General features: G+C 34.7%; 22 protein-coding genes across 37 annotated transcripts; 15 read left to right on the forward strand and 7 right to left on the reverse strand.

Moving 5' to 3' along the window:
• Positions 1–7,895: 7,895 nt before the first annotated feature.
• LOC106444483 (alpha carbonic anhydrase 4-like) lies at positions 7,896–12,418 on the forward strand. 2 transcript variants are annotated; one of them, XM_013885953.2, is made up of 7 exons: positions 7,896–8,580; positions 8,658–8,872; positions 8,972–9,078; positions 9,187–9,289; positions 9,373–9,531; positions 9,619–9,672; positions 9,764–12,418. In XM_013885953.2, the coding sequence occupies exons 1-7, from the start codon at positions 8,487–8,489 to the stop codon at positions 9,836–9,838; spliced, it is 807 nt and encodes a 268-aa protein (XP_013741407.1). In that variant the 5' UTR covers positions 7,896–8,486; the 3' UTR covers positions 9,839–12,418. The 2 variants fall into 2 exon arrangements, with proteins under 2 accessions (XP_013741407.1, XP_022573431.1); XM_022717710.2 differs by lacking the exon at positions 9,619–9,672 and having other exon boundaries at positions 11,453–12,418.
• A 1,544-nt stretch (positions 12,419–13,962) lies between these two features.
• LOC106442608 (dof zinc finger protein DOF4.4-like) lies at positions 13,963–14,409 on the forward strand. The gene has a single exon (XM_013884271.1). The coding sequence runs from the start codon at positions 13,963–13,965 to the stop codon at positions 14,407–14,409; it is 447 nt and encodes a 148-aa protein (XP_013739725.1).
• A 2,111-nt stretch (positions 14,410–16,520) lies between these two features.
• Positions 16,521–18,959, reverse strand: LOC106440425. Its single transcript, XM_048777057.1, has 9 exons — positions 18,528–18,959; positions 18,161–18,434; positions 17,951–18,065; positions 17,741–17,865; positions 17,502–17,583; positions 17,307–17,418; positions 17,073–17,230; positions 16,885–17,005; positions 16,521–16,817 (listed from the first exon to the last, which is right to left on the reverse strand). Exons 1-9 carry the CDS (start codon positions 18,957–18,959, stop codon positions 16,521–16,523), a joined length of 1,716 nt encoding a protein of 571 aa, XP_048633014.1.
• A 2,404-nt stretch (positions 18,960–21,363) lies between these two features.
• On the forward strand, positions 21,364–23,629 carry LOC106444485 (dof zinc finger protein DOF4.4-like). The gene has a single exon (XM_013885954.3). It carries the CDS (start codon positions 22,577–22,579, stop codon positions 23,360–23,362), a length of 786 nt encoding a protein of 261 aa, XP_013741408.2. The 5' UTR covers positions 21,364–22,576; the 3' UTR covers positions 23,363–23,629.
• A 2,338-nt stretch (positions 23,630–25,967) lies between these two features.
• Positions 25,968–26,937, forward strand: BNAA03G58550D. Its single transcript, XM_013882085.3, has 3 exons — positions 25,968–26,050; positions 26,352–26,514; positions 26,654–26,937. Exons 2-3 carry the CDS (start codon positions 26,356–26,358, stop codon positions 26,699–26,701), a joined length of 207 nt encoding a protein of 68 aa, XP_013737539.1. The 5' UTR covers positions 25,968–26,050; positions 26,352–26,355; the 3' UTR covers positions 26,702–26,937.
• A 308-nt stretch (positions 26,938–27,245) lies between these two features.
• LOC106440427 (protein BUD31 homolog 1) lies at positions 27,246–28,491 on the forward strand. The gene is made up of 4 exons (XM_013882084.3): positions 27,246–27,424; positions 27,549–27,650; positions 27,720–27,907; positions 28,140–28,491. The coding sequence occupies exons 2-4, from the start codon at positions 27,557–27,559 to the stop codon at positions 28,293–28,295; spliced, it is 438 nt and encodes a 145-aa protein (XP_013737538.2). The 5' UTR covers positions 27,246–27,424; positions 27,549–27,556; the 3' UTR covers positions 28,296–28,491.
• A 945-nt stretch (positions 28,492–29,436) lies between these two features.
• Positions 29,437–33,116, forward strand: LOC106440426 (cationic amino acid transporter 1). The gene is made up of 3 exons (XM_013882083.3): positions 29,437–29,995; positions 31,307–31,969; positions 32,228–33,116. The coding sequence occupies exons 1-3, from the start codon at positions 29,587–29,589 to the stop codon at positions 32,938–32,940; spliced, it is 1,785 nt and encodes a 594-aa protein (XP_013737537.2). The 5' UTR covers positions 29,437–29,586; the 3' UTR covers positions 32,941–33,116.
• Positions 33,117–34,441: 1,325 nt separating this feature from the next.
• LOC106440429 (dolichyl-diphosphooligosaccharide--protein glycosyltransferase subunit 2-like) lies at positions 34,442–39,224 on the forward strand. Of its 3 annotated transcripts, none has more exons than XM_013882087.3 (20): positions 34,442–34,588; positions 34,704–34,851; positions 34,965–35,157; positions 35,237–35,326; positions 35,485–35,547; positions 35,751–35,820; positions 35,938–36,002; positions 36,279–36,333; positions 36,428–36,534; positions 36,620–36,735; positions 36,959–37,028; positions 37,169–37,267; positions 37,379–37,468; positions 37,557–37,705; positions 37,814–37,925; positions 38,001–38,084; positions 38,220–38,300; positions 38,391–38,615; positions 38,720–38,842; positions 38,927–39,224. In XM_013882087.3, the coding sequence occupies exons 2-20, from the start codon at positions 34,706–34,708 to the stop codon at positions 39,041–39,043; spliced, it is 2,055 nt and encodes a 684-aa protein (XP_013737541.2). In that variant the 5' UTR covers positions 34,442–34,588; positions 34,704–34,705; the 3' UTR covers positions 39,044–39,224. The 3 variants fall into 3 exon arrangements, with proteins under 3 accessions (XP_013737541.2, XP_013737542.2, XP_013737540.2); XM_013882088.3 differs by having other exon boundaries at positions 34,479–34,605; XM_013882086.3 differs by having other exon boundaries at positions 34,479–34,583.
• Positions 39,225–39,538: 314 nt separating this feature from the next.
• On the forward strand, positions 39,539–42,056 carry LOC106440430 (ADP-ribosylation factor GTPase-activating protein AGD12). 4 transcript variants are annotated; one of them, XM_013882089.3, is made up of 9 exons: positions 39,539–39,701; positions 40,147–40,201; positions 40,363–40,444; positions 40,572–40,647; positions 40,738–40,901; positions 40,973–41,126; positions 41,221–41,343; positions 41,410–41,505; positions 41,587–42,056. In XM_013882089.3, the coding sequence occupies exons 2-9, from the start codon at positions 40,162–40,164 to the stop codon at positions 41,866–41,868; spliced, it is 1,017 nt and encodes a 338-aa protein (XP_013737543.2). In that variant the 5' UTR covers positions 39,539–39,701; positions 40,147–40,161; the 3' UTR covers positions 41,869–42,056. The 4 variants fall into 4 exon arrangements, with proteins under 4 accessions (XP_013737543.2, XP_013737544.2, XP_048622711.1 ...); XM_013882090.3 differs by having other exon boundaries at positions 39,700–39,813; XM_048766754.1 differs by lacking the exon at positions 39,539–39,701 and adding an exon at positions 39,728–39,745.
• On the reverse strand, positions 41,889–43,090 carry LOC106440432 (pentatricopeptide repeat-containing protein At4g21190-like). 3 transcript variants are annotated; one of them, XM_048766760.1, is made up of 4 exons: positions 42,946–43,086; positions 42,776–42,874; positions 42,347–42,703; positions 41,889–42,280 (listed from the first exon to the last, which is right to left on the reverse strand). In XM_048766760.1, exons 3-4 carry the CDS (start codon positions 42,434–42,436, stop codon positions 42,035–42,037), a joined length of 336 nt encoding a protein of 111 aa, XP_048622717.1. In that variant the 5' UTR covers positions 42,437–42,703; positions 42,776–42,874; positions 42,946–43,086; the 3' UTR covers positions 41,889–42,034. The 3 variants fall into 3 exon arrangements, 2 of the variants coding, with proteins under 2 accessions (XP_048622717.1, XP_022572537.2); XM_022716816.2 differs by having other exon boundaries at positions 42,776–42,864; positions 42,946–43,072; XR_007327892.1 differs by having other exon boundaries at positions 41,956–42,280; positions 42,946–43,090.
• A 126-nt stretch (positions 43,091–43,216) lies between these two features.
• On the forward strand, positions 43,217–44,593 carry LOC125591871 (COX assembly mitochondrial protein 2 homolog). 2 transcript variants are annotated; one of them, XR_007327893.1, is made up of 5 exons: positions 43,217–43,316; positions 43,545–43,611; positions 43,910–44,014; positions 44,116–44,355; positions 44,388–44,593. XR_007327893.1 is itself a non-coding variant. In XM_048766765.1 (4 exons), the coding sequence occupies exons 2-4, from the start codon at positions 43,567–43,569 to the stop codon at positions 44,206–44,208; spliced, it is 243 nt and encodes an 80-aa protein (XP_048622722.1). In that variant the 5' UTR covers positions 43,217–43,316; positions 43,545–43,566; the 3' UTR covers positions 44,209–44,593. The 2 variants fall into 2 exon arrangements, 1 of the variants encoding a protein (XP_048622722.1); XM_048766765.1 differs by having other exon boundaries at positions 44,116–44,593.
• Positions 44,594–50,709: 6,116 nt separating this feature from the next.
• LOC106420935 (gibberellin 2-beta-dioxygenase 8-like) lies at positions 50,710–54,506 on the forward strand. Of its 2 annotated transcripts, XM_013861776.3 has the most exons (4): positions 50,710–51,320; positions 52,693–53,014; positions 53,118–53,335; positions 53,859–54,506. In XM_013861776.3, exons 1-4 carry the CDS (start codon positions 50,866–50,868, stop codon positions 53,896–53,898), a joined length of 1,035 nt encoding a protein of 344 aa, XP_013717230.2. In that variant the 5' UTR covers positions 50,710–50,865; the 3' UTR covers positions 53,899–54,506.
• Positions 54,507–55,948: 1,442 nt separating this feature from the next.
• Positions 55,949–62,493, reverse strand: BNAA03G58480D. Of its 2 annotated transcripts, none has more exons than XM_013861774.3 (5): positions 62,285–62,493; positions 61,968–62,118; positions 61,686–61,794; positions 60,382–60,637; positions 55,949–56,459 (listed from the first exon to the last, which is right to left on the reverse strand). In XM_013861774.3, exons 2-5 carry the CDS (start codon positions 62,112–62,114, stop codon positions 56,384–56,386), a joined length of 588 nt encoding a protein of 195 aa, XP_013717228.2. In that variant the 5' UTR covers positions 62,115–62,118; positions 62,285–62,493; the 3' UTR covers positions 55,949–56,383. The 2 variants fall into 2 exon arrangements, with proteins under 2 accessions (XP_013717228.2, XP_013717227.2); XM_013861773.3 differs by having other exon boundaries at positions 61,686–61,800; positions 62,285–62,492.
• A 3,526-nt stretch (positions 62,494–66,019) lies between these two features.
• BNAA03G58470D (protein HEAT-STRESS-ASSOCIATED 32) lies at positions 66,020–67,856 on the forward strand. Its single transcript, XM_013861771.3, has 5 exons — positions 66,020–66,263; positions 66,353–66,547; positions 66,741–66,951; positions 67,209–67,432; positions 67,516–67,856. The coding sequence occupies exons 1-5, from the start codon at positions 66,138–66,140 to the stop codon at positions 67,624–67,626; spliced, it is 867 nt and encodes a 288-aa protein (XP_013717225.1). The 5' UTR covers positions 66,020–66,137; the 3' UTR covers positions 67,627–67,856.
• Positions 67,857–68,294: 438 nt separating this feature from the next.
• On the forward strand, positions 68,295–71,706 carry LOC106420870 (subtilisin-like protease SBT3.1). The gene is made up of 10 exons (XM_022716818.2): positions 68,295–68,495; positions 68,587–68,649; positions 68,733–68,824; positions 68,916–69,013; positions 69,114–69,275; positions 69,355–70,013; positions 70,095–70,369; positions 70,453–70,567; positions 70,771–70,957; positions 71,056–71,706. Exons 1-10 carry the CDS (start codon positions 68,379–68,381, stop codon positions 71,631–71,633), a joined length of 2,346 nt encoding a protein of 781 aa, XP_022572539.2. The 5' UTR covers positions 68,295–68,378; the 3' UTR covers positions 71,634–71,706.
• A 3,342-nt stretch (positions 71,707–75,048) lies between these two features.
• Positions 75,049–78,334, forward strand: LOC106420871 (subtilisin-like protease SBT3.12). The gene is made up of 8 exons (XM_013861723.3): positions 75,049–75,207; positions 75,291–75,382; positions 75,490–75,587; positions 75,846–76,669; positions 76,755–77,026; positions 77,112–77,226; positions 77,319–77,505; positions 77,608–78,334. Exons 1-8 carry the CDS (start codon positions 75,106–75,108, stop codon positions 78,156–78,158), a joined length of 2,241 nt encoding a protein of 746 aa, XP_013717177.2. The 5' UTR covers positions 75,049–75,105; the 3' UTR covers positions 78,159–78,334.
• Positions 78,335–86,211: 7,877 nt separating this feature from the next.
• Positions 86,212–90,484, reverse strand: LOC106420969 (lysine-specific demethylase JMJ25). 3 transcript variants are annotated; one of them, XM_013861804.3, is made up of 11 exons: positions 89,662–90,484; positions 89,442–89,575; positions 89,070–89,175; positions 88,787–88,956; positions 88,056–88,683; positions 87,647–87,976; positions 87,157–87,573; positions 87,007–87,079; positions 86,843–86,928; positions 86,631–86,750; positions 86,212–86,562 (listed from the first exon to the last, which is right to left on the reverse strand). In XM_013861804.3, exons 1-11 carry the CDS (start codon positions 90,241–90,243, stop codon positions 86,470–86,472), a joined length of 2,739 nt encoding a protein of 912 aa, XP_013717258.2. In that variant the 5' UTR covers positions 90,244–90,484; the 3' UTR covers positions 86,212–86,469. The 3 variants fall into 3 exon arrangements, with proteins under 3 accessions (XP_013717258.2, XP_013717259.2, XP_013717256.2); XM_013861805.3 differs by having other exon boundaries at positions 88,056–88,680; positions 89,662–90,466; XM_013861802.3 differs by having other exon boundaries at positions 88,056–88,689; positions 89,662–90,466.
• An 11,571-nt stretch (positions 90,485–102,055) lies between these two features.
• On the reverse strand, positions 102,056–103,901 carry LOC106420922 (transcription factor MYB102). The gene is made up of 3 exons (XM_013861766.3): positions 103,383–103,901; positions 103,165–103,294; positions 102,056–103,039 (listed from the first exon to the last, which is right to left on the reverse strand). The coding sequence occupies exons 1-3, from the start codon at positions 103,513–103,515 to the stop codon at positions 102,256–102,258; spliced, it is 1,047 nt and encodes a 348-aa protein (XP_013717220.3). The 5' UTR covers positions 103,516–103,901; the 3' UTR covers positions 102,056–102,255.
• Positions 103,902–119,017: 15,116 nt separating this feature from the next.
• Positions 119,018–120,410, forward strand: LOC111214292. The gene is made up of 2 exons (XM_022716868.2): positions 119,018–119,469; positions 120,104–120,410. Exons 1-2 carry the CDS (start codon positions 119,179–119,181, stop codon positions 120,269–120,271), a joined length of 459 nt encoding a protein of 152 aa, XP_022572589.2. The 5' UTR covers positions 119,018–119,178; the 3' UTR covers positions 120,272–120,410.
• Positions 120,411–122,878: 2,468 nt separating this feature from the next.
• On the reverse strand, positions 122,879–125,629 carry LOC106421003 (sphingosine kinase 1). 2 transcript variants are annotated; one of them, XM_013861847.3, is made up of 10 exons: positions 125,206–125,629; positions 125,014–125,136; positions 124,848–124,948; positions 124,678–124,750; positions 124,434–124,520; positions 124,278–124,355; positions 124,101–124,171; positions 123,703–123,966; positions 123,480–123,602; positions 122,879–123,379 (listed from the first exon to the last, which is right to left on the reverse strand). In XM_013861847.3, exons 1-10 carry the CDS (start codon positions 125,552–125,554, stop codon positions 123,188–123,190), a joined length of 1,461 nt encoding a protein of 486 aa, XP_013717301.3. In that variant the 5' UTR covers positions 125,555–125,629; the 3' UTR covers positions 122,879–123,187. The 2 variants fall into 2 exon arrangements, with proteins under 2 accessions (XP_013717301.3, XP_048622761.1); XM_048766804.1 differs by lacking the exon at positions 125,206–125,629 and having other exon boundaries at positions 124,678–124,753.
• Positions 125,630–128,741: 3,112 nt separating this feature from the next.
• LOC106376949 (ATP-dependent RNA helicase A) lies at positions 128,742–129,381 on the forward strand. The gene has a single exon (XM_022716828.2). The coding sequence runs from the start codon at positions 128,742–128,744 to the stop codon at positions 129,141–129,143; it is 402 nt and encodes a 133-aa protein (XP_022572549.1). The 3' UTR covers positions 129,144–129,381.
• LOC106376947 (subtilisin-like protease SBT3.13) lies at positions 129,380–133,005 on the reverse strand. Of its 2 annotated transcripts, none has more exons than XM_048766787.1 (10): positions 132,852–133,005; positions 132,671–132,762; positions 132,339–132,436; positions 132,071–132,253; positions 131,684–131,980; positions 130,922–131,313; positions 130,573–130,835; positions 130,351–130,465; positions 130,164–130,281; positions 129,380–130,014 (listed from the first exon to the last, which is right to left on the reverse strand). In XM_048766787.1, the coding sequence occupies exons 1-10, from the start codon at positions 132,969–132,971 to the stop codon at positions 129,452–129,454; spliced, it is 2,241 nt and encodes a 746-aa protein (XP_048622744.1). In that variant the 5' UTR covers positions 132,972–133,005; the 3' UTR covers positions 129,380–129,451. The 2 variants fall into 2 exon arrangements, with proteins under 2 accessions (XP_048622744.1, XP_048622741.1); XM_048766784.1 differs by having other exon boundaries at positions 130,089–130,281.
• Between the last annotated feature and the right edge of the window lie 4,327 nt (positions 133,006–137,332).

Genomic DNA, 137,332 nt, shown 5'->3' on the forward strand with positions numbered 1-137,332 from the left:
ACGATTTCGTCGTACATTCGACGTTTAAATTACGAGGAATTAACGAGCAGTACGTTTAAATCCCTAAGATCCGAAACCCCAAACCCCAAAAACCCCAAAACCCCATATTCCTTATCTTCTACTTCATATATTCCAAACCCCATGTTTATTTCCATTCCAAACCACAATTCCCACATTTACTTATTTATAAAACAAACTCCCACAATTTCTTATTCATAAAACAAACTCCCACATTACCTTATTCATAAAACAAACTCTCACATTACCTTATTCATAAAACAAACTACACAAAATCAAATACATCAATCGGATACATCGACATTCTCGTCATCACTAGAAATATCATCATTTTCATTAAACTCGTCTTCTACAGCTTCGTCTGTGGCATCATCGGTAAGATCTTCGTATTCGTGATTATGCGGATCAATGAGAAGGATGTCATCAACTTCTTGTTCAGGTTCCTCGACTTCATTTATCTGTTCTTCTTGCAATGGTGGTTCTTCTCCACTGATGATTCGTCCTCGAGGTGTAACTTTGATCACTGCTAACCAATTTATACCCGAATCTCTCATCCGAGGGTATGGAAGGAAGCTAACTTGGTCTGCTTGTGAAGCTAAGATGAAAGGCTCGAATTTGTTGTACCGACGTCCACCGTTGACATCAACTACACCAAATTTGTTAGACCGAACACCTCTGTTGACGACGGGGTCGAACCATTCACATTTGAAGATGACGCATTTCAGCTTCAGTATCCCTGGAAATTCGACTTCAATAATCTCCGTCAAGATCCCGTAGAAATCTGTTTCCCCTTTCACACATATTCCATAGTTACTGGTCGCCCGCTGTCTACCATACTCATATGTGTGAAAAGTGTAGCCTCGTGTGAAATACATCTGTGATGTGGTGACCTTTACAAGTGGAGATTGAATTACTTCGTGTAACCACTTAGGATAATCTGCATCGTCGTCATAATCAACCTGCAAAAATAAAGAGAACATTAAAATACAAATCATGTATGAAAAAATAGTTTGAGTTATAATACCTGATTCCGCAACCACTTAATGAAGTGCTGATCTTTCCTTTTGTCTACGTCACTTGTGGATATACCAGGAAATGTTTCTTCGACTTGAGAAACAAATAGGCTGTAAAATTAATCACATTTCATAGGAATGAATCTCTTGCAATTATATAATTAATTATATGTGTTTTGAAGTGTCCATATATGTTACCTTTCAAAATAACGCATCAATGGATCCTCGCAATTGAGTAGAATATAGGTGTGTGCACTATGAGCGTCTTGTTCACTCGACCACCAAACCTCTTTAGACTTCCCACCGAGTCGTCCAATCTGGCTAAAGATGTCTGGAACACCAGCAACTGCATATGTTGGCGCAACTCCACCATCATCATATCTTCTTGGAGCTCTTCTACGGGTACGTACTTTTGACGCAAAGTAGTACGATGTGAAGTGAGAAACTTCTTCCGTCAAACTTCCAGCAATTATAGAACCTTCAACTTTGGCGAGGTTCTTTGCTTTTCCCTTCAAATATTTCATGGCTCGCTCATACTGATACATCCATCCGTAATGTACAGGTCCACGAAGCAATGCTTCATATGGGAGGTGGACAGCTAGATGCTCCATGACGTCAAAAAATCCAGGAGGAAATATCTTCTCCAAGTTGCACAATAAGATGGGAATGTTCTCCTGAAGCTGTTCTACAACTTCTTCTTTAAGAGTGCGTGTGCTCAGATCCCTGAAAAATGCTCCAATGCCTTTTATATTCCAAAAACAATTAAACACATTGTTAGTCGTATATTATTTTGCAAACTAGACCGTTATAAAATTATTGTGATATAAAACACTACGAACCTGCAAGTGCTTCATGTACGTTTGTTGGAAGTAGCTCCGCAAATGCAAAGGGCAGTAGTCGTTGCATAAAGACATGACAATCATGACTCTTCATCCCAGAGAACTTTTGACCCTTTTCAACACATCTAGAGAGATTTGAAACATACCCATCGGGAAACTTCACTTCTGATGCCACCCAGTTGAACAACACCGACTTTTTTTCTGAAGACAGTCTGAATATCGGAACGGGAACTTGTCCATTGCTTTTAATATGTAACTCGCTTCTTGAGCAAATATCCGGCAAGTCCAACCTCGATTTTATGTTGTCTTTTGTCTTCCCTGGGACATTCAATATTGTATTCATGATGTTCTCAAAGAAATTCTTCTCTATATGCATCACATCGAGGTTGTGGCGCAGAAGAAGATCCTTCCAATATGGCAACTCCCAAAATATACTCTTCTTGTGCCAGTTGTGATGAACACCGTAAGAATCAGGCATATTACGAGGGACATGCCAATTACCACCCCAACGAACTGTTTCGTTAGCTCCGTAGTAGTCGATTTGTGCTTCAATTTGTTCTCCAGTTAGATATGGTGGAGAAGTGTCTCTCACAACCCTTTTGTGCCTAAACAAATTCTTGTTTCTTCGGTAAGGATGGCCAATGGGAAGAAATCGACGATGACAATCAAACCAACTTGTCTTCCTACCATTCTTCAGTTGAAACGCATCTGTCGTTCCATTACAATATGGACAAGCTAATCTCCCATGTGTAGTCCATCCAGACAACATCCCATATGCAGGAAAGTCACTTATGGTCCACAAAAGCATAGCTCGCATCGTAAAATTCGTCTTCGTTGAACAATCATACGTCCTCACCCCTGTTGACCACAAATCCTTCAACTCTTTTATCAGTGGTTGTAGGAAAACATCCAGGGACCTTTTTGGATGGTTCGGACCAGGTATCAATATCGTCAAGAATAGCAACTCCCGTTGCATGCACATCTCCGGTGGCAGGTTGTATGGCGTAAGAAAGACTGGCCACAATGAATATTGTCTCCCTGACATTCCGAACGGACTAAATCCATCTGTGCATAATCCGAGATACACATTCCGGCTATTGCTAGCAAAATCCGGATGTACTTTGTTGAAATGTTTCCAGGCTCTTGCATCTGATGGATGAGTCATCTCACCATCCGTCTGAGTATGCTCGGCATGCCATCTCATCTTTGCAGCAGTCTGCTCTGATTGATACAATCTTTTCAATCTGTCTGTAATTGGTAGGTACCACATCCTTTGGTACGGTACCCTATTACGTCCCCGTCCTTGCGGCTTGAATCGTGGCTTCTTGCAGAATCGACATACTTCTAGCTTCTCATCATCTCCCCAATAGATCATGCAGTTGTCGATGCAGACATCTATCATCTCCGAAGGCAACCCAAGACTATAAACTAATTTCTGAATCTCATAATAAGAATCAGCAGACACATTGTCTTCCGGCAAATACTCTTTAAACAAGTCCGCCCATTCGTTCATGCAACTTTCAGGTAGATTGTGATCAGTTTTAATATTCATCATTCTAGCAGCCAACGACAATTTAGAGAGACCTTCTCTACAACCACTGTAAAGTGGTTGATTCGCCGCGTTTAACATTCCGTAAAACTTTTTTGCATCTATATTAGGTTCTTCATCTTCATCATGAGCTACGAATGCATCAGCTACCATATCATGAACCCTATCATAATCTACCATCTCCTCCTGATGGTAACTATGTTCATTATGCAAATGATGATTAACCGGTTCTTCCTGAAAATTGCTATTACTACTACTAGCTTCATTCTGATCATAATTATAACCTTCCCCATGTTGAAACCAGATATAGTAATTTGGCGTGAAACCTCTATTTATTAAATGCTTCCAAACATTTTCACGGTTTGCCAATTTCGAATTGTTGCATTTCCGACAAGGACAGAACATCTTACCACTTTCTTGGGCGAGCGGTGTTGAATCTGCTTGGTGCATAAATGTCTCCAGCCCCGCAAGGTATTCTTTCGTCACTCTCCCGTTAGCATCTCTATGCATATACATCCAATTCCGCAACTCGTAAATAGTCCCAGAGCCAGCCATTTTTTTTTCTTTCACGTTTTTTGTTGTTGGTGTGTTTAAAATGATGTTCCAACATCCATATTTATAGAAAATTTCGAATCTGGTAGTTGTAATTTTACTATGAAATTACGACGAAAATTAATTGTATGGCCAAAAAAAAAACGTGAGCCACCTACCAAGTTGGTGGATTCAAAATTTCCTCGTTAAGTACACGTAAAATATTTCGTCGTAAAGCACTCGCGAAATTTACGTGGCTTTTACGAGGAAAAACTATTTCCTCGTAAAAGCCACGTCAATTTACATCGTCTTTACGACGAATTTTTTTTGTCGTTACCTTACGACGAAATAACGATGCTTTTCTTTCTCAACGTAATTTCCTCGCAAAATCAACGTTTTTTTACGAGGATTATTTTTCCTCGTTAAACTTCCTCGGTAAAGATACGTTTTCTTGTAGTGTGAGTATGATGAGGTGAATCTAAGAAAATTTGTTGTACAAATTATGGTGTTTTCTTCGTCCACTATAATGATTTAAAAGAAAATATATATTCACATAAATAAGTCAATATTTGTTACTTTTTTGGTAAGATGTTAAGATTATCATTTTCTGAAAAGTTACACTGTTGTTTTTAAACAACTTTTGACAGCAAGGAAACAAAAACAACCAACAACAACTCAAGGTAAAAAAAGCCTTAAGAAAGTTTTATACAAGAAAGATAAAAAGAAGTAGAGAAGAGGAGAAAGAAGAACTTGCTGGGTAAGAGAGAAGACGGTCACACATCATACGGTCGAGAGAGGCAATGATGACTGATGAAGGTGAGGAGACAGCTGTGAACACACGAGCATTACGCTCTTTCCACATCAGGTAGATGGCTGACTGAAAGTAGAGCTTGATGACTGGAGTAGCATGCGCATCTGCGTTGACGCGAGGTTGATTGATCCATGCTGCAACAGAGTGTAGATCAGCCGGAGGAGAAATCCAAACTTCAGCAGCAAAAGGCTCCCATATTAAGCGAGAGAAAGAACACTCAAAGAAGAGATGATGGTGAGTCTCTAATTCCAGATTACAAAGGACGCACGTTCCTGAGACATTTAACCCCCAACGCCTCAAGCGATCCTTGGTTGGCAGTCTTCTCCGCAAAGCCAGCCATGATATAAACGCATTACGTGGAATATATTCCTTGAACCAAATAGTCTTGTGCCAATATTTGTTGTTGATAGTGTTTATATTCTTTTATGACATTAGTATCCATATTTTTTAGTAAACTGATCCAAAGAGATTAGTTTGTGGAGCTAACCAAACGAGGATTATATATAGTGTTTACTTTGGAAAAAGTAATAGGTTGAATGATAGATGGCGTGCGTGCTTTTCACATGGAAATCTGCACATATATTAAAATTGTAAGATTTGAATCATAGAGAAAATATAGTGTATATGACTGAAGTTAGGCCATTCCGAAACTAAAGTTGGCTAAAAATTTTTTTTGTCAAAATACATAGATGTAAATCTTATATGAATAGAGTTCTCTATTGCTTATAGCAGTGTAATAAACTTCGTGTGTAAAGGAGAAAAAATGTTAGATAAGTGAAAAAAAAATTATGATTTTCTTTTCTTGTGCCTATAGGCTCTTCGCAATTTGAAGAAGAAAGAACATATTGTGTGAAAATATTTGGCTCGGTCAAATTTTATCCAGTTGTTTATAAAACTTTTGTTATCTGATTCATGTATTTTCAGTGTTGATTTAAAAGCCCAAAAACCCATCTATACTAACTTTTTGATATTTTTTTCTGTGATTTGAATTTAAAAAGAGATAAAACTTTCGATAAGTTATGTAAACTCAGAACAAGTATTTAGCTTTAGAAAGCATTTACATGTTTCAAACTTATAATATATACATATATAATGTTTAAAATTATGCATATAAAACCTGTGTAAAATGTGTCTGAGTATGTTTCTCTTCTTTAATGTGTTAATCGTACTATATATAACATTATTTTAAAATTTCAAAATTTTTATGTCACATACAAAAAATCTCTAGTAACGTATAAGATTTATAAATTTTAGTTTGGATTTATAAGGTTTATTTTGTTTGCTTTATATTATAAGATTTATTCCTCTTATATATTAACCGATTCACTCAAATTATGGATTTTAGAAATATAAAATATTTTTTTGGATATAGGATCTCAGGTTAGTTAGGAATAAATAATGGATATTCTCAAATTTGTTCCCTTAACATTAGTTATAATATGTTGTCAAAAAAAATATTAGTTATAATATGAAGATTTGTAATCTTTGAAATTTAAAATTGCAAAAACATGACTGATCCAAAAATGCAAAAAATAATATAATCTTACGACATATATGAATACATTAAATACATAATATATATATATATATAGCTAAAGTATGACAATTTAAACCCACTCATATGACAATTATATAAAAGATACCATCTTTTTCATATATGAACGACTGAATGTATTTCATACTTTATGTTTGGCATAGGTATAACTGTGTCATCTAAGTTTTGGTAAACCATATTTTTATATTCTAACAAAGCCTGGTAAATAATAATACAGATGTTTAGATGATGGTTTAATTGTTATCTTATGATATAAGAAACACTAGATTTTGATCCGCGCGCGCGGATGTCTGTTTTCACTTTTCTATACATAAATTATTGTTTTTAAACATTAGTGGTATATACTTTTAACGTTAATCATATACTTAAATGTTTATATAACTATTTCAAATACAAAATTTTTATAATTTAAATGTTATAATTAATCAATTTTTTAAAACGTATGTATTTTCATTTTTTTATTATATATTTATCTTATTGTATTTGCATAGTTATTAAGCCAAATAAAATATATTCATAAGAAAACATATTTGAAAATTATTTTTTATTTAATTTATGCTAAATTCTGATACGTGTTTCAAAGTTGTATTTCTTTTTACTGATATTTTTTTATGCTTATTCATTTTAGATAATACATTATTGTATATACAAAAGTGTAAGATATATTAATTTTTAGACATGTATTATATGGTTTGCTAATTTTAAGCCGTTATATCTTAATATTATATTTTTAAAATAAATAATTTATATTTATGAAAATAAAATTTATAAATTTATCAATTGAATATACTTTTATCATATTTATTTAAGTATAATAATTGTATTTTAACATGATCATGACTATAAAGTAGATAAAATAAGATATAATTTATTTATTTTTCCTTTTATAAACGATAACTTAAAATACACTAAATTATTGTTAAAATATTTTTACACAGATTTATTAGAATTTTTAAAATATAATATATAAATATATAATATATTTAAAATAAAAATATATTATGATTAAAGTAGTTAAAAAGATTTTATATTATAAGCTTTAAAGAAATACATGTTAATTTTTATACATGTATTATATAGTTTGCTAATGTTAACCCATCTTACCAACATATTAGATTTTATTTTTTGAACATAAATATTTTATACTTACAAAAATAAAATATACAAAATTTATAAAATTTATAAATTAAATACAATTTTATTATATTTAGCTCAATATAATAATTTTCTTTTAATATGATTGATTATAATTATATAATATATAAAATATTACAAATTTTTTTATTTTTCATTTTATAAACGATTACTTAATTTATTAATATATAATAATATTTCAAACTAATTTCGAAATTAGTGAAAATATTTAAATATATTTCGAAAATGAAGATCTTGTTTTAGTAAAAAGATTTGTTTCACAAAGATAATTTTTTGTGTATCTCTATAAAAAAATATTATTTAATAACAGAAAATTTCAAATTAAGAAAATTAATTGAGGTTATTGAATTAATATTAATTTAAATTTACTGAAAATCAGTAATCATAGAAATTGATGTATTAATAATAAAAAAATAGGATGTTTTCTAAAATATGTAAACAATGAAAAAAATATATTTTAATGGTATAGAGGGAGTATTTGTTTTATATGGAGCTCTCTTGTGCTTGCGAAAGTCTAAATCATTCAGCACGACTTCTTCATTTTGCTGGAATCGCCATTTATGCTTAGGTATATTGTTTCAGCGACTTAATATAGTAATATATCTGTAAATTTATATATATATATATAGTTTGGCAGTTAAATCTGTTTTTTCCGCATTGGAGCAATGAGTTCTCTTATGGACAGGATTAATTCTATTAATCCAGGTCATTTTTATTCTGTCACAAAATGTTACACACTGATTCACTGTCGAACCGAAATTAGAAAACTCTAACCAAATGGATCCAATGAAACTTCTCCACTAAGCATTCAGTTTTTATATTTGTTTTTAACAAATCACACCAAATTATTAACTAATAATCGCAGCAACTTCAACAGAAATCATAAACAAACCCCGCAAAGCATCCTTTTAAGTAGTTCATCTCTGAAGCCTTCAATGTCATAAAAACATACTGAAGGACATAACAAGCAGTAAGCAAAAGCAAAATCTAAAAAGAAAAAAGAAGAATAACACAAATGGATCCGAACACAAAAACAATTATGATTTTCGCATTGTTTTTTCTCTGTTTATCTTTCCCCAGTATTTCACTGGCTAACGATGCTGAAGCCGGTATGTTATCTTTTGTGAAATCAAGTATTTTTCTTGTATCATAACTTAATACATTATGATTTTAATCATGAAAACAGACGATGAAACACTATTTACGTACGAACAAAATCCAGAGAAGGGACCAGAGGGATGGAGCAAAATAAATCCTCATTGGAAAGTTTGTAACAATGGAAAATTACAATCTCCGATCGATCTCACTAACGCAAGAGTCAGTCTTATTCATGATGAAGCGTGGAGAAGAGAATACAAACCAGCCCCGGCTGTTATTATGAACAGAGGACATGACGTTATGGTGAAGATCATTTTTTTGCTTGACTATATTTTCATTACACTAACCATATGCATGCATGGTTAGATGATTCTAATAATAACAATGAAAAATAAATAAAAGGTATCGTGGAAAGGAGATGCTGGAAAAATAACGATACGTCAAATGGAGTTTAAATTGGTGCAATGTCATTGGCATTCACCGTCTGAGCATACTGTTAACGGAACTCGGTTCGTGTTTTCTTGTCTCTTGATCACAATGAGCTCACAACACCATATTTTCCAAGAAAATTAAAACATATGACTGTTATTTTTATTTTATTTGTAAATGTGTTACAGTTACGACCTGGAGCTTCACATGGTTCACACGAGTGCTCGAGGCAGAATCGCAGTGATTGGAGTTCTTTATAAACTGGGCAAACCTAATGAATTCCTCACAAGGGTATAATAATATTAATTCATTTATATGAAGAATTTTGAGTTTATAACATTTTCTAAGAGTTTTTTTTTAAATTTTAAATGCAGTTACTCGATGGATTAAAAACAGTGGGAAAAGAAGAGAAGGATCTAGGGATTGTGGATCCAAGAACCATTAGATTTCAAACCAAGAAGTTCTATAGATACATTGGCTCTCTCACTGTTCCTCCATGCACTGAAGGTGTTATTTGGACCGTCGTCAAAAGGGTATTTTTTTATTAACATATAATAATCTTTTTATTTATTAGAAATGAAAATTTTGGTAATTTTAAAAAGGGAAATTTGTATATGCAGGTGAATACAATATCAGTGGAGCAAATTGCAGCTTTGAGGAACGCCGTTGACGATGTAAGTACTCGGAATTGCAAAAGGCGATTTCATTAGCTGATATTGAGTTAATGATCATCTACTACTACTAATCATTCAAAAAATTCAACAGGGATATGAGACAAATTCAAGACCGGTTCAAGACACAAATGGAAGACCGGTTTGGTTCTTTGATCCAAATGTTTGAATTATTGTATTAAACTTTTTGTAATTTCCAGATTATTCGAGTTTGAATAAAAGCTATCAATAGATTGGGTCGATGCATTGGAACTGGGCTTTTTTCAAAATGTAAAATCGCAAACATGAAAAACACAAAATACTGAAAATTATGCAGATTTTAATCATTCACTCATATATTACCAAGTGTTTGAGCCAGACTCGTCCAAAAGGGTATATTAGGAAGATATCATTCATATAATTAACACTTAACGAATGAAAAAGCTGATAGATCTACATATTTTGTTTTCAAGTGTTTTGTCTCTTTATGTATTGCTCTGTTTTCATTTTATTCTCTGTTTCTAAGCTACGCTTCTTCTCTTATATAGTTATATGTGAAGATGCAATCGTATATATCTATGGCAACTTCTTGAATTTTTTAAACGGCAGTTATGTTCAAAATATCAGTTTATATTTCTTCTATCAGTCTCGGCTTCGACCAACATATTCGTTGTCGATGAATGTTACAAAAAATAATAGACGCTGTGACTGGGGTTCGGCAGTACTCCGATAAATTTATCTTATTTTCCACAATAATGTTAATGCCTTTTATTCGAGCTTACTTGTGAAGTAATGCTTATCACAGGCTAGGCCGCTAATAATGGTTCTGAGTCTTTTGACCGTTAACTTCTCGTTTGAGCTATCAGTTCAGGAACCATCTCAATTAAATTTTATTTAAAAAATACACTCTGTCTTGATATTTTCACCTGATTCTGATGGCTCTGTTCATCTTCAACAATCTTGAGTTAATGCATGACTCTACTTGTCTGCCTTTTGGATCATCGTTATCCCTTCTGATAACTGACTGGGTCTAAATTGTAATGGGTTGCTTTCTATTTGTTCAGAACTGAATCCTTTCAATTTCTATCTTGATCTCTCTTCGATTCAAATATATTAAAAACAAAGTATTTTCATCCGGTTCACGGCATCAGCAAACTGCTACATTCAGTTAGGATCTTACGAATCTTAACTTGGATTGATGATATCAGAAAACACCTTCGGCAAGTTTCTACACAAGATTTCTCACTTCCAATTACACTCATTTGGTTTTACAAAGAAAATCAAAGAAGAATATAGTAAGAGCTAAACCTATAAGGAGTTAAGGACTTCGTCTCTCTAGGTTATCTTTCTAAGAGATGTCATTGTAGCATGCTCTAAGCAACTTAAGAGGACAAAAAATATAGTCTTCCATTTTATAAAATGAGACTCACAAAACCTTAAAAATCTTGTATGTTGGACTGTATTTTAATTTGTAGTTCAAGATAGAGTTGGTTGAAGTCTAATCTTTAAATCATTTGCATCTTTCTCTTGGGCCTATGAAATGAAACTATTATGAATGTATAACATTTTGATCTACAAATATTGCTTTATTGAGTCTCTTGTCTTCTTGATATTGGGTATTGCTATGTATTCTCACAAGATGTATCCAAATATGAAAAAGACCCAAAATATATGATGCACCAATGAAACACATGCGCGAACGCACATGCTCAAACACATTGTCTTTTCCCTCTTAATAAACCACTAAAAATCTATACTATTAAAAGAGAAGGGAAGAAGTCCCAAAAAATCTACCTATAAAAAGTTACTGCACCTTTTCATTTAACTCATTATTTTTTTATCTTACCTTAATTTTTTTTAGTTCATACGATATTATCAATAAATATGGTTACCGAAACAGAGGGAATCAAATAGTGGGAACTCAGCCCCTCATGTACATTCCTTTTTCCCGTCCATATATATACCATTTAATTATTTATTGTTTATACTTTTTGATTAAAACGAAGTACATACTAAGATTAAGTAAACTATACATGTCTGACAAAAAGTACTATATATATAATCTTTTCATGGACCGTGTAATAATATAATCATCCAATTGAAAACATAGTTAAAAATCTTATTTTAAATGAATTCTATTATTACTTTTCATTTTAATGTTATACATTATATTTTATGCTTATCATCTACAATATTCAGATATTAATTATTAAAATGAGTTAGCATATATCATTAAGCATATTGTATCATGTCATCTTACATTATATAGTTTTAAATATTTACAAAATCAAATTTGATAAAAACATTTTTGTGAATCGTATGTTAAAACAAAATTATATATATTACCTTAACTTAATTTTTATAGAAATTACTATAATAAAAATTATAAACTTTTGTCTGAAATACTAATTCATATCCAACTTTATTTATAACCCAAACAAAACCCGTACTTTTGTCTGAATACCCGAAATATATTTTTAGCAGTTTGAAATTTTACCTGAAAACTGAAAGTATAACTGTAAACTCAAACCCAAAACAAAAAAGAATATTCGTAATACCGAAAACATATATAAAACACCCAAATATACATAACATACACAAAATATTTTATATGATATGGATATTCGGTCGGATCTTGGGTAGGTATGTACTGAACCAAGATCCTCAAAAACAAATATCCACCACGTATTCCCCGGATCCGATATTTTTTTTGTATTTGAGTAATTAGTGAATTAATTTATTTGAGATTTTGAATAAATGTCTAAGCTTGAGAGAGAGAGAGAGAGAGAGAGAGAGAGAGAGAGAGAGAGAGAGAGAGAGAGAGAGAGAGAGAGAGAGAGAGAGAGAGAGAGAGAGAGAGAGAGAGAGAGAGAGAGAGAGGTACATGCTTAGCTCTATGAAGAGAGAAGAGAGACAGTTAAAACTAGGTCAGACTGTCAATCTATGCACACAGGTTTGTGGGGTTGAGTAAGGTTATTATTGGTATTAATAAAAAATGTACAGTTGCATATCCATTTGCCTAATAAAATTCTTATCTATAGTTATGGACTGCAAATTCCCTTTCTTTTACAATCTTTTATTTCTATTTTATTTTATAGTTATTCCATGTTTATCTCCTTTCTCAACTCCCACACATTTGTTTTACCATTATTATCAATTAAACTAGGGGAAATTACATGTTTACCACTTTCATGGTACCACTTTTCATTTTTACTACCACTAATGAGACATTTTCAAAAATACATTTTTCATTAAGTGGCAAAAGATTCTTATGCCCTTGTTATTTATATATATAATAAATTATTATTTAAATAAAAAATAAATAAAATAAAAATAAAAAAATAAAAAAAAATAAAAAATAAAATAAAAAAAAGATGTAAAATAAAAATAAATTATAAAAAAGTTCAAATTCGAAAAAGTATAATTCGAAAACATAAAAAACTTATGTTTGAAACTATTTTTTAAAAAAATTTATATATTTTTTAAGTATTTATATATTTATTAGAATCATAAATTTCACATTTCAAAAATCCTATAAGAATGTACATACAAAATCTCAAAAAAACTAACTAATTCATAAATTATATAATTTTAAACAAATTTTCTTCTTCGATATAATATAATTTTATAATATAATAATGTACAATTATCCCAAAATATTAATTCATATCAAATTTTGTCTATAATCCAAAAAATTTCGCGCTTCAAAAGCGCGGGTCAAAATCTAGTTCCTTAGTTAAGTTTCCTCTCTTGATAAAGCACACTATTACATTCTTTGTAGATTTAAAGTATCTAGGCGCGCGGCTTGTCTATTTCAAAAAATATTTCATATAAAATCTTTCCTACTATTGTTTCATGACTTTCTTACTTCCATTGTATGTGATAGTCAATTCAACGCTTTCTAAACATTTCTTTCTATCCATAAAAATCTTGAAAAACCAATGAGACCGCGCGTGAGCATTCACGCGCGAGCATATTCTCTTTCATGATAAACATCTAAGATTTCTATTGTTTTGCTTAGAATTAGTATTAAACTCTTACTATATCTAGATTTTGTTTTTCTTTATATGATTTGACTCATTCAGTAACATTGACTTGCTTGTCTAATTTCCATACAGACAATTAAGACTTAAGAATAAGAGTCCCTTGTTTATTGACTAAGCTTAGCTAAGGTTTAATGTTTGAAGATATACTCATGACTTTATTAACACAAATATTGGCACGTGAGAAAAACGTATCTCTCCTTCAATATCAATACCCTATATAAGAAGACACCCCCACAACAACAACAACAACAATTAGATCTCGAGAGAAATGGATAAGTTGGTGAGTGAAAAGAAGCCTTCTCGTCGAATGTGTCGAAGGTGCAACTCTGACAATACCAAGTTCTGTTACTTCGTCAACTCGTCTCAACCGCTCTACACCTGCAGGTATTGTCGTCGATCTTGGATTTATCGTTGGGCTTTAAGGAACATACCGATGGGTGGAGAAAGAGGCCGTAAAACCAAGCGACAAAAGATAGATCAACCATCTGTTTCTCAGGTGAATTCTGCTGAGAACCATTTTGGTTCTTTTTCTGTTGTTCTGGCGCTTCCAGCTCAAAATGCTCCACCAAAGGATCGCATGGAGGTCTCTGATGGATCATTTTACCAAGGTTATCACGATGTTGGATCCAATGGCGCAAATCAGGAGGATCCAAACAAGAATCTTAATGCCAGCACTGATCACATGATCAAGAACAACAACAACAACAACGTCTGAAACAAGCGTGTGTTTAGATCCTCCTATCATGCTCCTTGAATTAAAGCCGTTTTACCCGTTTTCTCTTTTTCTTAAGCTAATAATGTTTCAGTTTTTCTTGTTGGGTCTTCTTGTTTTATCTTATCAGCTCTGTTGAGTCTTTTTTCTTAAGTTTAAGTTTTATAAGTTTGCATCTTTGTTTCCCTAAAGATTCAGACATAAGTTACTTGTCTGGTCTTTTTAATAATATATATAAACAAGCATTACCAGTTCGTTGTGTGTTCCATAACCGATGAGTAAGAGAGAGATATGTATTCCCAAGTATTTATGTTTTCCTCTGTTTTAGCCTATTCTCTGTTTTTATAATTACTAGATCCTTTTTCCGCGCTACGCGCGGATAATATATTTAAATTTATATATTTATCATTTTTCTTTGTATATGAATTTTTGTATATTAAATTATATATAACTAATTTTTACTTTTTTTTAATATTTTTAGTTTGAAGTAAGTATTTCTATTATATGTAATACAATTAAAAAATAAAATATGAAGAATCAAATCCGACATTAAAAGAGTTATGTAAAAAAATATAATTATGTATAGTACATAAATTATTTTCAGTTTAAAAGATCGGAATCATCTCGAATAATATCACGAAAAGAAAAAGTACTCCAATAACCTACTTAGAATATAAAACCTCTTTTTCAAAAAAAAGCGTACTTAATAATAATTTTTTATGTGTAATAGTTGAAAACTGACAATTGAATATCGATCTAGAATATTATTTTGATATATCGAATGGTAAAATATTAATTGTAATAAATTTTTTTAGAGTTTTGTAATATTACATGAATTAGAAGTCTTTAAAATCTAAAATCTATTTTATTAACATAATATATTTTTTATTCATTTATTATTTTGACGCTACAAAATATTCCTTTAGTTTTATTTGTATATTATTTTTTAATAATTTAGTATCTTTTTAAGTAATTTTAAAATTATCAAGAATATAATATATTTAAAATTATTTATTTAAATATATCCAAATATAATGTCTCATTTTTATTTGTGTTTGCATTGAAACGCTTAAAATCTAAGAATGAGGTGAGTATTTGTGCTAAAGAAAACTGATTTAACCACTAATATAGAGAGATATTATAATATTAGAAGGTATATAAACTCTTATTTGTTGTCATATGCTGGACATAATTAAGTTGTTGTCAATTGATTCTATATTTGTGATTACATACAGACCCGCACAATGTCCAATAAATATAAAGTTACACTAAAATATAAAAATAATTTATTTAGTGAAACAAAAAATACTTTTAAACCATTATATTATAAAGCAAAGGGAATATTCAAATTATATTGAAACATTAGAATATTAAGAATCAAAAAAGCTGAAATCTCAACATCAATCATTTACATCGGCCATGTCTTAGACAATGAAAGAAGAATTTCATAATAGAGATGGATTTGTCTCCTATGTATTTTTCTATTTTCTCTCCTGAAAAAGAATATTCTTGATATATTATTTTATAATTTTACAGATAATACTTTTTATTTGTGGACGTGTGTTTAATAAGAGATGCTACATGCACTTTAAAATGGGTCAAAATAGCTAAGGTTACATATTTTAACAATTCTTCTGATATATAACTAAAACACATATCATCAAAGTCAATCAGATGCCGAGAGGACTATATGAACTGTTTTCAACAAATCTAATAGAACCTATCAGCAACACTTAGGACGCTTAGCTTCCTATGACACAACCATATCAGAAATTCTGTTAACATAACCATACCAGATTATGCTCTCTTCTTATAAGTTTTCTATTCTGACTATATTCTCATGGTCTGTTCCAGGCGTCAGATGAGACTGAGAAGTCCATCACAATACATTATAAGTATAAAAAAACAAAAGTTTTAGCAACACGGAAAATATCATATCAACGTGAAACTATGAAACAAAGCAACACAACATAAGCAATAAGCAAAAAAAGAAGAAAACAAAGCATAGTCTTTAAAAACACCAAGGTTCAAATGCTGCAATAACAAAGTCCAAAAGAAGAAAGAAACAAAGCACAGCCTTTATTAAGATAAAGAAAAACAGCACTAAAAATCCATTAGCCACATCTGGCACGCTTGGTCTCTCCCGACTCAATCTCATCAGAGATCCTTTTCACAGTCTCATCTGCAGATTCACCCCTTTCTTCAACAGGTACCTCATCCACGTTTTCCTCTATGATGCTTTCAGGTGCTGGAACTTCAGGAGAGAGAACCTTGGTGACAGTCAAAGCTTGGGTCTTGCCATCCAGATTGTGTTGTGAAATCTTGATAACGAAGGTGCGGGTCTGTCCAATAGTATCAATCAGAGCTTGTGGCACCGGGACTACATGATCATCTCCAACGCTTTCGTTGGCCTAATACAAATGTAAACACTTGTAAGAACACAACACAAAAACTGAGGATAGTCATGTTTGTAATTACCTCAAAGTAACTCTCGACCAATGCCGAAGCTTTCTTTCCAGTCAATTCAAACCCAGCATCACCGAGAAGCACAAAGCTTGCGTGATCATTTTTGTCATAGACAGAGAGCTTCGTGAGATACCTGTGACATACGAACATTAATAAGGATGCTGAAAGCTTATCTGACCAAAAATAAGTATAAATCTTACTCTGCAGCACCGTCAATCTCAGTCTTTCCGCACTTCTTACACATAAGTGTAGTAGGCCCTTTAGTTGCTTTAGTCTTGCACCCACCACAAGCAATATAATACCACGCCGAACCACTCACAACATCATCAATAGTGGCTGAACACTCGAACCAAGCAACCTGTGAATTGCACCAAGGAAGATCATGAATAACTGTAACCAACGCAACGTATGGGTAAAAACATGATATATTATACCTTTGCCTCTTGCTGCTTCATGTATGAGAGTAGATCCCCTATAGTAGCTGTCTCAGCCTTGGTAACAATTTCAGCATTAACTCTATTAGCAACATCCATGTTCGATTCATACCTGAGAAAATGTTTAAGAAAAAGAAAAAGTAAGACTTTCGATAGATTCAAGTAAACGTTCCAAATCAACAAATAAACACGTACCAAGCCAGATATTCCCTGGTTGCTTCAACATCCATATCAAAAAACACAAGCGAGGATGATAGAGACGACAGAGTTAAAGCACCTGCAATATAAGCAAAGTTCCTTACCAAACAATAATAATTTAATCAAACATTCAAGCTATAAAAACTGTCTTATCTAACACATACTGTGACTAAATCATGTTCCACATACAGCCTACTAACATCTACAAAACATAACCAAATCCAGGTAATTCTAACCTCCAACACGTTTTGGATTCAGCGTAGTCACCAGAATAACAGTTGGAGGCTTTCCAAGCGCTTTAAACTTCTCACAGAACTCTGTTGCGGCTTTGTCCCATACGTATAGTTTCATAACAGGACCACTGCACCAAAACAAACTCATGTTATAAACAAAAAACACACATATATATATATATGTATAGATCATAAACACTAAGAAGATCTCACTCTTGCGTCTGAACATGAACCAGAATTCGCTTTGAAGAAACTATCTCGACCTCATCAAGCACAAGACTGTCACTCAAGGGAAGCTCATTCACCAGTTTAATGTGACCGAGAAAATCTGCAATAAGATTAAATAGTACTTATTACTCTATATACTATCAATCCTAAGCCTAAGCAACTAAGATTGAGACATAAAATTCGGTTAAAGCTTACCATGAAGATCCCCCTTGAGGTCACAGGCCGCTTCAAAATCTTCATAACCATAAAAACGGAACCGATCCACAGGAAACTGAACAGGACCGTTCCCGCAAACGGTGAGTATAGAATTCCATGAGAAAGCAATGACCACGTCTGGCTCAGCAACTCGGTACACAGTTTTGCTTTTAGATCCATAGAAGTTGATAAGCCTGTAGATGGAACCAGCGACCATCTGTGGCAAATAGATCTTAATCCTGCTTGGTGGGATGAACCCTTGGATCACAGTACCCTGACGATAACAAAAAAAACACAAAAGAAACGAATGTGAGTGTTTTATCGTCCAAGCAAAACCGATACAAAATCATAAAAGGTCGGAATAAACCTGTCCGTCAATCAGAAGCATCTCAAGACCCAAAAGAACCTTCGTGTGTGCGTTCCGAGCCTCCCAAAAATGTATCAGACGAAACGTTATCTGACCTTCTTGTGGTCCAAACTTGACATCTCTGAAGAACATCATCTCATCGGAGGAGGAGACAACGGCCTTGCCGTTTGGTTTCTTAGACTTTGGAGCGCCGGAGACAGCTGTAGCGAGGGAGACTCCGGTTGGACCGACTTGATTGACCGGATCGGCGGAGGAGAAAACAGCCTTGCCGTTTGGTTTCTTGGACTTTGCATCACCGGAATCAGCTTTAGAGAGAGAAACTCCAGTTTTGCCGACTCGTCTAACAGGCTCGGCGGAGGAGACAACATCTTTTCCGTTCGGTTTCTTCGCGGTAAGATCGCCGGAAACAGGGGTTTGTCTGTTGGAATTCATGGTCTGAGAGATGTTTGTGTGTAAAAAAATGGGGAAAATAGGAAGGATATATAGAATCTCAGAAAGAGATAGACGAAACGAAACCATTAATGAGATTTGCAGAGGATTCATTAAACATGCATGATAACGGTGACGATTGATCGATCCGTTGAAGAAGAGGAAAGGGCGAAGAGATGAAATGTCGAAGAGATTCGTCGGCCAAGAGCGAAGCAATAAGATGTCGTCATTCTCAGATTCTCTCTAATCTGGGCTCTTGATTCAGATGTTTTTTTATATTTTGACAGAATGAAAAAATCAGCCCAATACCAGCCCAAGCAATTGCCGTGTCTGACGTGGAGAAAAGAGCATGTCCTATTGGACGATTTTATGATCCTACGTGGAGGGCCTCTCTGATCAGAGTATTCCCCTTTTAGTTATTGTATGATGCATAATCACATAATATATGTAGGAGACGAAATAGTGTACAAATAATAAGGTAAACCTATGGTTACGTCTAAAATATTAAACTTGTATTTCTTCTATCAATCTAAGTTTCTACCTATGTTACATGGAAACAGAAGCGGATACGTGGAAGCGGAAGCGTAAAGAAGCGCAGAAGCGAGATTTTTTAAAATATTAGAAAGCGGGTACGTGTTGGAAGCGTATATCCATATATAAATATATATATATATATAAATATATATATATATGTAAAAAATTGAAAAAATAGGACTAAAAATTATATGATTTAAATTTGAAATACAACATTTATTTATTTATAATAATTTTGAAATGATTTTATATTAAAACTGTAAAAATACACATAAATTATGTTTACAGAAAATATTATATTAATTATTTTTAATACTTTATAACTAATTGACACAATATGTTTCAATATGTGCTATATCTTTAATAAAAAAATCTCAATGCATAAAGATAATTTATAGTATTATTTTTGATATTTGTATATTTATAACTCAATATTCATTACTATTAATTTTTTTATTTTATATAGATTAAAACTATGGTTTTATATTTTATTGATATACATTGTATTTTTTTTAAACGGAAGCGTGATTCCAAAACGGAATCATAAGCTTCCAACAGGTTTTTAAAGAGAATATTTTAGAAACGTTTTGGAAGCGAGATTCCGCAAGTTTCCACAAGGTTCTGATTCCGATTCCGATTCCGAAGCGGGAAGCAGACGTCCGATGAAGCTTCCGTGCAACGTAGGTTTCTACAGAAGACTGCTGAGGAATTCGTTGTTAGAAGGTCTAAAACTAAATTAAGCCGTGTGTGGTTGGTTCGGTAAAAACAATTTTGGCCGTTTAGAGTGTCACACTAGCCGTTAGGTCTAGGCCTTAGATTCGTACGACATATGATAAAGCAGAAACAGTGTGATGCAGAAGGTAAATTGTGATGTAAATATGTAATTTATATGATTAGTAAAACTGTACTCTTTTCGTTTTATCCTAATCGGTTTCGGTTTCAGTTAGTTCGGTTCAATTATAATTTCACCAAAAAATTATGTTCAGTTCGAGTTTTTGGTTAGTTTTGGTTCTTTAATTTTGCCAAAACAAACCCTATATTTGGATTAGATTAGATTTTGGTTTATTTTTTTCTTAAAACTCGCATAATATTCTAGAAAATGATTCACATACGCAAAACTATAGAGAAAATTTTTTTTTTTCTTCTGATTTTTCTTAAAAAATAACAATGTTTGTAAAATGGCACATCATATACGATATGAAGAGTTCATATTACAGACATAATTACTTCATAAACTGATATGCAACCAAATATAATATAATTTTTATTTCCGCAAATCTTCTAGATATTGTACTATGCAACCAAATATAAGAGCGCTATGTATTAAATATTTAATTTTTTTAAATTTGTAAAATAATTTTATTTCTCTAACAGATATAATATCGTTCTGTTATTTATATGATTTATGATTTTGTTATCATATCAGAATGCTATCTAAAATCATTCTGCAACAAAATTAAGAAACAGTTTTGCTTTCTGTGAGATTTATAGAACTTCAACATGTTACATTTTTTTTAAAAAGTATCCAGTTCTCTTATTGTAGTTTAAAGTTGACATGAAAATCACACGTATTCTTTTTATAGTTTTATATTATCATGCACATACATAAAATTTTATCGCACAAAATTTTTGAAAAATCAACAAGCAAAAAATAAACAGATTAAAATATTTTATTTTTTATAATCAACTGTAAACATTTTTTCTTTTCATTATATATTCATTGTTTTATTGAATTTTTATTTGTTTATATAAAATTTTAAAAGTTTGTTTTGTTAATTGATATATTCATTGATTTTATTTAATACTCAAATAATATTATGAACTACGTGATTTATATCTAATTATAAACTAGGATCTATTAAAATTGTATTCACTGTTTTAATAATTTGATTACAAAATTATCCTTTTAAACTTAAAATATTTTAAACTAATTATATTTATTTAATATTTAATTAAATTTAACAATGCGCATAACACATAAAAACATCTAACTAAAATCTTTTTTTTTGTCAAAAACTAAAATTATAATTTATTGATTTAGGGTGTCGCCACTTTTTAAATATAGGTTATCTTTATTAAATGTTTTAAATTGTGGTGTAGTAAATGTTATCTTTTGTATCAAGTATTGTTGTGTTAGTTACCTACATATATATATATTTTTTATTTTTTCTCTTATAGGATAATATATTTCTGATGCAATAATAAATCACTTGTTAACACATAAATTTCCGTTTTCGTTTAGTAATTTAGTTTATTTTCTCAAATTGACGTATTTAGATTTATATAAAAATTGGTTGCGGTCAAAATTTCTCCAAAATGCTCGTAAACGCACTTGTTAACGCATGTGTTTTTCCTCTTCTTCTTTTTTTACAACGATAGAGTTGAACTAAACGCATATGTGTGTCTTTCCATTTGGTAATTCAGTAGATTTTCTTGAATTTGGAATTCAAATAAAAGCTTGCGGAGTCGAAATTTCATACCAAATGGTCGCAAATGCATGTTTTTATATAATTTGTCTTAACAAATCATTATTAAATTAATCTCTAAACAAGTTTTTTAAAATAAAAAAATGTATGATCCTCAACACAGTAGAACCAATTTCAAACACGAAACTACTAGCCCAACACTTCATTAGTAAAAGCAAATATAATTTGCACTTGTAGATAATCGAATCTACGACCTATTCCAAATCACAAAATACTCTATCCACTAAGCTACTTTTATTTTTCTTGTTATGGCTTAATTTCTTGTTTTTTATTTTTATTTTGGGTGTTGTTGTCTTAACCATTCAGATCCTGACCAGTTGCATAAATGTTAAACAAAAACAATAAATCATGTAAATAAATATTTACACATACTCTTCCTCATATAGTTGATACCTCGCTGCTTATAGTTCTGCCTTAAATTGTCATTACACTACTCTCAATGTCTCCAGATTTTGTTAATGTTAATACAACTGACTCAGTTAACCATATCTTCTGGATTCTGCATTAATCATATACGGACAAGAGTTTAGAGGAAGAGAGCCTTGGCTTTTAACTAAGCTTAGCCTAAGGTTTATGGCGTGTAGCTAGATCTTCAGATTCATGAATACACAACTTTTGACACGTTGTTCTCATAATCTCACTCTTATAAAACCCGAAACGTATATCTTCTTCAATTTTCACGCCCTAATAGCCTATATAAGTAGACACCCCCACAACACCAAATATCAAAAACAACAAAAAATCCCAGTAAATATATTGACAGAAATGGATAAGTTGAATGTTTTTGTGAGGGGAGACAATCAAGTGAATGAAGAGAAGCCTCCAGCTCGGGTGTGTCCACGGTGTGACTCTGACAATACCAAGTTCTGTTACTACAACAACTATAGCTTGTCTCAGCCGCGCTACTCCTGCAAGAATTGTCGTCGATACTGGACTCATGGTGGGACTTTAAGGAACATACCGATTGGTGGAAGTGGCCGTAAAACCAAGCGTCCAAAGATAGATCAACCATCTGCTGAAAATCAACAGGTTAATAATCACCAACCTTTCTTACATGGTCAAGAAACTAACGAGTTTGTTGGAACTTTTAATGGTTCTTCTTCTTCTGATGTTGTTGCTGGAAACCATTTCGGTTTTCATGAGATTCATGGTGCTATGGTAAACAATGTGCCTCCAGTTCGAAGTTTTCCACCAATGGAGGCCTTAAATATCTCTGATGTATCATCTCGACAAGATTATTACGACGTTGGATCCAATGATTTGATTGATAATCCTTTGATAAACCGCCCAACTGAAGATGATTTAAACATGTGGAACGAGAGCTACAACAACACTATGAGCATGAATCATAATGCCAGCACGAGTGGAAGGAGGGGATATCTTTAAGCACTCATCTCATGAACGGAATCAGAGACAAATGTGTGTTTACCCGTTGAATACTAACCGCTTTACCCGTTGTCTCTTTATCTTAAGCTAATAATGTTTCAGTTTTTATTTTGAGCATTTTTTCTGCCTTTTTTCCTATAATGTTTTATGTTGTGTTTCTTTTTTGTAGTGTTGAAAGTTTGCATCTTTGTTTCCCAAAAGAGTCAACATCGAATGTTTGTCTGATCTTTCCTTATATAGTTAATATAAATTACTATTTAGTCGTGACCTGTTCGTTATAAGCAGGGTTGACTCTGACATCTGAGCTTAATTAAGTTCATGAAACACCAATTTTACGCGCCAAAATTTATATAAAAGTGTAAAGACATCAACAAATTTTAGTGTGATATTTTATGGACAGATAATTTTTTTATGCTTCACGCATAAATACTAAGGGTCGGACCTGCTTGTAAGTGAGATGCTGTTTCAGTTTCTTTTTCAAATGAGTTTGTTTGAGATTGAATTTCTATTGTCATTGACAGATATAGTACTCTAGACTATATGATAATAGTGATAACCATTATTCACAACATGGTTGATATTAAACGAGACAGATAATTCAAATATACATCTAAGAAGTCAACTTAAGTCAATAGGTTAGTAGTCCAAATAACGTGGTTTTCTACCAAAGAAATAGAGATGTGGTTTTCAATAACTGATGACGTATCAATAATGATGTAATAAGTACAAATTACTCTAAATATTAGTCTTCATTTTCCATCTTGTATAGTCTTCTTTAGGTGATGTGTCTAAAAATTAAGTGTCAAAATAATGAATTTCTATATTTTAAAATTTTAATTGGTTCTTTGCCGGAATATGTAATTATGTATGGATAAAATCTAAACCCATAAGTTGACCCAAAATAAAAAATTTAAACCCATAAAATAAATATATCAAATTCTTACTGTTGGCAAGCCAAAATAGTTGTTCTCTCAGATTTCCTAGAGCCAAACAGCCACTTTCTAAGAAAAAAATCTAGTGATATTAAGGAAAATCTAACTACAAACAAGGACATACAAGACTTCCAGATTTTGTGATCGACACGTGGAGACGACCGGTTACAGATTACCACGAGATTCAGACGCGGAAAAGCTATCTTCTGTCAGTTATCGATTCCGACAGAGATAGAGATGACGTCTTCCACAGCAAATTTGACACGTGCATCTCATCTCTTTTTTTTTTATTTTAATCGAACATTTTCTCTTTTTTTTTTTCTTAACATAGTTGTTTTTCTATTGTATTCAAAAGTTCGCAAGACCCATCATCAATTTCTCTCTAATTTCGATTTTCTTACTTGTTATTTTTTTGTTGCGTATAATTCGTGAGTAAGCAGTTACGCCTAAGTTTACGATCCTTAAAAACGTTTGGTTCAACAAGAGATTATATAGAAATCCAGAGGTTTTAATTAAATATCTCTTCAAAATTTTTAAAAAATCTGACGACAAAGAACAATTAAGACGTATAATACACGTGTCCATGCATTCAATTACAAAAGCTAATGACGGTACTAAACGTCAAAAATGAATGCCCTTGGACGTGGGTAATTACACAAAATCATCTATATATATATGAGCTTCATATCTCAAGCAGTCCATAATTAAACCAAGAGATCTCAATCATTCCTTACATACAATTCTTGTTATATATTTGATCCCCCAAAAGAAATGGCTACTTCACGTCTAGCAAGGTTTGTATCGGAGGTTGCTCCGCCTCAGTTTGTGACGGTGATGAGGAGACACAGAGCAGCGAAGCAGAAGCTTGACACAATCAAAGAAGAAGAGTATAAAGAAGATTGTTTCAATGGTGGGGTGATGATGATGTCGTCTAATAAGATGTCATCATCTCATCATCATGCCTATTCTTCTTCTTCCTCTACTTCGGTTTCTAATTCTGGATCTACCTCTAAGAGTTTTTCTCGTTGAGGCTCGAAGCTCTTTTTCGGTCTTCGAAAATTAAGATGATCTTATATGCAAGGGAGTTATATTTTGGATACTGATCGGGTCCGTATTTTTGTGTGCACCCGTTTCTATATGTAGTTTGCTTAAGATTCGGACCTTTTTATTATTATCTAAAAGGTCCGACATATTTAAATGTTGTGTGATTGTATCTCTTGATGATCAGTTGGATAATTGAGGGTTCTACATGTTGTAACCCTGCTTTAATAAGGATGTTGTTTTGTATACGTTTACACATAATATAAAAAATTCTTGATTGCTGTGGGAAACAATAGAGACTGATGCAAATATACTCGATCGCTACACACTCCATATATTTTAATTGCTATCAGCTCGGTCGAACTATTCGATTTACATGATTACATTACATCACACGTATTTGGCATTTTGCTATATGTAAGCAAGAGTTGAATAGTAGTATCATGCGTGGAACATAAGTGTATATCATGCAGTACAATCGCATTCTCTGATCCACTCTCTAAACACCGGAGGAAGGTCCGGTTTGGTATATAAACTTGAAACTGGATAATTGATTATCGGGCCGAAATGGGCCTACAATTTATAATCGGCCCAAATAATAACACTCTCACTAAACCCAACCCTGAGACGACGATTCAACGCCATTTTGTTCTCTTCTTCTTCGTTCTCCATCTGCGCACGGATCTCCCTTATCTTGTCGATTAAATCCTCTCAGGTAAGCTCCTTCGAAACTTCTCTTAGATCAATCGTGATTTCACATCCCGCCTTGGTGGAATCGTAAAGTTCCATAATTTGCTAAAGATCTCAAATTGCATAGAATGACTAAACCCAATTGTTCCCATTCTATTACTCATCTGGGTTTTCTCGGAAAAGCTTAGATTTTTAACAATTTGATTAAAAGTATCGAACTTTACTTTATGATTTCGAGTACTACTTTTATCAAAAACCTAAATGTTCTTCTGGATGAATGCGTTGTTTGGTGATGCCTGGAGTTGTTGTTAATGTGGATTTTGCAGAATCATGTTGACGGAAACACCATTTAGGGCAAGAGAGAAGCTTCTGGAGAAGCAGAGGTTGTTCCAGAGCATCCAGAGGCACACTTACCTCAAAGGACCTATGGACAAGGTCACCTCCGTTGCCATCCCTCTTGCCTTGGCTGCTTCTTCTCTCTACATGATTGTAAGCTTTTTCATCTCTTGTTTGGTTTTGTTAGAACTAAAAGTTTTTTTATGCTTGCTATGTTTTTCTTCAATTCTATTGTTTTTAATCCTGTTAGTTCCCATACCCTAGTTAATCTGTTCATCATCTAACTATACAGGGGACAGGAATCTACAACATGTCGAATGGAATCGGGAAGAAGGAATAAGTAAACAGCTTCTTCTTCTTTTTTCCTTTTTATTTCTCCTTTTGGAGGGTTTTTTCTATGTTTATCCAGTGGCTAGCATGATAAGGTTGCAGGCTAAAGGTTGCACTGGTCTTTTTTCTTGCATTTTTGCCAAATAATTGCAGACAATGTCGAAAGATGAAAGATGTTTGATTGGTATAAAGTTCTCCATTGTTTGGAAAGTTCATCATTTGCTAATGACAATGTTGAATTATTTTCTTCCCCGCTCTACTTAACTTTCTAGTATCTCTGTGTTACAGTATTTGAGCTATAGTGATGATATGTGTTGTGTCCTACTTTTAACAAAAGTAAAAATACAAAAATCCAAAGGAAGAATATCTCAAGTCATTTAACTTGAAAGGTTTTCTTTTTTCCAAAAATCTGATTCAAATACAAACCAATGATGAGACCATAAAAACTTTCTTTAATTTTCATAGAAAACCTTTTAAAAAAATAAATTAAACTTACAAATTAAAGCCAAAAAACCTTAATTCTAAAATTTATTTTTCCTTAAACTAGTAAGTTCATCGTGGTAACACTTTTTGAAATTGCCTTATATCAGACCGGCCCAAATACTATAACACTCTTTAAACCCAACCCAAACCTAAAAAGCCTTTTACGACGGACGTTGGTTCTATCATTCCTCGTCCTCCTCCGCCGCCGCGATCGCTCCCTCGTCTCCGTCAATTAGTTTCTTCTCCAAAGGTAAAGCCTTTTCTACTTCCTTCGCACGCTTGTAGTCATATCGTTCCGTTTCTTCGACGTTGGTTGTTCTGAATTTAATCCTTGAGCGACTCGTTTCGTCGAGTTACTGTTAGCTTTAACGTAGAAAAAGAAATGCCAAAGGTGAAGACAAACAGAGTAAAGTACCCAGAAGGGTGGGAGTTGATCGAGCCTACTCTTCGTGAGCTTGATGCCAAGATGAGAGAAGGTTCGTTGTTGTCAAGTTTACCTTTTGATTTGTGCTCTCTTTTTAACTAGTTATTTTGTTTGTTTGCAGCTGAGATGGATGAACATGATGGCAAGAGAAAGTGTGAAGCCTTGTGGCCAATCTTCAAACTCTCTCATCAGAGGAGTCGCTATGTTTATGACCTTTATTACCGCAGGGAGGAGATATCTAAAGAGCTCTACGACTTCTGCTTGGACCAGGGCTATGCTGATCGTAACCTCATTGCCAAGTGGAAAAAGGTAGCTGCCTCTTTCTTGACTTTGTACTCTAGTAGGTAGTTGTTTGAGGCCACACTTGAAGCGATTTGGAGTTTTGAATTTAAGGATATGTAAATTGTTATTGAGTTAGTTTAGTGGGACTAGTATCCCCCTAGTGCACAACATTGATTTTCTCATATATATATGTTTCTCAAAAAAAAAAAAAAAAAAAAACTCTATATAAACTCTCTGTTTTTTTTTGTGTGAATTGCAGTCAGGATATGAACGTCTATGCTGCTTGCGATGCATACAGCCAAGAGACCACAACTATGGAACAACATGTGTGTGTCGTGTTCCCAAACACTTGCGTGAAGAGAAAGTTGTTGAATGCGTCCATTGCGGTTGTCAAGGATGCGCCAGTGGCGATTAATCTTTCTCTCTTTTTTTGAAAACCCCTCACTGTTGCTATGTTCTATATCTTGTCAGATGTGGATTATGTACCCTGAAGTCCCTGTCTAAATTCCTTTTGCAAAACTTCTACTTTATCAACATTCTTGTGTTGTTTGAAATCGCAAAGACGTTCCTCGGTTGGTATGTATATGAATTAAGAGAATGGTTCTCGGTTAGATTTGGGTTTAGTGTTTTGACCAAACCAATTAAAATGAGTGTACTGTTTTATATGCTGAAATTATGAAATGTCATATTTAGAAATACAGTGCAACATTATAATTTTAACATTATTTACCACACTAAAACACTATTAGCTTTATTAAAACACTATTTATTTTTTTTATCAATAAAATATACAATTAAATAAATAACAAATAAAACATATAATATTATAATATAGTTATTAGTGTTAAATTTGGTGTTGTGGTTGTAGAAAAGCTTATATTTAGTATTGAAACTACGTTAAAATAGTGTTGTTTTGATACTAAAGTAGTGTTATGGATTAGAGATTCATATATTATTATTGACCGAGACAAATCTAGATCCTTGGAAAGTGGACTGACTTCAAATTCTATTGGTCCCTACAGTTGACTTCAATTAATACTGTCCATATATTGACAATTAATATGGCTTAAGAGTCGTCGTCATAGTCACATCTTAATATCTTATCGTCTGCGTACGTATACGTATCTGTTTTTCCTGTCACCACCGTATGCATGTATACTCTATCGTATAACACATGATCTCTTATTATTGCTTATACCATCACGCAATAATATATCTACAAATATATTAGTTATGGATGATAACTTGCTACACATGATTTCTTTTCTTTCTGTATTCTTTGATATATTTTTCTTTTTTCCCCATTATTGTTTGTTTTGTTTTTCAGTTTTGAAATGAAAGGTCAAAGTATACAGCTACTGAACAACAAGTGACCAGCTAACAAAACTCATCGATTGATTTTCAGGTTTCCATACTTAATTTTTCGTTTCGTTTTTTCCAGCTATTTTACATAATTAATTAAAAATATCAAAAAACTAATTACAGAAGAATTTTCAAATGATAATAATGGCTAAGACGTAAGCCAGACTTTAGGGTCCAATGATTCTCAAGATTCCGTTTCCATTTCAGTTTCATCCTCTCTCCCTTTTCTGTACTTTCTCACTTTATTGTCTGCATTCACACCAGACTTCTCTTTATATATGAAACTGATCTCTGAATCTTTAACGAGAATCTGAATCTAAATCAAATAATTTTTTTCCAAGGAAATGGGATCGGAACATGGTGACGATGGGCTTCGTCGGCGAGGCTGTTCATGCACAAAAGATGATTTTCTCCCGGAGGAATCGTTCAAAAGCATGGGGAACTACTTTAAAGCCCTTAAAGAAACACCGAGTCGGTTCATAGACCGTGTAATGACTCGGTCTGACGACTCGGCGGAGATTCATGACATGAAGGCACGTAGTGGTAACGAGATGAAGAAAACGTTGACGTGGTGGGATCTTATGTGGTTTGGCGTCGGTGCAGTTATCGGCTCGGGAATATTCGTTCTCACCGGACAGCAAGCAAAGGGTGAGTCCGGTCCAGCCGTTGTGTTGTCCTTCGTTGTATCAGGTGTCTCCGCCATGCTCTCCGTGTTTTGTTACACCGAGTTCGCCGTTGAGATTCCTGTCGCAGGTAAGAGAATTTTTATTTTTATTTTTTATCATCTGAAAATAATCACAAAATATTCTTAAAACTATATGAAAACTTTCTTATATTTTTTTTTGTTTTGCATCTCTGAAAAAGATCTGTGGTTTTGTGAATTTCTAGAAACATATTTCTATTAAACTTAAGATTTATGTCATTTTTTTTCTAACAAAATCAGCTAATTATCATATGTTACTGTTGTTAATTAAGATTTTCATCTTTAAACCAAAAAGCATAAATAAATCCTATCCAGGAAACCTCATTTCTTGGAAAGAAATAAACATTCTAGCTGTAGTGTCATAATAAGAGAATAACTATTGGGATTGATTAAATATCATGATCGAGGAAATTACGCAGACGCACAATTTGTGACAACTTACTTCTTTGTTTAGTTATTAATTGTCTAGGTTTAAGAAGCTTTCGATTACTGCATTAAAAATAGTATATATTCAGTTACGGCGAGATGGGTTCTCCGGGGTCAACTAGTTGACTTCTGAGAGTGAGTCGTTCACACTTCACGCAATATCTGTTCGTTCACACACATCTGTTGTTAGCTAATTAATTGGCACAACGACATGTTGTTTGGCATTTACAATTAAATAACTGATTATTATTTTAAGCTTTTATAGTTACTTGTTGTTTGGCATGTATAGACTGTTTGGTGGTTGACCAAAAAAAGAGTGCTCTCTTTTGGTTAAGTCATTTGAAAAGGAAAGCCAATAACGAACTGTGTCAATTACCTAGGCAACCATATAATAAGTCAAATTTGTACAACTTTACGACTTCACGTTACGGACTTGAACCCCCCAAAATGTAGTTTTACGACCTTTTGAAAATAATATATTTGGTTTTAGTTAGAAATAGATATTTATTTTGAAAAATCGTTGAGAAATCCCACTAGCTAGATACAATAGTTTGGTTCCACAAACTACATTATAATATTATATTTTTCTTTCAACCACACATATATTCAAACACTAGATAATATTCAGTATTCGGTTTGAAAAAGCAAATACTTGAACACTATCACACTTCACAAGTAACAAGCAACATAATTGAAGTAAGCATACATTAATCAATCTAACTTTTAATAAGTATATTTTAATCGATCTAATTTTTATGTAAGCGCTTAGAAGGAAAATATCATTATTTCGCAAATAGTACTATAGACTACAGATACTCATTTTCAACAAACAAACAAAACTTTAATTTATTCTTTGCCACAATTATTTCGTGAATCGTGATCATGTAATTTCATTCCTGTCTACTTTACCTAACCATCCTTACCAATGTGTGTAGGCGGTTCTTTCGCCTACTTGAGAGTGGAGCTCGGCGACTTCATGGCTTTCATCGCCGCTGGAAATATAATCCTCGAATACGTAGTCGGTGGAGCAGCTGTGGCTCGGTCATGGACCTCTTACTTCGCCACTCTCTTAAACCACAAACCTGAAGACTTCCGCATAATAGCTCACAGTCTCAACGAAGACTATAGCCACTTAGACCCAATAGCCGTAGGCGTTTGCGCGATCATTTGCGTTTTAGCCGTTGTTGGCACAAAAGGCTCATCAGTCTTCAACTACATCGCTTCTATGATCCATATGGTCGTCATTGCGTTCGTGATCATCGCTGGTTTAACTAGAGCTGACCTCAAAAACTATTCGGACTTCGCTCCCTTTGGAGTTAGAGGAGTGTTTAAATCCGCCTCGGTTCTTTTCTTTGCGTATATTGGATTCGATGCCGTGTCAACAATGGCTGAGGAGACAAAGAACCCTGGGAGAGATATTCCCATTGGTCTTGTCGGCTCAATGGTGGTTACCACGGTTTGTTATTGTCTCATGGCGGTTACGTTGTGTCTCATGCAACCGTATAGTCAGATTGATCCTGACGCGCCGTTTTCTGTCGCGTTCTCTGCGGTTGGATGGGATTGGGCTAAGTACATTGTTGCGTTTGGTGCTCTTAAAGGTATGATAAGTTAACAACGGTTTTAACGTTCATTGTTTTATTTTTATTTGTGCTTATAATTACAGTTTTTAAAAAAGAAGCTCAAAATCTCTTACACTAAACAAATGTCTGGTTTTAGTTGGGTTTGATTCATTGTTTTGTCTGATTTTTATTCATTCTTGTTTTTTTTTTCAAAAACACATTACGTAGTAAAAATTAATATAATATAACATATAAATGGTTTATCGCTAACATATTCAAAATCTTTGCAATGTGTAGGTATGACAACCGTTTTGTTAGTTGGAGCCATAGGTCAAGCTAGGTACATGACGCACATAGCCCGTGCCCACATGATGCCGCCATGGCTAGCTCATGTCAACGCAAAGACAGGAACACCGATCAACGCGACAGTGGTCATGCTTGCCGCGACAGCTCTCATCGCATTCTTCACAAAACTTGAAATATTAGCCGATCTTTTATCGGTTTCCACACTTTTCATCTTCATGTTCGTCGCGGTGGCTCTTCTTGTGAGGAGATATTACGTCACGGGAGAAACATCTTCACGTGACCGGAACAAGTTCTTGATGTTCTTAGGTTTGATTCTTGCATCCTCGATCGCGACTGCTGTGTATTGGGCTATGGAAAAAGATGGTTGGATTGTGTATGCCGTGACGGTTCTTATTTGGTTCTTGTCTACCGTGGGGATGAAGTTTCTTGTGCCGCAAGCTAGGGCTCCGAAGCTATGGGGTGTTCCTTTGGTTCCGTGGTTGCCTTCTGCTTCGATAGCTATTAATATCTTTCTTCTTGGTTCGATCGATGAAAAATCGTTCGTTAGGTTTGGGATATGGACTGGTGTTCTTCTTGTCTACTACTTCTTGTTTGGGTTGCACGCAACTTACGATACAGCGAAGGCGACGCTAAAGGAGAAGTCGGCGTTGAAGAATGCTGAGGAAGGTAGTGTTGCTGCAGATAAGACTCTTCATGCAACTTAAGATCACTAGCTAGCTGGTTTTAATAATTGCTAAAAAGATTGTTTTAGGCTTTCGATTTTACTAGTTGTTGGTTTCTTCTGCTTGTGTTTTGAAAGTTCAAGTAATGCTTCAAAAACAAGAAAGGGTGAAAGCTTTTGTGTATTTAAACAATATAAAGAGTTCAAACATTACGCTTTTATACAGAAAATATAAGCCATTATTGACTTATGACAAATGACAATGAACCTAATGAAAATCAAGAGCTGCAAAGCTGTTTATTGTCGTAATTGAAATCGAGCTTCTTCTGCGTACAATGACTGGCAAAAATAACATGTTCCATCTTGATAGGTTCCTCGTTTTTTTTGCTTTGTTGCAGAAGAGGTATCAGTGACCGTTTTGTACAGTTGGATGTAGCCGTTAAAACAGAAGTTGGCTGCAGCTTGATGAGTCCTATTGGTGGCTTGTCATATTCAATGTTCTTGTTAATAACCCCTCTTAAATTATGGGGTGGGAGCAGAATCCACACCAAGTTTGAATCGCAACTTGCAGAATGCTTCATGAGGCAAAGACTCAGTGAATCGCAACTAGCCACTAGCCAAGCTTAATTATATACTCTTAAGACTAGACTTCCTCATCTTTCAAAAACTCAAACTTGAAAGTGCAAGATAGGTCTAATGATATAGAGAGTAAAATATACAAGTAACATGCTTTATTTATTTCCAAAAGTACTCCATCAGAAACAAAAGAAAAGTGTATTACTAACTCTCTTCAGAGTTGACTAATATATCATGTTCAAACAGAGACACTAACATAACACGTTCAAGGATCAAACTAACCTAAAAATCCCTCATGACTATTAGCCCTTATGTTTTGTGTCTACTACAATTCAACACCAAAATCTTTATGATTACAGCCTTTCTTCCGAGGTGGTGACTTGAATTGAACCAAAAGATTATTTAGAGGCTAAATAAACTATGTTTTACCTTGGAGAATTATAAATCGTCAAGAGAAAATTTCTAAAATGCTTTGAAGAAGATTTGCAAATATTTCATAAAGAAAATATAGAAATATCTTTTCTTTGTGAAGTTGGCTAAGACTAGCTACGAAATTTACTAGTATAAGTAGGAAAGACGTGCCTTGGGCTAGGCTAGCTTCGGTTCAATTCAAGTCGGTTTCAATTCCAGTTTTCAAGTAAGCTACACAGCTTCGGTTCCTGTAGAAAGAACTACTTCATGTAATACTTTACAACTGTACATGAACATTTTGAGGAATTGTTTTCTTCAGCTTTTAAAACTCAGTATTCACTGCACTTAAAAACATGGAGAATCAGTGGTCTTGTAGCTTTAAGACTTTTGCAATTGCACACTACAGAAAATGAATTTGGAGTTCTCGAAACAAAATACCTCTCAAACAATGCGTTTGAATGAATCAGAAGCAGGATTTTTGATAACGTCGTCGTTTCATCAAGTGTAATAGAAGTTAAAAGCCGAGGGTAGATTGGTCATACCAGCTACTGTCATCAAACTACACTCACTTTTTTTTAAGCCTCACGGTTCTTCTTCTCCTCCCTGAAAGCAAATATAGATCGATCCGACGGAGGACGCTCTCTCAAACCTCAGTCTCCGTTGACTACTCACACTCCCCGTCTTCTTCTTCTTCCCTCTGTACGGTATCCACTTCCGATCTGTAAAAATGCTTCCTTCTCTTCAATTGTTTCTTCGATCTGTTCCTGTCGTAAGTAAGATTCGTGATTGTTTGGATTCTGATTTTTTTGTTGATTGCAGTAATGATGGCCCGAGGTCTAGCACGGTTCCTAGTTTCTCTACTCCTCGTAGCAATTTGCAATGCTGCTTCCGTTTCTCAGCCCATTTCAGACTCTCACCGATCCGCCGCTCTCGATGTCTTCGTACCACTCGATGGATCCTACAAAAGGTTGGTTTTTTACCACATTTGTGCTGATCACTCGTTAAAGCTCACGACTTTGTGTTGTGTAGTGTATGGGTTTTGTTCGGACTCGTTTGAATCTGTGGTTTTGTTATGATCAGCTTGGAGGAGGCGTATGAAGCATTGAGGAGTTTGGAGATTCTTGGAATTGATAAGAAGTCTGATCTGAGCTCGGGGACTTGTGAGAATGTGGTTAAAGTATTAGGGTCGCCGTCTTCTGCTCTGAAGGATGTGTTCTATGCTTTGAGCGTTAATGGGATTCTTAAATGCAAATCTGGAGATGATGTTCCTAAGGTAAACATTTGTCTTTTACTTGTTAGGCGGCTAGCGTGTGACTTTAATCTGTTCTTTCTTTCGTTTTTCACTTTTGAAGGACGTTGTCTCTAAACTTCAAGCTGGCGCTAAAGATGCCAAGTTATTGCTTGACTTCTACTACTCTATCAGAGGATTGGTGCTTGTTAAGGTAAATACTGTTAAGAGAGTTTTCTTAGTTAAAGTATCTTCTTGGCAGAAGACACCTGTGATCGGGATCATTTTACCCTTTTCAGTTCTATAGCGTTGTCTTCCTGCTTTTCCATTTTGTTGGCTTCAGGTTTGACCTCGCCTTTTCCATATATGCAGGAGCAATTTTCTGGAACTGATCTAACTCTGGGAGATGCTGAAGCTATTTTCCGTTCCGTAAAGGTTTGAACTTGTGTATAGTTCACCTCCTATTTGTTGTTGTTGAATTTTCAGATCTTAAATTGTAGTACACTGTTTCCTGAACGATTAACGTAAGACTCTAGTATAAGCGTATATAGCTTTGACATGTTACCAATACTCAATTACTATATTACATAGTTATTTTCCGAGTGTTTTTCTTGGCTTATTTAGTGAATTTGTATCAGGCTCTCAGCCAGAGTGATGGAAGATGGCGCTACAGCTCCAACAATGCGGAATCAAGCACCTTTGCTGCTGGTAAGTATTTCTTATTGGCTAAACCCATCATACTTCCCGATCCTAAACGTTAAAGTTGTACCTTTTAGATTCCCTTTTGAATTATTCTTCTAAACGTTAGTTTGTTTTTCTCTTCAGGCTTAGCGTTCGAAACTCTTGCTGGAGTGATTTCATTAGCACCTTCAGAGATTGACCAGTCATTGGTAAGTGAGATCTTTGGTGCGCTAGATTACTGATTCTCTGAGAATATATTTTGGGTCAGAGTGAAACATCACTGCGGTATTTTGGGTTTAGTGTTGATTTACTTTTGATTCTGGAATCTCTTAGTAACTAAATAAACGGTTGTGTTTTGATGATTATGTATGTCTACCTTACTTTTTTTTAATCTTGTAATGCCTTTCTGCCATCATATCTGGTATTTTGGTTGATATTTACTTGGTCACGTGATCATATGATCATTCTTGTTTTCCATTTTGTAGATCCAGACAGTGAAGACGGGTATCCTGAAGCTTTTTGACAGTCTCCGAAAATATGGTATGCAGTAAGCTGCTCGCTATATTTTGTTTACGCATAGGAAATTTTCTTCAGTCACTTCATAGTATTTTGTTAATTTCTTTTGGCCTATTAGACGATGGGACATTTTACTTCGATGGAAGTGAAGGCCCGATCTCAACAACTGCATCAGTAATTAGGGGGCTCACGTCATTTGCAGCTTCAGAGTCCACAGGATTAAACGTATATAGTAACCATCTTTCTTTGTATCCTGTATTCTGCTAGATATGTTGATAACTCACCTTCGATTTTTCATTCTCTCGTGCAGCTTCCAGGTGATAAGATAGTTGGGTTGGCCAAGTTCTTCCTTGGTGTTGGAATTCCTGGTGATGCCAAAGATTTCTTCAACCAAATAGATGCACTAGCTTCTCTGGAAGACAACAGGTAATGCTACTTTCATGCAATTTATTTGTTACGGCTTGTGGTCCATCATCTTAGAATTTTGAACAAAATGATTGCGGCAGTAATGATATCTGTAGAGAAGAGTAGAAGTTAGCTCGAACACTTGTGAACTTTCAAGCAGATGCTCATTTGTCATGCTCTCGCTCTAACTTTGTTATTTTATGGGATCAATAATATGTGCTACGGTTGTTGTCTGTGATTTCAGGTTCTCTGTTCCACTCATCTTGTCTCTTCCATCAACTGTAATTTCATTGACAAAGAAAGAGCCTCTGAAGGTATCCCATATAAACTTTCATCACGATGGCATTGGCATAGTTTGAGATATCCCATCTCTTGTATTCGATAATGACTCAGTCGATCCATTACGTGTTTTGGATATTATATTAATATTTTATTCTCTTTATTCTGGAACTAGGTTAAAGTTAGCACTGTACTCGGTTCTAAGGCACCAGCTCTTGGTGTGAAGCTCGCACAAGCTCTAAATTCAAAGGGTTCTTCTGTAATTAACAACCAGGTAAATAATGTAGCTTCTCGGACTATTTGAGATCGCATTAGTGAGTGTTCCCTTTTTCTCTGCATTAAGCTGGTTTACATTACATGTTTCCATTACATTTTTGGGACACAGGAGCTGAAGTTTGATGCGGACAGTGCAACGTACTTCTTGGACTCCTTTCCCAAGAACTTTGATGTTGGAAAGTATACATTTGTATTTGAGGTATTGCTCTTTTTTGTATATATTACACACAGCACATTCTTCATATAAAATGTATGTTGAGAACATGATAAGCTTCGTTTTTCTGTAGATTTTGCTAGATGAGTCGGCAAATGAAAAAGCTTACATAACCGAAGCTCAAACAAAAGTGCCTATTGCCGCCACAGGAGCTATTAGCATCGAGAACGCAGAAATTGCTGTACTTGACAGTGACGTTGGGAGCGTTGAATCTCAGAAAAAGTATGCATCCTTGTACCATTTGTTGCTTACAAAATATGTTTTTTTTTGCAACTTTCCTCTTGTGTTATATCATTTTGTTTCTTGGTTCCCTTTTTGGAACTTTTGCAGGCTAGATTTAACTAAAGATGGAGGAGTATCATTATCAGCGAACCATCTTCAAAAGCTACGCCTGTCATTCCAGTTAACTACTCCACTTGGCCTTGTGTTTAAGCCACACCAGGTTTGTTCATTTCCGATTCTGCTTTATTAATTGTTTTGCTCTGTTCACTTTCTTGACTTGCTTGCTTCCATGCAGGCATTTCTCAAACTGAAACATGAGTCACAAGTCGAGCATATCTTTCTCGTGAAAACTTCTGGAAAGAAGGCCGAATTAGTTCTAGTTAAGTTTCTTAAACTACGTCTTGAATGGCTTTTGTTGAAAAGTATTCTCTGACCTGTCTTCATCTTGCTACGGGTGAAAGAAATGACGTTCTAAACGCAATATTAATGGTTAATGTTATTTTCTCCCTTTCAGGATTTTCTTGGATTGGTTGAGAAGCTCTACTACCTCTCTGGTAAATATGAGATCCAGCTAACTATTGGAGATGCTTCTATGGTAAGTAAATTGTTCTTTCAGGTCTAATGCAGTTAGTTGATTTACGTTTTCAGAAATTTGAACAATGTTATTTTCCTTTAATTTATCCAGGAGAACTCTCTATTGAGTAATATTGGCCACATCGAACTAGACCTACCAGAACGTCCAGAGAAGGCGCCTCTTCCTCCTCTACAGCCTACTGACCCTTACTCAAGATATGGGCCAAAGGCTGAGATATCACACATCTTCCGTATTCCTGAAAAGCTTCCCGCGAAGCAGCTTTCATTAATTTTCTTGGGTCTTATAGTTCTCCCATTCATCGCTTTCCTGATCGGGGTCAGTCTTCTTTCGCTTGTAAATAGATTCAGGAACGTATATCCCAAAAAAACATCATTACATTTGTTTCACAACTCTCATACAAACTTTTATATCTGTTTCAGCTTACAAGGTTGGGAGTGAACATAAAGAGCTTCCCATCATCGGTTGGAGCCGCAACATCCGCTTTACTTTTCCACGGTGGAATTGGAGCTGTTCTGCTTCTTTACGTGCTATTCTGGTTGAAGGCAAGTTCTCAAAACTGGTTCTTGTATTAACATTAAAAAGACCATTGCATCAAAACCTAATGATCATCTCTTTGAATCCTGCAGTTGGATCTGTTCACGACTCTAAAGGCACTTTCTTTGTTGGGAGTGTTTCTGCTGTTCGTTGGACACAGAACACTCTCTAACCTCGCAGCAGCATCGAACAAGTTGAAATCTGCTTGAAGAATATGTATTCGCTATAATGGATTCAGTCTGTTCCATGGATCAGTTTTTTTTTTTTTTTGCAGTTTTGTAGCATTTACTTATATAGATTAAGGTGATAAGACAATTCCAAAGGATTTCAGAGTTTACCAACTCTCAGTTTAGTCTTGCAAGTTATCTACAAGAAGAGTTGCTTTCCTTACCTTGAACCATATTTGAGATGCAACTCAAACTCCAATTAAACACAAGTTTGATGAAAATAAAAGGTAACATTTAGGGAAATTGCATCTTATAACCAACAAAAAATAAGAAAATAACCAAACATCCATTCATTCTCTTCTTTTCTCTTCCTATCTCTCTCTACCTTCTCTCTAAAAATTTAATTTTGTTTTTTTGTTTTGGTTATTTCACCAATTCTCCCTAACATTTTTAAGTTATCTAATGGGAAAAGGAAACAATAAACTCGTCAACGACAAGTAAAAGGGAAAATATCTTTGGTATTTGACCCTTGACATGGCCATACGTTACAACTTTCAAAACCTTTACAGTTCAATGATAAAAGTAAAAGAGAGCAGGCACGTAGTTGTCAATATGTTGTAGATAATAATAAATTATTTGGTTCATCTGAAAAGTTCGTGTAAGAAAGAACATATCTATCTCTCTGTCTCTCCTCTCGTTGGTAAGTAAGAACGTTCAAATCCAATCTATATCTCCTTTGTTCCAGTTCCGTACATGTTCTTCTTATTCCCTTTCATCTTTTTTCCATCGATTTTGTGTGAGTTTGGTTCTCTGTAAGTCGACTTTTTCTTCTTGATGTTCGTGATTCCGTCGTTTGAAATGGTTTCAGCAATAGATAAAGGTCCTTTATTAGTTCCGGATTTTTTGGCCATGTCAACAAAATATTTTGAACCCTTTTTGGTTCTCTCTCAACTATTTTGAATCTTTGGGTTTATCCCTTTGTCTGTCTCTCAATTGAAAACGACATGTTCTTGGTGATTCTGTGGCCTTGGTTCCCAAACCATGTTTGGTTTTGAAACTTTCAAAGCAGAGTTTGATGATATATTAAAAAATGGTGAAAACATTTTTTGATGTTCTCTAACATGATTGTGTTTGATGATTGTTAGCTTTTTAGAAGAGCAATGAGTTATTCTGCAGCCGGACATGGAAAGCCTGGCTCAGGTATTTACTTCTTTTCTTTATTTTCTTAACCAGAAGATTAGTTTTTTTTTCCTGTGTGTTACTATAATAATCATATGATGTCTGTAGTGCTGGCTGTTGTGGTGTAGCATTCATATGATTCTTCATTGGTTTGTGACTGATTCACCCTTGTTGCTTCACAGGTAAAAGGAGAATAAGGGAGCTTTTAACTCAATCTGATAACCGATTCTGCGCTGATTGTGGTGCCCCTGATCCTAAGTGGGCGTATGTCATCCCTGTTAACTCTTAACATTTGTTTCTAACCGTTGCTTGGCTCTCTAACAGTTAGCAATGTAACCGCATCCTTATACCAAATCTTGGTTTGTGTAATCAGTAATTGACTTTATTACAGGTCAGCAAATATTGGAGTGTTCATATGCTTAAAATGTTGCGGTGTCCACAGAAGCCTTGGCACTCATATCTCAAAGGTGATGATCACTCTTTGCTTTTGCTTCTATATTTGCTTCTTGACAAGAATCTTTTCCAAGTTTATTGATAGTTTGAGATGTTGTTTCCAGGTCTTATCTGTGACATTAGATGAATGGTCAGATGAAGAAGTCGATTCTATGATCGAAATTGGAGGCAATGACTCTGCCAATTCAATCTACGAGGCATTTATACCTCATGGTTTCTCTAAGCCTGGACCTGATGCTACTCATGACCAACGTCTGAGGTTTATCAGGTAAGTTTTGCTAACACCCTGACAAAACAGTGTTGTTTATACCAAACATCATATACCTATTTTACTGTCAGATCAAAATATGAGCACCAAGAGTTTCTGAAACCAAGCTTGCGAATCACATCCGTGAAGGCCCCTAGCACAAAGAGTTCATCATCATATCTTTCATCAAGCCTATCTAAAAAGTTTATGGACAGCTTTCGTACAAACTCATCATCACAACATCCGGTATAGTAGTATATATACTCTTTTGAACTTGGACATTGCTCTCAGTCTTTTTTTGTTTCATGGTACTGAAATAAAAACTTAAAAACAATGACAGCAACTTGAAGGAATGGTTGAGTTCATTGGATTGTTGAAGGTTACTCTCAAGAAGGGTACCAATTTAGCTGTCCGAGATATGATGACAAGTGATCCCTATGTTAAGTTGACTCTAGGACAACAGGTAAAAACACTAATTTAAATTCTTGGACTGTACAATCAACTGATCTTTTTTCATCTTATTTACCAGACTGTACAATCAACTGTAAAGAAGAGCAACTTAAACCCGGTCTGGAACGAGGAACTCATGCTCTCTGTCCCTCATGACTATGGCTCAGTGAAGTTGGTAAAAAAACCTTACATCCCAAATCACTTTCTAGTTACAATGAATCTTTTACTTAAGGGTTGTTTGGTGGTGATTGTGCAGCAAGTGTTTGATTATGACACGTTTTCTGCTGATGACATAATGGGAGAAGCTGGGATTGATATCCAACCACTGATTACATCTGCAATGGCTTTTGGAGACCCTGAGATGTTTGGAGACATGCAGATTGGTAAATGGCTGAAATCGCATGACAATGCTCTTATAGAGGATAGCATCATCAACATTGCAGATGGGAAAGTGAAACAAGAGGTTCGGATTAAGCTTCAGAATGTTGAGTCTGGTGAATTAGAATTAGAAGTGGAGTGGTTGTCTCTTGAGTCTTGACCAAACAAAATAACAAACTATATATGAACAAAGAAAATGTTATTATGATTGTATTTCATCCCCCTATTGTATGAGAGATTTTGAAAATTCAATCTTGAAAACTCTCTTTGGTGTTGTGTTGTAATGATTCTTTTACAGGTTAGACCATTTGTATTAGCTAAAACAATCAAATGGATTTAATAGGCTCATCAACTTTGTTTGGTTCCTCATCTGACAACAACACTTCAGATTTACTCTCCATCTTATCATCAATATCATCTTCATCACTGCTGAAGCCTCCTTCACCTTCACTTAGCTCATTAAGCTGCTTCTCGTACTTATCCTTCATCCCAAGCTTCAAAAACACTTTCCCAACCATATTCACAATCGAAAGGTTCGGTTTCACTCCAAGCTCCTCCATGTCAGCAAACACCTTGACATAAAAAAACAGACATCAAATTAGTCTGAAAAGAATCCCTCCCTCTGCTAAGAAGCAAACCTCGAAGAGCTTGTGGTGCATATCTCTCTTGTAATAAATAGAGATCATCTTGTTGAAGAACTTTCTCGGAGTTCCTTCCAAATGCTCCATGAACAGTTTGCTCCAAAGCTACTCAGCTTCGTCGAGGCGGTTATCTTCAGCTAAAGCGTTTAGTAAGGAGAAGTAAGTTTCCATTGTTCTCCATTGGCCTTTGCTCAGCATCCATTTCGTCACCTGAATGATCTTCCTCCACTCTCTTTCGTCTTCAAGAATAGCTAACGCCTTCTTGACTATAACAAGAGGGAACTCTAGCTCCCAGGCTATGAAGGAGTCAAGCGCTCCGTAGACTTCTTCTTTAACGTTTGACAGTTCTTTAATCTGAAGATAACAACATTCATCCACCTCAGCTAACAGCTACTAACATTAAAATGAAGAGAGTTGAGTATTTACAGAAGCAATCATCTTGGCAGACTTGGAGATAGTTCCAATCCTCTTCCTTGTTTTCCATACTCGAGGGTGTCGAGGCCTTGGACCTCTCGCTGCACAAACCTGAAGAAGTGATTGAACTGTTTTGAGATAGAAGCTTAAGAACATATCTCTTGAAAGAGAAAGGTACGAACCACAACATTGTTAGGCCTCTTGGAGAAGAGTTTGGTTGATTCCTTTGTTTGAGGAAGACAAGGTAATGAATATCTCAAGCTAAGCATCCTCCTCAGGAATCAAAAAGCTAAGATGGTGATTCTCTAATGTCTGATTCTCATCCAGAAAAACATACGAAACGCTGCGTATAGAGAAAATGGACAAGGCCCATTAGCTTAAAAAGGTTAGTACGGCCCATTAGCTTAAAAAGGTTAGTACGGCCCATTAACCTGAAGAAAACTTTGACCCGGCTCTGGTCTCGTAACTCCATCGACTCTGTTTCGCCCATTTCAGCGATTCCGAGCTTCTCTCTCTCTCTCGCAGAGTCTCAGATCAACGATACCAAATCAAGGTAATCTAATTATTTCGTCATTCGTGATTCGTCTCCAATTAGGTCTTCAGGCCTTTTAATTTTCAAAACCAACATGGTATTGGAATCTTGTGGTTCTATCCTGTCTTGTTAAATTAGAGTGGAGTTGAATCAGTTGATGTTGTTTCCTTCTGGGTTTTCGCCAGAGAAGTGAAAGATCTGATTTTTACCAGCGCTTTAAGAGTTTTGTTGTTTTTTGTGTTCTTACAGAACTTTAAGAAAAAAAAAGAAGATGCATCCTCCACTGACACCACACAGACATCCAATGTGTGTGGAGGTGAGTTTATCTCATTTCTTCTCTTCCTTGTTACCCTGTGTTACTGCTTCTTTGAGAGAATAACATCCTAGTTTGTGTACCAATCCTATGACAGTGTACTATATAAGCTTTTGTAAGTCTTCTTATAGTAACAGTAGGAGTCAAGCTACATAGCTTTTTGTAAATCTTTCAGTGAAGTTAAACTATGAGTGGAGTCAAGCTACATAACTGCATTTTTTTTTTGGCAAGAGAACATATCTTTTACTATTTTTAATCAAAAGGATGACTGGACCTCTTGTGTATGTGACATGTTTTCCAGATAATTGAGGAATTCCAAAAGTGTCATTTAGATCATCCCATTGGAAAGTTCTTCGGAGACTGTACAGAGCTGAAAGTAAAGCTTCTTCATTGTTTCCGCCAAGAGGTAACTTACTAATAGCCAAACGTAGGAAGTACCTTTTCAATACCTTGGGGTTGTAATTACATTAATTTCTTAGATATATATTTAAATATTGGGTTGTGCAGAAAGCTGTGAAGCGGAAGGTTAATTTCGAACAAAGCAAGAAACTTCAAGAAAGACTTAAAGCTATAAGGAAAGAAGAAAATGCAGAGACTTGAGAGCATTCTTGGGTCCTCATCTCAGATATGTATGTCTATTTCAAAACAAAAACACGTTTCTAAATCGATGATATTGTGCATCTATTGAGTAGGGCTTCCAAGGGTTTGTAATTCAGTGGAGTGTAAGGCCACTTAGCTTTGGTCTGCGGACATGTTCTTACACAACTTGCTTTATTTATGGATTTACAAGTAGCTACACAACGTGGCTTAATTGTGGCCACAAAATAATATTTGTATTCAATCTCCAAAGCTATTTTTTTGGAAACTGGTACTTGTCATTTTTTTTTATTTTATCTCCATGACCATTTCATATAGACTGTTGAGTCTGTATGACATATCTATGAACGTTTATTCAAGTCTTACGACGAGACTCTTTCACCATCCATTTACTTGTCCTACAAGAATAGCAAAAGCATTATCTCGGAATTGATGCAAACTGTTAGAAGCTCTCTACTCTGAATTTGCAGTTTTGTATTGAAAGTGAACTATATACAAGATCAGCTCTGTTCGTTTCTTAAACGCGGAGACAAATCAAAAAATATCAAAGGCTACGTCAGCAACTAATTAAAAACAGCTCGTTTGAAGACGTCGCGATTCAACTTATAGACGAAACAATTGCCGCGGCGACAGTAACGTATTCGCTGCTTTTTACGGCGGCCATTAAAGTGGAAGAAAGAGCATAAGCGTCAGTTGGCTGCGGCTGTTATTAAATGACGATGCTGTGAAAATTAGTCATTTCCTTTGCAATTTTTGAAAGGTTGACGCTGCCGCCGCGTCTCCGAAAAGAACAGCGCTATCATAGAACACAGAAAACAATGTTACCAATTGAAATACCATTTAAGCTACCCTATCACGGATGTTGTAAAAGAGGTGAATCTTCAGGTGATTGAAATCAGCCGTCTGATTGATTGAACCGACAAGGAGTGAAAAACAAATATAAATACAAAAAAATCGATCATGGTCATAAATAAATGTTTCAGAACGGATCTTAACATCAAGATTCTTTTGTCAAAACAATGCTATGTTCTGTTCTGATTCAGTATAGGAGGAATAGAGCATCGTCTCAAGAGAAAGATCAATAATATATACTCTACCGGTTGAAAGATTAATGTTTTAGAAATATACATTTTTATACTCTCTATGCATTTTGATTAGTGAAATATCTTAGGATAGTACTAAACTGTTTTTATCATAAAAATAATTTCCAAAGTTAAAACTTAAAATAATAATTTTAAAAATATTTTCAAAAATAATTTTTTGATTCTAAATACAATTTGAAAGAAAGAAATTTGAAAGAAAGAGTTTTTAATACTGAATAAAGTTTTTTCGAAAATGAAAATATCTTTAATTATTTATTTAAATCTTATTTAAATTATATATTTATAGAGTAAATATATAATTGCCATTTACTTCTTTAATCTAATTTCTTTCTTTTTTTCACGTTTGTGTGTTTGTAAAAGACATTTTAAAGATTTTTTTTGGGAGATTTTCCATTTTGATTAAGTAAAGAGTATTTAATATTTAATGACAGAGAACATTTTTTTGGGACAAATGATAGAGAACATTAAAGCTGTATATTGGCACGTGGTCTCGAACGTTGAACTTATTCTGGAAGTCAACATAAGCAGAGGTTAACCTTCTGATTGATCATTTTGTTGCACAAGTACCAAGAAGACTTTTCTTTCTAGCAGCAAAACAACAGTTGTCATTGACTGATTGCTCTGTGCAACTGTTTGATGGAAAATAAATGCATGTGCTTAAGGTAGTCGCCACGTATAAGCCGACAAAGGCTTCAGGGTAACGGTTAGTCTGTTGGACCTAAGTCTAATCATAACGTGCTTTGTTTTTATTTTCTAATTTTATTGTCTATAGTTTGCTTGACCAATCCGGGACCAGAAACCACCTCCATATTTGTCATTCACTTGTACCACAAAATTAAACTGACGCACGATCAAAGTCATGGTCGACATCGTGTCACTGATGAATTATGTTATTATTTCAGTTTCACAAAAGAAAATGTTTTAACATCGTTTTAGTAATGATCTATGATCGAGATGTGTTGACGCATCATTTGGATCATGTCAAGATGATTCTCTCATAATTCTTTTAGTAATAATGATTTATGAGCGAGATGTGAAAAGAAAACGGGTTGAGATCAACTGTATTACTCCAATTCTCAAGACAATTATAACCTAGTAACTCCTAGTGTAGGTCGACTCTGATATGGAAGATATGGTTCTCTAGACTCTGATAGAATGAAAACCTAGGAGTCTTCATTAAAAAATTTATGAAGCAAGACTACAAACTCTACATTTTCTAATATTATTAGTTGCGTGAGCTTTTTAGCAACTCTTACGAAGGTGAACGATGAGACAATACACATACACGACTATACCTGTTTGTAGGTTTTAAAGGTACACAAATATCAAATTTACATTCATGAGAGTTTGCAATTTTTTTTAGAAAATTATAGCTTTATATGGTATATCTCTTTTTTGGTTGCTCCTTTGTGTAAGGGATGTTAGCGTTAAGATCGTTCTTTGGATAGATAAACTACATACTGGGAAAATGTGGGATCAGCATTTTGATATATATTTTTGGTCAAACATTCAGCGAACCACTTGAATACAATTGTGAAACCTTTAGTTTACTTGTCCATGTTCTACTTCTTCAACAACCGGAGATCTAGTTTCGATGGTTTAGTGTTTATGAGATGGGATTAGAGTATGGGTTTAGGGTTTTGAATAATTTAATCATTAATTAAACTTTTTAATTAATGTTGTTTTGAAGATTTTTCTCATTGTGTGATATTTTGTGATTTTGTTTGAGCTATGTAGGGATTTTTCCAACGAAAAACATGTCCGAATCTTGATAATCAGTAGTAATATGACATAAGGGAATAATCATATTTTTATTGTTTGCTCACTCGTTTAGGACATCTCAAGTCTTACCCACAATAGATATTTAGTCAACTAAAAAAATAGTGTCTGTGGCGTAACTCTGTACGTCATATATACTGTTATATAGTCCATAAACAAATATTGTAGGACTAGGATAAACCGCTAAAGCTAAAGTCATGAAGCAATTATAGCTGAAAATGATATGTGGTGTCAGCAAAGTTCCGTCCTAGGCTTTTCTTAAATCACCACTTTCTTGAATTGCTATTTTTCTTCACTTATCCACGTGTATGGATAATAAATAAAAGCAGCCGAAAAATAAGCAGGAAAAAAAAGGTCGGTAAATCCCACAGCCGCGCCTCCTTTTGCCTTTTAATGGATGCAAGCTAGCAACCAATTGTGTAAAACCTTTATTTTATCATGCTTAACCACAAATTACAAAAATAGAAAATGTTATGTGAGAACTATGATAGAAGAAATAAAACGCTGTGGAGAAGTTATTGGATGATAACTATAATATATAAATTTTACCAAAAAAAAAAACTATAATATATAAAAGAATAACTGAATGACCATATATACTTTTTTTTTTTGAAACTACCATATATACTTATATACACACATATTGTGTGAGAACTCGAGAAGTTAATTTATGCACTGAAAGTAAGCAAGCGAATATGCATTCAAATTGTGTTGCTTCTGACATGTTCTCATTCTCGAGTAGACGAATTGGAAAATATAAAAGAGTTTTTTTCTCCAATGTATTATTCTTTTAAAAGGAAAATATTTTTATCTTTTATTAGTAGCATACTTTATTTATAAAAACAACAAATTGCTGAATTATCTTAATTTTACAATTTTTTTATAAATTATTATTATTATAAAATTAAACATTTACTGTTTAAAACTACATTGCATCATTTAAAGATAATAATTTTGGGTTAGTAATTGATATTGATCTACTTTTATCTCACAAATGATCAACAAATATTTTTCACAAAATTATAAATTTTGACCTTTTTGACTAAGTAACCAACTGTCTACAACTTTTGACTAACTTTAGATACTCTGATTTCTTGAAGGGGAAGAGGTTGGTTCCTAAAAGTGTGTCAAACCCCAGGATGAAAAATAGATAGAAAATTTATATTATTGTTGGGAACGTACAAAATAATAATTATAATAAATTAATTAATTAGATCTGTTAAAAGGAATATACTGTAGATAATTAAATGTGTAACCGTTACCAATGCCATATAGCTAGAAAGCAAAATAATAGTCGTCTTCCTTTTTCACTTGGTCCCCAAGCTTCTCTAGCTTCCACAAGTTTCGGGCCGGCTGATGGTTTAAACAACAGATTCTAGATTAATGCAAATATTAAATAGTGCATAATAATGTTTTCAATTAGTTAGTCGTATCCAATGAAGCGGAACTTACTGATTAATCTTTTGATTAATAATTGATTATGCTAAAACAATAAAGAAAGATTTGAAGAAGAAGAAAAGAAAAGAGCAAAAGAAATAAAAAACCAACAGTACAACATAGAAGGAAGTGAAAAACATGAGAAACCAAAGACGGTGTCCAGACAATCAAATATTCAAACCTTTGAATGTGAAACAACATCATGTTCTTCAAGACAGTCCAACTTAATTTATTCTAATAATATCAAATTTATTGATCTCCATTATCGTATCTTGTCCACCATATGTTATACAAATACAGACATTACCAATGCCATATCCTAAATATTTTCCTAAGATTTTCCTTTAATTGCTATCAAATTATCCATCTCATACCAATATATGACAGAACAATTTCAGTCTCACACTACAAGAAAACAGAGGGATTCTGATGGCCAAAATCGTCGGAAGTTCGTCGGAAAAGGCCTATTCCGACGCATTTCTGACGAAGGAGTTCGTCGGTATCATTTCGTCGGAAAAAAAGAATTCGTCGGAATTTCGTCAGAACTTCCGACGGCTTTCTGACGAATACCGAGAAATGACATTCTGACGAACTTCCGACAATATTCCGATGCGGACACACGAGACTAGAGTTCATCGGAAAAACTATATACCGACGGAGACGGATCCTCCGAAGATTCCGACGAACTAGGTTCTCGGTAAATACCGACGGATCACGATTCGTCGGTAAATACCGACGGATCACGATTCGTCGGTAAATACCGACGGATGACGATTCGTCGGTAACTTCCGACGACTCACCATTCGTCGGTACCTTCCGACGAATCATAATCCGTCGGTATTTACCGACGAATCGTGATCCGTCGGTATTTACCGAGAACTTAGTTCGTCGGAAAATGTCAATTTTAATACGAATTAATTTTGCATTTTCATATATATTTTTTATATGAAAAATTAATAAATAAATAAATAAAATCTGAAATTTAAAACTAATAATATTATAGAATTTAAATTCATACAAACCGAAATAGAAAAAAAACATTCAGAAAATTTAAAATTCATGCAAAACGAAAGAAAAAAACATTCAGACAGTTTTAAAAAGCTGAAAAAAACTAAGAACTCGAAGACATCAAACGATCTAGCTTCTGCATTATCTCGGCGTTGAACTTCTTCTGGGATGCCAGCTCAGCAAGGATAGTGGCATTCTCCGAACGGATAGTGGCATTCTCCGAAAGGATAGTGGTGTTCTGCTCCTCCAATGCCCCAATCCGTTCATCTCCGAAAGGATAGTGGTGTTCTGCTCCTCCAATGCCCCAATCCGTTCATCTTTGTCTTTGGTGTGGATCCAAATGAGGTTTATCCATCCACGAACGATAATAAGCTCCTGAAGACATGATTTTCACGGAATTGTTATGACTAAAGAGAAAGAAGAGAGAATGAGGTGTGAATGAGATGAATGAGGAGGGGTTGCATTTATAGGAAATTGGTTACGGACATCCGACGACTTTCCGACGGAATACCGACAGATATAAAGCATTCCGTCGGAATTCCGTCAGTATTTTCCAATCTCGAACGGCTATAAAACGGTCATATTTATTTGTCGGCAACGGTCACTTGGTTCGTCGGAAATTCGTCGGAAAATACCGACGGAATACCGACGACCCTAACGGTTATATCTTTTCATCGGCATATCGTCGGAAATTTGACGGAATATTCCGACGACTTTTCGACGACTACAACGGTTATATTGTTTATCGGAATATCGTCGAAAAGTCGTCGGAATATTCCGACGACCCTTGTTTTCTCGGAAATTCGTCGGAATTAGCCGACGGAATTCCGACGCCTTCAGTTTTTTTGGTTTCGTCGGAAATCGGTCAGAATGCCGTCCAAAGTGTCCGACGGCTGCGTCTTCCGTCGGAATCTCCGTCGGAATTCGGCGTGTTTTCTTGTAGTGTCAAAAGTAATTTTTTACTTTGATAAGTATAAAAATTCCAAATATAAATTAACTGCTACCAAAAATCCTCATACTCATCTAGACGTACGTTGCAAAAGGATATGCTTACTATATAATTATCTTATTGTCTGTCTACTCATTAACAAACAACTCATGTTAAGTAATTAAGGTCAATGGGCGGCAAACCATATTTATTTTCTTTTTAAATTCTTATACTAAAATAAAAATATGAACAAATTGCACTTATACATACAATATATGCATATAGGTGGACGTGTATATAAATATAAGGATTGTGTCTCACCACAACACATATTTTGATAACCTTCACTTTCCATTATCCTCTCTAACTTCCCTCTTCTTGATAGATCTCTCTTGGTTGATACTCATGGATCCACCATTCAACGAAATATACAAAAACCTTTTGTTTAAACAGATCACAAATACAGAAAACAATGTTCCCCAAATACCCTTTAGCTTCTCTATCACGGCTGTCGTCGAAGAGGTGGAGCTTCCACTGATTGACGTCAGCCGACTAATCGATGGAGCCGAGAAGGAGAGGGAGATATGTAAGGAAGAGATTGCTAGAGCCTCGAGGGAGTGGGGATTTTTCCAAGTGATAAACCATGGAATATCAATGGATGTGTTGGAGAAGATGAGACAAGAGCAAATTAGGGTATTTAGAGAACCCTTTGACAAGAAAAGTAAGTCGGAGAGGTTCTCAGCCGGGAGTTACCGGTGGGGAACGCCGTCAGCCACTTGTCTCCGGCAGCTTTCTTGGTCGGAAGCATTTCATGTTCCCATGACAGATATTTCTGACAACAAGGATTTCACTACCCTCAGGTACACAGATATTCTTACTGATACAAATTTTCGATAAATAATTTACTTACTTTGAACAATGTCAAAATTATTTATGGAAATAAAATTACACTTACACTTAATCTGTTAATAACTTTAAATTTTATAGTTAGCTAATTACACAACAGCAGCTAGAGACTAGCTAGTGTTTCTTGGATTGATAATGACTACATGTGATAAAATGTTTGATTAATGTAAGTGTTTGACTATTAGTAACATAATCTTCAGAGAAAAATATATTAAATAGTCAAATATTCGGAACATGGGAGACAAACCCAAATTTAATTCAATATTTTTGAAGCATATAATAGAGTGTTATCATTTATATTTAATTAGTATTGTTTGGTGCGCATTAACAAAATAAAATCCTAGAAAAATAAAGTTGTTGGGCATTCGGTCAAAGATTTATTCTTCATCTCTCATGCGTTTCTATGTTCTCTCATTTTAGTACTATTTTTATATGTCTAATTTCTATATAGCAAGTTGGCATGTGAAATACAATGTATAAATAAATATTAGTACTTTTTAAAAGATAAAAGAAATATATACGCAATCTTAGCATGGTTAAGTAATTACGCCCTAGCTAGGTATATATGTTGGTTTCTATTCTTTGACTCCTCGTATGCCTACGAATTTCATCAACTTCAAATTCTGTAACATGTGCTAACATTGCTTATTTTAAAAAATGGCCTGCTATTTTGCTGCACTAGCAACTCGGAATTATTTTTGTAAACATCAACTCATTTGATTTCATATGCAAAAACAAATTAAATTATACATCTATGACTACTTTTCATACTTTGTTTGAATAGAAAACTAGATTTTGGGTCTTTGTAGAAGCGGATTTTTTTTTCAAAAATCTTTTATTTAACTTTTTTTTGTAAATAGGAAAGTTTGTTGACATTTTATTTTGATTTAAATATATCATAGAATTTATTATATTTATATATGTTCTAAAGATGTATGTAGTTTCTTAATTTTTTTTTATTTTGTATGAGAATATATATGTACAAATAAACTTTGAAATGTTTTATGTGATAAATATATATTATATTAATGTTAATTATTTAGGGACAAATATTTAGTGATAAATTCATATAAATATTTTTTTATTATAATTTCAGTTCATAGTTTTTTAGTCTTAGTCTTTTTATCCTTTAATAATTCTGTGGTAAACAAAGTAACAATACATGGTTTTCGAAAATATTACACTTTTATGATTTTCCATTTCGAAATATTCCACAAAATTAAACATATTTTTATGACTCTAATATATATATATATATATATATATATATAATTTGCCTTAATTATAATATGGATCATGTCATAATGTTGTATTTTTATATCACAGATCAACAATGGAGAAATTTGCTTCGGAATCGGAGGCTCTAGCTTATACTTTGGCAGAGGTTCTTGCAGAGAAATCAGGAAGAAAATCAAATTTCTTTAAAGAAAAATGTGTTAGAAACACATGTTATCTAAGGATGAACCGTTATCCACCTTGTCCAAAACCATCAGAGGTGTACGGTTTAATGCCTCACACGGACAGTGATTTCCTCACAATCTTGTATCAAGACCAAGTCGGAGGACTCCAACTCATTAAAGACAATAGATGGATCGCCGTTAAACCTAACCCTCGTGCTCTCATTATCAATATCGGTGACTTATTTCAGGTAACTAAGCTTTAAGAGTTCTTAATCACGTTTGGTTACGTTATGGTTCAATGCTTTAAGAGTTCTTTTAATCACGTTTGATTACTGTTTATGATTTTGGTAGGCATGGAGCAATGGCATGTACAAAAGTGTGGAGCATCGTGTGATGACGAATCCAACGGTGGAGAGATTCTCAACGGCGTATTTTCTATGTCCATCATACGACGCCGTTATAGAGTGTTCAGGTGATTGTCCTACTTATAGAAATTTCAGCTTCAGAGAATTCAGACAACAAGTTCAAGAAGATGTTAAGAAACTTGGTTATAAAGTTGGCCTCCCTAGGTTCGTTAATCATCTCTACTGATTTATACACTCAGTTTTTAATTTACTTTTAGATGTTTATGATTTATTGTAGTTTATCGTTTTTAATTACTCCTTATTTTTCATTATCATTATTTTGTTGATTTTTCTGAGTAATTATTATTTTATAGATAAATTGATTATCTTAATTCGATAAAAATCTATTAAAAACCTAAGCTTATTTGTAATAAACATTAATCTGACATTAAAGAAAAATTCATATATATCGAATATACAGTTTTAAAAATACATATGTACACAAAAACTGATCCATCAATAGCGGAAGCAGCCATGAGAGCTTGCAAGCTATAGAGTATCCTTTCACTAGACATCCTAGGACCAATCACAGACGCAGTCTCCTCTCACTTAGGAGCTAATCCTTCCGATGGCGTTACAAACTAATTTCTCAAGAGACTAATTCAAAAGAATCGAAGCAATGAATTCACGATAAAACACGACGGTAACTTGCCCAACAATCTTGAAAAGGCAGACATTGTTCTTGTAGGTGTCTCAAGGACAGGGAAGACATCATGCTCCATACTTAGCTTAAAAGGTTTACAAAGTTTCTAACGTACCGATCTCGAACGGTGTGGAACTTCCCAAGACTCTGTTCAAGATCGATTGAAGAAAGGTTTTTGGTCTGATGATTAATCCGGTCGAGTTGCAAGGGATAAGGGAGGCTAGAGCCAAGATTATTTGTCTTGGATCGAGTTTGGACTTTGGAGAGTGAGTACTCTGAGTTGAGTAAGGAAGAGTTTGAGTTTGAGCTTGCTAAGAGAATCCGATTTGGCCAATGATCCGGTGATGCCTCGCATCTCTAAATGCTATTGAATTAATGTGGGCGAATTATAAATAAAACTGTAGTTTATAAAGTAAGGCACAGTAGTACATTCTTAAGTGACCATTTTACTGGGCCAAAGCTAAACTCCATAAGATATATATGTACATATGCAAGCCCAAGTAAGAGAGAACTGAGTGAATTTTTTGTTTTTATATATATCATGTTTTTGTTTGTTAATGTTGTATATAAGTTTTTTTTGTTTGTTAAATTTATATATACATAATGTTTGTATTACTTATATTTATTATAGTCACTACCTTTACATTCAGTGATATGTAATATATCTTATCTAACATGATGAAACAGTAAATGCTTAGATATGCATATTAGTTATACGAGTACTAAGAGCAGCATTAACGCAAGGGAGAGGGAGAGTGGGTTTTAATTTTTTTTTTTATTATTATTTTTATGTTTTGTCAGATTTTAAAAAAAAAAAAAAAAATTAAAAATTGACCAATCGCGGGCCGCCACGTATCAGTGGGGCCCGCGAAAAGTGATAAAACCTTACAAACTCACCTCTTACGGAAGAGGTAGAGGAGGCAGGTTTTAATTTATAGTGGGGCCCACATGATTTTAAACTATTTTTTTTTGGAAGAGTCAGCCTTAAGAGCCAGGGATATTAATGCTCTAATGTAGTTTGATAAGTGTCGATCGTCGACAGAATTTATGTGTGGTTTGACCAATGATACATTCTAACAGTAACCAACACATATGTATATACATATATATATATATATATATATATATTTTTTTTGTTATTATTAATTGTGTTGCAGTGATGTGCGATTTATAAACATTCAGATCGTAAGTGACTGTGTACTAATAAACCCTATTTCATACTTTAAAGCCCACATTACAACCATAGCCAGTCATATGTATAACCAATTGAAACATTGGTCCATATCCCTAAATATTTTAAAGAAAATTACATATATATAAGTTTCTAATTTTTGTATAAAAAATTATATATTAGAACCTTCACTAAATCATCTATGATTCTGATTCTTCGAAGTTAAGTTCCCTCTCTTATCTTTTGCTGGATTGTCTATTTAGTTCTATTAAATGAAAAAAAAAAAAAAGGAAAACATATAATATGATGGGGTATTTGATTGGGCCTTCCAATGCTATGAATGCATCCTTTCTCTTCTCAATCTACAAAAAGTACATACTTTCAGATGGTAAGGATTGAACTCTAACTCGGAAGTGGTTTTTACAGCTATTACACTAGTAGTCTTTCATTGACAATTCGTCAGGTAACTCAATAATTATAAGTTGATTCATGACCATGCTAGTAAAATTTCCTTTGGAATTGGAAGTTGAGTTTGATCTTGGTACTCTCGCTAAAGTTTGTTGACATTTCGTCTTCTATAATAGATTAATTCTATATAGAATTTGACTTTTTCCCAGATCTTTCACTCCTCGAAATTTCAGGACCAGTCTTATTCACAACTTCTATAGGTGTTTGGACTTCTTTGAGGACGCTTCAACATGAAACTTTCTAAAAACCACGTTACAACTTTGGTTGTTATCAACACAATTCAGAATATGTTGTATTCTTGCAATTTGGTTTATGAAAGGGAGATGTTACTTTATGATCCGAATACTTGAAGACATCTAAATATGGTAGTAGCTTAGGTGAATAGCATGTGGTGACTTATAAATGCTCCACGCTTGTGTAGGTTCTATCTGGTAAGATTGTCCATATATACCTAAAGTCTGAATTGTATTTCAAAAAGTAATAACTGAAAGAAAAATAAAACCCAATGGAAAATTTTGATATATATATATATATATGTACATAAGAAATACACCAAATGAAAAACACAAATTAGACCAAGTGAGTATGAATAAACAGAGAAAAGGAATTAAAGGAACAGAAGAGAAGATTCTCTGTCGGGTCTCTCTGTCTCTGTCACAACAGTCATAAACTCTTGTCTTAAAGCTTTCTTTTCCAACATTCATATGATCTCGTGCGTGCCCACTGCCCACTTTCTCTATCTAAATATACTCCTTTTCCATTTTTACTAAAAAAAATATACAAAATAACTATTATCACAGCCCTACGCTCTTTGTTTTGCAATGTTCTTCTGATTCATCTCTTCAGATGTAGGTCGGTGAGAATGTGGCATGTACTATAGCCACAAGCTGAAGTCGGTCTATATCCTCTTCATATGTTGTTAATATTAGTCTTAGACCATATCTCCGGGATTAGACTTGCTGATCGAGAGAGTGAATATGATTAACAAGATCGATCCCATGCTAGACCTGTCACAAAGATTGAACTTTTTTGAACAACAATTATACTTATTAAATATTAACTTGTGATAGATACTTCGATTTTCAGTAGCGTGCCGTACACGACTCATAGTTTTAATAGTTTTATATGTATTAAATGATCTCAGCCAGTTACATTTAGATAAACTAGGGTCAAATCCGCCCTACGAACGGGTAAACAAATATAAAACTATTAAATTTATATTGACTGGTAAGATATATTTAAATATATTTAGTTTATTCTATGTTGAAAAATTTAACAAAATTTATTTTTGTTTCAAATAATAAGATGGTTTAATTTTACAAAATTATGATGCCAATGCCATTATGTTCAGCTTAATTTACTCGAAATTATAACAAAACTATTCATGAATTGACTATTTTCACCTTTTTATGAACTGTTATTATTTATTCTTAAAATTAGTTTTTTTTGTATTACATTGTATATTTTGGATTACATTATGTATATATATTGTGTATTTGCCTGGCGTGCAACTGTATTTTTCACCTAAAGTAATGTAGAAAAGTAATTAAACAAATGGTTTAACATATGAAATTCATCTATATATATATATATATTTTTTTTTTTTTTTGGTAAAAATGTAAAGATTGGAAATTATATTTCATATTAGCTATGCTATTTTCTTGGAATGCATATTATTATCTATGCATACTTCTCAATTTTGATGGTTAATTCCAATTTTTACAAACAAAACCAAGACTACGAACGGAACACACGAAACAATCTTGTATTGAAAGTCATATATTTGAAGTTAGTTGGTCGATCCAACATTAGAGCCATTGTTTTTGTAATCCTTTTTTTCCTTATCTTATTGTTAAGGTTGGTAAATTTTGGTTCGGAGTACATTTGTGAGTGAGTAACATTATCATATACTCAGACAGTTATTATTAGAAGTGTTCTAAGAGGTGTTCCCTTCTTCTATTTTATAACTTACGATTTTGTTTTCTTTCGAATTTTGGTTGTTTTGTTCAGAAAGAATAAAAGTGGCTGCTGAGACCATTTTATAGTTTTAGTCCATGTTTTAGCTATTGGCTTATAAGCAGAGCATAGCTTTTTTCTCTAATCATATTAATATTCTTTAATCATATTAACTCTGGTCACACAAATGGAACAAACAAATTGTAGAGCACTTCAGCTAAGGTTACAGATGAGCTGATTTAATTTGCCTCCGGATTCATTCTTTGTATCATCGTGAGACCATTTCAGCCTGTAGACCTCAGATTTATGTCCCACGGGCTTGCTGTTCTCGGCTCAAATATTGTGTTAAAGGAAGTTTATGCCTCTATAGGCCCTGGTGATAAGATCCTTGACCTTCTTTTGTTTCAACTTTCTTGCACTGTGTTCCGTCCTAAACCTGCAAGTTATATATGTGGAATACTCCTTTCATAGAAGAAGCAAAAAAAATACCGGTTGCAATTTTAACAGTAAAACCAAAAAACAATTTTATATGATGCTTTCATTGAATACCTTTCACAACTTCTGCCTTCAGAGTAAGCCCGTGGAACTATTTGCTTCCATCAGCTGCAAGCGCATCTTGAGATGACGGTGGAGGGGAACACAGAGAAATAATAGAAAGACAATACATACCAAACTATACACAGTAGTGTCTGGAAAATTAGAAATGTACATCCTAACTTGAGAGTTTAATCATAAGTCATACCTCCATGATATAATGTTGAGTAGTTCCTTTGAATCTATCTCTTTCTCTTTTGTTCCAAGACTTGATAATGTTATTACTTATTTCTGATCGTCTTGCTAAATCAGCATGTAATCTCTACTCTGTACCCACCATCGGGTGTTGAACTCTATCTTTCTAGCTTAATTTAATCAAAGGTTTGATAAAAAAAATCATAAATCGTACATGTAAAGAGGATGACGACGTTTTTTCTTAGTGGTTTAACTCACCTAATCAAAAAAATTAGCTAGTGGTGATCTAATATGCGTGAGAGAAGTGAAACTGGATCCCGAAAACACAGTATCTTGGTGGCATTGTGGGAGGCCATGTCATGTGAGTCTTCAAAACCTGCGTCAAGTATTTATGAATTATGATGAAGAGGTGGAACGCTCTACAAAATACATAAACTGAAGTATGATACAGAGGAAATGAAAGAAACTAACCTTATCCAACAGTTTCAATACTTTCTCCTTAGTTTTTTCTTGCGTTGGTGTGAGTTCTCCCGTGTATGTTTGCCACTTGATTTCTTCAACACCCTCCTTCACGTTTATACAGTTTAAGAGATAAATTAATTCAGAATTTAAGAAGATTAATTTTACAAAAAGTCTCAGTAACACTTACAATACAGAAGTAATCATTACATCTGCTTCATCAATAGCATTTTTCCCAATGCCCCAAAACCATAATCCCTTTATGGTTTCTGTCTTGCTCTCCGAAGTAAAGATTCTCATTCAGATCCATCATCCATGTGTTCTTCTTATCTGAGCTACAACCAATAAGTTTACAAAAAAGAGGCCTTTCATTCATAAAGTACACAATTTTCTTATGTATAGAACCAAAAAGAGTAGAGAGCTGAGCAACATTACCAACATCATCGAGGGTAGAAGGTAACACCAACCTCTCCCAAGTTCTCCGTTCAAGAAAATTTTTTAAAGTTGAGACGCTTTACTTCGGAGAGATCGGAAAAACCATCGAATCAAGGACCACCGCGTTTGACGTTTCGAACTTCCCAGAATCGGAGCAAACACACCTCGACATCGGAAGAACAGCTGCTGGTGCTTAAAACACCAAGAAGAACAACTGAATTAGCCATTATACTGTAAATATTATGTTTATTGAGGATTTTAATGAACTGAGTGGAACGATGTTCTAGGGATGTAGGAGTACCTTTGTAATGAGGGTGTATAGGTAACGTAACGTTTCCAAATTTTGGTCGCCAGAGAGATGAAGGGAATGAAGAACTCTGAAGACAATTAGATCGAGTGTCTTCCAAACTTAGATCGGCCATTCTCAAGCTCTTCACGGGATTTGGATCGTCGCTTTGATGAAGGACAAATCACAGATTGGCTGCCGCAGTTTGAGATATTCTGCAATTGGAAGTGAGATCGACGACTTTTGGAAGCTAGGAGACATTGTGGCTTCTGGTCGCGAGTTTAGGAGGCCGCGGCGGTGAAACGATCACGCGGGCTCACGCCGCGAAAGAAGCTTGGTCACGACAATGGAGGGAGGCAATCGCGGTTAGACCACCAAAGATCATTTGGAGCCGCGACAGAGATGACATGAAGAGTCGCGAGATGTTTCAAGGTCGCGGAGACGATGAACTTTTGCAGTATTGTGAATTTGTGATGGTCCTGTTGGGCTGCGGAAAAAAAATGAAGCCCATTAGAATACATATTAAATGAAACGATGAGTTTTGTGTTTGTGAGTTTAGATATATCATCTGACGTGTCAAAACGAAATATTGTGATTGGAGGAATATTTTTAGTGACGTGGACAGCTTAGAATTTCGGGATATCTGGCTTTTAGTATTGTGATGCCTAACCTCAATTACTACTAGGTAATTATAGAAGTTTGCAATTTGAGTTATACATTTTGTATTCCATAAATTAATATTCCCTCCGTTTTTCAATACAAGTCGTTTTAGAGGAATTTTGTTTGTTCTAAATTATATGTCGTTTTCGGTTTTCTATGTAACATTTATTAATAATTAATGTTGTCTGACCAATAATAATATATCTTCTATTTTTTTATTGGTTAAATTGTGGTTAGATAAATAATTAATGATGTTTTTGTTTCGAAAATATAAGAAATTAATGATTTTTTTAATCTATGTGAATAATTTTAAAACAACTTATATTAAAACACGGAGATAGTATATTTTTTGAATTAATTAATTAAATAAATTATATTGAAGAAGGAAGTGATAAATTGCTTACAAAGTTGCAAAGAAGATAAGGATTTTCTTCGGATCAAGCATCCAAGAAGTGCGAGAACGTTTAAAACTCGACTTCCTTGCAAATCCAAATATTCTTTCTCTATTTTGCTCGGAGATCATATTTCCGCCCGTGGCTGAAGTCGTAGTAACAGTGATCTGATGAAGCGGTGAGGCTGAAACAATGGTGGCTGCGGTTGTGTCCGTGCCTACATGATCTATGGGCCTCACAGTGCTTGCCTTTTCCGGCGTGCATGACCCTACAACTCATCAAATGCCATAAAACAAGCTTTAATTAATAACAATGAATAATTATTTTTTTCTTTATTTGATATAACCAAATAAACTGAATCATAACGTATTCATTGTATGCCGAGTTTAATAATAGTATGAGTGAGCATGCGGCGCAGGAGAATAATTTTTAAAAAAAATAAAGCTACGGTTTGTGTTCTGGTCTGCATAAAGCTATGTAATACCTAACGCATATAAATATTCAAATTGAGAAATCGTAATAAAGTAAAACACTAGGGTGTTTCCTATTAGTTGATCTTATTAGTTATAGAAAAAGTTACTAAGATGTATCAAAAATGTTTTTAAACAAAAAGGATAAGTGGTGAACTTATTTTTTTTAATTTTAAAGATAAAACTTAGTTACGGTCTACAGCCGAAAACGGATGGGTTGGTCACGTTATTACACCTAACATTTTGTAATCTTATACCTTAAAGAGGAAAATAATCAGTGGATTAATATTTAACTTTATGTTAGATTAGGCAAACCGAACCTTTTGCACTAGATTAAAATTTATAAAAGTATCAAAAAGTATTTCATAAAGATTGACATTTCCCAGGAAAATATCTAACCACACAAAACAATATAACTCGAATTGTATTATCATTAGGCCAAGATATATTTATTTCCATCCCAAAACTCCCGCACATTGTTTTTGTCAAATTTAAAATCTTTTAAACATTATTAACAGTCGCAGATAGCCCCAAATAAGTATATTATAAGAATCTGCTAGGTCCATTTGATACTATTAAGTAATATACTTCTATCAGATGGTAACAAAAGAATCAAGAAAGAAACAAATTGTACCATTTGGCTCTAGGAAAATGCATTTGTCCATATACATGTAATGAAACGTTCGTTTAATGCATACTTTATTTGAAAACTAATCGATGTACATGTATTAAATGAAATGATGTATATAGAATGTGATATATAGTACTTTTTTTTTTATGATATATAGTACTTTTTATCAAGAAAATGCGACATATATATTAAATAAATGATTAGAAGATTTTTACCTCTAACTGGAGACTGAGGGGATGAGGTCTCTTTGTCATTACCATTTGCGTTAGAATGGAGTTTCCTCTCGTTGTTGCTTCTTAGAGACTCTTTCCTGGAAACACTTCTCTGCAGCTTGTGAAAAATCAATTTTATTCAATAATTAAAATTAAATCATAATAAAATACTCAATTATTGAGTTTCACTAGTATTATTTCTAAATAGAAATTAATAGAGCCAAATTAATATATATATATATATATATATAAACTAGCCAACTACAATAAAAAGAAAGAGCCTACTGTAACTCTGGGACTCGAAGAAGAGAAGTCTTTGTGGATAACATGAGAGAAACTTTCGACATCGATTGTTACGTATCCATCAGGATTAACGGGTGTATGAAACCCGGGTCCGATTTCTTGACCCGTAACTGCTACACCAGTTTCCATCGATCTGACAAAACCATAAGGAAACATAGAGGATGAGAGATGGTCATCATGTTCAGGTGAAAAACAGTAAATTATTAAATAAAGAAAAAAAAATCTCTTTTCGTTTGTGGAAATTGTAATCATAACTACAGTAGAAATATCAAAAGAACAAAAAGATGGAGTCAACTTACTTATGGGAATTGAAGCAGAGGATTTAGAGAGATTAAGACAAAGAGTCTAACGTCTCTGTTGCTCTGTTTCACGATGAAGAAAGAGTCGTTAAGGTTTTCGGTTGGAGAAAAAAGGGGAGAGACTTTAGACCAAAAAAACAAAAGGGGAGAGAGATTCTGGGGAATGTCGTAACTGAAAGAGATGAGAAGCCTTTTACTTTTATTTATGTAAATGGGTTGGTGCCGCCTTTCTCTCTCTCTTTATTTATTTTATTTTATTATTTTCAAAGATTATTAGAGCATTAACATCAATGAACCACCATTTGGGATTCAAATTTTCAATTTTTTATTATTAAAACCTTTTTCTCTGTTTGATTTAAAAAAAAAAAATCAGACTAATTGTAAGTCACCACGTATTGTGGAGTCCACAAAACAGTAATGAACTCACCACAGAAAAGTTCACCGCAGAGAGTTCAGAAACGTGTGAACTTACTCCATGAACCCCTTATATATCTTTGATGTACATGCTCTTAATCATCACCCCCATGAGAGATAAGAGATAGACTAATGAGTAATTACTTATTCATAGTCATGATTCCAATCTTTAAACAAAGCTTAGTTGATCTCAGTGGGATGAAATATGCAAGAATATGTTTTTGCAATTTGTGGGAGGTTTTAAGTATTACATTATCAGAAGTCCATTATAGATTTTGTATTATGTGCACTGAATTATCCACGTATAGATAGAACTTTCTTTTGTTTATTATGCTCAGAATTATTTATTGCAAATTCCAGTTCTCATATGACATCATAAATATTCTCTCCGTTATATGATATAACATATTTTGCTTGAATGTACTAGAATTTAAGATCAAATTGGTAATGGCTAGTTTAAAAAATTTTGCTGTAGAAAAAAATCAGTAGATTTTTTGTTGTGATTTTTAGATTTTATTGTTTTAGAATTTCATGGAAAGCTCCAAAAAATTATTATGGATTTTTGGCTCTGCAGAGCACTTATACATTTGTAAGTTATTCCGAGCCGTGATTTTGAAATCTATACTATTAAAAGGGAAGGAGTCCCCAAAAATCTACTTATGAAATGTTGTTGAACCTATTCACTAGACTTAACTATTTTTTTGGTCTCACCCTATATTTCTCTAACTATACAATAATCAATTACCTTATATTTCTCTAACTATAAAATAATCAATGTTCTCATTTATTACTCAACTTACTATAATACACCAAAGATTTATACATCAATATTATTAATTAAGAATCATTGCTATATTTGGCCCCTATTTTTCCTTGAAATATTACTTTTGTGCCACATACCTATTTAAACAAAACAGATTATTTTATAACTAATTTAATAATCATACAACCCACGATCATTTTTTTAACAACAGCAGTTACTATAAAAACATTTGGATTTATTGGTAATTAAAATCTGAACAATATCATATTTTTAATTCATATTAAATGTTTTATGACCCAAACTAACATAAAAACATGATGCAAGTACGGTTAAAAGAAAGTTAAAAACATGATACCATTCGACGGTCAAAACATATTAACTTCCAATTACGATTAGAAAAATACTTCACAATACAACAAAAAGCTTAATTATATTTCAAAATTATAGCTTTTTCTTTGAAAACCTTCCTAGATTATTTTTGTGATGAAAATCTTTTACAACTGGGTTTATTAGGGAAAATGGTTTTGTATAAATATTTTCTCAGGAAATTATAGCATTCTTAGAATGTTTTTATGTTTAAATAAAATAGATTATTTATTGTTAACATTTATAGTTAGCTCAACTATACTCAACTTAATAATAATTTTATATCTAAAACTCGAAAATTTAATCTTAAAATAGTCATTATAAAGCCTATAAACTAAAATGTATAACATAAAAACAATGTAGTTTATTCAATTTTATATCTTAGTAAAATTTATATGAGAAATTAAATCAAATTTTGAAAAATATTATCATGTTATTTTAGATTTTTACCATGTCATCTGGTATAGATTCACCAGTTAATAGGAATTTTAGATTTTAAAGGATTTTAAATAATGGATTTTTTATTAAATTGAAACTAGATTATATACGGTGACTGCGTTTACTGGTTTGACTGTGGATACCACTTATTGGTTTTTGGTTCCTTTGGAAAATTAGACTGAATGTTGATGACTTATTAAGATATTTTTTAAAATATTTAAAAAAAATGTTTGAATAATTTGTTTTTATTGGATAAATCAGCTTATAAATAGTATATTTAAGATATTTGGTTATTTAGAAATTACATATAATTAATATTTGTAGGTATATAATTTGTATTTTAAAAATTCAGGTATCTATTTATCTTGGTTCTAGAGATATATAATATGTTCAGTTATTTATAAATTTTGGTTCAGGTTTGGTTTCATTTTTTTAATTTGGTATGGGTTGATTATTCGGTTCCGAATAATATGGCCAAACTTATAAACTATCTTATATAAAAATTTATATTAAAAATTATTAAATTCAAAAAATAAATCCGCGTTTTCTAAGCGCGGGTCTAAATCTAGTTTTTATTAAAGATTGATTGCTGTGAATTTAGTGTTGTAAAAATAAATGAGTCTATGGACAGCACCTATAACCACTATAATCACACCCTAAAAAACTTATTTAGCAAAATATTATAGATTAACCAATTTTTAATAAAATTAAAATATTTTAAAAGTATCAAAACATTTTATATTTTGAAACATATTCTTCAAGATATCATATCTTACGGAGCCGAAGGCAGTATTGTTTTTTTATAAAAGGTTTTTTCTTCCAACCTACAAAACAGGTTTATTATCATTTGAGGAATATGCGATGAGCAATCATGGTGTGCAACTAACTTCTCTGTTTTATGATCTGATCGCTTGCTTCAGAAGGCACTCTTTCTTTTCTTTTTCATTTGACTCTGCCAAATTGCCAAATTGCCAAATCATTAATGTGTTTATATGAATTTCATATGTATTCAAGTATGCGTATAACTTAAATTAATAATACGTCAACCACAAATATTTTATGTTAAACTTAAAATAACATATAGAAAATACAGCAACTAGCACATCAACAGTAAATTGCTACAAAATATCACTAAAAAATATTTCCCAGTAACCAATTTTCATTTGCTTTCAGAGTTAATCTCTGTTTTCTAATATTACCGGAAAATCATTGTAATCGTGTTTAACTATGCCTAAGACCTTGAGCTGACCGGAAACAACAGTTCATATGCCATAGTTGTCAATTGGATTGTCTCCGCCCATTTATCTATGTATAGATGGACATTTCTGATTTGTGGACAACTGGTGATCATGTCCATTAAAAACTGAATCCATTAAAGACCAAATAATTAACGATCATGTTTAATGGATTTAGTGGACAACTTATATAAACATGGTCGTTAATTATTTGGATTTTAGCAAGAAAACTCAATTTTGAGGTTTTCACGAAAGATTGATTTTACATTTTCAGTAGAAAAACTTAATTTTTATAAAGTCTTATTTTTCTAAATTTGATTTAAGTCAAAACCCTAAAACACTTATTTGACAAATCATAATCTATATAACCCAAACTTATTAATGTTCATGGTCTAATTGGTCTTGTGAATCTTAATAAATTAAATTAAAATGGGCTGAGAAAGGCTCAATTAAACAGGCTTCAGACAATAGCTAACCACGTGGCGAACGGCAAAAGAGTTAACAGGTTCTTGCGGTAATGACGTGGCACCCGTCTCTAGAAGCAGCTCCATTCTTCTTCGACTGGCAATAATGTCTTTTAAACGTTTTCGAGAATGAACGAAGATCGGCCGGAGAATCGTCGAGGTGAACAGAGAAGATGGCAGGTCACTACAGATGGAAGAGTTTCGAGGAGAACGAAGACCGTCCGGAGAAGCCACGCCGTTACGGTGTAACGGAGATGCGAGGTCCTCGTTACTCCGTTCTCAGCCAGAACGTTCTTCAGGTACCATTTCTACGAATAAAAATGATCCTTAGAAAGTGTTCATCATATTCTGACTAGGCTCTTACGGTTGGTTTGATCGTGTGGTTTAGGAAATATTTGAATCCATGGGGCAGTTTGTTGACGGGTTAAAGTTCTCGGGAGGCTCAAACAGTTTGATTCCAAAGTCATTCATCAAGCAAGCCATTGAAATGGCTCATGAGCACGATGTGTATGTTAGTACTGGTGATTGGGCTGAACATGTTCTTCGTAGTGGTGGTCCTTCAGCCTTCAAAGAGTATGTAGAGGTAAGTAAACCTATCTTGGGAAGATGACTAGGGCCGGCCTAGAACCGGATGAAACATTTGTTTTGGCCTTCAAATTTTAAAGACTTATTTTATATATATATTTTAAAAGATTAACATAAAAATGTTTATGACTTTAAAAATTTAGATCCAGCCATGAAGATCACATTAAGTTTCATTTATGTCCTTATTGCAGGAGTGTAAGCAGTTGGGGTTCGACACTATTGAGCTGAATGCAAATTCGCTTGAGGTTCCGGAGGACACTCTTCTACGATATGTTCGTATGATCAAGAACGGTGGTCTTAGAGCCAAACCAATCTTTGCTGTGAAGTTCAACAAGTCTGATATTCCTGGGAGGAGGAACAGGGCGTTTGGTTCCTATGTTGTTCCGGAGCCTCGATCAAGCGGTAAGAAACACAACGGTGCTCTTAGTCAGGACCGGATCCGGATTTTGGAGGCTTAGAAACATTTCTTAAAGAACTTTAGTATATTTTTTTCTTTTAACTTTTTAAGTAAATTTTTTTTTTCAAAATCAAGGGGCCTATGGTTATGTAAAAACCCTTTAAAAATTTTGGGGCCAAGGCTTTCACCAGACTGTGCCTAGATCCGGCCCTGTTGATAGTTTTCAGATTTAGATGGTTACTAAGAAAACATTATTTTTCAGAGTTTGTTGAGGACATTGATCTCTTGATAAGAAAGGCAGAAAGGTGTTTGGAAGCCGGGGCAGACACCATTATGATTGATGCAGATGATGTATGCAAATACGCAGATTCTGTCCGAGCAGACATAATCGCCAAAGTCATAGGACGTTTGGGAGTAGAGAAGACTATGTTTGAAGCATCTGATGCCAAGTTAGCTGAGTGGTTCATCAAACGTTACGGTCCAAATGTATCTACTGCTCATTCTCCTCTCTATCATTTCTCGCTTTCTGTTTATATGCTTACGCTTCTCTCTTTCTTGATTTTTTTCAGGTGAATCTCTATGTGGATCATTCTCAGATAATGGATCTGGAGTGCCTCCGTGGTCGTCATCTGGGTAAAGATCACAAGTCCGTTCTCAGTTCCTCCTACTTCTTGTATTAAAAACAATAGCTCTCCCACTACATCTAAGCCTGTGTGAATTTCCCATGTATTATGTCTTATGTTATGTGCTTCGTTGATGCTGTAAGAAACGAAACGTTTAGAAGAGCATTGTGATCTCATAATCACTCAGATTGTATGCAACCTAGTAAATTAATGCACTTAAAGGCTTGTTTGTCTTGAGAGTTTCACTGGCTGAAACATTTTGAGCAATAATATAAGCAGTTTCATCAGTTGTGTAAGTATATGCCGTTTACTATTTTCTTGTAGAAACTTTGTAATACCTTTTGATAAATATAGAATAGACATAAATACCACCATCATCAACCTCCTTAATTTAACAGGAAGCCATTGTTATCCATAAACAAATTTGCATCTCATCAAGAATAGAATAACTGAACATATGTCATGATTAGATATTTTTAATAATTTTGGAACCACAGTTGTCATAATTAGATTCTATTGATAGCTTGTGCATAACCATCAGGGAATAGCACCCCATCTTTGTGCTTTGTTTATTTTTGCTGTTAGTAGTTACAACGTTTATTTTCTGCAAGATTCAAAACAGTACGTGTATTGGTTGGTTGGTTACCTTGCCAGTTTTTGGAAACACAAAGTTGGTTAATCAAATTTAGAAGACATGTCTAGTTATAAAAAGGAAAGGGCTTGGAGGATGTTCTCAAAGCAGGTTCTGTCTCAATAACAAAAGAAAAAGAAACATTTGCAGGGGAGAGTTCGAAGAACAACCTCTGAAAATGTTTCTTCCTTTAAGATTGTTTTTTGTTACAATAGCATTTGCTTTTCTTGCAAACGTAACATCAATTGACCTCCCCGAACCCGACTTTACCATCGGTCCCGGGCAAGGAGGAGGCGTATGTAGTCTAATTGTTTTTTACATATGGAAAGAAACAAACATTGTTATAATAACGTTCATTAATTGCTTACGTGTTCTCTCACCTATAGGCACCTGATCCCGCTACAGTAGAGGCACCCCCGGTGGTGGTGCCTTTCGTCCCCAAGTCTCCGGTGAGTGTGTTTAGATACAGGGAAGAGAAAAAGATGGTTGTGGTATGTTATGCGTTCGTTAATCGTCTGATGATAATATATAGGTTTATATCATTTACTTGGGTGCCACGAAACACGCTGATCCCAAGTTGGTGGCTCAATCGCATCTTGAAATCTTGAAATCGGTTCTTGGAAGGTAAAAGATTCGTTGCATGTGTTTATTAGTATAACTTAGCTTCTGAGGTTGGTTATAATTTATATTTCTTTGTTCGAATATTATGTTACAGCGAAGAAGCAGCCAAAAACTCAATGATCTATAACTATCAATATGGATTTTCTGGCTTTGCAGCCAAGCTCAAACCAGCCGAGGCACATAAACTGAAAAGTATTTTTCTCTTATTATTTTTTTTTTTTTTTGCAAATTTCAAAAACTCTAAAATGTGTTGTTTTTATTAAACCATATTTTCTGTATATCTGTCTACTAGATCATCCTGAAGTTATTACTCTTGTGATAAACCGAAAACTTTTGATGCAAACAACACGGACATGGGATTACTTAGGTCTTTTTTCAACTCCAGTTTCATCTAAAGGTCTTCTACAAGGGTCCAACATGGGTAGTGGTGCTATTATTGGCGTTATTGACTCTGGTATGCTATCAATCTCTCTGTATCAATCTGTTAACTTATCTCAGCATAATGATTAACAATCTCGAGATTATGTGAGCAGGCATATGGTCAGAATCAGGGGTCTTTGATGACAATGGATATGGACCGACACCGAAACAATGGAAAGGACAATGCGTATCCGGGGACCAGTTCAAAGCTGAAGATTGCAACAAGAAGCTTATTGGTGCTAAGTACTACATGGATGGTCTTAATGCTGATCTCGCAACAAGTATCAACAGCAGCACAGAACATATATCTCCTAGAGATCACAATGGCCACGGGACACAAGTTTCCTCAACGGTGGCTGGTTCTTTCCTTTCTAACTTGACTTTCCCAGGCCTCTCAGCTGGGTCAATCATGAGAGGTGCTGCTCCTAAGGCGCATATAGCCATGTATAAAGCATGTTGGGACGTGCAAGGAGGGATGTGTTCGGTTGCTGACGTCTGGAAAGCTTTTGATGAAGCTATTAATGACGGTGTTGATGTTTTGTCGGTTTCTATCGGTGGCTTATTCAGGGATCTTGACGCTGAAGTTGACATCGCGATTCCAGCGTTACACGCTGTGAACAAAGGCATCACTGTTGTTTCTCCAGCTGGTAATGGAGGACCACGCGGTACTACGGTTATTAACATTTCTCCATGGATAATAACTGTAGCTGCGACCACCCTTGACCGTTCTTTATCCGCATTTATCACACTCGACAACAATCAAACGTTCATGGTATGTGTGTATACACATATCTCTAACGAGGCAAAGGTTGTGATTGATGGCTCACCTTGTTTCGGTTGACTTTTTTTCCAGGGTCAGAGTATGTACACAGGACCAGAACTTGGCTTCACTGATGTGATGTTTAGTGCCGATGTGTCTAGTGTTGCTACAGTAAAGGGCAAAGTTGTGATGTACTTCGAAAAAGAGAGGCCGATGCCTGGACCAGAGATTCTTCAGAGGAATGGTGCTGTTGGTGTAATATATGTGAGAACCCCTAGTAGTCGTTTGGAATGTCCTGCAAACTTTCCATGTATCTACATTGAAATCGACATTGGTTCCAAGATTTATTTCCACATGGAAACTACGAGGTTGTCTTTATATATCAAACTAGTATCTCATCTTCTTACATATGTTGGAGAATCTCATCTTGTTGTTTTTGTTTTGTTTGCAGCTCACCAAAGGTTAAGATAAGCCCATTCAAGGCAGTAATTGGTGAAAGTGTAGCAAGTATCGTTGGAGGCTCATCTTCCAGAGGGCCTAGTTCATTTTCACCTGCCATTCTTAAGGTTTTGTTACATTCATCTCTTGTTCTTGATCTACTAAGTTCTGGACTTATAACCACGGCCGGCCCTAAGATTTATGTACTTGAACAAATATTTTTCTTAATCATTTTGGGGTCAAATGATATTATACACATATTGACCATTAATTAATTAATTAATTAATTATCTGGCTCTGCTTTTAACCGTCATAACTTTATGTAATGCAGCCGGATATAGCAGCACCTGGTTTGAACTTGCTAACACCTAGAATACCGACAGACGAAGATACTAGTGAGTTCGCCTACTCGGGAACATCAATGGCAACTCCTGTTATTGCTGGAATCGTAGCACTCCTCAAGATTTCACATCCTACTTGGTCTCCTGCTGCAATCAAGTCAGCTATTGTCACAACAGGTTTGGTTTGGTTTGGTTTAATATGTTTCTTTAAAGATATGTTTTTCTCTATAATAAAGAACTTCAGCAGCTGACAACAAAGACTCTCCATGTTTCAGCCAGGAGCACCGATCCGTACGGTGAGCCTCTAACCGCAGAGGGAACCACACCAAAGATAGCCGATGCATTTGACTACGGGGGAGGTCTTGTGGATATGGAGAAAGCCACAGATCCGGGTCTCGTTTACGACATGGACATGAATGATTACGTACATTACTTATGTTCCGCAGCTCTCTACACGGACAAGAGAGTTTCTGCTCTAACCGGAAACGTCACTACCAAGTGTCCGAGCTCAAGTTCATCGATTCTTGATATCAACGTACCTTCTATTACCATTCCAGACCTCAAGGGAAACGTCAAAGTGATTACCCGAACCGTGACCAACGTTGGACCTGTGGACTCGGTTTACAAGCCCGTGATCAAGGCTCCTCTTGGATTCGACGTAAAGGTTTCACCGGAGGAGCTAGTGTTTAACAAAGGAACCAGCAAGGCTGCGTTTACGGTGAGTGTGTCATCAGGCTCATACAAAGCGAACACTGGCTTTTTCTTTGGGAGTTTGACTTGGAGTGATGGACTACACAATGTCACAATCCCAGTTTCTGTGAGGGCAAATTTCATCGATAACTTTTACCTGTAAATTGCTGTAACCCAGTTATTAATAAGATAATGTTCTTCACGGATGTTGGGGATGCAATAAAAATATCTTTACACTTGTTGTGTCATTATCACGAAAAGAATAATAATTCACTTTATCAATATTTTTAATTACTTCTTTTATGAACGTGTTTTTTTATGAACGATGGGAGTATTATTGTTCATTATTTATTTTCTCCATTTTTATTATTCAAAAAAATTAAACACATCAATTAAAAATATTTAATATTTTACCGTTTTCTAGATGTTACTAAATTTTTGTTTATTACTTTCTCCCTTTCAAATTAAGTGTCGATGTAACATACAAGTTTTGCTACAAATATAGTTTTATGATTTCAATACAATTTATTTTTAAATTTTTTTTTAATTAAACTAAGTTAAAGAATAAATTTTATACAGTTATATTTAGTTTCTTAATTTATCATGTGAAAAACTCTAGAACGACAATTAATTTTTAAAAGAAGAAGTATATACTAAACATCCGATAGTTGCTCGCAAATTTCAACAGAATATATGAAAGTATACTATTTTCTGTAGATTTTGTATCCGATTTTTGAATAAAAATCATTAATTCGCAGTAGGAAGGGTCAAACAGGACGAATTTAACCCACTTACCGCTACTATGTTTTAGTGTTTTCATATATATCAAAAAGTATATCGAATTTTAATTATAAATACTTTTTGATTGAGTATTTCTTATAACTTTAGATCCTCTATACTATTATTTGAGAAGTGAATTTGCTGATTTGTCATCTTTTCTATAATTTTGGTTAATTTGTTTGTTTGTCATCTTTTCCATAATTTTAGGATATTCTGCTGATTTGTCATCTTCTTCGAGATTTTAGTTAATTTGTTTACTTGTCATCTTTTCCATAATTATAGGATACATCATTAGTTTAATTAATATTATTTAAATTTTTATGTTGATATCTATATATTTAGCATGATATTTAATATAATTAATAAACATTAAACTATTCAAACAATATAAATACAATTATTTTTTTAAATGTATATTTAATATATAATTATTATGATATTTAAAACATTTAACTAATAAATAGATATTAACAATATCTAGCGATAATATCATCATTACTTTTATCTTATATTAATTTTATAATTTTTATGACTAATATTATAACCAGTTTCTCTAATTTTTATTGGAATTATTGATCAAATACAGATGATTAAAAAAATTATATATAAGTATACTAATATATCATAATTAATCGGTTTCATTGGTTTATTCGGTTTGATTGCTTAATATATTGAACCATATTCATATATTGCACTTTCTTAAAATAACGTCCATTTGGTTTATTCAGTACGTAGTACCAAATCCAAACTATTTTATCTATTTTGGTTTGGTTTGCTTTTAAATAGTTCGGTTTTACCAGATTGAACACTTCTAAACTATCTTTAATTTGTTAATGTTTTATATTTTTGATTTTTATCATCCTTTCAGTACCACATGATTTCTTTTCAGTCAAAATACATTATATGTTAATTTCAATACAAATTTCGTAATTTAATTATTACTATAAAAAAGATTTTGATCTAAAATCTACATCTTATAAATAAAAATATGAAAATAGTAAAATTTAATACATTGATTACCAATATGAATATTAAAATTTTATATTTTATAATAATATAATTTTTTATCTAATTGAATTATTATTATTTTATAAAAATTAAAGTTAGAATTAAAAATTTTTAAATATATTAATCCGCACAAGGTGCGGGACATCAACTTGTTATAAATTAATACACACAATTAAGTTTTTTCTTAAGTTTATAATTTATTATTAGTAATTAATAAAATGCACAGAAAACATAAAATAATTTTTTTAACATATTTTCAGAACATTTATTATTTAGAAACATAAAATATTATTTTCAAGAAAAAGCAGTTTGATTTTCTTATAATGTTGCTTTGGGATCTTGCCTTGGGATTTCGATAGTCATATAAGATGCTTCCTTCAGGCAAATATTTTCAAGCTTTTGATCAGTGCATAGTCTGATTTTTAAACTAAAGTTAAACATTTTCTTTTAGTTATACACGGGTATCTTGATCTCATAGAAATAGTTCATACTAGTTATGTTTTTCCACGTGTCAGTTTTATGTTTTTAGCAATACCGAAATGTTAATTTTTTTAGTGATCGGGACTCGAAACCTAGTAGCCTCACTGTATTGGACTTTTGTCTTCAAGTTAATTACCATCAGACCACAAATCATAGTTTAAATTTTATTGTTTTCTGTATATGGACAAATTAATGGACCTTTTGTTCATTGTCTGGTGACTGCTCCTTTCAAGTGTTTAGGGTTGCTTTTGTTTATATGAATCAAAAAAACCTTTGAATGATGAACAAAATAAATGAATCTATATGAGAACAATATATTTTATTAATTTATCATCTTTCAAATTTTATTTGATATATAAACAATGTATATGTGTGGCTCGCTAAACACCACTAAATCAATGTATTGCAAAATGTAAATTATATCGACAACCAAAATAATAAAAACTAAACATTTAGTATATATTTTCAAATATTCAGATCAAATTGTTAATTGCGATTTTTTTTTCATACAATATTATGGAACCATACGGACCGCTAGACCATACATGTATCATGTCTATATAAATAATCAGTTAATTAATTTGTCAAAAACGTTAATCAACTAATGAGATTTGGTCAACTATATATACACGTGGGCTTCTCGTTGTGGCAAATGAAATGATACACTATGCGCAAGGAAAGCCCTAGCTAGCTTTCGAGAGATTATAGCCTAATATAGCATTAACACCTAACCTTATTCTTAATTTTTAATTTAGATTGACTCAATAAATAATTGGTTTAACGGCATAATTTCGCACCTTGTAACAATTTCGTTTGTCGTTGGACCCGATAGATTCTTCAATCTCAAGCACCGAGACTCATAAGTTAAATAAAAAAAAATATTAATATACATATATATATATATATATACATTAATCAACGAAATGGAAGAAGCACCGAAGTCCATAATAGACACACTAATTGTTTTTTTTTTGTCGTATCAGTATAATCTTATTCCTTAATCTCTGCATGTTTAAATTAGATTATCTATTTTGGTCATTCCATTTTGGTTGTGAACATATACAATAACAGAGATGAGAGAGATCAGATTTGTTGGAGAGAGTTGTTTTGAGTAACGAATCAGCCAAATAAGGAAAAGAAATATAAAACTGTTAAAACTGTGTACGTAGAAAAATAGATGTCTGTTGATTTGGACGTTTACCCACATTGGTTTTGTAGTTTGTTCGTTTATTTTTGGTGGATTGTAGCTATTTATGTCTGTTTGTTGTTTTGTAATTGTCTTTTCGAAGACTATATAAGCATCAATGCAGATTAAATAAAAAAATATCCCAATACGAGAAAAGCAGCTCTTCCCAAAACCCAAGAAGATGGGGTTTGTGAAGGGAAGTTCGAGAGCATTTCTCATCATTGGATTCTTGTTCCTTTTAGATTGCGTATTTGCTCAAGAATGCACCACTGAGGAGCCACAGGTTTGTAAAATGGTTTCTGGGCTATGTTATGTTTTTGTTAAATTCTGGCTGATGAAATGTTCTTTTTTGGGGGATTGTGGTAGGTTTATGTAGTGCATTTAGGCGCGAAGCAACACGATGATCCTGAGATGATCTTAGCATCGCACCACAAGATGTTGGAATCAGTTTTTAATAGGTATATGATATAATTAAACCGGGTTCTTGATCATGATGATGATGACTAAAAATGTCTCGTGGTTTTTGGAGCTGATCGTTTTATTGTTTGGTTTTGCTTATATGAAGCTCGGAAGCTGCTAAAGAGTCCATCGTCTACAACTATCGCCATGGGTTTTCAGGGTTTGCTGCCAGCCTTACATCGTCACAAGCTAAGAAACTTAAAGGTTTGTCGCTGTGATTTTTATGACACAAGACAACTTAGTTATGAATTCTAAGGTCGGATCTAAACAAAGCCTAGTAAAACATTGGTTTCGGTCCCTAAATTTTTTGAAGGTTATATAAATAGACATATGCCCCAAATTGTGTAAAAGACTTTCTATTAGAACTTTTAGTAAATGTTTATGGCAATCTCCCCGCTAAGAGCTCTTGTGAAGAAAGAGTTGCACTCACATTTTCTTGGTTTTTTTGCTTTCTCTTTCCAGAGCGTCCAGATGTTTTCAGTGTGGCATCAAACCGAAAGCTTACGTTGCAGTCCACTAGGACTTACGACTACTTGGGGCTTTCGCCGAATCAGCCCAGTGGAATTCTCCATGACAGCAACATGGGAAGTGAACTTGTGGTTGGTATTATCGACTCAGGAATATGGCCGGAGTCGGCGGGTTTTAGCGACGAAGGGCTTGGACCGATACCTAAGCATTGGAAGGGGAAGTGTGTAGGCGGAAGGGGATTTGACCCAGCAAAGCATTGCAACAAGAAGATAGTAGGAGCACGGTACTACACAAATCGCTTTACTGAGAAAACTGGGAAAACTATCAGCCCTGAGGACTATCTGTCCCCTAGAGGTTTGATATCACACGGAACAGAATGCGCTTCAATTGCAGCCGGCGGATTCGTTCCTGACGCGTCATATGAAGGTCTTGCACCTGGACTCATGAGAGGCGCTGCTCCAAAGGCACGTATAGCTGCCTACAAGGTTCTCTTCGATTCAGATGAAATGGGTACTGGCGTTTCAGATTGTACCATGGCAATCGATGATGCCATCAATGATGGCGTTGATGTAATATCGATTTCAATCGGCCCAGATGGACCTCCTTACCATACATATACCACAGTTGGGGAAGATACTGAGCTTGGTTCGTTCCACGCGGTGATGAAGGGAATACCTGTTGTTATGGCTGGTGCTAATGCCGGCCCAGGTGCTTACACTGTGAGTAATGTAGCTCCCTGGATGTTCACTGTTGGTGCAAGTACCCTTGACCGTAACTTTTATGTAGACGTGACTCTTGGCAATAACCTTACCATACCTGTATGTAAATTAATGGTCTATCTCTCTTTAATTATTATTATTTTTTTTTTGTGCTCTTGGAAAACTTACTACTTCTCTGTATCAGTGTCAAGCTTTGTATACGGGTCCCGAAGTATCTGGTGAATTAATTTACGTAGAAGACTGGCAGACCGACACTTCTGATCGAAAGGGAAAAATTTCCCTAACGTTTATGAAAGATGATGCGGAGAGTTTGTTTGCTGTGAACACCCTCGGTGGCGCTGGTGCGATCATTGCACGAGGTTCGGATTATTTCACTGAGTTCTTTTTCGAGAAGCCAGGCGTCGCCACAAACTTTGAAGTCGGAAATAAGATTCTACAATACATCCGCTCCACAAGGTTAGTTTTACTTTTTACTTTTTATAGTATGTTATAAAAGACGTACTCATCATTTTTACTTACTTACTCTTTTCTTTCTCTCCAGTTCGCCAACGGTTAGAATAAGTGGAGGTAAAACGTTCGTGGGACGTCCAAAACAAACTACAGTAGCAGCATTCTCTGGTAGAGGGCCTAATCCAAGCGCTCCAGCTATTCTCAAGGTTTTTCTTCTTTTTTCTTTCCTAGTCTTTGATTGTGGTTTTTCCAAGGATTTTTGTGTTAATTAATGACGTACGGATTCTAAATGATGCAGCCTGATATCGTAGCCCCCGGTGCGTTGGTTTTATCAGCTGACATTACAAACGGTTATTTCACAGGATTCGCCATAAATATGGGAACATCCTATTCCGCTCCTGCTATTGCCGGAATCCTCATACTACTCAAATCTCTACACCCTGACTGGTCTCCTGCCGCTTTAAAATCCGCTATCATGACTACAGGTTCTTTAAATCAAACCCCTTTTTCTTTTTTTTTTGAATGACTAGGAGATTCCCCGAGGGGTACGTACATCCAGACTAATTCTTTTGTTGTTGTTCTTGTAGCGTGGAAGACTGATCCATATGGAGGTCCAATCTATTCGGAATCAATGCCAAGGAAGCTGGCAGATCCTTTTGACTACGGTGCTGGACTAGTGAACCCGCAGAGAGCCGGAGATCCTGGACTAGTTTACGACCTGAACCTCGACGATTACATCCACTTTTTCTGCGCCTCTGGCTACAACGACACATCAATCGCTTTACTCACCGGGAAAGATGCTAAATGCCCGTCTCCCTTACCTTCTATTCTCGACTTTAACTATCCAGCCATCACTATTCCTGAGGTTAAAGATGAAGTGACCGTCTCCAGAACGGTGACCAACGTTGGACCTGTGGATTCGGTTTATAGAGCCGTGATCGAGCCTCCGAGAGGTGTCAAGATTGCTGTTGAGCCGGAGACTCTGGTGTTCAACGCGAGCACGAAGATACTTGGGTTCAAAGTTAGGGTCACGACGAGTCATAAGAATAACTTGCCGGTTTACTTATTTGGTAGCTTCACGTGGACTGATGGTACACGAAACGTTACCATTCCTTTGTCTGTAAGGACTCGGGTTTGAACCTCTCAAAAATAAGATCCCTCAAATTTGTATTAAAATGTTGTTTTATTTTTGTTTGTTTTTTTCCTTTTTATGTATGTAAAACAAAAAAAAACAAATAATAGAAAATTGCAATATTATTCTGTGTGGACTCTAACTGAAATCACATCAATAATATAACAAAACTGATACCATCATTTCGAACATCCGCGCAATCGCAAACGCCGTACAGTTACGATCGCTAAGTCACCTCTCTTCACATTTCTCACGTCAGTTCTCCGATCCACAATAGCCATCTTAGTATCCGGCAACTTCATCTTCTATAGCTTCAAAAAACCATCTCCGCAAGAGCTAAGCCGCGTCCTCCTAACACACCCACCCATCTCTCAAGTCCCACTCTATCTGGTTCATAGGAACGTCACCTAACTGTAACAGTTAGAGGGTTCGTTCCTAAGAACCACACCGAGTGGGACTTGAGAGAATCCTCATCTGTTGCTGCTTGGAAAGAATCCTCATCTGTTGCAGGATTGGGATGGACAATTACTGAGAGGAATGGTCTGTCGACCTTTCTAAGGCACTGAAGCTTCTCTCTTATAGCCTTAATTGGCACAAACCGCAGCAAACAAGAAGGTTACGGTGTTTCTAAATCCTTTCATCTCTCCTCACTTTTTTTCTTTCTTTTCGTTTCCCCTTCCTCTTGTACATTTATAAGTATATCTATACTTTTTCACGTACCAATTTTAAACGATTATTACGAACCTAGCAGACAAGCAAAATGTATGTTCCACACTCCATGACTTTTTCATCCCATATCGATTAAACATTCCACAAACTTGTGTCATTCGTCAACTACTATTATATCTACATGTGATTAATTTCTCACGCTGCCAACATAACATATGGTGTTCCGCAAGTGCACCCTTCGATACATTTAAAGTCTGTTGGAAAATCGTTGTACTTTTTCGTTCAAATTAAGCTTAAAATCGTCGAACTAGAGGAAATATCAATAATACATACAACAGTTTTCTATAATTGAAAATTATTTTGAAAAACATTATAAACATATATGGAGTTGTAATTTGTAAACGTCATATGTTCTTTAGAGGGTTCGTAAACCAGTCCGTTTTCTCCCTCATTTGAACTTTCAACCATTCATTTAATCAGTCGGCCATTCTATCAACCCATGCTACATGGTAATTCTAAGGAAGAGGTTGAACCTCCAACCGCCTCAAACCATATTACTAATCAAATCCTCTTATATATTTTTGTACATTAGTCTTCTCACTAAGGAAGAGTTCGAACCTCCAACCGCCTCAAACCAAATAACTTGTGGTTTTCTTAATTTATCAATCAAAGCTGAATGAAAAAACCTATGAATAAGCTAACTTTCCCCCATTAAAAGGTTTAAAGAGAATAATCAAAAACATTTACAGATTGCGTCGTCTCTCTAACGAGGACATAACTCAGAAATAGTGACATCATTCGACGACATTTGTAACTCTTCAGTCGAAGAAGAAGAAACATTCTGAGGCATCACACTCTCTGATACAAACGCAGGCCATGTAGGTGTCGGGAGAGTAAACGAATCGCTGTTGAGCATTAGAGCAACCGAAGCCATTGTTGGTCTAGTCGCTGGACTCTCTTGAACACATAGCAGACCAATGTGTATGCACCTCAAGATCTCGTTTGTTGATCCCGTGCTTAAACTCGGGTCGATCACACTTTTGATAATGTCTTCTCTCCAACTTCTCCATACCTGAAAAGAAAATAAATAAAAAGATTCATGTCATAAGAGGAACAAAATACTAAAAACTAGGTCATACCGGTTTGGTTTTGAATACTTACCCACGTAAGAAGATTTTCCGAATCTTCATCATCGTTAGATCCACCATTGTTGCTTCTCTTACCTGTAATGATCTCAATGACTAAAACACCGAAGCTGAAAACGTCTGTTTTGACTGAGAACTGTCCATAGAAGGCGTATTCCGGAGCCATATACCCGCTACAAAATGAAATGAAACAAACCATTTATACCTTGTTTGGTAGAGTTTTTACCAAAGTATTATATGCTATTTATTATCCAACCAAACCAGCTTTTGTTAGTCTTTTTGAACAACTGATTATATTAGAACTTAAAAACTGAAACAAAAGAAGGTTTAGACCCAAAGTCTAGCCCATAACAAAGCAAGAAGGGAACGGATGGGCCTTAAGGGCCACTTTAGCTAGATAGTCTGCCTCTCTGTTCTGGGAACGGGAGATATGCAGAAATTGGATGCTATCAAAGTTTGCTGAGAGATGCTTGATATCCTGAAGAACACCATAGATCTCCTTGATCTGACTTTGGGTTGAGATTGCTCTGATGAGCGTTGCGCAATCGGAGTGAAACGAAACTGACTTCTTCCCTAGACTTAGGGCTTCTTTGATTCCTTGTCTGAGCGCCAGCGATTCCGCCATGAGGGGGGAAGCCACATTGTCTATGATCTGGGATCCTGGAGGAGAGTTGGTCCCTAGATCGTTGGTGAAATGCCAAGCGATACCTGCTCGGTTGGAGGAGGCATCCCACGCTGCGTCTACGAAGCAAGAGGGGTATGATTGGATTCCTGGTATTTGTCGTCGGCTTGGAGCTTGGGGGAATACTTGGTTTCTCTTCAATTGATCGGTGCTCTGAGCTAGGTCCCATTCAAGTGCAGCTGCAAGCCCTTTTGTCGCTATTTCGAGTGGTTGAGCCGTTTTATCATCGAAAATCAGCTTGTTTCTTGCCGTCCATAGTGACCAGCAGATCCACGGGAGCACTGGTGATCTGATGCCTGTAGGAGGGAGACAGAGGGCGCTTCGGAATTGCCCCATATAGGATTCAAAAGTCTCTGCATCAGCTAGGTGAACTGATGAGTTGAGAGGAATGTGGCGCCATACTTCTTTGGCAAAGGGGCACTGGAAGAATATATGGGTAGCTGATTCCTCTTTCTTACAGCGGGGGCAAGCAGCAGCATTGATCATACCTCGACGTTGGAGTTCTGTTCCTAGAGGTAAAGCTCCCTGTATAATCGACCATAAGAAAAGCTTAAGTTTTGGCGCTGTTTTGATTGACCACACATCTTTCAGCCAGTCGAAATCCAGGTTGGGAGGAGGATTTGAGGTTCTCTGTTGCAGGTGTGTGTGTGCATTGAGCTGGGTTTTAGAGTTGTAACCCGACTTAGTGGAGTAGACACCAGACTCAAGGGGGAGCCACACGTAAATATCCTCTGCACCTTCCTTGCTTGGCTTAAGACACTGGATCTGCTTTGTAAAGTCTGGTAAGAACTTATCGATCTTATCCTTGTTCCACTGAAGGTCATCCGTTAGTAGATCAGAAACTCTGAGGTCCAGTCCCGCCTCTTGTACTGGTCCATAGGGCTTTAATGGGGCTTGGAGTGAGATCCACGGATCCTTCCAGAGTCTAGTGTTCTGACCATTGCCAATTGCTCTTCCTAGGTGTTCTTGGAGTAGGTCTCTACCGTGCAAAATGCTCCTCCATCCATGCGAGCAAACTGCTGGGGTCTGTACATCCAGGAAGCTTTTCTTATGGCAATACTTCCCGGTGAGTACTCTAGCTAGAAGGCAGTGTGGTGATGTTAATATTCTCCAAGCTACTTTTGCAAGTAACGCTTGATTAAACCGTTGGATATCTCGCAACCCAAGACCTCCTGCCTTTTTTGGTCGTGTAAGTTTTCCCCATGCTACCCAGCACATGTTCTTCTTGTCAGGAGATTTGTCCCACCAGAAACGCGTTAATGATGATTGGATTCTGTTGCAGAGGCTCTGGGGTAGTATGAAGCAAGACATTGCATAGGTTGGGATAGCTGTAAGGACCGCTTTGAGCATGGTGAGCTTGCCTGCTCTCGAGAGGAAGCGTGTTGACCAGTTCACAGCTCTCTGTCGGATTCTATCAACTATCGAGGTAAATAAATCCTTCTTTTTTCTTCCGAAATGCTCTGGTAGGCCTAGATATTTACCCATCCCACCCTCCTTTTGGATCCCCAATAAGTCTTTTGCTGCTTGTTTTACCTCAGGGGGTGTTTTTGATGAGAAGTTGATTGCAGATTTGGCAATATTAACCTTTTGACCTGATACACTTTCATAATCTCGCAGTATCCATAGTAAGGCTAGGAAGCTTTCTGAAGTTGAGTTGCAGAAAATCATTGTATCGTCAGCAAAAAGTAGATGATTGACTCGGGGGCAGCCTCTAGCAACTCGAACTCCCCGCATTGATCCTTCTAACTCCGCTTTTCTGCAAAGGCCTGAGAGGACCTCTCCGCATAGGATGAACAAGTACGGCGAGATCGATCTCCTTGCCTGATTCCACGGTGAGGTTTGACCAGACCATAGACTGAATCATTTATCAGATAGGAGTAGGAAACCGATGTGATACACTGCATGATCCAATTGATCCATTTTTCATGAAAACCTAGGCGTTTCATTACTTGAGCTATGAACTCCCATTCCACTCTGTCGTAGGCCTTTGACATATCCATCTTGACTGCCATTGCACATTGTTTTTTAGCTTGTGAAGTCTTGAGAAATTGCAGTACCTCATGCGTAATTAGAACATTATCTGTTATTGCCCTTCCAGGAATAAAAGCGGATTGGTTCTCTGAGATTATGGAGCAAAGTATGGGTTTCAGGCGCAAGGATAGGAGCTTAGAGATGACTTTATAGTACACATTGCACAAAGCTATAGGTCGGTATTCATCCACTCTTTTCGCTCCTAATGTCTTAGGGATCAGCCTAACATGAGTCTCATTCAATGTTGGTGACAATAAACCCGTGGAGAAGAACCAGCTTTTGTTAGTCAAATATTTAAAAATCATTTAAAAGTGCAAATGCTTGGCTCTATTCCTTTTTAGTAAGAATGATTTTACTTACTAAGTTCCTGCAATTCTGTTTGTGAATCGATGTGTAGTGTTTCGGCCTGTGTCAAAGAGTTTAGCTAATCCAAAATCTGCGATTTTCGGGATCAGTTCTTGGTCCAAAAGAATGTTGCTAGCTTTAAGATCACGATGAATGATCCGGAAGCGAGAGTCTTCATGAAGATAAAGAAGTCCTCTAACAACTCCTCTGATCATTTTGTATCGCACTCCCCAATCCAAAAGTTGACGCTTCTCGAGATCTGCAACGGCGCAGAGATCAACACAGAGCAAAAAAAAATAATGGAGCAAAAAAAAAAGAAGAGAAAAAATTTACCAAAGATGAAATGGTCAAGACTAGCATTCTTGATGAACTCATAAACAAGGAGTCTTTCTTGTCCATGTATGCAGAAACCTAAAAGCCTAACCAAGTTCCTATGTTGAAGCTTTGCTAGTAGTAAGATTTCGTTCTTGAATTCAATGTCCCCTTGTCCAGAATTTCCTGATAGTCTTTTCACCGCGATTTCTTGCCCATGAGAGGACACACCCTGAGACATGCATAATCCCAAAGTTCATAAACCTCTCAAATAACCAAACAAAAGTAAGTTTAAGGAAGAAACATACCTTATAAACTGAACCAAACCCACCACGTCCAAGTTCGTTTTCAGAAGAAAAATTATTTGTTGCGGCCTTTAGATCTTCAAAGTCAATTACAAGAGAATCTGTATTCAAGAACTCATCGTTGACAATTGATCCCGACAAATGCGAATTCCCAAGAACTGAAATATTCAGACAGAAGTTCTCAGGAGCATGATTTTTTTTTTAACTTTTAAAAGACAATTTGTTGTTACCTATGACTTTATTTCCAGACTTGTTCTTCTTCCACTTCAAGACCAAGCATAGCAAAACCGCAAATAACGCAACAAGAACTATTGGAACGACTAACGCAGTAATAACAACCTTAGATCCACCTTTGCCCTTTCCTGCATTCAAACATTCATTGTCTTAATCATATAGAACAAAAACAACTGCAGCAGAACACATCCAAGCATTTCTACACACCTGTTCTCTCAGTTTCTGCAGCTGGTGTTGGTCTATCATCAGGAGGCTGAGTAGCAGGCGGATCAGCCTCAAGGTCGATTTCAAGCTCATAGAATCGCGACGTCTCAAACCGGAAGTTACAGCTAGGACAAAACCATCTAAGCCCAGTCTGAGCATCGCAACAGCTTGGGATACGCTGAAACCCAAAAGTCAGACAGTCATCACAATCCTGTTCAGACAGATCCGGCGAACACTGCGCGCTTCCGTAGAATCTCCCGTACCCCGGCGACGCCGTACCGTTCCCTTGAGCGTATTTCCTATTCGGCCCACCGGCAGCCGCCATCCCCTTGAGCCTATCCAACAGTACTCTCTGCAGACGCTCAAACTCATCTCTGTTGTTTGATATAGGTGTACCGGAAACAAAAGCCTGTGTCGGGCTCGTCTCTTTTCTTCCGTAGATTGTTCCGTTCGAGTAACGAAACATGCAGTGCGTGAAATAAATAACAGCTTGTTTTGACCGGGGACAATTCTCGGTGAGGTTTGTGGCAGCTGTCTGAATACAGCTGAGACAAGCATCTCTTTTGACTTCTCTTCTACAGAGACCAATGGCGTAAGCACTTTCTCCAGATCCAGAGGAGAGGTTGTAGAAGCCGTAAGGTTGGGATGTTAGTGAGGAGAGAGAGGAGATGAGGCGGTTGAGGTTTCCGGCAAAAGTGCTGTTGGCCGTGAAGTTGGCTCGATTTGAACAGCGGTATCTTGGATTAAACTGATAGGTATCTACCTGAGCTAAGGCGTGAAATGGAACAAACGTTAGGACACAAGTAAAGAAGACGATAACTCTGACATGTTCCATTGGAAGATTGAAGCTTTTTTTTTTTGGATCAACCAGTTTTTTAAATATATTCTATATGTAGTTTAAATGAAGACTACAGAACATTGTGTTTTTTTTTTGCTGCCTGTTTTTTTTTTTCCTGCCTGTTTTATACGATTTAAATTTGACCGCTTAATCGTAGAAAACAGGCAACAAAAAAAAACACAACTTGCTGATGAAAAACAACGAAAAAATTCGGTAGCAGACACAAGTGGTCTGTATTTGTGAGGTTATTGGGTCCCCTGCATGATGGATGATACAATAAAAAAATTAACTGACTGTACTGCTACGAAATCAGGTCAACGGTGTGGGAAAACATTATTTAAATAAGAAGTGTTATTGCTTACTCTTTTCCTGGCATGTGCCAATATCAACCCCCCAAAAAAGAACTGAAACTTTGAATACTTTTTATTTTATTTTTAGTATTAAAACTTTCAACAAAAATGAATTGTAAGAAAACTTTCAACTATTTTTTCAACGTATAAACTAAAAAAATATGAAGTTCGTTACTAAAAACCGTTAAATGTGAATAAAAACCATTAAGCGAAAGTACTGCATTGTTACTAAAAGTTAAAGGGTTTTGTTTGTTAAAGAAATAATCAAGGAATTTTCTTACATCTATTTTAGTTGGGAAGTTTTATTACTGACAAATATCAGTTTTGAGCCAACAATATTGAAACCAACTAGGAAATTAAACTTCCAAATAACGGTAATTGGTAAACATACATAACTCGCTGAATGAGTTAACTTCTCAAGATTTGCAAAGATGAATCGCCGCAGTCTTTTCAAACCATTTTAGAATCCGACGGTAGAAAGAACCCAACTCTTGCTGATTGGAAACATTTTATCCAGCGACTCGGTCCAACCGTGTGAAAGAAAACCGTTATATTTTAAATAAAAAGTGTTTATTTATTCCTCACTATACTTTCCTCTCAAGTACCAATTTGAACTCAGAAAAAAATTGACACTTCGAATACTTTTCAAAACCAGCAAGGAATTCAAATAACGTACGTTTATAGTAAAAAAAGTATTTACGTAGACCATCGTGAATCTTACTCGCTGAGCGACTTATCTTATCAAGGTTATTCAAGACAAATGTGTATACTTTACTACAAGTTGCTGGTAATTTTATTATGAGCCATGTTTATAGAGAAGGGAATCGAGCTGCTGATATGTTGACTCAATTAGGATATAAGTTTCAGGCAGCCCCCAGACAAAGTCCTACCGATTATGTATGAAGAGGCACAAGGTAAGATTGTTCTTAGAAGAAGAAAAAATGAATCTAAACGAGTAAACTTTTGTAACATACGTAAATTGCGAGTTTAACATCAATGATTCTTTATTATTCATCACCTAACAACAATCTGAATGCCAAATCAATTGCTTCTCTTTTGTTCTTTGTTTGTTTATTTCAATATATCTCTTTACATTCTGCTAGTCCTTGAAACTATAACTCAACAGCTAGAATCTTTCCTCCAAGAATGCTGTAGTAGTTCTCAATCGTCAATAATCAAAGATATGGTACCTCTAGTTCTAATTATAACCTCGATGCAGCGGTTGAGTCTGCAGATGTGAGCTCTCGGATCTCCTTTATGGCTTCGCTGACTTTATAGATTGCCATTTTCTTCACCTGGATGAAGCAGCAATACATATACATAAAACAACACTCTTTTTCTATATTCAATCTTGGGTACTTACCTCAATCTTGTTTGCTTTCGTTTTGACGCTCTGAGGAAGTTGACTAAGCTCGTCCACTAGTTTGATAGATTCAGCAACGTGCTCATGTGAGAGAAAATTCAGGACTGCATTCACACAAGACTAGCAAACATATTCCAGAGTTATGTCAATAATAGTAATAACTTTGTGATTATAAACAATGTAAGAGCGTGTTGAGTGCTTAAAAAAAATACCTTGTTCTTTCTATTTTGGTATGGACATCCAGCAGGGACGATGACTGCTTCTCCAACACATTGATCAAAACTCCACGGTTCAACGTCTGAAGAAACAGAATAAGCGTTAAAATAATAACGAAATGGTAAGATTAATAAACAAAAGAATGAAGAATGATACTTACCAAACTCTTCCTTAAGCCTTGCTTTGTGATACTCATCAAGATAGTAACTCTGCTCAAGTAATGGATGACTCACCTGCAATAATAAATATGGAAACAGATCAATGATTGTTTTCTTGTAATAGTGTTTAAACTATCAAACCCAAAACTCACTTGTGTTTTGGTGGAATCCATGGGTACTAGCTCCAGACAGTGGTTCTTAATATACTCAAGAAGTTTAGAAACATCTTGAACCTGGAATACATCCCATTTGGCACCGCAGGAGTTGCTAAGGCTTCCTTCTTCTTCAAAAGAGTCATTGCAACTTTCTCTTTCCTCTACCTTAAACTCACTACTGCCTAAACGGTGTTGTGAAGATTCTGAGTCAGAACTGGAAGAGTCATCCGACCAATCCCCCTGAGCATATGAAGCGTTAATCCTATCTTGTTTCTTTCCCTTACCAACTCTGCTCTCCTTCCCCTTTTCGGAGTTTTTAGATCTTACTTTCCCAATATTTTGCATTAGCTTTCTTATTCTGCAAATCTGTTTTGTTGACACTACTGTTTCAGTGGCATGCAACAAGATATCAACCTGCAGAACAAATCAAAAGCTTGAGAAAAATACAAAAGTCAAAGAAAACGTAGCTGACTACAGTTTTACTTACCATGTCACAAGCTTCAAAACCCAGCTTCTTCACATAATCAGGCTTTGCATATTCTTCACCACTCCTGTAAGATATACTGAGGCATGGACCTAGGTTGGGTGCTTGGATAACATCAGGTAAGCCAGCAACTATATTTAGTATACCACGCTTTGGATCCATGTAATAAGGAATTGGTAAAATTCTCAGTATTTCAGCAAAATGATTTGGGAACTGTTCTTCAAACAAAGAAGACGAAAGCCATCCATCTAGCTTCAGCCTCTCTTGACAAGTATTAGTCTCAGCCTCTCCTCTCAAAGACCCCAAAAAAACTTGTTTCACCCCAATGTCTACCTGCCATTGAATAAAAAACATAACAAGTTAAAGACCAAAAGGGTATTAAAAACCCATCAAGAGAACACAAGTCACTAACCTCAAACCAATCCGCGCAATCAGTTGTATTACTGGTTTTGCTATTGCTCTTTTTAAGATAGCTACAAAACAAGGCTATTGGATTCCAGTTCAGGCTTGAACCTCGCTTTAACACACTACGAACTATAACAGGTTGCCCTTTGCTCCAGTGCGTCTGAAAGTGTTCGAGATTGTTTTGTTGAAAATCCATCACTGTGGGGTAGTATAAGAAGTTATCAGATGCGTCTCCTCTTCTCCTGGATGCTACTTTCAAACGGCTTTCACAACTAGTGGATGGCTTTTCCTTTCCAAGACAAAACGGACATCCCAAGTGTTTATCTAAAGTTTCAGGCAACTCATAGCAACTGACTATTTCTTCGGCACTGATCTCTAACTTGCTTGTCAACTCCAGAGAGAATAGACTTCTCAAAGAAAGGTTATTGCTGCACCTTTTCACCTCTTCACGCTTCCAATCTACCAGAGCTTTCTTTAGAGATTGCTTACAAGATTCTACACCGTTCGAGCACTTGACTAATCCAACCTTTTTCGATAAGCTCCTTTGATTACAGTCTTGATCAGAACTCAGCCTGAGAATAGAGGAGCTGCGTGTGCACATCTTTTCCGAATCCACAACGGCAGAGTCATGACTACTGCAACTAGGACATATATTAGAGGAATATGTCAGAAAAAAAACTCAAACAGATTACATAATATGACTTAACAGTAAAGAGAACAAGGGAAAAGAGTGAGTACCAGAGCTCTTGTTCATCAGAGGTTAAGTCAGAGCTATGGATCTGCGGTTCAGTTAGATTCACCTCTACTTTGTCTTCAGCGTTGATTTGTTTTAATACAGGAAGAAGCATGCACACAGCATAATGTAGATGCAAAACCCTGTCAATATCACTCCTTACTTTCCGAGAATCCTGCAACATGTAGTATACAAGTAAACAACTTTGTGTTACAAAATATCTAAAGAAAGAAACAAAAAAAAGTCATGTAAAAGTCTTTAGGCTGAAGAACTATCAGATAGTCAGACCTTACATTCAGTGACTCCAGATATAGTGGCTGAGCAAGCCTTGCACCTACATGTTCCACAGCATACAGGGCATTTTTTCCCAACTTCTTCTTTTGATCCCTTGTTCCTAGTTCATTCCAAAGGCCAACACTCAATAAGATGACTGCTTCTAGCAAATTAGAAAGAGTATCTAACATTAGATCCTAACATTTTACCATAGGTGAAATGTTGCTAGGTCCACAAAACTTATTGAATCTAGTGGGATTACTTCTTATTATAACTATTCTCTGATGGAACTACTAATCCAGATGCTGATTATATACTCTAATGATAGAGACCAGTGCTTTCTGTAAACAAGATAAGCAAGAGAGCAAACATAATAACACAAGATACCTTTTCTCAATACAATCTACACAAAAGAACTCTCTTCCACAACTCAGACAGCTAATCAAATCCTCAAATCCTCTGGTTCCACACCAATGGCACCTCTTCTTGGCCTTAACCAACTTCCCCTTGAAAGGAACCACCTTTACAGAAACCACACAAAACCCAAATTAAGAAACTAAAAGTGTACACACAAAGTATAAACCTTTAAGCTTTTTTTTTCCATTACCTGCATCTTCCCAAAAGGTAAAGGCTCAATGTTCTTAGACCTGAACCTTCTCTTAGTCAAGGAAACAGGTTCTTCACCAACTTTAACATCACAAGGAGAAGGAGAAGACACATTGCTTGTAGTCGGAGAAGGTGGAGAGATAGCCATAATGCCATAAGGAAGAACCTTCGTTAACTCCTCCCCAACGAAATCACCAAACCGTTTATTAACACTAATCTTCTTCTTCTTTGGTTTCTTCTTCTTCTTCTCAGCTTCTCTCTTCAACGCCATCCTTATCAAATCCAACTGCAAATCCCCTCTCTTCAACTTCATCTTCCTCACCGCTTCATCAACAGCCTCTGCTCTCTCCCTCTTCTTCTTCGATCTCCCCAGCCCCTCTCGCTCGATCTCCGACGCTTCGTCTCCTCTTCTTGATCTCGTCGACTCAGCGGCAGCCTTCTGCTTGCTTCGCTTCAGAGTAAGCTGCGAGGTGTGAGTCTCGCACATCTTCTTCCCTTCCAAAGCTCGTCTCTTGCACCTCCATTGCTTCCCGTCGGAGCGGTTGCAGCGAAACTCGTCGGGGACAGCCTCGTTCTCCGACATTCTCCCAATTAACCCACCAGAAATTGTCTGAATTCGGACAGTGATCTGAAACAAGAGAAGAAGAACGAGCTTTGTAGTGTGAGAGAGAGAGAAAAAGGAAGAGGCTTTATGGAGAAGAAGAAAGTGGCAGAATTGTAATTAAGAGAAGAAGCGAGAGACTTGCTTTGGTAACGTAAGATCGCAAAGCTCGAGAGGATCTTTAGTTGTTCAGTTACCTCTTTTCTCCCCCCCCCCCCCCCCCCCCCCCCTCTGGTCTTTTTCTTCCTAATTTTTTTCTTTCTATTTTTTCTTTGCAACCCTATTTTTTTTTTTGTAACACTGCATATTTTTCTTTCATACTTTAATGTTTACATGGATACAAACAACATCAAACGTATGATGTGCGATCTTTTTAGAAAAATTTAAGAACAAAGCAAACTAAAGATAGAGACACAAACTTCGCTAAGTTTGATAAAGTGTCCAAATTGATATCAAAAGAGCCACTCGCAAGTAACCTTATGGAGAAAGTACTGTGTCCTTTGAAATCTTCAGACTTTGAAATAGTCACTTTAAGCCGTGTCGTTGAATGCTTCACAACCTCGAGTCTCATCGGGATGATTCTCGTCGTATCTTCCGGTCCCAAACGAACCATCACACAAGATATCAAGCGGTCAGGAAAGCGACAATGCTCACTGGCTCTGAGGCCACGAGTCAAATACCTCTCATGGAGAGGAGTACTGGTAGAAAGATGCACTCCTACAATAAAGAGGAGAGTAGAAAAGGATCTCTCATGGCCCCGGCATGAAGAAGTTTGGCTAGATTTGTTTGCAAGGAAAAAAGCCAAGGGACTGCAATCTTCAGGTTTCAATAAACCCCGACCAAGTGTTGATATTGGTTTGATAATCGATCTTGTCGGGGTTGACCTCTGATGATGAACTTGACTTGACATTTTTGGAATAAATCTAACGATTGCACCAAAGAGAAACACATGTGGTTTTGAACCTAATATGCAAGGTTCGATTGATGGGAATATACACTCGTACAACAATGGAGAGTGAGTCATCTTCACAATGCCAAGTAGAGTAGTGATTGTACCTCGTTGATCATTGGGGGTCTTGCCGCCAGGTTGAGCGTGGAACCCACAAACACAGGTCTGGCGATTAATTTGTGACTGTGAAAAGCACAATATCATATAAGATTGATATCCGGAGCATATGGCGATATAAGTCGAAGGAAGAGCAGGTTCTTTGCCGGAATAGCAGAGACAATCACCAGTACAAGATGTTAACGACATGAAGATGATGGTCGAGCTTCGTGAATCCCAATCTGGTCGCAATCTAAGAAGTGGAGCCCCATATACACATGGTACCAGATCCGGTCGATATGAACAGAGAAAGCGCATAAGTGAGAAATGGATACCATCCCGAGAGCCAATCACCACCAATATTTTAACAATCAAAAGCCAGTCCTCGAGACTTCGGTTTGTTGCCTTTTGGAGAGAAGCGGTTTGTTGCCTATTGGAGAGAAGCAACCATGGAGACGATTCGTTTTTCCACCAAGACCGTTGCATCAACATACATATCTTGTAGAGGTAGAATCAAAGCCCTTAAGGCTTGGTTTGGCAAATAATGTTCATTTTGGGTGTTCCTCGCCGAAATGGCTTGGAATAGATGCTCAGCGCCATCAGAACTCTAATATCTGAAAACCATCGTAAGGGACCTTGAAGCATGCGGCTCACAGAGCTGGTGCGCTAAATCACCGAGGAGACAAAGTAGTGGGAGTGGCTAGCGGAGCTGAAGCTTGAGCAGACTGTCAAAGAATTCCCAAAGAAGAGAACCGTACCGGTCAAATCCGGAGAGTAGAACTTGACAACGACAAAGAGAAAAATAGAGTTACAGCAGAGAATGAATAGAAGCACTCGAGAACGGGAGCTCCGCCGGCATCGAGAACCAAAGGCAGAGACGGCTCCTCGATAGCTGTGTCCGAGAGGAAACTAGGGCGAACTTTGTTTTTTCTTTGTTTATTTTTGCAACCCTAATTTATTATCTTTATTATCTATTGGTTTAACTAAACAATCAAAAATCTTTTGTCAAAAGAAAACCCAAACAATCAAAAATCTTTGATAAGTGAGAGTGATTGGTTGCGGTTGTAGATACTCTAAACAACCAAATTTTTGTTTAGAACCATATACATTAACCAATCGAACTTTTCTTTCTTTAAAAAATTCATAGCAAAAAAAAATAATACTCCCTCTGTTTCACAATAGATAAAGTTTTGGTTATTTGCACACATATTAAGAAATTATCTTTTCTAAACAAAAAACTCATTAAAATATAATTTAAAACTAATTTATCTAATTATAAATAAAAATAATAAAAACACAATTGACTACACAGTTTTTGATAAAGTTAAAGTTACCTAGACATGTGAAAACATCATCTATTGTGAAACAAAAACAATCACCTAAAACATCATCTATATTGAAAAATAGGGAGTATAAAATAATAAAATATGGTTATAGAGAATTTTATTTCTAATGCAAAAAAAAATATTTTACAAAATTACAATAAAATAATCTATATCAAATAAATATACATCTTAAATTCTCTCGCCAAAACATAAAGTTACATCTCATTCCAATCACCTCCAGTGATTTTTGATTTTCTACTGCATATAATTTCAATAGTTTAGGTTTTAGTCATACATAAACTTCCCGTTGATAATAAAAACTTCCAGTTGATTGCACATAGATTTATTAAGCGGAAAATATATAGTTATTTTATAATATTCTGTACCGTATGTGATTATTATAATGTTATAACGCCTCGATCCGCCCACGGCTAATGGGCCACCCACGCCCGCTCTCTCGGCCTGTGGGCCCCATCCCGTCTGACGGTCAGTCCGTTAATTTTCCAAATGCTCGAAATCATTGTTTACTGACCCTGCAATCACCACCCGACCTTTTCCCATGCTTTGGCCTCACTCGCACGCTATCGCGAATCACTTTCCGATAGGTCACCCATCATTCCACTACTCCAGCTCAAGCACGCTTAACTCTGGAGTTCTTTCAGGATGTATTCCGGAAAAGGTAAGTCAACTTTGGTGACATAGGTAACCAAATCAATTCTCTTAAGCCTTTTTACATATCACAACTCGGGATGTTACAATTCACCTCCTCTCAAAGAACGCAACGTCCTCGTTGCGCCCCCCGACAGGTCTCAAGACGCCTCTCAGGTCAGAACTGAGATGGCTAACCAGCTCTGATACCACTTGTAACGTCCCGACCCGCCCACGGATAATGGGCCACCCACGCCCGCTCTCTCGGCCCGTGGACCCCATCCCGTCTGACGGTCGGTCCGTTAATTTTCCAAAGGCTCGAAATCATTGTTTACTGACCCTGCAATCACCACCCGACCTTTTCCCATGCTTTGGCCTCACTCGCACGCTATCGCGAATCACTTCCCGATAGATCACCCATCATTCCACTACTCCAGCTCAAGCACGCTTAACTCTGGAGTTTTTTCAGGATGTATTCCGGAAAAGGTAAGTCAACTTTGGTGACATAGGTAGCCAAATCAATTCTCTTAAGCCTTTTTACATATCACAACTCGGGATGTTACAAATGTATTAAAGAGTTATTTCATTGTATATTGAAGATTTTTTTCAGTATAGTAATGGATCAAGCTTTTCATTTATTAACTTTTACCAAAATAAAAATTTCTTCAATAAGTTATTTTCTATGATAAAGCTAAATTTTGGGGTGACCTTATGTTTTCTATGTAACGTTGTAAATTGTTTTACCAAGCTAAACGTGACATTTTTTTCTCATACACATGCAATCGGTGAGGGAGCACGGAGCCGCCATACGGCCTTTATTCTGTCAACCATCTTGTCCTGCGGTGGTTATTCCACGACGCTAATCTATTCTCAAATGCTACATAAGTCTAAACGGACTTGAGCGTTTAACAGTGCTGTTTTGAAGGTTTTACAATGAGTAAAATTTGATTTACCAATTTTACTAGGCGTGTATTTTTGTTTGTGATGGCTTTTGTTGGGCCTTAAGTGCGATTTTATCAGTCGTAGTATTTTTGGGCCAGTTTGTTTGGCATTTTCAAATTATAATGCTAGATTCTTCTGCACGGCCTACTTTGTTGGCATGTCAGCTTTTGATCGGAAGCTCTTTTAAATAATGGAAAATGTCGATGGTCTTGCTGGATTCTTAAGCCTTTTTGGTACTTGGATTCTTGTCCGTGTATCGACGGCATCAAACACCAACTTTGTGAGTTTCCATAATTTCCAAACACAACAACAAGATGAACTTAGACAATGAATATCATGAATTGGAAGACTATCTAAACTCAAGTATAAATTAAGTTTGTTTGGAAACATGTATAGTAATTTTTTAAAAAAATTTGTTTAGAAATATAGATTGTAGTTTAAAAAAAAAGTTTGTTTGGAAACATGAATTGCAGTTTTAAAAAAAAGTTTGTGTGGAAACATAGATTGTAGTTTTAAAACATGTTTGTTTGAAAACATGGATAATGTATATTAAGAAAAAAAAAGTAATGGGCTTAATTTAGAAGTCCATTATATTATGAGAAACTATTTATCTGGTAGTATTCAATCGGATTCGGTTCAGATCTGTTTGGATTTCAGGTTTCTGGGGTCAAATATTTCAGTCTCATTCTAATATTTCTAAATTTCAGTTCGGATTTGCTTTGGATTTTTGAGGGTTCGGTTCGAGTTAGGATAACCCATTTAAATTAATTTTAAAATTTTAAAATTCATTATATATTTATATACTTTAAATTTGTCAAAAACTACAAAGAAAATAATATATTAAATATAAATTTGAATAACATATGTCAGAATACCTAAACTTAACATATAAATTATTTTAGTTCAAATATTTGGATAGAGAATCAATAATTATTTTAAGTATTTTTGGTGTTTTAAGTATACTTTTACTATTTTATATATTTACTATTGATTATTCGTATATATTTTCAAGTATTTAAACCAGCTTAAAAGTATTATATATATTCTAGATGTTTTTTATATATTAAATCAAAAAATAATTAATATATATAAGTATATAAATCTATTTTGGATACATTCGCGTACCCGGAATACTTCGGTTCAGATCAGATTCGGTTTCGGTTCTCCAAAACTAAAATTTTGAATAATTTGGATATTTAATCAATTTTGGTTTGGGTTTAGTACTACTTTTTCGGATCGAGATTGGTTCGGTTCTTCAGATTCGGATATTCTACGTAACCCTTATATTATTGACATAAAAAACAAATAAAAAATATTTTTGAAAACTATACCCGCGCGTCAAAGTCTAGTTCCTTCTTATAACCAAAATAATGCTAATTGGCTCGTCTCTTTATGTATATGGATGCTATATCTAGACTTCATCCAAATGCTTTGCCAAGATTCAACATTTCGATATTTACTTTTTCCAATAAATTCATTGTTGAGAACAATAACTTATTTAAGAACAATAAATTTACCAGTCGACTAGTGTCAAACATCCCTTATATACTAAATCACAAGTCACTCAAGCAATAAGATTTTGACATGTGTAATTGTTTTACAAGATTCAAATAAATCAAAATCATACCAGGTTCTATTAACTTAAATATTTGGTTAACTGCATAAATTCCTATTTTTCTCTCACACGTACAAAAATGACTTTAGTACCTCTTTCGATATGTAACTGCTTCGTCTCTCCATTTTTTGTTTAAAAACTATTATATTTCTTTCTCTGTTTGGTGTAAGAAAGAATACTAAGCAGAAATGATAATATTTCTTTCTCTTGCCCTACTCGACAGTCATCTTTTTATGGTTTTATTTTACTTTTTAATGTGGCAAAGATTGATTATTTAAATTGTTTATTCTCTTTTCCTGAACACATTTATATTACCCCTATATTTTTCTGCATGATTCAAAGTTGAAGATTTTATCCTTCTATTTTGTAGCTTGAACTTCCACAAATGATGAAAAATCAGAGTGTTATTTCACAAAATATTACTCTGTCAGAAGCATGAAATTATTCTAAGTATGGAAAGCTTTCTTATGGACAAAGATAAACACATCTACATTTTTAATTATGATAACTAAAAATCTGTTTAAATAAACAAAACTTAGCTATGTTTAAGTATGTTTAATAGTCTTCTTTTATATAATAATTATGCCCATACGTAGCAAAATGTATACTTTTATCTTAACTTTTTTTATAGAAACAAGCTTTCAAAAACATGCATGCTGTATATATTTCTCAAAACTAACATCATAGAAATTGTTTCAGTATTTCTAAATTTTTGTATTAATGTGTTACCTAGGTGTGAAATAATATGTAACAAAATAATATTTTGTTTTGATAGTCATTACAATTTTATGATCAAATAGTTTAGAAAACATTAAAATTGTAGGTGCGTAGTACCGGGGATACTACTAGTATTTTATAAATTAAAGGTTAGATCGGTTAAAGATACATACTATTTCCCGTGATCCGAAAAGTTTATCGCAGTTTTAGAGTGCTAAAGGAAAAATATAGTTCATGTTAACAGCTATGTTGCAGCTGGCTAGACGAAAATGAAAATAAACATCGACGAGAGATCTAATAAGCATAGACAAAGTCTATATTATGGAGTGAGGCCGACATAGTTTATTGGCGATTTAGCATTTGATTGATGGTATGATATATATATATATATATATATATATATATATTAAATCTTCACAATATAGTAAGGAGTAGGACAAAATACCGGCATAAACTTCTAACTGAAATAGAATTAGCAAAGACCACTTTTAAACCTGTTCTAGTTCAGTTATAAGTAGAGTTTTAACAATAACCTATAAATAAGTGACAAGTCATGAAATAAGGACACACAAAGTCACATTACTTAGTTTCGATCATACTTCTAAGTTCTAATGTAGTAGGTACTTTTAAAGAACTCAAAGTCACATTTCCGAAACCAAGTACGAAAAATATAATTAACGCTATGCGTAAAGGACACATCTCTACTTTAGAGGTGCTCATCTTAACGTTTGAAATTGACTTTATCCGGACAGATTTTCGCCTGTGGACGGCTGGGACTTTCTATCCATATGTGACAAAATTGGTCTTACTGATTTTTTACATAAATATTTTGAAACTGAGCTTTTGTTGTCTTGCTTTTCTAGAAGAAACCCATTTTTCAAAAGAACTTATTAATAATATGGGCCAGATGATTGTATAATGCTTTTTATTTGACTTTAAAAATCCAGTTCACAAAAAGTATATGTGTTAGCATTTTTACACATATTAATAGGTTTTCAAGTATATTTATATACATCTTTCTATTAAACTACTAATTAAGTATACTAAATTCCAATTTTGTTTACTTTAGACAGGATAAAATTAGGTATTCTTTTATCTGAATCATTAATTTAAAATAGTATGATGTCACTGTTCGTATAAATAAGGCCTTCCAAATTTATTTAGTACTGTATTATGTATCAACCCTTGTACTCTCATTGTTTTACTATAATGTTCTATAATGTCCATTTTCTTTGTATAATTAGAGTGGGGGAAGGTGGATAACCCATTCTGACGTATAAATGACGTACGGATTAGGTGGTCATCGACCATTTATAACTACAGTATAAGCTTTTGGCCGTACGGACGACACAAGTTTACTATCAAAGTCCAATAGTCAATTTTTTGGCGACAGTATTTCAAATGTTCTTTTTAAAAGACAATACGTCAAATGTTCGCGCTTGATTCATAAGCGTTGGGGAAATTTTAAATAGGACCATATGGATGATGCAGATCACAAAGTCAAAACCGGCTTATATCTTGATACGATTAAATTCGGCGACACTAGTTTCTTGAATTTTTTTTAATCATCTACGGAATATATATCTCCTTCAAAAACGAACATCAACATCACAAATTCAATTTTGACTTATATCTTGATACGACTAAATTAGGCGATACTATTTGCTTGAAGTTTTTTCATCTTCTGTGGAATATATCTCCTTCAAAAACGAACAACAACATCACAAATTCAAATCCAACTTATATAATATGAAACATTATCTAATAGTTACGTATAAAACTTGGTAGAAAACTAGATATTGAATTTAGGAGAGAGTTAAATTAGGTTAACTCTATGAACCTCCAAACTTCACCACAATCTTTTGTATGTTTCTGATCAAGTGGTATATATAAACACAACACGAATTGTATGCGAGAAAAACACGTTTTGTTGTTTGTCATGAACATAGATCGCACACACACACGAAAACAAACGGAAGCATGTTGGTAGACTTTTTGCTATGGGTCTGAAATTCATATATACGCAACCGCCCAAATTTATTGGGTGAATTTGCCAAATGACCAAATTTGAAAAGGAAATTAAGTGCAAAACATTGATTTTGAAATAATAAAGTCCATAACAATTATGTCAATTCTATCAGGTATTACTTTTTTTTGTTCAAGCTGCCAGTAATAGATACAGAAACTGATGACATCAACAATTTGACATCCCACGATTAATTATCACACATAATACAACCAACACCACACTTTTGTTTAACACATAAATATGCATCTAATTTTCTATACCATATCCCTAAAATTAATAGGATTCAAAATCCACTCACATCTAGTAAATACTAAACTTTAATCCAAACCTCAACTCCTAAATACTAAACCCTAAACTTTAAACATCACCCTTCCATCTATATATATACTAAACCCTAAACCCTAATTACTGAATCCTAAATCCAAATATAAACCTTAAACCCAATTATCAAAATTTGAAAATAGTATATAATATTATGTAATATTAAACTAAATTCAAACAAAATTCCTCAATGCTAAACTCAGACTTAACTTTTGAATACTAAACCCAAAAATACTATCACTAAACCCAAACCTAAAGTCTCACCTTCCCAATATTAAACCCTAAATCCTAATCATTAAACCCTAAACCCAAGTATAGACTATAAACCCAAATAGAATGGAACAAAATACATAGTATAGTACAAATTGGTGAGCAAAAAAAAAATCATTCTTTATTAATCGTCAAATGGAACATACATAATACGATCACTAAACCCAAACCTCAACCCCCACCTTCCAAATACTAAACCCTAAATCCAAGTATAAACTCTAAACCCAAATAGTATAGAATAAAATACATAGCATAGTACATATAGTTGTAAACAAGAAATTGATAAATAATGAATTTATCAAACAATCGATGATACAATAATACAACAACCGTAGCATACTATTTAGTTTGATACTTGCGAATTGTACAAAAATATAAGAATTGTACTATACTATAATTTTCTTTCACTATATATAGTATAGTCGACGAGTTCATCTTCTTCACATCTTCCTCTTTTTACAGACATGGTGATACACACATTCACTAGTCCAGAGTAATCATTCTTCACCATACCATATCAATACATCATACTATAACAATTTAAATAACAACGAAAAAAATCAAGATCAACAACATTAAAAAAAAAACTCAAAAAAAAAAAATCGTGATGTCACCTCGTCGTTCTCTACGGTGCCATCTTCTCCTCCACACTCAATTCCACAAGCCCAGAATCCATGTTCTTTCTTCGTCTAGTGGTTTGTGTTCGTATGTATGAAAAAGAAATAGAGCTTGGAGGAGAAGAGGAAGAAGAAGAGAAAGAGATGTGGAACAATGATAACCACAATTTATTAAATTATTTATTTAATATTTCTTTTAATAAAAAAATTTTCAGCAGGTTACACAGGTTGAATTGAAGGGTAATATAGCATTATTACATAAAATACATGTATTGTAGATGAAAGTTATGAGTTTTAGTTATCTAATTAATTATAATTTGTTTGAAGGTTATGCAGTCCAATTCCCCAAATTTATTTTACAATTATTGGTAGACTTTATCTGATTCTTTGTTTTGAAGTCAATAGATTAATATTGCAGTTTTTTTTCCCAACTTATAATTTCAACCTTTTACGAAAAAGGATGTTTTTAAGTTTTATAATACCTCACAACCTTGTTTTAGTGAAATCTTAAACGATGCAACAAAAAAAAAGAGAGTTAGCATTGAACATAACAATTACGGAAATTATCTCAAATAGACTATTTTAAGTTTTGTCACAAAAAAAAAACTTTTAAAGAAGAAAATGATTAAAATAAATTTTAGTAAAGAAGAAAAAGACTTTTATACCTTAGATATATATATATATATATATATATAAATTAAAAAAATATATAGATTCGAATTGTCTTCAAATTCAATTTTTTCCAAATTTTCTTTTTGGAGTTCTAAAATGCTTTTTGAAACTATTTTAATTTTTTTGAACTTTTAATATTTATTTTAAAAAAAAATTAAACTTCACCTCTTAACTCTAAACCCTAAGATCTAAATTAGTTAACTCTAAGAATATAAGTGTATATTTATTTATTTAATGAAACATTTAGTTATTTTAATTCTTATAGCCTATATTTGTGACAAAGGCAATTTTAGGGGTATCTAGGGTTACTTCTCTAAGAATAATGTATGAACTTAAAAAAAGAGTTTTAACATTTTTACCAAAAAAAACAAACTTTAAAAAAGAGTTAGAACTATGCTATATTGGAAAAATATTTCTTTGACCCCTACCTATTAGGTTAATTATGTAACCTTCGATCCAACACACATACACACAACAACGTAAGACTTTGCTTTATAAACTACGAAATGATCAGTTATCAGTGATCAGTGATCAGAAATCATTATGGTCTCTATGAAGAACGGAACAGCAAAAAAAGTCATCCTACAATATGCATATATAGAGCAATAAATAGTTGACAGAGAGACATCAGACATGTATACCTTTTAGAAGGTCCACTGAAAAACAATACACATGACAAAGAAAAAAATCATGTCAAAATCACAGCATTTATTCGATCACAATGTGTTTATGTCCAATCCACGAGTCAAAAATTAACAGCTCATCCAAAATGTCGTTCAACACATGACAAGCGGGACCTACATATCTCTTATTGAGTTCCACGTGTACTCGTCTTAAATGGTGTTTGATACATACGCGTGTAGAGCGATTACAAAAACCTACGCCATGATTTCAATTATATGGAAGCTTACTTTTTTTCTTTGATTACATGCCAATTCATAGACACGTGTCGTCATCCATTAGATACTTTTGTAGTCCCGTGAAACAATAGTTATGACTCCATTAACTTCTGCACGTATAGTAGTTTAGTTTCTATAGTTCTTTTGAGAAAAACAAGTGCAGAAGTTAATGGAACTGAAGCTTCTATAGTTATATTTGTCTTTTCTAGTAAATATCACTCTAGAGTCTTTTCAGGCTTGTCTTGCGTCTTGTAGTCTTTTCAATTACTCATTGTCTGGCAGTTGTACAGATGATATAAAAGAAATACCAGTGTAAATGTAATTAATCATTAATTTTTTTTGACTTAATAATTAATAATTAATTTGGTTGACAAAAAAAAAATTAATAATTAATTTGAAATAATACTTTAGGTTTTGCTGGGATGCATGTGGTTGATCTTGTGATCATAAAAATGAAATACGTATATAATATACAGGTTATATGGTGAATTATTTGGACCTACAAGTTTGTTTGGCTCATACGTTCCCATTAGTACCTTTTGGGGAACATGACATAAGTCAATAATGTAATTATTAAAATATTTATTTCATGTCTATATCAGGAAATTTTAGCATCTCATATCAATTATACATCATTGAATCATATATAATCTTGAGAGGAGACTATACATATGTAAAAGTAAAGCCGGCCAAATATAAATATTTAAATATAAACTGGATATCAATAATGAAAACTCCATTACTAAAAATAGTAGTAATATAATCCCTAAGTAAAAACAAGAAAACAAATGATATTTTACATGTAAAAAAATGCAAATACACAAAAACAAGTCTTAAAATTTTAAAAGAAAAATAAAAAACGATCCAACAATGAATTTATTTTGTTTCTTGAATTTATATGATAACACCACTAATGCCCAAAACATCTGGAATATCAAACTTCATGAGATTATTGCAATAGCTTTCCATTTCATCCTCAGTGCTGCAACTGCTACTATCGATGTAAGTTGTGGAGCCTGAGTTTAACGTAGTGGGGCTCGAGGATGGTGTATTCAAGACCGAATTAGCGAAGTTGAAACTCTGATCTGAATGAGAAGGATCTAATACAAAACTAGAGCTTTCATAATCGTTAAATGTTGGAATATTGCAATCTTGGACCGACGCATTCGAGGTTGAAGCGAAAGTATGTTCTCCGAAACCATTGAACTGATGGTCCATGTCATTAAACTGATATTCATTGGGGAATGGCGGCAAGCAAGACTGGAGCTCTTGATGGTCGGTTTGATATTGATTTACTCCGGTTTGGTTAACGTCATGACGATAAAGCGTATGGTTCTCGTGGTCGTGGGTGCTTGAGTCATGATCCACCATGTAGTTTTGGTTTTGGTTTTGAGAGGAGAGAGAGGTAGCGAACTTGAGTATTTCGGGGTTAACCAATGGATATTGTTGCTGCTGACGATGAGCATCCATCATGAGTGTTGATATGTTCACGTGATGTAAAGAGGAATTGGATAGAGATGACGCTAAGATGGTTGAGATGTCAAGGAGATCGAGTCGTGGACTGTGAGTCACTGGATCAATCCCCATTCTAAGTAGCTTCTTTCTTATATGTGTGTTCCAAAAGTTTTTGACCTCGTTATCAGTTCTTCCGGGCAAACGCGCAGCAATCGCAGACCATCTATAAAAATTAATATAATAAAAATAGACATAAGAATCTTAAACTAGTTCAAACTTCAAAGTAAATATTGCCTGAGAAAAATAAGTTTTTTTGGTAGAATAAAGAAAAGACATAGTTAAACTCACTTGTTTCCTAAGAAACTATGAAGCTTAATAATTGTTTCTTCTTCTTCGAAGGAGAATCTTCCTCGCTTTATATCTGGTCGGAGATAGTTAGTCCACCTTAATCGGCAACTCTTGCCACATCTCTGCAAACCTGATAAATAAGAGATGAAACAAAACGATTAAAAATGAAACAAAATTATTACTAAAACATGATTTAAAGTTCAGATTAAGAGACATACCAGCATTTTTGGGGAGGGTTCTCCAGTTACCATATCCATGTTTCTGGATATACTCGATAAGCTTCTGGTCTTCCTCTGAAGTCCATGGCCCTTTCTTGAGTCCGTTCTTCTCGCAACAAGGTGATCGCCCCATTTGATGTTTTTGATGATTAATGATTAATCACAAGAAGTTGGTAAATCTGCTTTTGTCAATTGTGAGCTAATCTGAGAGTTTAAAGGAAATTATGAGAAAGAGAGAAGTAAAGGTCATATGGTACGTAAAGGAAAGTACGAAGTATATATAGGCATTGAAGAAGAGGGGAAGTCAATATGGTTCGGTGCCGTCCTCGGTTTCACAATTAGTATACGTGTCCCTTTAGTTTTTTTTTCTTAAAAATCGAATAGATGTTGTGTTTATACTTATACCATGGTATCTGTTTATTATGTACATGCCTATTATTGGCTTGATGATTTCCTTTTGGAGTTTGAGTCTGTTTTTATGCTTACATATTAACTAAAAAATTGAACAGGACGTTTATAACTAACCGCACAGATGCAGAACACATACTTTTTTTTAAAGGGATACCATTTGCAAAACACATACTTAAAAGATACAAAGCATATACACAAATTAAAATAAATAAAACACGGTGTTTCGTTGTACACTTATAATTACAAATGCTCTATATTTTCTAAAGCAGTAAAGCACTATTTACAAACTCAAACTCAAACTCAAGAGAACACCACCGACCATGTTAATTTTTTGCTAAAAAACAGGATAGTGAAAGATACTTCTTGAAACAGGTTGTGTCATTGTTTCCTCGTGAGTACTGTTGAATTTACTAAACATTTGCTGGAGCGGTGATCAACATTTTCTTAAAAATTAATAAAAGTATCTTAATAAGCCTATAATAAGCTTTCTTGCTCTATCGAAACTTTGATAACTCTTAAAAGTAGCTGTAACGTTGAAAAATGCAGTTTTGTTAGTCCTATTCAGCATGATCGTAATTTAGCAAAAAAAATATTCATCATGATCATGAAACATATATATGACATGAGTTAAACAACCTAAGATCATTTCCAAAGTAAAACAAGAGTAACCTTTATTCTCATCAATTTCTCAGCAATAATCATTGATAATTCTTTTTGGGTCAAATCATCGATAATCCTTAAAATGGTTACAACATCAAGGAAGTAATGAAAAAAACGTAACGAAAATTTATAAAATTATCTAGCTCTAGCATATAAGAATCGACGTACCCATGTTTAATGTAAACATCATACTCACATGTAAAAATTCACTTGTAAAAGAAATACGCTTAAATATTCAAATCTCGTTCCTAAAGAGGGGACGACTAATTAACATGATGTAGTTATCGTAGTTTTCGCATAAGTATTGGTATTACTATATTGGTTACTGTAAAAACGAAAATTGTAATACTATTGTAAATTAATATGCAACACAAGGAAATATATAGTTGGTTCACCCCTTTTTAACGCTTAAATATGGTATTACAGATTACTGTAGTCTGTATCAACTATCAAGTAGATAAACTAGTAGTAATAATTTTTTTTTGAATACCAGAAAATTTGGAGTCGAAGTTCGTAATCATTCCTAGTATGAAATCACAATATGTAATATTAATTTCGTCTCAGTTTTCAGTAGCACTGAAGATTTCTGCATAATAACCAATGGTCCTTTGTAGCTCAACTGATGATTTTTTAAATAATAATAATGATAGTTTACCCATGATTAAAAAAAGTTTTGATAATTAAAGTAACACAATCAATGGGTTGAGGATTGTGGAAAGAGCGTCGCTCTCCAAGCTTTGGGAGAAGCTTTCTTATTACCTGTCGCCAACATGAAGACGCCAGTTCGTTTCTCCCTCTCAGTTTCAACTCCTATCCTGTTTTTTATTCTCTGGACTATATTTTCCACTTTTTGTTTAAAAAGTAAACGACAATAACAAAAACGTGTAATAACAAAAATATATACGTTACACTTAACTTTTAATCAATTATCTAATCAAATAAATTAAAATTTCGTTTTTAATTTTTAATAGTTATACATTTTATTCATTAAGGGTATAAACGATATTAACTACTCTAACTTTTAACGATATTAAAGACTTGTTATTTGTACACTATATTCATAATTTTAGTAAAAAATCTATTTGATTAATATTTAATTATATAATTTATTTTTTTTAATTTTTACTAAAATACTTAAAATTATCTACTCAAATAAATTAAAATTTCGTTTTTATTTTTTAATTTAGTTATACATTTTTTTCATTAAGGGTATAAACGATATTAAACACTCTAACTTTTAACGTGAGAGCTTGTTTCCAAAAATTTACTTCGCAAAAATAGTATAGATACTGAGATCATAAAATATTCGGAGAAATTGTTCCTTTTTGTGTGCAACTAATATATTTTGACATCATTCATTCATTTAAACTAGAGTCATTGAATACGTCTTCTTGTGGCAGAGATCTACACCGCAGTGTGGATTATCGAACCGTTTTAAGTTAAGAACCTATAGACTCCACTGCGTACTATAGGAACTTCAAATAATTGTGAATAGCAATAGATTTGTGAATAATTAATTAACTGGCATTCAGAAAAATACACGTATCACTTTCAAATCAATATTATTTGATTATAGTTAGACTCCACTGCGTACTAAATCTAATGTAAGCATCATTAAACTAAATCTTATTAATCGTCTTATTCTTATGAATCCAAATTATTAGGAACTTCATGCATGCTAAAAGTTACTTATATAACCATTTCTTCCGGAGGTCTTATTAATCTGTTTTAGCGACTATTTAAAGAAGCTTAATTAAATAACATTAATGATCCGTAATATTAGGGTTATGTGACATAACTTATGTCTCGGTGCTTGAGATTGAAGAATCTATCGGGTCCAACGACAAACGAAATCGTTACAAACTTACAAGGTGCGAAATTATGCCGTTCAACCAATTATTAATTGAGTCAAATCTAAATTAAAAACTAAGAATAAGGTAATTAGGTGTTAATGCTATATTAGGCTATAATCTGTCGAAAGCTAGCTAGGGCTTTCCTCAATTCCTTGCGCATGGTGTATCATTTGCCACAACGAGAAGCCCACGTGTATATATAGTTGACCAAATCTCAATAGTTGATTAACGTTTTTGACAAATTAATTAACTGATTATTTATATACACATGATACATGTATGATCTAGCGGTCCTTATGATTCCATAATATTGTATGCAACAAAAATCGCAATTAACAATTTGATCTGATTATTTAGTATGATCTAGCGGTCCGTATGATTCCATAAAATTGTATGCAACAAAAATCGCAATTAACAATTTGATCTGATTATTTGAAAATATATACTAAATGTTTAGTTTTTATTATTTTGGTTGTCGATATAATTTGCATTTTGCAATACATTGATTTAGTGGTGCTTAGCGAGCCACACATATACATTGTTTATCAAATAATTCTTCAAATAAAATATGAAAGATGATAAATCAATAAAATATATTGTTCTCATATAGATTCATTTATTTTGTTCATCATTCAAAGTTTTTTTGATTCATACATATATAAACAAAAGCCTTTGAACCCTAAGCAGTTGAAAGGAGCATAGTCACCAGACAATGAACAAAAGGTCCATTTGTCCATATACAGAAAACGATAAAATTTGATACGAAATCGTAATAGTTGTGCAGTTGATGTTGCCACTTAAGGGACTTGCGTAAGACTTCATGCAAATTATACATTATTTAGGTACGTCTTGCATTTACCTATTGATCTGATTACAAGTTTTTTTTTATTGAATAATTTTTTTTGTCCATTATATATTGGGATTTGATCAATAATAGAGCTGATGGGTACGTTGACAATTAATATTAAAAGTTATCTTATAAAATTTGTAGGAAAGAAAACAACACACTCGAGAACTCTCTGGAATTGTATAGATTCATTTTTGCTTATTCTTTTCACGATTATATGATTAAAAATCTCTGCCGACGTACAAAATCATTCATACATCGACGCAGTTTAACCTAGTGTCTGATCGGTAAACACATCAGCGTAAAACGGAGTAAAACTATTTATGCTGGACCCATTATTATATCTAGAGTAAAACTTTTTTTGTTGTCGTGTGTTTTAGTTTTTTTTTTTGGCGCAGCTCTTTTCTCCACTAATAAGAGGTGGAAAATATATCGCCCATTAAGTGAGATCCATATAATTTTGCTTTTACTTTTTGGTTTCACCATTTTACTCCACTTTACTCTAATAGTTTACCAATCAGAGCTCTAATAATATAAGTACTTTTGGAGTTGATCCATAATCCTGAATTATATATGAGTTTGTATTAGATCAATTTGACTGATGTACTAGTACTACTTTCATTTTATGATCATGTTACCTTGGATTTGATAAAAAAAACAAGTTTTTTTAATGTTTTTGTAACATCTATTTCATTGATGAAATGCAAATGTTGATACATCCAATAGAGTGGTACATCCTATATCTCGATACCTTCTTTATTGATAACGTTAAGTAATTAATCACTTTCTAACCACACCAGGGGCGGATGCAAAGGCAAGTTTACGGAGGCATGTGCTCCCGACTGATTTTCAATTTTCCTTACGTAATTATTGTAAAGCCTATGAAATGCCTTCAACTCTAAAATTAATCATAATGGAAATGATCATGTGCCCCCGACTGTTCCAGTGTTCCTACATCCGCTACTGAACCACACGTGCTTAAACTCTTGATGCAGCTCCGACGCTGTTTTTTTTTTAAATTCTTAACTTTAAAAAAAGAGATAAAATCGTAAAGATATTAAAGTAAAGGAGTAAAACTTCTTAAACTAAGGAGATTTAGAACCGATTGAAACTTAAAGCAACAACGGTCACCTAATATTTATAGAATTGTAACAATTAAAATATTAATATATTTTTTTCTTTTAAAACTCCTCACCATATTTATCGATAATGTTGTTCTTAGGCCATCATCATTGATGAAGCTCTAAATGGGATTCTTATAAATTAAAATAATTCAAAAAATAAAAAAAAAGCAAAGAAACGGTTGAGAGAGACAAGAGAACATCTCTGAACGAGGAGACCTTGTTCAAAGTTACGAGGGACATTGCTTTTTGCCTATTATTTATTGGCTTATCTTTTTCTAATATTAATTTTTTTGTTTGAGAATTAATTGCGTAAAGTTTCAACCATTGCGGGTGCCTTTAACTGCTTGAGACCAGAATATTTGAGTGAGAAAAAGAATGGAAAAGTTCCATAAAAATATCCCAACTAAATTTCGTCAAACTTTTCAAACCTAACTTTTTTCGCTATCCACTTTAATATCTTTACTAATTATTTTGCTAGTTTAATACACAAAATTCTAAAAGAATGTAATTTTAATACCCAAACTTTGTTTATTATAATCAAAATATTAATAAGTTTCAAACAAAATTAAAAAAAATCTTTAAAATTTCTACTTTTATTTGAAGTTAAAAGAATTAAAGTAACTAAATGATGGAATTTTTTTTGAATTTAGAAAACTAAATTTTGATGGAAAAATAAATAAATTTATTTTATATTTCCAAAAAAAAAATTTGATATTTAAAACTTAAAAATGTTATTAAAAATTTAAGATTGTACACAATTTAGTTATTTTTATTTCTAAGAATTAAAATAAAACTAGAATTTTAAGATTTTTTTTTTGAATTTTAGAGATTTTTTAAATTTTATTTAAAACTAATTAATATTTGTGATTAAAATAAGCACAATTTGGATATTAAAAAAAGAGCACTGTTTAAAAATATTGTGTATTAAAATGGATTAAATAATTAGTTGAAGTATTAAAATGGATAGCGCAAAAGTTTAATTACATGCCTCTTCTTGCCGAGGTGACGTAGCTTTAAGTAACATTTTTTTGAAACTTAGCTTTAAGTAACTTGACACAACCTGATCTGTGATCCATAGGTTTATCACTACAAGAAAACAGCGGTATTCTGACGGACGTTCCGACGGAAAATGAATTCCTCGGAATATACCGAGGCATTTCCGAGGCAATTCCGAGGAAACACAAAATTTTGCTTCCTCGGAATTCCGTCGGAAAATTCCGACGGAATTCCGAGGAAAATTCATTTCGTCGGAATATTCCGACGGAATACCGAGGAAACTAGTATTCCTCGGAAAAAACCGATGAATTCCGAGGAAATATTATAGACGTTAGAGAGCCGTTGGAGAGCCGTTGGGGGGATTTTAAAAATTCCGAGGAAATTCCGACGAACTAGCCGTTTGCATCGGAATTCCGTCGGAATTTCCTCGGACCGTCGGCAGGATTTCAACTATAAATACAAGCACCCCTCTTCCTCTTCATTCACACCATATCTTCATCCTCCCTCTCACTTTCTTTACACACGAATTTGATTCATAAAAAACATGTCTTCTTCAAATTATTTTCGTTCTTGGATCGATCGACCTCATTTGGATCCGAACACGAGATTGCTTACGGAAGAATACCAACAAGGTATAACCGAATTCATGGGGTTAGTTCACCGACAACCGGAAGCAAAAACAGGTATGTTAAGATGTCCTTGCTCTAATTGTAAAAATAAAAAAGTTATTAAAGAATGGGATGTTTGGACTCATTTATATTTGAGTGGGTTTACACGAAGTTACAAAATTTGGTATCATCATGGAGAAACTGATTATGAACTTGGTAGTACTAGCGAACCTCAGCCAGCGGTTAGATTAGAAGATCCAATTAGAACGGATGTAGATTACGGTGTAGGTACTGAGCAGATGGTAAATGATCATTTTAGAGGGGAAGATTTACCCAATGCCGAAGCTAGGAGATTTTATGATATGTTGGATGCTGGAAAGCAACCATTGTACGAAGGTTGCAGAGATGGTCATTCAGCTTTATCATCTGCTACAAGATTGATGGGCATTAAGACGGATTATAATTTGGCTGAAGACTGTGTGGATGCGATTGCTGATTATGTAAAAGGTATTCTACCCGAAGATAATGTAGCTCCTGGCTCATACTACGAGGTTCAGAAACTCGTAGCTGGTCTTGGTTTATCGTATCAGGTAATAGATGTATGCAGAGACAACTGCATGATTTATTGGAGGGCGGATGAACAGCGGGTTTCATGCAAATTTTGTGGGAAGCCTCGTTATAAAGATACGAGTGGAAGAGTTCCAGTACCATATAAAAGGATGTGGTATTTGCCTTTGACGGAAAGGTTGCAGAGGCTGTATCTGTCTGAACGCACAGCGCAACCAATGAGATGGCATGCGGAGCACTCAACAGATGGTGAGATCAGACATCCTTCAGATGCAAAAGCGTGGAAGCATTTCCAATCAAAGTATCCCGACTTTGCGTATGAGAGAAGAAATGTCTACCTTGGATTATGTACTGATGGTTTCAGCCCGTTTGGCAAGAGTGGAAGACAGTATTCTCTATGGCCAGTCATTCTTACACCATACAACCTACCCCCAAACTTGTGCTTGCGACGAGAGTTTTTGTTTCTCTCGATTCTCGTTCCCGGACCAGAGCATCCTAAGAGATCACTTGATGTGTTTCTTCAGCCACTAATATATGAGTTGCAACAACTATGGACTCAAGGTGCTGAAACATACGATGTTTCGTATAAAGAAAACTTTCAAATGCGGGCAGTACTAATGTGGACAATAAGTGATTTTCCAGCATATGGTATGTTATCTGGATGGACAACGCATGGAAGGCTATCATGTCCATATTGTCAAGATAACACTGATGCTTTCCAACTAAAACACGGAAGGAAAACGTGTTGGTTTGACTGTCACAGGAGATTTCTACCACCAGATCATCCATATCGTAGAAGTAGGAATTTGTTTACGAAGAACAAGAGGGTGTTTGACAGTCCACCTCCGGAAATTCGTGGGAAAGATTTGAAGACACAACTTAGAGATTTTGGTGCAGAAAGGACGCCAGACGTCGGTGGACATGAGCATTTTCCGGTAGATGGTGTTGGAAACCTACATAACTGGCACAAAAAAAGTATTTTTTGGGATCTGCCATACTGGGAGGATCATCTACTAAGGCATAATTTAGATGTCATGCATATCGAGAAGAACTTTTTTGACAATCTCATGAACACGATCCTTAATGTTCAAGGTAAAACAAAGGATAATTTGAAGTCAAGACTGGATTTAGTCGATATATGTGCTCGTTCAGAACTTCATGTTGATGAGAGTGGTAGGGCTCCTTTTCCCATATACCGACTTGATGCAGCGGGAAAGGATGCGTTCTTTGATTGGATTTCAAACGATGTGGAATTTCCAGACGGTTACGCATCTAATTTGCGTAACTGTATCGACAGAAAGGAAGGAAAGTTTACTGGCTTGAAAAGCCATGATTGCCATGTAATGATGCAGCGTCTCCTTCCGTTTGCCTTCAAGGAACTATTACCACGAAATGTTCATGAAGCAATTGCAGGGATAAGTGGTTTCTTCCGCGATTTATGCACAAGATCAGTGACTCTTGAAGGTATTGAAAATTTGAAGACTAACATAGCTGTGATTCAGTGCAACCTTGAGAAGATATTTCCTCCCTCATTTTTTGATGTTATGGAGCATCTTGTTATTCACCTGGTAAGAGAATTGGAACTTGGTGGTCCTGTGCAGTATAGATGGATGTATCTGTATGAGCGGTATATGTTCCATTTGAAGAAGATGGTGAAAAATTTAAGTAGGGTGGAAGGGTCTATAGTCGCACAGATGATCAATGAAGAAACTTCAAACTTTGCCGAGTACTACTTTCCAGCAGAAGTTCAGACCAAAAACAGAAGACCTGCTCGGCATGATGATAGAGGCGAACGGGCAACATATCATTGGAAGGTTCCAGACATTTTCACAGACGTTGGACGACTTAGCGGAAAACCAAAGGACCGTCGACTTACTGATCAGGAGCGCAGTCATTTGCAAACATATTTACTCACCAACTGCGAAGATGTTCTTCAATATGAAAGGATTTTCATGGCAGAAAAGCGGTTAGAATATAGATACGCCACAGAGGACGAACTAGAAGAAATGAAGCAGAGAGAATTTGGTGGATGGATGTTTACTTATGTGAGTGATGGTTTGGCCAGAGGCGAAACATTTGACGATTGGATACGCGAGATGGTCGTTGGACCAAACTTTGTTGTGAAGTCATATCCGAGATTTTGTACTCGAGGATATGCATTCACAACTCAGAAGAGGAGACGTTCGAGTACGACTTACGATGCTGGTGTTTGTTCTGCATCAGGAGATGATGTATACTACGGACACATAAATGAGATTTTAGAAATCAAGTATTTGGGCATGGTTGGATTGCGCTGTACTGTTTTCTATTGTGACTGGCACGACAACACTCCAGATCGAGGTGTGAGAACAGATGCATTTGGTGTTACATCAGTAAATTCAAGACGGAAGCTGCAATATTATGATCCTTTCATTCTTGCTTCTCAGGCCGATCAGGTTTGTTATATCAAGTACCCCCGGGTAAGGAACAGAGATGATCCATGGGTTACTGTTACAAGACTCAACCCGAGAGGCCGAGTTCAGGGAAGTTCTGAGCTGGAAGACCCACTACAACCAAGCACATCCGGCAACTTAAGTGCAGCAGAAGATTTAGGTGGAGTTGGCCTTGTAGTCGATTTAACTGACTTCGGAGAAGAAGCCGCCGTTCACGTAGATGATGAACCAGTGATTGGAGAGTTTCACCAAGATCCAGATTCAGATTCATCTGGTGATGACGACTCGGAAACAGACTAGCGTCGACCTTTTTTTTTTTTTTTTTTAAGGAAAATTCCGAGGAAATTCCGAGGACAGATAGGTTTTCCTCGGAATTTCCTCGGAATAGATCTTCTCGATTGAAAACCCCAAGTTCCTCGGAATTCCCTCGGAAAATTCCGAGGAAATTCCGAGGAACTCTTTATGTTCGTCGGCATTTCCTCGGAAAATTCCGAGGAAATTCCGAGGAGATGGGGATTTGATTATAGATTCTTTTTCCTCGGAATCTCCTCGGTATATTCCGAGGAAATGCTGACGAACATAAGGATTTCCTCGGAATCTCCTCGGTATATTCCGAGGAAATTCCGAGGAACTGGGGGTTTTAAATCGAAAACAACGTTTTACGGATTGAATAACACGTATATAACCTTCATTAAGTGTCATAACCAGATTATGATGTTTGGAACTATGAACTTTGGTGTTTTATCCAATAACAAACACTTTTACGATTGCATGAACGAAAACCACACAACATAAGAGAAACACTTATACACTTTAATAAATGGTAAAGGGAATACTTACAATTATTTTTGAAATTGTGTTATTTCATGGTTTATGATCATCTATACAAAGAATCCTCAATGGTATGCATTATAATTGTATAAGAAATGAAATACGGCGAAAATAATCGATGTTTAAAACCCCAAACCCTGGTTCCTCAGAAATTCCTCGGAGATTACCGAGGGTATTCCGAGGAATCATTGTTCGTCGGAATATTTTCATTTAACCGGGTAAACCAAGCCGCCAAATATTTCGGGAAAATTGAATCAAAGAATTCCGAGGAAATTCCGACGGAAATATTAAATATTTCCGAGGAAATTCCGACGGATAGTTTCCGTCGGACGCCTCATAATATTAGGGCGAGCCCGATCTTCTTCCCCATTTCTCTCTTTCTCTCCGCGCCGCTGAGCCTCTCCTCTCGCGATTTCCGGCGACTCCACCGTTCTCTCTCGCGTTTTTCCGGCGAATCTCCCCTAATCCTCCCCCATAATCATGTAAGAACCCTATCCCACTCTTTTAGGTTAGATTTGTATGGTTTTTAAGTAGATTTGATGATTTTGGAATGAGATTTATAGATTTTGTTAGGGTGAATGGTAGATTTGTGTAAAATCGAGTTTGATTATGTATTTCACTTGATTTGAATTTTTTTTTTAGAGTTTTTATTAATTTTGTGGTTATAAAAATCGAATTTGAAATTATATATATATATTGAAAACGTTTTTTGTATATAAAATCTATTTTTTGCATTTTAAATTCATTTATATATTTATTAAACATTTTTTAAATCTATAAAACTTTTTTAAGATTAAAAATCATTTATATAATATTTAAAAACATTTTATTTATTTTATATGTAAAATATAAATTTCTATATTTATTAAACATTTTTAATATTATGAAAACTATTTTTGTAATTATTTAACATTTTAAACATTTTTAAAACTATTTTTCGTAATTATTATGTTTTTGGGATTTATTTAAACTATTTTTAAATTTTTAAACTATTTTTTATTTATTAAAACTTTTTTTATTTAAACTGTTTTTTTTAATTAAAATTATTAGAACTAATTTTTAAATATGTTTTTTTTTAATTTACAGGTCTAATGATGATCAGATCCGGCCTCGCCAGCGTCGTAGCCGGGGTGGTATGGGGAGCCAGTCTCGGGGTTCTTCCAGCCATGTTCAGGATTCCGTTTCGCCCCACAGCTCATACCATACATCTCCCTCTCCATTACTCGCTCCTGCTGCTCCCGCTCCCGCTGCTGCACCCGCTCCTGGTCCCGCTGCTGCACCCGGTCCTCTGGGAGTGATGAGGGTTGCGGAGTTGGTTCGACAGCCCGGTCGTGACCATCTTCCCTATCTCACTGAGTATCCACATGGACATGGTCAAACATGGTAATTTAAACTTTTATTTTTTAAACTATTTTTTATTTAAACTATTTTTTTATTAATAATTTTTTTTTATTAGGTTCAACCGATCCGGGAATGGGATCAGCGCATGGATCAACCGTATGATGTACTCGGCCCTCGACAGCGGACATCCGACTTTCACTCACTTCCCTGTCGAGAAGCAGCATCTGTGGTTTCAGCAGTTTGCGGTAAGTATTCTAATTTTTAAATTATATTTTTTATATTATTAAAACTATTTTTTGTAATTATTAAACTATTTTCTATATTTATTAGACATTTTAAATATTATTAAAACTTATTTTTGTAATTATTAAACTAATTTCTATATTTATTAGACATTTTAAATATTATTAAAACTTATTTTGGTAATTATTAAATTATTTTTTTAATTATTAAACTATTTTTTATTTATTAAAACGACGATTTTTGTAATTATTAAACTATTATATTTTTGTGCTTAAAAACTATTTTTAAACTATTTCAGCAAGAATTCAACTGGAATGCCGATGATACGCTCTCTATCTATCACCATTTTGTCCATAAAGTTATGGACAACTATGGGAAGCAGATGTACGAGTGGAAGAAGAAGTGGGAAGTAAACAAGGTAGTTTTTAATTTATTAACAATTTTTAATTTATTAAACTATTTTTAAAATTATTAAACTTTTTTTTTTAAATTAAAAGGTCCCAAAGTCGATGAACGACACGGTCTGGAAGGAGTTGTGTGCGCATTGGGATAAAGAAGAGACGAAAGAAACTTCTTCCACCAACTCCAACAACCGCAGGAGCGACCGTAAAGGAAAGGGCATCTACAAGCATAACTTGGGTGCTCAATCTATTGCCACTCTGGCGGATCGCATGGTAAGCTCAACCGCTTTTTCTTCAATTATTTAAGTTTCAGAATTTTATTTTTTTGCATTTTCAAATTTCTAATGTTTGTCTAATTTATTTTTTTTCAAGGCGGAAGAAAATGAAGGCCACCCAGTTGATGATCTCGCCCTTATGAAAAGGGCGTATACCAACAAGAAGACCGGCCAGATTGATGATGGTCTTGTGAGGGACGTGGTCGACCTGGTCCAAACTCAGGTGTATGACGAAGTGTCTCAGCTTCAAACCGATGATGACGATTCGACGGCCTCGACCAACTTGTCTCGGGTTCGAATCAACGAAATCGTTGAATCGGTAAGTTTTTTTTTTTAAAAGTTCAATTTAATTATTTCTTGATTTTTATTTTATCATCAATTTAAATTATCTAAACTTGGTTATTTATATTTCAGTCGGTTCCAAAGAAAAAGGGACGTTTGGTCGGTTTGGGTCGTCGCTCCCGGTCGGCTGCTCCTTCTTCTGCACCACATGCGTATGTTGATCCAGAAGTTCTTACGGCTCAGCTGAAGGACAAGGATGATCGGATATCTGCGTTGGAGACTCAGATGGCAGCTCAACAGGCGGGCTATGAGACCCAGAAGAGGCTGAACGAGCAGATGATGGAGATGATGAAGAGGATGTACCCGAACGAGACGTTCCCGAACATTCAAGACCCGTAGTTTTTTTTTTTTCCAAAAACTCTGAATGTTTTATTTAAATTTGAATATTATCTACTATGTTTTATTTTATGTTTTATTCAATTTTAATTTTAAATTTTAAAAATTTTAATTTTTAAAAATAAAATTAATTTTTTAAAAAAATAAATTTTAAAAAAAATAATTTTTTTCAAAATTCCGAGGGAATGGAGTTCCTCGGAAAATTCCGAGGAACTTTCTCCCTCGGCAAATTCCGACGAACTTTAAGTTCCTCGGAATTTTCTGAGGGAAAAAGTTCCTCGGAATTTTCCGAGAAACTCCACTCCCTCGGAATTTTCGAGGGAGAGGAGTTTCTCGGAAAAGTCCGAGGAACAAATGTTCCTCGGTATTTTCCGATAAACATTCCGAGGAATATTTCGTCGAAACTTCCGAGGATTGGGCCATCGGAATTCCCTCGGTATTTTCCGAGGAACCTTCCGACGAACTTCGTGTCCTCGGAGTATCCTCGGAATTTTGTTTCCTCGGAATTCCGTCGGAAAATTCCGACGGAATTCCGAGGAATTATGAATTTCCGAGGAGTTATTTCCGAGGACTTTTTTCGTCGGTATGTCCTCGGAATAGCGTTATTCCGACGACATACCGACGATTTTTTCCCTCAGTATCCCGATGTTTTCTTGTAGTGTATATATCCATCGCAAAGACCGTAATGTACTGACTGATGTTTAGTTTTTTATACATAATTTTAAATTTTAAATCATTACAGCACACTGCATCGATGAAAAGCAATGAGATAAAAAAGCTGTTTTAAGAACTTTTTTGAATCTTATTAGAATAAGCATGGCAGTTACGTACTCTGAATAATAATTTACGTGGTCTAAGTACAAACACTGCTTGATCTTGTGTTTACAAAAAAGAAGAGACCCTAACAAATAAGGGAAATTGCGCTCTATGACTTGAAAAAAAACAATAATTCACTAGGTGACTAATAACCCTAAATAGTCAATATATAATGTGTATTTTATATAATAATACAATTATATCCTTGTCTACATCTAAAACAACCGGTTGAAACAATAATTTATAGTAAATAATTAATCATTTCAAAACTACATTGTGGACACCTAATATTCACACATAACTCTAAAGGTAACTTTTAACAGTAAATTATATGGAAGGCGAACGGAGTTCTTTTCGGATCTTCTCGGCGAAACCATTTTTTATTCACGGCGAAGTTTCTTGGTGAAGAAAAAAGCTTCCAAGAACTCATGCGGAAAGTGTAGAAAAAAGAGTATGGGATTTTGAAATTGAGGAAGGCGACGGATATGAGATTGAAAAATCACGGTTGGTGAATACGAAGAAAAAGATACTTACATATTTGTGTACATATTTATGGGTTACCATACTGCTTAAGATATAGTCTATTTCATTCACATATTTCTATACTATATGAAATTGAGCAGTCTGTCTTGCTCTTCAAATTCAACAGTTCTCATGTTTGTAGTGAAAAATTAGGAATACCAAAAATATATAGGAATACCACTTACCTCTCCTCCTCAAGCTTGCCATCCATAGTCTCCTCGCTATTTCTAACTGTTGCAATGTAATATTTATTTATTTTTATTCCATTTGATAAACATAGAATAGAAATGCTATTATACAATATATAAGCATGAGTTATGTTTTGTTGTTGTGTTATTTTACATTTTATATTTTAAAAGTAAGTTATCAAATGAATGGTCTATATTGTATATTTGGGTTTAGAGATTGGGTTTAGGGTTTAGTGATTGGGTTTAGGGTTTAGTGATTATCTATTTTATTTGGGTTTAGGGATTGGGTTTAGGGTTTAGTGATTATAGTTTAAGATTTAGTATTTAGGGGTTCGAAGTGGGTTTGAGATAGACATTATTATTTAGGAGTTGAGATGAAGTTGATGTGCTATACTATTAGGGATTATGAATATGGTTATAGTCTTATACTTATACTATATCGTTCATATGGAATAGAACACTCTATACCTATTTTTGTGGTCATAAACATGTAACGTAGATAGCTAGTCATTCTTTTTCATGTGTAAATATGTTTGTAGAAAATAAGTGTGAGATGTGGACTTTATTACAGTGCATAGTATACGATAAATAAGTGTGTAACATTGGTGGCATTACGTGATATGATAGTAATAATGGTGTTTTTTTCTCATCCATATATTTTAACAATGACATCATTCACTTTTTTCCTTTTTACCGGCTACTTATGAAGGGTGGGGATATAACCGGCCAAAATAGAGACTAAATGTCAGTGAGTTGATTATGTCAAAATCATTGACATATACTTAGTTCTCTTCAGAAATTGGTTATACAGCAAATTAACCCAACAAATAATGACCCATATTACAAAATAAAAGGCTCAAACTCCTAAAGCCCAAAATACCAAATCATTATTCACCACTAATATTCCGGCACCCAGCGAACATAACGGATAAGTTTTATCCTCATCTTCATCTTCCTTTTCTAACTCATTGAGAAGGAAAAACAACGAGATTTTGGTGTGACAATGAACATCGCCACCTATCATCGTCACTCAAATGTCATGTTAAGTCCTCAGATAGAAAAGACTATTGCGAGGAGTGGACAAGCAAGCTCAAATAATGTTACATTCATGACAAGAACACAAGGAGGAGGAAGAAGAAATATGGGATTGTGTTTAGTAAGAGCATGTGCCGGAGAAGAAGAATCCGAGAAACAAATTAAGCCCGAGAGAAGAAGTTTCTTGAGCTTAGCAGAAGCTGGTCTTGTCGAAATATCGGGCCTTGGTGCACACGAGAAGTTTCTCTGTCGACTAACGGTAAATTAAACTATCAGTTTATAACCCTTTCGTTTCTTGAATATAATTATTTGCAATGCAAAATTAAGAATAATTTAGTTTTTTTTTCTAATTTAACAAAGATTTTTCTTATAAATTTAATTGGTGCGAGTGAATTATTAGGAAATGAAACATCAACTTTACATAGAAAACTGAACACATTCATCTTTATGAAGAAAAAAAATTAACACATACATAATCAAGAACCGCATTATATTTAACAATGTATCAGTGCACTACTAGTGTATATACATAAATTAAACAACTAGAATTTCTTTTTTTTGTGAAAGGGTTTAAACAACTAGAATTTCATTTTGTAAAAAAATGAAGAAAGAATCATGTACATTTGATTGTTGAGATATAAAATACGTATTGCACAGTTTATTGGTTAACCGGCCGGGACTTGTGCCCTAGTGGTAATTAATTTGAAGGCGAAACCCAATACGATGAAGCGATGAGCAAATAATGTAGGCTGACATGTGGTTAGTCTGTATCCAATTCGGTGGAGGCCAGGATACTCCAATATAATTCAAAAAAAAAATTTGTATTGCACAAAAAAAGAAAGATATAAAATCTGTACTAATTTCGGTTTTATTTTGGAACTAAAAATATACAGATATCATCATTGAATTTACTAAGAGTGATATCGGAGCAAGAAGGATGTTCAATAGAAGAGTTGAATGCTGGAAAAATATGCGACTGGTTCTTAAAAGATAAGCTGAAAAGAGAGCAGAACATGGAATCTGCCGTTCTTCAATGGGATGATCCCGATTTTCCATTTTAATATTTTCTTATAATTACATTTTAAGGTACAAAAGAGAGCATGTATGATCACCCATTGGAAAATATTGAGTCGGATTGAAGATATTAGCTTCTTCATTATAACAAAGGGAGTATATAAGATCATTATCCTAAAACCATCATTATAACTGGCTCCTCCTTCTGATGGATAGAACATGATGAGATGCGATGATTAAAAACGTTTTTAGATTCGATCACAAATCAACACACATACACAAAAGTTCTAATACATTTTCTTGTAGTATTTAATTTAGTCTACGCTCAGCACGAGACAATAACATCATCTAGTAGTTACTTTTATGTTATTTTAAACTATTACATAACCACATAACATTATGTTAACCACGGTCAGACGCATTCCCCAGCCTTCTGCTTCTTCCATCTATGAGCAGCTTCAAGAATCTTAAGATTAGCCATCGTCTGTGATTCATCTGGGAACAAATAATCAGTGTATTCTTGGTACCTGCCAAAGATTCAAACAAAATTTTTGGTCACATTAAGCATCATTACCATTTCAAAGATAAAGAAATTGACCAGTTATATCAATGCAATGCGTACGCTGTTGAGCCGTCTTCTCTACTGATGGCTTTTCTTTTCTTGAGCTTCTTTGGGAGAAGCGACTGAACGACACTAACATCCCCGAGGCTACCAAATCCCGCCTCCATGTTAACCCAATCATCCAAAAGTGTAGCACGCTCTTCTTTGTGTGCAGAGTCTTTGTAGTAGGCGTTGGCTCTCTCGAAGATCGCTGAGTATAAGAAAGGAAAAACAGTTAAAACGTGCCACAAGAAAATCACCAAAACTTATAATATATAACATTGTAGTTTGAAACCTCTAGCGCGTCTGATGCAGTCTTTTTTGGTTTCAATAGCAACTTCTTCTTTGTCTTCTTCACCTTTATGTTCAGTAGCAGAAGCTTCAAACTTAGCAAAGCTAACCCACACCTTGTAATGCTTTGTACGCTCCAAGAGTTGCTCATATAAAGCTCGTGTCCTCTCTAACTCTTTTTCTGATATCTCAAAATCAATGTACGTCTGCCAAAATACGTCAACAGAGAATTTAATATTGGTCCAATAGATTCTTAATTCTGAGAGATCTTCGGGAAAAGAAGAAGAAGCTTACCTTCCATAGCAGCTCGGGCATATCTAGAGCTGTCTGAGAGATTGCACGTTCAAAAATAGCTCTAGCACGATCTTTTTCAGAAAGAGACATCTCAAACTCAGCATAGCTTCTCCAAGAATAGCAATTCTCAGGAGACCACTCAAGGTACCTCTGGTATAACTTGGGGTAATAATACATAGAAAATAATCTTAGAATGCAACTGAAATCCATCTTTCTAAATGCTTAATTTCTTCTCATTCCACAAAATGTTCAACAGTTGAAATGAAAAACCATTTCATTTCATTCCATATTGTTCCAGAAAAAATAACAGCTACTTTTTATGAAATACACACACAAGTGAACAATATTTACAATAACTAAAAGGTGAAAAGGTCAATCATGGTTTATGAATTGTGATGTGGTATTGATTCATGGTAAAAAGATTGCTAAAATGATTATTTAGAGTTGATGACGAACCATATTTATCATGGCCTCAAAAAAAGATATAAGGATGGAGTTCTATAAGAGAAAATAAAAATGTGAATTCCTTCCTCACCAAAGCAACTTTTTTTCGTGCACAAGTCAATTACTCAATTTCTTCGGCATTCAGCAACATGGTCGGTCCTGAAATTTTGGGGATCATAGACTATTTAGTAAAAAATTTAGCAGTTTAGAGACCATAAATTTTAGGAACTTATATTTATATATAATTTTCAAAAATTTTGGGAATATGAACCAAATGTTTCATCAAACTTGGTTCAGGATCGGCCCTGTCAAGCAATGTAGGAGCAGATGCAGAAACAATACAACCGCAATGAACTCGCTGCAGAGAGATCCAATAGTGAGGAAATTCATATCTGCACAGGATTTTGGCGATGCAAAATATACTTAAAAAACTTTTTAGCCAATAAACCAGGTAATTTACCTTTCCACATAACTCACAACACGTCCATCTGGAAGCCCTTTGGTGGAAGATGTCTCAGAACTTTCCTTGCTCATAGGCAGAGCTGTAACCAGATTATAATCAACAATATAAATGGATGATAAAATACGAGAATGAATTTGATCAGAGAAAGAAAAACCACCCCTTTGTGAGTTAATGCATAATGCAATTATAAATACTTGCAGACTTTAACTAGTCCGTTTCTTCTTGTGCAAGTGAGATATTCTGATGAAGTAGCATAAACATAAGTCTCTAGAAACCAAACACCATATAGTCTCCACTCATTGTTGATTAGAATGAAATGTAGTTCTCTACTTATCTGATTTTGATGTCCTTTAGTTTTTTACTTCTTCTAGATCTTTCCTATAGCTTTATTTGGACATCTAGAACCTGTACTTTGGTACACAAGAAAAGAAAACTCGGGTGAGAAGAAGAAGAAGAGCCAACCAGGTCGGTAATGCTCTAGTTTAAACTCATTAGGACATTCCCTGTTGAAGCAAGATCTAGAGGAATAGGAACAAGAAGAAGTATATAACATACGCCAAGTATACTTGATATTTGTCTTTATACTTTCAACAGTCGATAACTTATGACTTGATATTTGTCTGTCTTATACTATCAATATTTTGTTCCTACACTGCAAATACAAAAACACACGATGTTTACACCTCAGAGATACAAAGCAGAGAAAGAAAACTCCGTTGGTCATAGGACTGATTTTAATAGACACAAACGTCCTCTCTTTGCTTCTTAGTTGATGTACGTGTCCCATCAATCAAATTATCGCCACAGCGGAACAACATTCGTGATATGTGTCATCCATCTCATGTAATAATACACTTTCTCAATCAGAAACTATTCAGGAGAGAAGAGAGTGGCTAATCCTTGATCAACTGTTATTTGAAGCTTGCTATAAGACATCAGTGCCTTTTCATCACATTTATATGATTTTCTTCCCCTTGCCAATACCTCTCCGTCTGAATCTATGATTCCTTCCTTGTCTTCTTCGTCTATCCGTGCACCCGGCTCCAGCACGAATGCCTTAACCTTTAACACAGTTAAAATCACCGTATCAACATTTTTTAGTTAAGAAACATCAAATGAAAGATTAAAACTATATGGAACGTCGTGGGTTCGGATGACACACCTTTAGGTACGATACATAAGGTGATTGAACATGTGTCCCATCACTCAACTTTGTCATAAGTGATAACAAGGCGAGCTTGGGGCAGTCTTTCATCACAATCAAATCCAGAAAGCCATCAGAAAACTGTTACATCAGACCATATATACATAAGAAGTGTTAGCGTCCTATGAAGGCTTCTTGCTTGTGCACCGCACAAGGAGATGTTATGAAATGTGTAACTGACCTTAGCGTTGGGAGCAGCCAAAGTGTTCTCAGCACCCCAGGGAACATTGTGAAGCCAGACTGAAACAAAAGGGCCTTTGATTTCTCTCCATTCCAGATCTTCAAGATTAGTATCAGGTCCTTGGTATCCTCGTGTCTTATCACCAACAGACGACTCCTTGTCTAGATGGTAACTGGCTGGTTGTCCACAGCTTTCAAACCCAGGAGCCGGCACAAATAGAATTCGTCCATTGTACTGTCTCAAGCATATTATCCTCTGGAGACCCTGCAAAGTCACAAGCCGTAGAAGAGACAACACAATGTCCCATTAGTTGAATAATGGGTAGATTCGAATAGATTAGGCGTACACTTTAAGACCTTCAGTACAAAAGATTGTCAAAAAGATTCAACAAAACATACATAGACATCAAAGCGAGCACTGCCCATCCATCTGAACTTTTCTGACTCGATGTCTATATCAGCCACTAATCCTGAAAATAAAAAAGTTGAATTTATCTCAATACAATCAACAGTATAGTTCACCAAGCTCAGGCACTAGTTTCATATGCAAATACATTTCTGTAGTCAGTTGCATACCCCAAGCAAGCATCAAGACGCTGAAGAATTTGGTAGTCCCTTGTGCGATAGTTGCCACATCTAAAGAACGTCTATGACCTACCAATACAATATATATTTAAACAATGACCTGATTCATACGGAGAAAGAAAACGTTTGAATGGGACAGAGAAAGACCTCGTATAATGGAAACAGTAGCACTTGCTGCACTACAAGACATCCCAACCGGGTCCAGCAATGATTTTATCATGCCATTACCACTTCCTACCATCAAGAATTATATAAGCTTCTCATGCACAAGAGATCAATTTCTCTATCATAAACAGCAATTGTTTCAATCTCACTGAAGGATAATAACTTTACACATCTATACTTTCACATGGAACACACAAGAGACGAGAACGATAAAAGCAGAACGAACCTGCAGGGACCATTCCAATAGGTAGTTTCAAGGCAGTTCTCCAGTCTTCTCTTTCGAGCAGTCCATTCACAACCTACTAAATTACGAAACAGCACATAATTAAAACAAGAGACTATACTTCCAAAAGAGACAGACACGCATCATCACAACAGAAAAGATTCAAACTTTACCTCAACAAGGACACCGTCGCCACTAACGCAAACAATACCGTCGTATCTCGATACATCCATGGACCTAACCATCTCCTTTGCATGCAACTGATACTTAGTTTCTACAAAAAAAAAATCACCAAATCAGATTATTACTCTCCCAGAGACAAAATATAAATCAAGAAACCTTGAACGTCAAGTTGAACATCAGCATCATCAAACAACGGCTTCACTTCCTCCAAAAATATCTTCCTCGCCGTCTTCTTCCCACCAAAAGGGTTCACAAACACAAGCAGCCTCTTAGGCCGACCTACAAAAATCATTCACCAAACTCAGCTCCCAAAACGATGTCGTTTTAATGATTAATCCAACAACTAACCGAGAGAGCGGAGGCGTTGACGAAGCTTGTCGCACCAGAGCTTTCTAGATTCATCGTAGAGAGGCTCGAACACGAAGTCCTTCCTCGCGTAGTCTCCACCGCTTCCTCCGCAGCAGATTGATGATCCCGTTCTCTCCACCAAGGTCTTCACTCTGACCTTGTCGCCTTCCACCGCGAAGCTCAGGATCTCTTTCTCCGTCGTCGATTTCCCGCGGCCGGGTTCCGTCGTCCATTGAAGCTCTCCCTCGGCGGTTAGAGTTAAAGGCGTGACGACGCCGTTTATTAGAACTCGGTCGGAGATTAACGGCGGAGACGGGAGGTGGTGGTTATCCGGCTGAAGAGGATCCATGGTGAAGGAGATCAGAGAAGAGTTTCGTGGTTGGTGTGAGAGAGAGAGAGAGCTAATAGGAGACGTCTCCGATCAGGTGGGGGAGTGGAAATCACGCGCCTAACTTGGCGAGTTTCGTGAGTTGACGTGGCGTAAATCTTTTTCATAATTATGACGTGTCAGTTTCTCTTTGGATAAGAGGTAAAATTAAGACAAGGAAACCTGTAAGAAGATGATAACCTCGAAACGACAGTGTTTCGCAAATGAAAACGATAGTGACGATTATTACATCTATAAACCTTTTTTTTCTTTATGTAAATGCTATTTTTTTTTTTTTTTTGCTAACTGTAAATGCTAAATTTTATACCAAATTTTACATTTATAAACTTTAATCTACAGAAACCATGGATGGAGTTAGTAGATATCTAAGATATGTAACCTTCAAAATCAATGTACTAGCTCCCAGAGTAATCTGGTGAGGAATCTTAGTTATGATAATGTACGTTGGAATTGATGCTGCAAGTTCCATCCGTTTCTATTCTATGGTATGCTTGTTTATGGTCATTTCTTAGTCATGTATGCAGAAAAACACACATGGAAGCACAACGCATACAAGAGTTTTTTTTTTTTTGGTTATTATAGAAAACCCACTTGGATTTGCTTTTGTGAGATCACATTGGCACCAGCCTACTGAATCGGCTTATGAATGGTTGACGAAGTTAGGTAACATGACAGAGATTCTGATCGACTAAAAGATATTAGAACTCAAGATATTACGCAAAAAGGTAGGTAAAAAGCGTAGATAGAGAAAGAGGTAACACCTACAGATTAGTTTCAATGTCATCATCAGCTTCAGATAGCTCCACGAGGTCTTTCACCGGATCTTGATAATTTCACGAGAAGTTCTGAAGTGTCTTAAATCTATGTGCAGCAGTAAAAAGCCAGCATTCATTGGATAAACTCGCTATCAAGATTGACATCTGAGGAGGGGGGGGGGGGGTGTTGCGGCTCTAACAGTATGGTATGGCTTATCGGTTTATGAACATTTACTTTTCTAGATAAGTATGTATTTCTACTGGAAAAACGAAATCGGGTTTTGAGATTGTTATAAATATAGGTCTAAGAGTTTATAAGTTTATTTTTATTTTCATTTACATAATAAAAAGAAACTCTAAACGGATAATTGCCTCAATACACTTTTTGCTTTTTTTTTTTACTTTTTTCGTGTTAATTCGCGTTTGTTCACAACAAGTTCACTACCATGTAAGAAAACCATGTAACTACAAATATTTTTGGCTTTCAACACCATTTAAACATAGGAACAAACGTGCATACCTGTTGTATGACAAGCTGATCATTTGACTATTTGAGTCTTGCATAAAGATACTTTATGCTTCTGAGGAGCCAGTTGAAGAAACTTGAGAACTGAAAAAAAAACTATAATTTTACTGAAATGAACATTGGGTGGGAGATAAACAGGTGCACGCCTCTGTGCCTGTTTGACAACGGAAGATAGTACCAGCATAAATTTTGGTAATTTAGAACAGAAAAAAACAATGAACCTCTCTGCTACGTAACCTACATTTTCTAAACACTCTCTGCATGGGTGAAACAGCAGACTATAGGTAGACTCAGGGGAGAAGACTTCATCATGGACCACCATAAGATTTGATGTCTCTCTTTATAGAACACTTAGACACTATGACTACAGCTTAGTGAGACATGAGCAGCAGTAAGTAAGGCTACATCAATGTTCCAAGTCACTAAAAGTCTTGGCTTCTCTTTTATTTGGGTCAACAACAAAGTCTTAGCTTCTATTCTATAGAATCGAAATGTCAATGAAATGGATCATATAGATTGTATTGAGCAACAGAGAACACAAATCAGGTGTGAGAGTATACATAGTCTACTATACAGGGGGCCAGCCACTTGGGATAAAGCTGGTAAAGCCCTTGCAGGTGCCAAATTATGTATATATTTATATGGCACAAATTCTATAAAGTTAGTTGTACTGTAGTGGTTGAAACTGTCATTAGTATTCCCATGAGGACGGAGTTTGAAGCTTGAGCTTCTCTTTTTGGATAAAATATATTTTATAGTTGGTTGCGCTTTAGGCGCCCAAAACCAACAGACCGGACTATACATCATTAACCGTTAACCATTCATTAACATCATCAATGTACAATTAGCCACTGGTGATGTTTTTTTTTCAAAAAAGTAAAAAATCACCTTGAATAGTACATTGAATGATGTCTAGTAGATCATTCAGTGTGGAACACAAATCAAAAATCACTTCTCATTACTCTTCATTATAAATGTCTATACTAATTGTGGTTTGCCTTGCATATTAGTGGTTAAATGTGTGCATTCTTTTAAAAAATCGATTTCCATACTGGAGCGATATATTCAAAACACATCTCATATATATAATTTTCCATTTTCACAGGTGAATTGATATAACTAATAGTCTACTTGGCCGAATTTGTCAATCATTTGGTCGTTTAAATGGCCTAGTGGGACCGTATGGAGAGACAAGAAAGGCTGTATGGTGAACCAACTTGTCAACAAATTCAATTTAATGTAACCTTGGACAAAAGGAGATTAGGCTACTAATCAGACTTGACATTGCATAGAATTTTGATTACAAGACTAAAATGATACTATATGGTTGTGCTCAATTAATAAGTGGGCCTTATGGATATTATGAGTGAACACCACACGTTTTCTTTTGGTCAAACAGTTGCTGACTAAATGGTTGATGTTTGGAAAATAAACTCATTAGCAAAACAATAATAAGAAAAAATGCACCTAAATTTAATCTCACCCAACTTGCAGCAGACATAAATTGAATTTGGTTTCACCCAGGTTTTGGTATATTTATCTTTATCATGAAAACATCACTCACAAAAGCCCTCCAAGATTTAAATGGTATTTGAATATCGTATTTGAATATCGTATTTGAATATCAAATATCACATGCTTAATTAAATGTAGCCAAGTGACGCAGATGTATATATTTGTACAGTCTCTCAACATGTTACGTATAAGTGATAGAGAGAGAGACAGAAAAGTCTCTCTTGCATTAAAGTGATCTTCACACACTAAAAGTCTACTAATCAATGCCTTAACCGTATTTCAATTTAATGCTTATATCTATTTATAATCATATCTATCTCCCTCTTCAACTAACCCACTTAGCCAAAGAAAAATGTTTGCAAAACCGATCTTTTTAGCTTCCCTTCTCCTCATCATCTTCGTCTCTGCAACTCACTCAGCTCGTCAGAAGAGCGGTAACAATGGTTTAGGATTCGCCGGTGTACCAGGATCTGGATATGCCGGGATACCCGGCTTCGGAAACGGGTTTCCGGGTACGGGAGTCGGCGGTGGATACGGCGGAGGGTACGGTGGTCCGAGCGGCGGGTACGGGAAAGGAGGTGTGGTGAGACCGACGGTGACTTGCAAAGAAAAAGGACCTTGTAACGGCAAGAAGCTGAGGTGTCCTGCCAGGTGTTTCAGCTCTTTTAGCCGCTCCGGGAAAGGATACGGCGGTGGAGGCGGAGGTGGTGGATGCACCATGGATTGCAAGAAGAAGTGTATCGCTTATTGCTAATGAAATAATAAAAGTCCTATCTTTATAATATATATAGTCATTACGATGATTATATTTAGTAGATGGTCATAAGGATCCTTTTGGCTCGATTCTATTGTGGTAGTTTTTATATGGTTGTGGTTGAATAAATGAGGAAACTTCACGGTTTTCTCAGTTTGTGTGTTTGTTACTTTGTTGTATGAGAGTTTATGATTTTTTTTAATCTTTATTATTATGATTTTGATTGGATGCATGATCATCATATGGATTTTTCTAATACACGGAATTCATCTGACATCGTTTATTGTAGTTTTGATTATTTTTTTTGGTTAAGACTTGATCATGATCCTTGTCTGAACAGAGACAGGGATCTTAACATCATGAACACCATCAGTCCATGTCAAGCTTCCAAAGAAGTAACCAGTGTTGACTTTATAACTCGTTTTAGCCTTCACCGTGAAAGAGAGCACCTTCTTATCTTCGGAGCTAAAGACGAGTGTAGTCGGATTGACGGTGAGAGTTATGCCGAGAGGAGACTCTATTACAGCTTTGTAGACTGACTTGATGGGTCCAACGTTGGTCACACTTCTTGTGAGTGTGACTTCTTTCTCAATATTTGGAATTGTGATTGAAGGTAAGTTCATATCAAGAATTGATGGCTTGGGAGTTGGACACTTAGTCTTTTTACCGATCACACGAGAGATTGAGGAGTCGTTGTAACCTTTGGAACACATGTAGTTGATGTAATCTTCAATCCCCATATCGTATACAAGTCCAGGGTGTGCAGCTCTTTGAGGGTTTACAAGACCTCCTCCATAGTCAAATGGATCTGCAAGCTTCTTGTTTGATCCTTCAGCAAAAATGGGTTCTCCAGATGGACTTGTCCTCCAAGCTTCAAAAAGAGACCGGTTTTTCAGTTTTATTTGTGTAATTAAAGAAGAATAGGTGAAGAACTAGGCAAAGAACCTGTTGTGACCAAAGCTGATCTAAATGCAGCAGGAGACCAATCAGGATGTAGAGACTTTAGGAGAGCTATGATACCAGAAACAACCGGAGTCGACATCGATGTCCCTGAGGCGAGTCCAAATCCATCGTGTCCGTTAGGATCAAACGGACTTAATGCAGCTAGTATGCTCACACCAGGAGCTGCTATATCAGGCTACAGAGTAAAACGTGATTAATAATCTAGTTTCAAAATCTGACTTGAGACACAAGCTTTGTCTATAACCTTGAGAATGGCTGGTGAAACCGAGTTAGGCCCTCTAGATGAGAATTCAGCAACCTTTGGTGTTGCTGGCAGACCGGTTAGTGTCGTAGCTGCGCTGATTCTCGCTGTGGGCGACCTGTGATTCGACGTGGGGATCATAAGAAAACTTAAGTTTATGAATATAGTTTTTCTTTTTTTGTCAAAACTTTATGAACATAGTTTATTTGCTTCAAGATAAAGGACCTGGTGGTACGTATGTATTGCAAAATGTCGGTCCCAAGGTCGTAATCAGTGTAAATGCAAGGAAAAGCATGGCATCGATCAACAATGTCATCGGGATGTTGGGCATATATGACTCCTGCTACACCTTTCGTTTCAACTGGATAGGTACTAGTAGTATCGAAAACAAGAACTATTTTCCCCTTGACATCACCGTTATCATCACTCTCTGAATCCCAATAAGCTAAACCGGTTGAAATCTCCGGTCCAGTGAACAGAGACTCACCCTAATTATACACCAAAAATAATTAATAAGTTATTAAAGGTCCAAATATGAAACTTTTGAACTATTTTTACGTAACATAAAACATACGAAGAGAGTTTGTTTATTGCCAAGTGTGATCTTTGTAGGAAAGGACCGGTCAAGAGTGGTTGCAGCAACGGTCAAGAGCCAAGGAGCAGCATTAGCAACAGTCTGAGCCTTAGGCCCTTCATTACTAGCCGCAGCCACAACCGGAATCCCTTTAGATACTGCGTGAAAGGCCCCGACAAAATCAGGCTTATCCACCTCGGTGTCCTCTGGAAGGTCCCCGGATATAGAAACAGACAAAACATCAACCCCATCGTGTATAGCATCATCAAAAGCCTTCAACATATCAGCAGTTGAACAGCTTCCACCGGGTCCTGTTCCGTCTTTTTGCATTGTGTTCCAACATACCTTGTAAGAGGCTATGCGTGCCCGAGGAGCACCACCTCGGACCGTGCCTTAGAAGAATCCACACATCGGTTAGGAAGTAAACAAACTAACTAACTAATGTCTTATAAAAAATCTGTAGCTTCACCCTCAAGCTAGCTTTTGTGGTGAATACTACTATTCAAAAGCCGGTTTTGAAATTTAGGACTGTTATCGGATGTTTTGGTTAAAAGCAGAAACAATTAACAAACTTACTTAAAAAATATTATAAATAATATAAAATAAAGTGAATTAAGCAATCATAAATAATACATTATAATTTTATTGGTTGACCAATTTTCAATAAAATAAAGTTGTCTTTGAAATATCAACATTTTTTTGAAACACCAAATCTTCTGTAAAAACATCTTACATTATTGAACAGAGGGAGTATATCAGTACCTCGTGCTAGACCATAGAAGCTCACGTTGGGAACCAATGAGCCACCTGCTATTGTGGCTGTATGCGTGCCGTGACCGAGTGCATCCCTGTTGGATTTGAATTCTCTGACTGTTGTTGTTTTGAATGTTTCTCCCATCTCGGCTAGTAGGCCGTTTACGTAGTACTTAGCTCCTATTAGCTTTTTGTTGCAATGAATTGTGGCGTTAAACTTTTCTCCTGGTTCACATTTTCCTCTCCAACGCTTAGGTATTGGTCCAAGGCCTTGATCGTTGAATACCTTTGACTCTGGCCATATTCCTTTATATATACATATATACATGATGTGAGACAAGGATATATATATATATATAGAGAGAGAGAGAGAAAGAGGGAGAGAGAGAGAGAGACCGGTATCTATGACGCCGATGATAGCTTCACTGCCCATGTTGGTGTCATGAAGAAGACCTTTTACAGATGTTGTTGAGGAAGAAAAAGAAGTTGGAATTTGAGAGAGTTCAAGGAGATCCCAAGTTCTTGTGGTTTGCAGTTTCAGAATCCGGTTTGGTATAACATGGATTACTTCAGGATGGTCTGTGCAAGATTCCGGTTTTAAAAAAAAAGATCTCTGATATATGAAGTTTCTTTAGTTTGAGTTTGAGTTCTGTTTAGTACGTACCTGATATTTTGTTTGCTTGGGAAGAAGTAAGAAGTGCTGCGAAACCGGAAAATCCATGTTGATAGCTGTAGATCATCGATTTATGTGCGTCTTCTTTGCTATATGTAACATGAAGATATAAGTTAGAGAGCAACTCATGATGTGCATTAAGAAGTATAACAAAAAGGAGTAGGGCTTTAGTTTCGTGAAGAAACAGAACATAGCGAGAGGATTTCTTTGGTGGCAAGAAACTAATGTTAAATAAAACATATTCAGCAACTTTGATGTCATAGTCACTATGCATACAAAAAAAATCTCACTAGAGATTTGGCCTTCTGAAGATGATTAAGTACCTATCAAGAAATGATTCAAGCATTTGATGATGAGAGGCTGTAACAAGTTCGGGATCATCATTTTCTCTTTCCCCAAGATAAACTATATAAACCTATGGAATTATTGAAAAATACACATTAGATAAAATAAAAGTTAATAATATCTTAGCAAATATGGAAATGTCATTTTTGCGTTAAATGCCTTGGTGTTGTTGTCTATGGCTCTCGCAGGTGAAAGAAAACCCAGCTCCGTGTTAACTAATAGAAACAAAGAAAATGCCAATAGAAGCACAAGTTTGTAACTTGGTAAAGAGTTCTCCATTTTCTTTAATGAGAAGTGTGTGTGTGTGTGTGGAACAAAACCTATGTGGTTATTTATATATGTAAACTAGCCTTTGACCCGCACGTCCGCGCGGGTTTTGTTTTTCATAATTATATGTTTTTAATTTTTGACAATGCTATAAATTTAATTGTTTAAATTCTTGTTATCGATTCATAGGTTATTAAGTTTTGACATTGGTGTGTCTTGTTCAATGTGTTTAACTTCCATTTATAAACTATGAGATTATTTTTTCATTGTGCTTATATTCATTTTATTTGGTAAAATAAACATTAAAGTGTCAAATATTAGAGTTTTAATTATACTTGTGAGTTTTTATTTAATTATACTATAAATATTTTCATGTAAAGTTGAATACATAGTTCAAATTTGAAGTAGAGATTTTTTTTAAAAAAAATACATTATTTAGACATAAACATAAATAAAATAGTAAAAAGTTTATTTTTTCATAATTATATGTTTTATTTTTGACAATGCCATGAACTTAATTGTTTAAATTCTTGTTATAGATTCATAGGTTATTAGGTTTTGACGTTGATGTATCTTGTTCAATGTGTTTAACCTCCATTTATAAACTATGAGATTGTTTTTTTATTATGCTCATATTCATTTTATTTGGTAAAATAAACATTAAAGTGTCAAATATTAGAGTTTTAATTATACTTGTGAGTTTTTTTAATTATACTATAAGTATTTTGATGTAAAGTTGAATATAAAGTTCAAATTTGAAATATAGATTTCTTAAAAAAAATACATTATTTAGACAGAAACATAAATAAAATAGTAAAAACCAAGTTACCAAAAAAAATTCAAAAGTAAGTACAGCTTGTTGATAATTTAATTTATCAAGCCTAATTTAATTAAGTGACTTGTTATGATTAAAAATTTGGTACATCATAATTTACAATGTGGATCGTTATATAATATACCCAAGCCCATATATTGTTTTTTCTGAAAAAAAAAAACAGAAACATATTTATTTTTATAAAAACATATATGAAAAGTCACTTAATTAAAGTCACAAAGAGATTAGTTTGATTTCAAATCCTCACCTAGTAATAATTTGATTACATTAACGTACCATATTAATTAATGAAAAGTTTCTTCATAAAGTTGAAAAAGCCATTTTCAATATTTTGACATTAAAAACACACATACCTAGCTTGCATTTCGTTTTGATTCTTGGATTTTTTGTGTGTTTGTGATTTGTGGTTCTAAAGAACCCATAAAGGTGGTAGCTGGGTTTTTATCAAGACAATCAAAAACCCTATTAAAAATAGAGCTTGAAAGCACAATCACTTGGAACAGGTAGATTTCCTTGCTGATCAAGGCAGTGTTCATCAGTAATGTTAATATTACTGTGAATTGATATTTTGTTTTTACCCAAAAAAACTTTAAAATCTCATTCTCAATATTTTTTCCACCTTTCCCATGCTTTCGTTTTCTTTTCATGATATTTTCCTAAATATATCAAACTAACGTTTATAATATCTAGTGTTACAATAGACTCATGAGTCATGACGTTAATCACAAAAAATATATAGAGGGGGTAACACTTAACTGTTTCATCTCCAAGAATGCACTCAAGAGACTCTCCCCCACAACTGGTGTTCTGATTTCACGAATGAAGTAGCTTCATGTGTACTCCATCCAGTCTTGTAGGGTTTAACGTATTAAGGTGTAAGACTTTTAGCAAGCGTACATTATTTTGTGATTTCAGAATATGAATGGGAAGTAATTAAAATAATTATATATATTGACATGTCGAAAATAGGTAGGTTAACTTTTATTTTTGAATTTAATTGTCAGATATGGAGAGATTATAGATACGGTATATCTGTGATATTCCTTGCAACATGCATTCCTAAAATCTTGTTAGATATTTTAAAATTAAACTAATGATATGGCAATATAGTTATTAATCTCCACGAAATTAATGTGTGCAATAAGTTTGTACTTAACGGTTGTTTTATTCTGATTTTAGTTGACTTAAAAAATGAAAATATTCATTCAATGGCATTCAATGGTAATTATTGAGGAAAACTCAGGGCTAAGTACAAAATGTACTCCTGTTTTAATAGATTAGATGATTCATTCGTCTTTCAATTTACAGTTCATGGCCCACTTCAGCACTTAGACGTGGAGTTTTGGGTTAGACTTCGGTTAATATATGTATTTAATTAGTTCGGTTAAGAGGAATGTCATACTCAAAGGACAAAAACAAGGTCACTTTGATTAGATTTTGTTTTGGTTTAGGTGTGATGATTATACCTATGAGTAAACATCATTATTTAATATTTACCATATGACGATGACGATATGACGTAAGCGGAAGTTTGTTAGAGAATAAGATATTTTCGCTCCATTACCATATGAGTAAACATCATTATACTCATTAATTAGTTTCAAATGTACAGAGTCTACTTATATACATGACTCAACTGAATAAACCAAAAGTAAATAAATCGGTTTATATGTACCAGTGTACAATCATCAGCTATTAACCAAAACTATACAAGAGCTTTATACGATAATAGTATCATTAGTCTTATATAATTGCATTCATTATTTATGTTGATTTGAGAAAATACTTGTCAAACTAAAACCTGACCTCATTGCGGTTCGTTTTGTTTCAATCAATATCGGTTAGTGATCACCCTTACTAGGCACAAGAGTCGCGATAGAAGGGAAATATGACAACAATAAATAAAAAATTGTTAAGGTTTAAGGGATTTTACACCCCGGTCTGAGGTTCAAAATTGGAAGCACTGTAGTCTAATAGTTAAGGTTTAAAGATTTCTATACCCAGGTCTGGGGTTCAAATCCCAGACTATGCAATTTATTTACAGATTACAAGAAATCCAGATTTCAAGTCTCGAAAAGAGCGATTTATTAAACAATTATGCAGACTACAAAAGAAAAGTTTACAAAGGATCTTCAACATGGTGCAAGTAAATCTGGTCTAGAGTGGATCTTCATAGGTAGACGTAGGTTTTCATAAGGCACGTAGTATAAGTTGTTATTGAATCGTCTATGTAATCTTTCTTATATCATAATTGTAAGATCATAATAAATCAGCGTTAAAAAATAAAAATAAAAAAATTTATTTATTGAGTCAACCCGTGCAGGGTCATTTCGAGTCAAACCGGTTTTATCTCTTTTATCATGCGACTAAACCCCACCAAAATGTTTTGCTCCCTTTGTCAGATACCCACTTTCCTTAAAGCCTAATCCTTTCCTGAAATTGTTTTATAGAAATCTATGATTTGTTTAACTAAATATTATCAGTTTGGCCTATAAGAGGATATCAATCATATCTGACTAATCTAGTTAGTAAGTTAAACCATGGTTTGTTTACGACCATGACTGACGGAATTTGGTATAGAGAGAGATGATTATTATATCTTGATAGAGAAATCCAAACTGAAAGATAGAATCATTGACGAGAAAAAGGTTTTTAGTGATTTAAACTCCGAACTATTTTTAGATCGGAAGAAAAACCACCAACTAAAATTTTATGCTTTTAAACCCTCAACAAAGATTTTGTTAGTGTATTAATCCCTCCGTTAACAGTTCCGATTAAAGTGGATGGAAAACATTAACTTGAAACACTGAGTTTCATTAAACCGAGGTACATGTCATTTTTTATAATGAAATTCAACGTTTTCCGTCCATTAGACGAAACTGTTAACGGAAGGGTTGATACACTAACAGAATCTTAGATGAAAGTTTAAGAACATAAAATTTTAGTTGGAGATTTTTCTTCCGATCTAAAAATAGTTCAAGGTTTAAATCACTAAAAACCAAAAAGAAAACCAATTCTAATTTTTGCATTTATGGGTATACGCAAAAACATGGAATGTGTATTACAACATGAAACTATATGAAAAAAAAAACATGAAATCATATGCTAATATTTTTTTTCTAGTAAATTTTGTTCCAATTATCTATATATTCTTATATATATTATTTTTATTTGAATAGATTTAATCTAATATTACTAAGAATTGACACTAAATGACTATACACAAGTAAACTTCTGTGTTACATTTGGATATATACTTTTCATTTGTCTCTTTGTACAGCATATATATTATAGTCATGTGTGCATATTATAGTCTTGAATTGAATGTGTTTTTCATACTTGGTAGATAAATGGTGACCACCAATAGTTGAATCTGTTTGATAGTGGAATCTTCAAAGGTGGTACGACTGAATTTATTGACTCGCTTTTTATGCACGTGCAAGAAATAGATTATTTTGTGTTTTGTTTTTTCTTTTTCTGCCAAATGATTATTGTGTGTTTTCTTCTTTTTAGAAAGCCATGATAAATTATTAAATAC

This window comes from Brassica napus, chromosome A3 (genome assembly GCF_020379485.1).
Source record: "Brassica napus cultivar Da-Ae chromosome A3, Da-Ae, whole genome shotgun sequence".
Lineage (NCBI taxonomy): Eukaryota > Viridiplantae > Streptophyta > Magnoliopsida > Brassicales > Brassicaceae > Brassica > Brassica napus.

Coding starts and splice junctions, on each gene's coding strand:
- LOC106444483 (XM_013885953.2), top strand. CDS start 8,487: ATGGATCCGAACACAAAAACAATTATGATTTTCGCATTGTTTTTTCTC. Junction 8,581..8,657: donor GGCTAACGATGCTGAAGCCG/GTATGTTATCTT, acceptor TCATGAAAACAG/ACGATGAAACACTATTTACG. Junction 9,673..9,763: donor TGAGGAACGCCGTTGACGAT/GTAAGTACTCGG, acceptor AAAATTCAACAG/GGATATGAGACAAATTCAAG.
- LOC106442608 (XM_013884271.1), top strand. CDS start 13,963: ATGGATAAGTTGGTGAGTGAAAAGAAGCCTTCTCGTCGAATGTGTCGA.
- LOC106440425 (XM_048777057.1), bottom strand. CDS start 18,959: ATGAATTCCAACAGACAAACCCCTGTTTCCGGCGATCTTACCGCGAAG. Junction 17,419..17,501: donor ACCAGGGAATATCTGGCTTG/GTACGTGTTTAT, acceptor ACATTTTCTCAG/GTATGAATCGAACATGGATG. Junction 17,231..17,306: donor TGAAGCAGCAAGAGGCAAAG/GTATAATATATC, acceptor TGCAATTCACAG/GTTGCTTGGTTCGAGTGTTC.
- LOC106444485 (XM_013885954.3), top strand. CDS start 22,577: ATGAATACACAACTTTTGACACGTTGTTCTCATAATCTCACTCTTATA.
- BNAA03G58550D (XM_013882085.3), top strand. CDS start 26,356: ATGTTGACGGAAACACCATTTAGGGCAAGAGAGAAGCTTCTGGAGAAG. Junction 26,515..26,653: donor CTTCTTCTCTCTACATGATT/GTAAGCTTTTTC, acceptor CTAACTATACAG/GGGACAGGAATCTACAACAT.
- LOC106440427 (XM_013882084.3), top strand. CDS start 27,557: ATGCCAAAGGTGAAGACAAACAGAGTAAAGTACCCAGAAGGGTGGGAG. Junction 27,651..27,719: donor TGATGCCAAGATGAGAGAAG/GTTCGTTGTTGT, acceptor GTTTGTTTGCAG/CTGAGATGGATGAACATGAT. Junction 27,908..28,139: donor TCATTGCCAAGTGGAAAAAG/GTAGCTGCCTCT, acceptor TGTGAATTGCAG/TCAGGATATGAACGTCTATG.
- LOC106440426 (XM_013882083.3), top strand. CDS start 29,587: ATGGGATCGGAACATGGTGACGATGGGCTTCGTCGGCGAGGCTGTTCA. Junction 29,996..31,306: donor CGTTGAGATTCCTGTCGCAG/GTAAGAGAATTT, acceptor CAATGTGTGTAG/GCGGTTCTTTCGCCTACTTG. Junction 31,970..32,227: donor TGCGTTTGGTGCTCTTAAAG/GTATGATAAGTT, acceptor TGCAATGTGTAG/GTATGACAACCGTTTTGTTA.
- LOC106440429 (XM_013882087.3), top strand. CDS start 34,706: ATGATGGCCCGAGGTCTAGCACGGTTCCTAGTTTCTCTACTCCTCGTA. Junction 35,158..35,236: donor CTGGAGATGATGTTCCTAAG/GTAAACATTTGT, acceptor TCACTTTTGAAG/GACGTTGTCTCTAAACTTCA. Junction 38,616..38,719: donor TCATCGCTTTCCTGATCGGG/GTCAGTCTTCTT, acceptor TATCTGTTTCAG/CTTACAAGGTTGGGAGTGAA.
- LOC106440430 (XM_013882089.3), top strand. CDS start 40,162: ATGAGTTATTCTGCAGCCGGACATGGAAAGCCTGGCTCAG. Junction 40,202..40,362: donor ACATGGAAAGCCTGGCTCAG/GTATTTACTTCT, acceptor GTTGCTTCACAG/GTAAAAGGAGAATAAGGGAG. Junction 40,902..40,972: donor CAACGTCTGAGGTTTATCAG/GTAAGTTTTGCT, acceptor TTTTACTGTCAG/ATCAAAATATGAGCACCAAG.
- LOC106440432 (XM_048766760.1), bottom strand. CDS start 42,436: ATGGAGCATTTGGAAGGAACTCCGAGAAAGTTCTTCAACAAGATGATC. Junction 42,281..42,346: donor TGCACCACAAGCTCTTCGAG/GTTTGCTTCTTA, acceptor TTTTATGTCAAG/GTGTTTGCTGACATGGAGGA.
- LOC125591871 (XM_048766765.1), top strand. CDS start 43,567: ATGCATCCTCCACTGACACCACACAGACATCCAATGTGTGTGGAG. Junction 43,612..43,909: donor GACATCCAATGTGTGTGGAG/GTGAGTTTATCT, acceptor CATGTTTTCCAG/ATAATTGAGGAATTCCAAAA. Junction 44,015..44,115: donor TTCATTGTTTCCGCCAAGAG/GTAACTTACTAA, acceptor TGGGTTGTGCAG/AAAGCTGTGAAGCGGAAGGT.
- LOC106420935 (XM_013861776.3), top strand. CDS start 50,866: ATGGATCCACCATTCAACGAAATATACAAAAACCTTTTGTTTAAACAG. Junction 51,321..52,692: donor AAGGATTTCACTACCCTCAG/GTACACAGATAT, acceptor TTTATATCACAG/ATCAACAATGGAGAAATTTG. Junction 53,015..53,117: donor ATATCGGTGACTTATTTCAG/GTAACTAAGCTT, acceptor TGATTTTGGTAG/GCATGGAGCAATGGCATGTA.
- BNAA03G58480D (XM_013861773.3), bottom strand. CDS start 62,114: ATGGAAACTGGTGTAGCAGTTACGGGTCAAGAAATCGGACCCGGGTTT. Junction 61,801..61,967: donor CTTCGAGTCCCAGAGTTACA/GTAGGCTCTTTC, acceptor ATTTTTCACAAG/CTGCAGAGAAGTGTTTCCAG. Junction 56,460..60,381: donor CTTATCTTCTTTGCAACTTT/GTAAGCAATTTA, acceptor TCTTTGTGACAG/GTCTAGCATGGGATCGATCT.
- BNAA03G58470D (XM_013861771.3), top strand. CDS start 66,138: ATGGCAGGTCACTACAGATGGAAGAGTTTCGAGGAGAACGAAGACCGT. Junction 66,264..66,352: donor TCAGCCAGAACGTTCTTCAG/GTACCATTTCTA, acceptor CGTGTGGTTTAG/GAAATATTTGAATCCATGGG. Junction 66,548..66,740: donor CCTTCAAAGAGTATGTAGAG/GTAAGTAAACCT, acceptor TCCTTATTGCAG/GAGTGTAAGCAGTTGGGGTT.
- LOC106420870 (XM_022716818.2), top strand. CDS start 68,379: ATGTTTCTTCCTTTAAGATTGTTTTTTGTTACAATAGCATTTGCTTTT. Junction 68,496..68,586: donor GTCCCGGGCAAGGAGGAGGC/GTATGTAGTCTA, acceptor TCTCACCTATAG/GCACCTGATCCCGCTACAGT. Junction 70,958..71,055: donor GTCAGCTATTGTCACAACAG/GTTTGGTTTGGT, acceptor TCCATGTTTCAG/CCAGGAGCACCGATCCGTAC.
- LOC106420871 (XM_013861723.3), top strand. CDS start 75,106: ATGGGGTTTGTGAAGGGAAGTTCGAGAGCATTTCTCATCATTGGATTC. Junction 75,383..75,489: donor TTGGAATCAGTTTTTAATAG/GTATATGATATA, acceptor GCTTATATGAAG/CTCGGAAGCTGCTAAAGAGT. Junction 75,588..75,845: donor ACAAGCTAAGAAACTTAAAG/GTTTGTCGCTGT, acceptor TTCTCTTTCCAG/AGCGTCCAGATGTTTTCAGT.
- LOC106420969 (XM_013861802.3), bottom strand. CDS start 90,243: ATGTCGGAGAACGAGGCTGTCCCCGACGAGTTTCGCTGCAACCGCTCC. Junction 89,576..89,661: donor TACCTTTTGGGAAGATGCAG/GTAATGGAAAAA, acceptor GTTTCTGTAAAG/GTGGTTCCTTTCAAGGGGAA. Junction 86,929..87,006: donor AAGGCTTAAGGAAGAGTTTG/GTAAGTATCATT, acceptor CTGTTTCTTCAG/ACGTTGAACCGTGGAGTTTT.
- LOC106420922 (XM_013861766.3), bottom strand. CDS start 103,515: ATGGGGCGATCACCTTGTTGCGAGAAGAACGGACTCAAGAAAGGGCCA. Junction 103,295..103,382: donor AACCCTCCCCAAAAATGCTG/GTATGTCTCTTA, acceptor CTTATTTATCAG/GTTTGCAGAGATGTGGCAAG. Junction 103,040..103,164: donor CATAGTTTCTTAGGAAACAA/GTGAGTTTAACT, acceptor TAATTTTTATAG/ATGGTCTGCGATTGCTGCGC.
- LOC111214292 (XM_022716868.2), top strand. CDS start 119,179: ATGAACATCGCCACCTATCATCGTCACTCAAATGTCATGTTAAGTCCT. Junction 119,470..120,103: donor AGTTTCTCTGTCGACTAACG/GTAAATTAAACT, acceptor AAAAATATACAG/ATATCATCATTGAATTTACT.
- LOC106421003 (XM_013861847.3), bottom strand. CDS start 125,554: ATGGATCCTCTTCAGCCGGATAACCACCACCTCCCGTCTCCGCCGTTA. Junction 124,751..124,847: donor GCGACGGTGTCCTTGTTGAG/GTAAAGTTTGAA, acceptor GTAATTTAGTAG/GTTGTGAATGGACTGCTCGA. Junction 124,172..124,277: donor CGTCTTGATGCTTGCTTGGG/GTATGCAACTGA, acceptor TTTTATTTTCAG/GATTAGTGGCTGATATAGAC.
- LOC106376949 (XM_022716828.2), top strand. CDS start 128,742: ATGTTTGCAAAACCGATCTTTTTAGCTTCCCTTCTCCTCATCATCTTC.
- LOC106376947 (XM_048766784.1), bottom strand. CDS start 132,971: ATGGAGAACTCTTTACCAAGTTACAAACTTGTGCTTCTATTGGCATTT. Junction 132,763..132,851: donor CCATAGACAACAACACCAAG/GCATTTAACGCA, acceptor ATAATTCCATAG/GTTTATATAGTTTATCTTGG. Junction 132,254..132,338: donor CCAAGCAAACAAAATATCAG/GTACGTACTAAA, acceptor AATCTTGCACAG/ACCATCCTGAAGTAATCCAT.